We start from the raw sequence: 144,179 nt of genomic DNA, 5'->3' as shown, positions 1-144,179 counted from the left end.
GGGGAGTGTTTTGGGGAGGGTTCACATACAAGCCCAATCAAACCGGATTAAAATCACAATTAATAATGAGTCAATGTCGCATGTTTGTGCTGACCAAATCTTAACTCAACAAGACAAACAGTCACGTCAGCTTGTTCCTCTCATTTTGAATCCATACGTGCGGCTGGTGCAGCCAGATGCAGTATGGCTGCTCCCACTGGCTGTTTTCTAATATGTACAGTATAAACACACAGGCAATAGAGCACGTGTGTGTGTGTGTGTGTGTGTGTGTGTGTGTGTGTGTGTGGGTGAGGGGCTGATTCACTATAGGAATGTGCACAATTGTCACCATGCCCTGAAGACAAGTGGCCTGGCTGGCAATTTATTTCATACAGGGCTGGTTGTAAATCCTTTGTGTGGCTTCACAGCAAATAACTGCAGAGTGCTGGAGTGTAGCCTTAAAGGTATAGGTCACCCCCACATCACTGTGACATGTTTCGGTCATTGTGGGCTCAATTTGAGGTCCTCAGTGAAAAATGTTCAGCACTGTGTACTCATATACACTGTAGAAATTGATTTCTATAATCCCACATAACCCCACTCTCTGTTGGTTTCATTTTTTATTTCACATCAAGATTTCTAATATTTTTTCTTTCTTTTTTTCCATAATCTAATCAAACTCTTCATTCCATTTCAGTATGTTATGGTCAATAAACTGTGACAGAGCAGCGAAAGGTTGCATTTGCACCCATTTGCATTCATCATGAGTGGCACTGCCGTACATTTTATTCTAAAAAGATCTATCCCTTTAAAATCATTTTGACTCAAAAATAGTTCAAAGCTCTGGGCTGAGCACCTCATCCTCTCCCTCCGTGTTAGACATTCTATGCCCGTCAGAAAATTGCGTCTGGGGAGGCTCCGGCTTTGACCGGACCACTGCAGTTTCCGCATGGCTGCCTCTGGCTGCTCCGAGGACGCTCCCAGAAATCCAATGCACCGAAACCACCCTGAAAATCCACCGCCGATGACCTCGTCTGTAAGGCACTGCCGTTTTGATTCCTCACCGCCTGGCGGGCTAGACACCATGCTCTGTTCTGCTCTGAACTTTCTAATGCTCCAGTCTAATCAACTCTACGCGCCTCCCTCCCTCATGAGACCAGACGGGCTAAGGCGGAGATGTGCGAGGAAGAATGAGGCAAGGAGGAGAAGTAGAGGAGAGGGGAGGGGTGGGGAGAGAACAGAAGATGAAGGATATGAAAGGGGGAAGAAGATGAAGGAGGAGATACATGGATGAGGTCAGGAAGGAAAAAGGCTAAGGAAGATAGAGATGGAAATATGGGATAAAGGAGGACTGACAGAGGGATGGGGACTGGGAGGATGGCAGGAGGCAGCGAGAGAGAGAGTGCCAAAAGCGATCAGTGTGAGTTGAGGAGAATCTTAAAGCAAGTTAATAGCCTATGGCATTTATCTTTTTCATCCATATCCATCTGTACCATTTAATATTTGGACATAGATTCATAAGACAAACCTGAAAACCCATAAAATAGGGTCTAAAAAAGATCAACTGTTGCACATAACAGGACAAATAATATGTATGAAATTAAAATAGCACAACTCAAAAACACACTGGCCTACATAACCAACACACAGTGACTTGCTGCATATTTGACCAGAGCTGAGCTACATCTGAAGGCGAAATTGACTTTCCCACATAACAAACAGGTAAATCCAATCTGTAGTGAATGCACCCCCGCTAGTTCATGCTATCTGGATTGCAGTTACAGCTAACTACATTATTAGATTAGCTGAAACTGAATTACAGACCTTTTCATACTTGTTTCCTGTTTCTGCTTTGATGCTCCAACGTTTTAGCAATAGCGTCTGTTACATGAATATGGCACCCATTTACTGACTTTTCTTCACCAGTTGTCACTAAAAATCAATTTTGATGCTCTAACACTGGATCAGATATACCACATCAATGGAGCAGCATAGCTAGATATTCATACAGAAGAAAAAGATAAACACATAAAATAGTCCTGCTCAAAGCTAAATAACCCAGCTAAGATAAATTTAGATTAGCCAAACATATTAACGTATTCAAAATTCCTCACTTCTCCCTATCTAGTCCACTATGAAGCAAGGTTGCCACATTATAGTTCTGCATAGTGAGAACTACATTGTGGACTCATATCCTACAAGGTATTATCAAAATGTGTAACTGATGGTCGACCAATACTACAATGCATTTCACTCATGCCAAAAGACAGAAATGTGCAGAGAAAGTGACCCAGGTAATGTCCAAAGTTTTCTTTTTTTTTCCTTTTCATTTTGCTTAACTAACCTACTACTGTATGTTACTCTTAAAACTGAATTACCTATAGATAGTGAGGGAGTAGTGAATGAGTATGATCTCAGGCACAACCATGATGTAGCCTGCAGTCTCTTTTCTTAATCTAATAACCTGTCATTTAAAATCAACTTACTAATTTCTCTAGTTATTGGGTTTGTTATACGTTATAAATATGGCAGATGTGACAGAAGCTAAATGAGGTCATGATGGAGAAAAAAGTAACAACAAACGAGTTCCTGTTAAAAACTCATTAGCCTAACTAAGATGCAGTTTAGATCGGCAGTACAGTATCTGACATCTGTCATCTGACAATTACAAAACAATTACTTTTTCGCTCCTAGACAATTCCTTTTTTCCTTAACTTCAACTATAGCTGCTTTTGTCATGCAGTATTGCAGTATACTGTATACTGTAGCAGTACAGCGAATGCACTGTGGCAGTTTTCTCATCCTTCCTGATGCCTGACCAATATTTGCCTTGTACTACTTCAGAGGGTTGATTCATTCACGTATCCTTGGCTGGCAACAAAGCAGGAAACAACAAAACACAAATGAATGAATGAATGAATGCACAAATTAAACAGCATGCAAATACACAAGTAAGCATCCAGTCATACATTTCCACACACATATGTACAGTCTTTCCGTACTGCATGTCAGTTTAGCAGGGTAACCCATAAGGGGGGGAAGTTAATGGTTTACAAAACTGCCTCTGATACAATCAATTATGTCAACTAGAGATGCAGTGATGTTGATTCCACTGCCACTGCTTTTGTTTTCCCTCCTTTGATTCATCTGTCTTCTCCTTCATGCCACCCTTTCTCTCCCCCATCGCCATCTCTCTCTCTCTTCCTCTCTGTCACTGTGCTCTAAACCCAGTACTGTCACAATGGATCCATCAAAGCCATGCCTTAAAGCCAGAGGCAGAGAGAGGCAAAGTTTGTGTGTGTGTGTGTGTGTGTGGTTGTGTTTGTGAGAAAAGAAGAGGGAAAGAGAGAGAGAGAGAGAGAGAGAGAGAGAGAGAGAGAGAGAGAGAGAGAGAGAGAGAGAGAGAGAGGGAGAGAGGGAGAAAGTTGTGCTGTACAGTACAGAGAACAGCCACCTCAGCAGTGAATGATGCTGCATTAAAGAGGAGGGAGACAAACAGGCAGGATACGACACTCATGGCCTAGATTTAAACCCTCATGAAAGGGCCAGGCTCAGATAGCAGGAGAATACACTCAAATGTTCAAATGTGCTCTTCTTTTTGAGCTTCTCCCTCCATTTATCAATTATTCTGTTCACTTGCACTCACTTCCTCCATTTATTTCCAACCCCTATTGTTATCCTCCATCCATGTCTTGTTTACTCCTCTGCTTTTAAACACTCTTGCATCTCGCTGCCGTTTTCTTTAATTCTGCCTCTTCTCTCACGGTGCAACCTCTGTCCCCTCTATCATGCACCCTGTCAATCCAGCTCCTTCTGTTGCTCTCGAAAGAAGATTAAAAATGTTTGCCGTCCTCAGGTCCTCTACACCTATTGTTCTCCATTTCAAAATATCCTCACACAAAAGGACTTTTGAAGTTTCCAGGACCTAAATAATGAGTTTTCTACAAAGGCAGTATGTCTTTTTTTCCCGTCTCCAAACGCTGGATAGATCCCAATACTTTGCCGGAAATAAACACGCATGCCAACAAAAAGATTTTATTCAGAATCAGCAAATTAAAGTTCAGAAACTATCTGAATGTAGATTCACTGATTCAGTTTAGGAAGAAATGTGATTTCTGCATAAGCCTACATAGAGCCAAACCTTGGCCTCCCGCATTACAGAGCAGATATGAACTGTGTATATCAGAGTCTTGAAATATTCATTCAAAAAGGCCTTTCTGGGGCGCTTACTGGGCCCTGTTCATAATTTAATAATGCATAAGTACCAACACTGGTATATAAATATAAAAGGAGGCACTTAACGCTGGATTGTCTAACTGCTGAGAAAATGGCACTGGAAATACAGAGAGATCTAACAGAGAGAAGAGTACATTCATTTGCAGACTGTCACCTTGGCTCCCACGTAAGAAAATACGCTGGTCGACAGAAAAAAGAAATATTTCCTCACAGATATACTACAATATCAGTAAAACTACAGACTTTTTTAGTCACTTTGACGGCTGTGCTGCTCAGAGCACTGATGTGTGTAAAATGTCTCATGACAGATGTCCACAGAGATATGGGAGTATTTGTCAGCAAACACTTTAGTTAGATATTACATTTTCACTTCTCTCCAGAAACACAATCGAAAATCTGAACCGAAGACGAGATTTTCTTCAAAGTTTACTGGGATTGAAGTGGCGCAGCAGTGGTTATTCAGTGAAAGAAATGTACCTGGGACATTAATACATAAAAATCAGGACTTATTACTGTTCCCTGCTGGGCCGTGGCTGAGCCGTAGTTTTCAACTTGCAAGGTAAAAATGGCTTGGCATATCATTGGGTTTCAGTCCTAACCCTTGTCAATCTTCTGAGCTAATTCACAGTTCCTATGCAATCAAACACGTTTAAGACAGATCTCAGTTCAAGCCCAAAATGCATTCCATCCACTATCTTTATAATGGTATTCAAATGACGTTTGAAATGCAAGCCTGTAGAACCACTGTTCAGTGATTGCAAGGCAATGTGGTTATTTTCTGTGCCAGCACAGACCACAACTATTGCATTTTTGATAAGCTGTATCCATCACTTTTCTGAAATAGCATAAAACTGATGATACAATGAGCTCTAGCAGGATGTATGGGTGGTGATTTTGAAGCAATCAATGGAGACAGCAAAGGTAAACACAGTGCTAAATGTCAGCTATAGTGATTGCGCTGCCACAATATCGCCCCTCTGGGCAGGAGACCCAAATAACCAAAATCAATAACCTAATCATTTCATATTCAAATCACGCAGGGTAGAGGTCTGGATCTTATTGCAGTTTCATATCCCTGGTGTGCTGATGTATTCCAATCAACAAACCGGCGAGAGCATATGCATTGAAAATACGGTGCTTCAAAGGAGCAGTGACTGTGACTGTGTATCTGCATTTTGTAAATAGATTTCTGAATGTCTCTTGTTTTTGACAGGTGAAACTAAGACACATGTAATACACCACATTTCATACACAGTAACCTAGGGTATTATTGTTACTTTAATGCTACTGTGAAGACAATTATTTTACAAAAAACAATCAAAACAAATTAAGTATTTTATTTTCTTAGCAGAGAAATAGAGGGAAGATGTGTTATTTTTTCGAAGTTAGAAATAGAATATTTTTTTTATTGCACCACTGGTTTCATCAGTGCTCAGTTGTGCAAGTGAGAAATGTTTAATCAAAAATGTAACTTGCTTGTCAGATCTCAAAGGTCTTGAACATGGATTTCCCTTCAAGACTGTATGTGTGGATATTCTCAAGTCCAAAAAACAAGAGCTGTTACACATGGACATCTGTATGTTTCCTCAAAATATCATAATCAAAAATAACAGACAGAGAGTACATTCATATTTGGTCCTCTCTGATACAGTAATGGATAACAGACTAACTTATTTGTTTGTCTGTTTAACTGCAAAGTGAAAACCCAAGAGCTGTCCAAAATGTATGTTGCATAATGCAACAGAGTTTTTGATATTTGTAGTGATTTTAACATTCTCATGCTCCCCATATAGGCTACATATCGTAACAAACATCATCTGATTTTCTAGTCCCAGCAAGAATGGAGTTTACACAAGCATGTAAAACTTCACTAACTAATGTTTTTGTTGGAAACTATGTCGGAGCAACCAAATAGAACAACAAATCTCTACAGTGTGCGATAGGGACAATTGAACTGGTAAACAGACACATGGAGGGAAAACATCTGTGAGTGCATCTGCTAATCATCACACCAAGCCCGCTGGAAATCTACACTCACAATATAGTCAGCTTTACACAATTAGCACCAGTTCATGAGCAGAACACTATAGGACACAGTAGGGAAGAGAGAGTGATAGCGACTGCCATAACTTGTTTTGTTTCAAACAAATAAGATAGCTTATCCTTGCAGGAATACAGTGGCCTTAAATAGCTGCTTTCTTCCAAGTTGTTGACAAAGAGCATCTCTATGGGCTATTCCCTGTTGAAATGTGTATGTGTGTGCGCGCGCTTGTATGGAGGCTGTGTGTCAGGGGAGTGTAACACTGCACTCAGGTGGCAATGTATTTGTGTTTTAAGTGGTGTGCATGTGAGCCTTGCGTTTACGTCAGTGTGCATGGATGTGAAGAAGCTGTGCATACAAGTTTGTGTGTGTGTTTGCTCCCCTGGTGCCCTGTCTCGGTCTAAGGAGGGGAAAAAAAGAGTGCATAAGGGACAGACAGGTATCTTTAGCACAGTCAACAGGATACTGAGCCACCAGGCAGCAGACAGGGTCAAATATCATTCATCACCTTTAAATTAGCAAATAAAATCATTAGGCTACCACTCAATGCCAGAATAATAACCGAAAACGCCACACATTAAGCTACTAAGTCATAGGCTAAGCCTTGTTTAGCGTGGCTCATTGACTAAGAGAGAACACATTCATGTTTGCATGAATGGCTGAGGGGGAGTAGCTGAGAGGAAGGAAGACCGGACCACACTCCCACATTAACACAGTCACACCTGGGACCTGCGCAGCGCAGCCACACAGTCTTGCACTATTGGGCACTGAGCTGCTCCACTGGAACATTTAAAGGTTAAGTGCCCAGAGGTCACAGCCCTGATGGCAGTTGTTGAGGGATTTAAACTGCCAGGATTTTTACAGCTACTGTACAACTCAGATTTTAAACCGTGACCTTTCAGTCACAAGCTCATTTCCTCTGAGCCTATCTGTTACTGCAGGTCAATACATGACCAGTGAGGCTAAATGTGGAGATGGTGTACTGAGATAGTCAGATGGTCCCCTGCCCCTGTTCATGGGCTTCAGACAGACAGACAGACAGACAGACAGACAGACAGATAGACAGATAAATAGATAGATAGATAGATAGATAGATAGATAGATAGATAGATAGATAGATAGATAGATAGATAGATAGATAGATAGATAGATAGATAGATAGATAGATAGATAGTTAAAGCGCTCACTATGAGTGTTTATCAAAGTATCACTATAATCAATTTAAAAAAGATTTTCTGTAGTCATAAAGCTTTTCAGAGCCGGGCGGACACGTAACTACGCATGTTGAGTAGGCGTACGTAACGCTACGTCCCTGAAGCCCATGAATCCCCCTCATGTGAAAGCGAGTGCCGGTGTTATGCTTTACAAACTGCAATGAGAGGATGAAACGGAACAATAATCTTTTTGGTCACGAAACGGAAAAAAGGAGCCGCCATGGGAGTGACCTGAGAGACCAACAAACAGGTAACCTGTCTCTTTGCTGTCAACAAATAACAGGCCAACTTCAGATGCTAGCTTGTAGTGCATCTCCCTCCAGTCTGCCTGCCCCGCTAACCTGGCCTGGCACTGAGTCTCTCTGGTCTGTGCGTGAGTTGCTTACCTGCTACTTCCAGTGCTGCTCAGCTCTGGTCTGTTGTGTCTGCGTCTGTTCTGTTGTGTTTGTGTCTGGCAGAAGTTCAAGCTCAGCGCCAATGTAGCCTACTGCAGTGTTTCTAACTACCGGGGTCGGTAAGATACTTGGCCAAACATCGCGCGTGAACTCGCGTCCGCACGTGAGTGCGCCAAATGAAGCTCGTGCTTTCCAGAAGCAGAGTGGGACCAGTCCACACGATAGGCCTATGTGGTGAACATCGTTTACGTAAGAACAAGGTTGCCATAGTCTTGTCCCTTGGTCAGCAGCCCTGGACTAATGTGAAAAGCCTTGGCGAAGATAATTGATTAAACATTGAATTTTAAATTTTGATTAAAGTTGGCCAGGAATAATTACAATCAAGAATGGCATATCTATCAGTTCACCACCCTAAAGGGAACTGTGCTTCACTGTGATGCATTGGGTCTGGACTACGTGGCAACATGTAGGCCTATGTTAAACAAAAGACTCAATTACTAATGTCCAGTTGTTTCTAATTAGGGAGTTTGGATTCATTAACCCAGGGAGCAGACATTGTTAAACAACACAAAACTAATCACACTGAACTGCTTTGCCTTTCATGTGAATGTGAAACCAATGAACTGTAATTCACCACATGAGATCAAAACTCTTCATATGGGCAAAACAAAAAGGAATAGTGTTTGTTTTTCTACAACTTGTGATTGTGTTATTATTTTTTACCCATAGATAGATAGATAGATAGATAGATAGATAGATAGATAGATAGATAGATAGATAGATAGATAATAGTTGAACATTTTTGAGTGATGTTTAATGGTTGCCCTAGCAACTCTTTTTTCATTCTTCAGTTTCCTCCTCCATTACAGTAACTGTCAGGTCTAGTGTTTCAGAGACATCTGCTTCATGCTTAGTCCTGGGCGTGTTTGTGTGTGCATGTGTGTTGCTGTATGGGTTTGTGTGTGTCCGTGTATGTGTGTCTGTGCACTCATACATGTGTGCACACAAGGGAAGAAGGCTGAATCTAATTGCACAGGCCCATCTGCTGATTCTGGGAAACAGGCTTGCATCTTACATACACAAACACTACAGACAAAAATACACAAGCACAAACAAACTCACACACACACGCGCACACACATACACTCTACAAGTGCCTGCCTCAAAGCCTTCAACTTGGACCCTGGACAATCTGCACCCATTCTCTGGCAGCTGGGCAGACGGCGTTGACTGGCATGGTTTACAATATGGACACTATTGTTTCAGGACAAAGGCCTCTCAACTCCAGTCAAAGGTCACATTATGAGACAATACGCTTATTCATTGGAGGTGGCAAAGGGGGGGCGAAGGAGTGTTTGTGTGTGTGTGTGTGTGTGTATTTGCAATCATGTAATTGTGTGTACATATGACAATAGCGCAGTTCCTGCTACAACTGGATAATTAATTATTACTATTGTATTATTCCATATTTAATTTAATATATTATTTTTATTCTGGTCTTGGTTGAAGATACAGAAAAATGAACTTTTCTTCACCATTTTTACACAATTTTAGATTCACAAGAGGATAACCTTGTAAAAAAAAAAAAATCACATTGCTTCAATTCAGTCTCGCACCTAGCATTCAATTATATTTCACTGAATGCACCAAGTCCAGCGTTTATCTGCTTATCTCGCCATGCATATTTGTAGTGCACTGTGGTGAGACTCTCTTTACATGTAGGCTAATCATTGTTTAACCAGTGAAACTGATACAGATTGTATTTCAGTCAGTGTTGTCATTAGTAATGTGCTAAACGAAGGTTGTGTCTGTGTGTGTGTGCGCAGCAGGAAACACCTGTTTCGTTCAGAAAAAAAGCACATTCCCTATGCGAAGAATGATCTGTCCCCTTTCCTGTTGTTCTTTCTATTCAGTCATTGTTTCATTGAAATAAAGACGAATGCGGCCTTGATATCACAGAATTAGGTTTCAAAGCAAATATTTACAGTCATATGAGAGGAAAGGAAGGAAAGCATTAGGGGGGATACATACTGGACAGGAAGTGCATTAAAATGGCCATGGGAACACACACACACACACACACAGAGTTGTCTCTGTGATTTCAGAGGACATTGCACTGGCTTGCATTCATTTCCTGAGGATTTACTTTAACCTTGACTCTAACTTAAGACCTCAGACTATTGCTTAACCACCTCTAACTCTTCTTCATCTGGTACCTGACACTGATTGCATCCTTGACAACGTCTTCCTGTGGTGACCTCTGAGCTTACAAAAAATATTTTTTAGGTGTAACAGGGTATGTTATGTTTATTTATATGTTTGCAATTACAGTGCTCTGTAGTTAATGAAAAGTTGGAATACTAAATCTAATTTATTTGTTATTTTGAGTTCATTTGTTCTCCTTCTCTTTACTATACAATATAGCTTTGATCTTGGTCTTTATGGCAGATTCTATATTAACAAGACGGCCTAAACCAGAGCCTCCCAGATGCCTATTGGTGTTTGTAGACTTCTACAATATGTCATTTCCTTGAAATTCAATGGGCATAGTAATTCATGTCCCTATAATGTAGTAAAGAAGAAGGTCAACACAACATGACCTGGACCACACACAAGGTGTTGTACCATTAAATAAATGAAAAGCCCAAATAATTGAATATGAATAGTTCAAATCTAAACTAAAATAACCTCCCACAGATGTCTTTGTGTATTGATGTATTGAAGTGACTTGACACTTGAGTAAAAATGACCTTGTCCTTCAGATAGATAAAAGTTAAATAACTACTAACTACACAGCACACTGCCAAACCATACAGAAAGAGAGAGACAGAGAGCACACACATTTCTTCACATCAGCCTCAGCCAATTCAATCAATAAAGAATAGGATCCCACATGAAAATGGCCTTGGGGTTTTTATACAGCAAAGGTGTAACACGTTTCTCTTCTTAGTGAAAAACTGATGTCCGCTGGGATACTTTGACCAGCTGTCAATAACTGCACCCTCTTCTATCATCAATAAACTGAATGTGCAATTCATCAGCCCAACTCTAGGAGACAGTATTCCTAATTAAAAAGGAGCTCGTAAATTCGACATTTTACAGGCCCGACTCAGCTTGTAAATACACTGTAAATAAGTTGCAGTGAGTGGCTTCATGGGCAGATGAAGGTCTGATTTTGCGGTCAAGCTCCTGTTGATTCCTTTAAGGAGGCAGGTTGCATTTAATTCAATATGTTTCCACACATTATCTGTCGTATTCTGCTTTTTTATTCCACGTCTTGTTGTGTTCACTGCATATTGCATGCTGTTTGGTATTCTTTTTGAAGCTCGATGGGTCATATCTGATTGGATTAGCAGTTTGAGAGGACACATTTGTCGGGCCAATTAGAGCACTTCCTGGCACAGATGGAACCCTGAGATCTCAGGGGAGAACACTGGGGCATATTTGGGTTCTAAAAAAGCATAATGCAAACTGTAGGGTCTGCAAAAAAAAGACAACACACCAGGTGTGTGTATGCCTTTGCGTGACTCATTTCCAGGCCTAAATAAGCCTGCTGTAAATAGGAATGACTCAACATCCCTGGTTTAAAATTTTTTAATTGTAACGGGCCAAAATGGCATCTGTATTCATGCTTGCACACACACGTACGGGCTCAAATCTTACCTGTTATAATGTGCTTTGCTTTCTCAAAGTGAAATTAAATCCGAGAGAATCACATCTCAGTGGCAGCTGGACGTCCTAGTCCTGTGGACAGACAGAAAGACAGACGGACAGAGAGAAGACAGAGCAACAGGGAGTGACAGAGTCAGAGAGAGAGAAAGAGAGAGAGACACACACACAGACAGGGAGAAGGGCGCGGTTATTCGAGCTCAGTGAACCGAAATCCCTGTCATTTTTCACAATAGAGACAGATAGCCGTAATATGTAGTGAATGTGGGGTGCGATGTGAATAATGGCCCCCTCCAGATCGTGTGAATAGCCGTAACCCACTCAAACACAAGAACCAGACAGTTCACAAGCCATTTTCGCTCATGATTGCTTGTTTAGTGTTTGTGCGTCTGCATGCGCACGTACACATGCACGTGTGCGTGTGTGCTCTGCCTCATAATGACCTCTTAAGTGTCAGGGTATCAAAGTCTATAATAGTCTATCTCAGTGCTCGCTGGCAGTTTACAGCTAAAAAGCTCTCTCGTGCCATGATAACTGGTTTATATGGGTGGCATTTCGCAGCCAAATGCCACAGACACTTTTCAGAAAGGGAAATTGTTAGCTCTGTTACTAGAATGCAGAGTGGCAGTTATTCACAGGGTTAGGATGTGTCTTATATCTTTTTCTGTCTGTGCCTTGTCTCCTTTCCCAATCTCCCTCTGCATCTCCCCCTGTTCTCCATTACTATGTTTTTTCCCCACAGTATCTCTCTGTGGCCCTCTTTGCTATTTTCTGTTTTGGAGAGACTCTCTCTCTCTCTCTCTCTCTCTCTCTCTCTCTCTCTCCAGCCTCCACTCCCCCCACCTCCCCCCAACCCACTTCTCTGGAGGGTAAACTTTGCAGCCTCATCTCACTGGGGTCAATCTCAATGTGAGTGTCTGTATTGTGACTGACATTGCACATGGGTTTGTGCGTGCGCCTCGCGGCATGTGAGCTGTAGTTCTGTGTTTGTGCGTGCGTGCGTGCGTGTGTGTGTTTTGCTGTTTACTGAGAGGGCTGTTGGGGCCGAAAAAACAGTATATATCTATTTGGCCCTGAATTTTCAGTTCCAGCATCTCTGCGTGCCATGCAAGATTTTCACAGGCACAAAAAAACAAGTGCATCAACATATTGAAATACACACACACACACACACCTCTATACAGAGTGTCAGGGCCTGGACCTCTGTGAAGCTCTCAGGCAGTGCTGTGCAGTAATTGGGTCTATTAGCCAGTACAGGAGGCTGTGAGCAATATCTCTATGGTTGGGTGGGCAGAGACTGCAACAAAAGATGGATTCACTGTAGTGTTTGTCTACATGCATGTGTTTGCATATATCCAGGTGCGTGTGATGTGGATGAGTGTATACCCCCCGTGTTATATGTGCATGTACTATAATTCAGGAGGATTGCTAGAGGCAACCGAGCCACGTCGAGAAACAAGTTAGGCACTAAGCTCCCCCACCTATACAGCACCTTCATTCGCGTCTCGCTCGCTTCCCTCAGAACACGGTATACATTATTCACACGGAGCTGGTCAACAATAAAGGGATCAATGAATGAGGAATGGAGGAAGAGAGGTGGAAAAGAAACATGTTGGGGTGCAGAGGCGAAGGTGGTGAAGGAACAAGTTTGTGTAAGGATTGGAACTAGGTGTGGAATGAGATTTTTCATTAGGACTCATTTATGTGAACAAGTGGGAAAGGGGAAAGATAAGATTAAAGATGCAGGCAATTACAAAAGCCCATGCATACATCAGCGGTGCACCATCGCTTTGTTCTACCCTGAAGAGGAATTCACCATTAAATCCTGTTCTCTTTTCAGCAATCAGAAGCCACAGGTTAAAAACTTCCAGTCCGGAAAACTCAAATTGGATGAAAAAAAATAAAAAATTCTTTGTTACATTTTGCCTATAGCCACGTCAGCCCATTATCCCTAGAAATTGCATTCATATTTGATGAATCCATATTTCATGATCTATGTGCAGCACTATATCTCAGGAAGCAGCATCCCATTTATTTTTGAGATTGTGTATAGGTGAGAGATATACTTTTTAGCTTTATATCTGCCATGAAAACACCCTTTCTCTCACTTTAATTGTAGGTGTTACAAAGCAAATTTATTTTTAAAAATATTGACACTGAATGTAATCTAGGTTTTTGCAGAATCATCCAGTACCAGTCTTCTCGTCTGGCAAAAAGGAGGAACTATGGTGAAACAGTATTTGCAGTGTTTGTTGGAGGATTTCTTCCAGCAACACCACCACAACTGTATCAGTGGTTTTTATCTTTATCTTTATCTAAGTGTTTACCAAGTTTACCCTATGCCTAAAAATAAGTTATTGGTGGAATTAATATGAATTAGTCCCTGCAGATATGAAGTAGCTGCAAAGGAACGGCAAAGATGAGTGGCTGCAGCTAAAAATAAAAAAAAATTGTCCAGCGCTGTTTTGCTAATGAGTCAGATCCTGGTGAACATGAATCTTTACAACCTGAATATGAGAAACTCTTTTTTTGTGAGAAACTCTTTTTTTCTATGTTGATATTAACTATAAATCCATTTCCGGCAACTCAGCTGCATCAACATGGGCAACGTGATTTCAGACTGTCACTGCTCAAGTAATTTTACACTTTTTTCAGCAGCCGTATTCTGAGTACCATTCTGAGGACACTAGGCTATGATTTGAACTCACACAATGAGACAGAAGTAAGTTTTTAGTAAGGGGAGAGAGGGCTCCTCTGACAGCAACCAGCAGATGAGCAACAAACAGACAGACAGGCGAGACTTGGGTGGGAAAACGGTGAACGCCTAGAGCTTTCACTAAGAGACTAGAAGGGGCTCTGCCCAAGAGGGTTTTCAATGAGCAAGTGCCTTAGTCTGATGGAACAATGGTTGGACGTGACGAGGAGAGGGAAGGAGTTTTGTTTTGTTTTTTTTAAGTCGTCTCTGAGCTAAGTGTCTTCCTGAAGAAAAAAAAAAAGACGGGGAGTAGATTTCACATGATAGATGCTGACCATTTTCTCACAGTAAAACAATGGTGTTTTCTATTATGAGAGGCAGTGGCTGTATTGATGTCCCGTGTCACCCCCATTACTCACGAGCCCACTGTATGTAATTAGGATGACTCTACAGTATGCTTTCATGATGGTTTTTCATGTATTACCCTTTGTAATTATGCCTTAGACAACAGATTGCGCCATAACACACTAGAAATTGTGTTGACGCCTATAGTGCTGGAGATTTATGGCACTTTCAAATGAAGCAATGTTGAGGGTGGGGTCCCCTTTATGTTCATTTTAAAACTGCAATCCCCCCCTTTGGGCTACGACAGATTCAATATAAGCATGAAGAATATGGAGCAATAGTGTATATGGTCTATTCAGGCGTAAAATTAAAGGCTCTTGTCTACAGTATGTGTCCCACATACATCTTTGAAAGAATGAGAGAAAAGAGGGGGGGTGAAGAAGGGAGGTGTGTACGATGAAACTAAAAAAACTGGTTGATTTGTCCAGTTATTGTGAACCATTGAACTGTAATCATCTGTACTCAACCCTGGACAATGAGATGTTTCAATACACGGGTGCGCATATATACATACAGTAAAGACACACACACACTCACAGAAAAAACACACATCGATATATATTATTCTAACCATGAAAATAGCTGACAGTAATTGCCTGATGTTGGTGTTACACAAAGATTGGTTTCAACGTACGAAATATCATTTATCAAAGACTTGCCTCAGTTCACTCTTACTCTAGAATAAAAGCCCTGGACCAATACCCTCTTCACTCTCATCTTGATACATGTGATGGATGCCGTCTCATCCATCATACATATACCATCTGAGCGGGGGCCAATCCGAGTGTTCAAAACGCACGTAAGCACAGCGCAGAAGAACACGCATACAATTTCTCACATGGTTAGAAAAGAGACACGTGGTCCGTGTAAGTTATTGCTGCAGGCCCACAGGCCAGTGTGGTACTCATCTGTCTTGGTGTGACACTATCAGGCTGCCTTGCAAAACACAGAGGTGGTAAAATGGTTTTATTGCAAAATGTGAAAGATACGTCAGGAACAAATTGACGGGAGCTGATACATGCCAAAGGGCCATGGTGCTTTTATCTCAAATGAGTTGTAATGTCTTCGGCGGAGGCTAAAACAATGCAGTTTGTTTTAGAGGCCCATCTTTTGAATGTGCTAAAAGTAAGCTAGCCGTTTGAAGGTCTATTCAACTTTTCACAGAAAATTATTCACCAGCCAGTCAAAGGGGATTTAACCTGAGGCGGCATAAGGTGCTATATTTACACTTGAGACAAAGCTGGCCGACTCAATAACACGAGGGAGGGAAAAAAACACAAAACTGCACAAATGATGTAAACATACATTATCGAGCCATTGATCTCTACTATATCTGTTAATATCTTTGTTCCATCAAGCATGACCATCTAGTCATCCTAGCCCTCCTTCAGCCTATCATACTGCACCATCATCTAAGCTCCAGATCAATACTCCCTGGCACATATTCTCACTCTCATAGACTTGGAATGAAAATGGCATTCGATATCAATCAAGATCACAGCTGTGCCACTGAACAGGCACAATAAACGACAATATTATTTTTTTAATTTACCATCAAACGGCCAGTCGCATCAAAGTGCTCAGAGTCAGATCTTTCACCCTGGTTTATGCTGAAAGGAACCAGATGAACAGGGAGTGGAAGATGTATGTAATGCAGTTAAAGTAAAAGCCCAGTAAGCAGGAAATTTAAGAGGGGCCTGGGGATGATGGTATTACAGCAGACGCTGATTGTGGACAATCTGCTGAAGAAGAAAAGGATATGGAAAATATCATCGGATGCAGTATGATGGATATAAGAGGCGTGGACACACTGGAACGGGACATGGATGTGGAAAAATCACAACAGTTTAACAACATGCAGACAATCTGGTTTAAGTAAACGGCACTAAAAAAGAAAAAAGAAACAATTGCAATCAAGCCAGAATTCCCCTTACATTGTCTGAGTCGCTACAGTCACCACCACATCCCTGCCCTTTATTTGCAACATTTAAACAATACTGCATTTCCAAACCATGCTGTCGTTTCCGCCATTGATAAGAAATGCTGTGTTATGCCACAGCACTGAGAGATTTGTGCCCCCAGCCCTGTGATGACCTCATTGTTCATTGCCCCATAATTCAAATCTGCTCCGCTGTGTTGCATCACATTGTGTATGACTCATTTCCAAGCACCCCGTTCTCTAAACAAGCGAGGCCTCCGCAGCACGCCATAGTCACAGCCGCACAAACAACAGAGCAAAGAATTTCCCCATCAATTCAGTGGCGGCCGGCTAACTTAGGACTTGCATATGCACGGCGCACAAACGCACACAGTAACACACTGTTTAAATGGATTGAACTGGGAAAAGGAGGGGGTGGGGGGGGGGGGTGAGTGCTATTGTAAATGATTTCCTGCGGAGACCAAAATAATCGGCAGACCTTTGAGTGAGCTTCTTACAATCACTCTGGCCTTGTACACTGATTCTCCGTTCAGCTCCCTAATGGCACTGTGTGTGTCACTAAATATACCGCTGCAGGACATGTCTGTGTGGCTCTCTATGGTTGTGTTAGCTTGCACATGTGTGTTAGTGTGTGTGTGTGTGTGTGTTTGTGTGTGAAAGCATGGTGGTAATTGATGTGTGCCGCACTGATGTGTGTTAGGTGTATACGTGGGAAGAGATGCATGCATGTGTGTGTGTTTGCGTGTGTTTCTATTGAGTGGTGACAACTTTGAGTGGGATGCAGGGGGGTGAAGGGCACAGAGGAGAAGTGTGGACAGGAGATGTGTTGACTGGAGGGACAAGTGTTTTCTTTTTTCTTTGTGAAAGAGGAACAACTGAGTGAGCGAGGGGTTTCAAAGGAACAATGGACTGTGGATATAGTAGCCAATATAAAAAGCAGCTGCTTAAACATGTAGTTCAATGACAAATCAAGTGCTGATAGTAAACACCCTTTATCAAATTGAATGAGCCTATCATTATTTTTATTCTTAGTAAGTCTGTGCCACAGCGCAGATGTTGAGTTGCAACATTTACAAGGTTGTTGTAGGCTGTGGTTTAAGTCAAACCTGTCATATAGGTTAAGATGAAGGGTATAAAAAAATCTGTGGTGTTGTTTCTTTCTCAAATTGTTACCTGAAGTAATTGTGTAAAAATGAGGCAAATTAACCTTTAAATACCCACTGCCACCTCAAAATGGCATAATAATAACCTGCATCTTCACTTTATACTGCCCTCTTCAAAACAGCATTACAAGGTCTTTTGCAACCAATAAATCCACAATAAATAAAAGTCTGTGATGCCAAACATAAAAGCTGGACATGCAATAAACCCGGGCCTGCCTAGGAAACAGAAGAGTGAGGCTGGTCAACTGGTCAAAGAAACACAAATAAAAACCTGTCTTTTCAAAAAAAAAAAAAAAAAGTATTGACCTTTGTTACCCAGCTAACCCTCAGACTGATTTTTTTCAAAGGAAGAAGTCAGCTACAGGTCATTAACTTGTGAATAGTGTTATTTTAAAGCTAGCGGCAACTCATACTAGTTAATATTTGTTCTCTGTAGAATCCTTATGGCAGGAAAGTTAGAGATATAAGGAGGCAGAAGACATAAACCCATCACCATGATTTTAATATCAAAGTAAACGACTGTGGGGGCAATTTCAGCATTGATTTACACTGATTGATTTCTCAATAATTTTCATCCCATGTGAGACAGATCACAACCTGAGGTCATTAGGCTTGTTTAATTTGCCTGTTATAAAACTTTGATTAAAATGAGATGCAATTAAATCTTTGAGGAGTTTTCGTCGCTATAGCTTTGTTACTGGTAGCCGTGTTTTTAGAAGTTTATCATTATTATTAATGTTAGCAGTTGCAACTAATAGTTACTTTCATTATTAAGTAATCTTCCTGTTCAAATTGAATGGATTGATCACTTGGTTTGTAAAGGTTTGGGAAATTATTTAAAGGAATCTCTGTAGGCTAACACTCAATACTCCAAAACCCAAAGATATTGAATTAACCATCACATCAAAACTTCTGCAAATTCTCAGATTTTAGACATAAGACTAGTTTGACTAGTTACCTCCACAAATTACTTGAACAATGATTTCTATCCATTCGCTATATTGCTCATCTACTGTATGTGGGTGGGCAGGGTATACCCTGGACTGGTCAGCACTTTATCAAAGGTTTATGGAAACGACTAACACTCACACGTTCACATCCACACCTATGGGCGATTTCAAGTCACCGAGCAACTTAACCTGCTCACCTTTGGGCTGTTGGAGAACCCGGACTGAACCCACACAGTTGCAGGGAGAACATGCAAACTCCACACAGAAAGGCCTCAGGCCCTGTAATCAAACCACGAACCTTTAAACAAGGATTCTATTATCAACATATATTTCATGTTGGCCCAAATATCCAATTATTCAAATCATTGCTTCAAGTGTGATTGTTAGATTTAATGCCAGTGCTACAACAGTGCCATTTTTGTGATTCGACCTCCAATTCAGAACCAGCTGTTGTTGTTTAATGCTATGATTACAACATACTGCAATGCAATAACCAGTGAGCAGGATTACTTCACTTTCAACACCACACAGAAACAGCCCACCTAACACTCGGCATGAGCAGTCAGGCCAACAATGGACATTTCCTCCAATCTGGCCCAAAATACAGAAAGATAATAATAAGCTGTGGTGGTTTGAACAGGAAGACCTCCACAGCTCCAAATTTAGGCTGAGTAAGACATCGATCTCTGCAGGGCTACTCTAGTCGAGGCCATAGGAGCAATGAGACAGTGAATACTCTGAGATCTGACAGCCAGTCGTCCACTACTGGTTTTCTCCTTCCCCAAGCATATACTAGCTAATCAGGTAGTAAAGTAACTGCATAGTCCTCTCGCATGGACTGAACCTCTAATAGGGTTGAATGATATGGGAGGCAAGTTTCACACATTAGGAGAGGTGAACTGAGCTGATCGCTCCAGTCGACGGTGGAAAATGCGGAGAGCCGGGGTTATTCTTTGAGGGAAGGGTAGGAGGAAGGATGTGTTAACACATGACCGAGTGCTTTAGGTGGATGAGGAAGACGGGCAAGGATCTGGCCTCATTATTTCAATACAGGGAGAGAGATGTCGTCTAGCGCAGGAAAAGGCTTTTGAATTAGGTTAAACTCGACACACAAAGTGGGGTTGAGACTGGGAATGTGAATCATCACCGCATTAGCAAATCATGCAGTGAAATTCAACAGCTTGCTTTCAATGAAACTTAATATTATTACCGAAGCATTAAGATTAGTTTTTTTTTTTTTTTTTTTCACAGCTTAAGCTACAAGAGTGGCAATTTATTTATGCAGGGAGTTAGTTGTCTCTGTGAGCACCTTCTGTTTATTTACAAGGCTTTCTGACACAACCTTTACCTTGCCATGCATAAATTAGCTAAATCGAGGACTGGAGACCAGAAACTGCAAATTCTTGAAGAGAAGCTTGTTAAAATGGTTCTGTGGAAACCAGCCCTTAGGTTCTATGTGCCCACTAAACAGAATTAATGGCACAAGGGTCTGAAGTTAGTGTCTCAATAACCCTTGACAATGGAAATAGAGACTTCACTAGTTACACAGTTGATTTTATGCCTGCTTGTCTTCATCTCGAAGCCTGTACTGTATATGTGCATGTTATTGTCTGTCTGCGGTGGATCATGTCCTCTGCCGAGGTTTATTTTCATTATCTCAAGGTTTCAATGTGAGCTCAAGATGTTGAATATATGATCCCTCATTTAAATCACAGGCTGCTCCCATTACAGGCCTTGATATTGTTATTGGAGCCACCCAAATCCTAAGCAAATATTGTGTTACACTAACAGCTCCAAACAAAGAAAGTCAGTCCTCAGTTAATCAAGCAGAACAATCCGAATTAGCACAACCATCCCAATTTGCCCCCTGTTTTCCTCAACAAGGAGCTTTGTGTTTCGCGTGCATCATAGCAAGTGAAATGAATCAGTGACCTAATTAAAGGAGGACAGATAGACCTACAGTCAGCAGATTGCTTGATTGCTGCTGTTGCACATAATAGAGCTTCAGGTGCTTCAACGTCGTCAGCGCTGTGTGGGTGTCATTACTGGATGTGACACAAGACGCTCTTTGAAACACCGTGCTTTCATGGTGTGATGTCTGACAAACATCCTATCACTATTCCAGCCTATCACAAAAGTAAACATCCACAGTAGCAGGTGTAAATTTGGAGAAGGAAAACACAAATACTATAGAGGCTACACACTTTAAGTCACAGCTCAAAACAGATAAACAACTTGTGAGACGCCCACAACCAACAATGCCAGGTTTGGACGGGAAAACGCAAGGATTTCTGAGCCTATATCTTTCTGAGGCGTTCAGGGCACATAATCAACACTGCATACAAATGAAACCAAGGGACTGTAGGATCACTTAGGCACAAACAGATGCAGTGATGACAGACGATTTAGTGATATTCTTCTCATCCACAAACATAATAATCTCCTTGGAGACCAGCCTGTGCTTTAACAGATGCTACCAAAATGGCAGCCAAGCAAATCTACGTAAAAAAAATCTTCTCCAGCATAGACATAGGCCACCGATAACTGCCTACACTGACCATTTTCCCACCTGCTCAGTGTATTCCTCTGAGACACTTTTCTTAGCTGCAGCGCTGACAGATGAGTCAACATATACTGTCAACCACTTCAGCCAATAGAGACTATATCCACCCCTTTATGTCATACTGTATATTGAGACTCTCACAAAGAGTTTGCACACAATCTCCTTGCTGAGAGCCATTTGATTGCTGAAGGGCCAATCCACTGCCAGCCAAGCAGACACAGACACACACACACACACACGCGCCACGCACACACACAAATGGCCATTGAGGGGTGCTTTGTTTTGCCACATATCTTTTTGCAATTATTTGTAGAGCGGACAAGTTGTCATCATTGACCATGAAGCCTCAATCACCATCAGCAAGGAGTCGCAAAAACTGTGAGGCAAAACAAAGGACAGCTTGCTGATCACTAGGCATATACACTGTGCATCCATGGACACATACACAACAGAGGCTGGCTGCTGCTTCTCAGTTTAGGTCACTATCAAAGAACTGTAGCAACCTTCAGTAGTTTTCAGTTGCATCAAGGTCATTTGCAGCCCCACATGTCTCTTCTGTAAATAAGACTCATAGCTCTCACTCTTGAATCCGCATGATTGACGTATCCCGGGGTGCACCGGCCTGCTGGATATACTCCTTTTCTTACAGAGCTGGATTTTCTGTGGATTTCAGGCTGCAGCTGACAACCCAGCACAGCCTTCCCTCCAAACAGAATAACCGCATTCCCATATACTCAAATGACAGCCGCGTAAAATAAGAGAGGGGGGGAGAAAAAAAACCTGAGGAGGTGAACACTTTAGTCTATCTGTCATCCATCATGCCAAAGCATGTGATATGTCATTGCGCTCCGCAGTCGAGCAGATACATGCGGCTACAGAATAATAATTATGCATAAACCCATGACCGAAATGCCGTCATGGGATAATGTGATGGCATTGATTATTTACTGAAGAGGTAATAGGTATGATTGCTTATCACTCGCCCTGTAGCGACATCTCACATCCGAGAGCGACGCCCATCCAGCCGCAAGCCGCTGGACCATCATCTCCACAAATATTTACGCCAGCAACTATATTACATTTTATCCCCCCTTGGTCCGTGTAGGGGCCAGTTTCCGAGCCCTTTAAGTCACAATAATCGCAGGCCACATTCCCATGGGCATCCGCGAGAACCAAAGTCAGCGCTGCCGTATAGCTTTCAGAGCAGGTCAGTGACAGACACAGGTTGACATGTAGTCAAGAGGTTTACCAAGCGACGTCTGCACAAATTCAACAGCATCAGTGGAGGAATAAAAAAAAGAAAGAGGATCCTTACCGTCTCACCAGTCGCAGCGATGCACGCGCATATATATATATACACATCCAGCGCAGAGAGGAGTCAGGAATAACCTTTTCTGTGCTCTTTCATACAGTCCCCCCTCCTCCTCCTCCTCCTCCTCCACCAGAACGCAGATCTTGGTTAGAAATATATCTTCCCAGTCGATAAATAGCTTGATTTCACTGATTGGCGCCTCGACTCCGGTTCCGTAGTTAATTCTTGCTGCAGCAGAAAGAGGGGAGGGGTGGGGGGGGACGACGACGTGGGTAAACCTGGTGGAAATAAAGCTAAAAAAGCTGTGTGCTTAGTATCCCGATCATCAGGAGGTACCGCGTCCGTCCAAATGCACTAAGACCAGTGGAGTGCTGGAGGAGGACAGGGGAGTATCTCTCTATCCGTCTGTCTGTATCCCTCACTCCCTTTCTCTGCCTTTATCTTTTTTGGGTTGTCTTTATGTTCTTACGGACTTCAGCTGAAGTCCACCGGCGCAAGGCGCAGCGGAGCAGAGGTCCGTGGTCAACACGAGAGGGAGAGGGAGAGAGAGAGAGAGAGAGAGAGGGGTCAGCAATGACAAACCAATTTGGAGGCGCTGTGGATGCTCGGTGGATCAGAGCGCAGCCCGGCGAGAGGAGCGTTGCGTTGCAGGCGGGCGGGGAGCCGAGGGTGGGTGGAAAGGAAAGGCTGGGGAGAGTGAGCGAGGAGTGGGGAGAGGGAGGAGGGAGGACGGGGGGTGATGATTCCTGCCTGGGGGATGCAGAGAGAGGAAGAGGGAGAGATGAAGTGGGGGTGTCTGGTGGAAAACATGGCACTGGATTTTTTTGCTCCGAAATCTCTGGACCTAGGGCTCCACCTGCCGTGTGGATACACACAGGGGTTCCCAAAGTTTAGCAGTGTTATAGAAGCCGACCATTAAAACACCCACTCTGTGAATTTCACACAGGAAGCCCAAACCAAGCCATGTTATTTAGCTATTGGGATTATTCTTAGACGTGGCTTGATTTATGATTGCATAATTGCAGGCTGACTCCATGGGTGACAAGTGCAATCTGGCCTATGCAGTTGGTACAGTTCCACTCATTATCACACCCTCGGCTAGGTAAAGAGCAGATAGTGAAATCACAGTCCTCCTTCAGGCTGCCCGCGACCTCCCGGAATCCATTAAATGTCTTGTTAAGGTCCCCGGACCCCAGTTTGGAGTTTTGGAAAGCCGGATATTAAATGAGCAGCATTCAGCCTAAAGCGGTTTGCCTGGTAGGGGTCTACTGAGCAAACTTTTAAGGTCGTGAAGATGACAAATCCAAAGCAGCACCGAGCTGAAAAGGTTGTAGGATATGAAAAACGACCAGATTTCAGTCTAAACTGGAAAATTAGCGTTTCAATTAAAAAACGTATAAAAACCAAACAATAAATAATAACCAGGCTGTTTAGTCAAAAGGAATAGGCTACCAATTATTTTGTGATTTCCTTGATTTCAGTCTTGGGATATCAATAGGCCAATGTGTGAGAACACATTTTTCTCTGTTTTCTTTTGATTTCGAATAATGTAACAATAGCCTAATTTTCTCATGAGGTTAGTGGGGGGCAGCCATTGGGGACATGCAGAGTTTGCAGTTCAGCCTACTCGGCACTAATATTCCTAAGAATTATTCTCAGAGTGCCCCACTGAAACACATTACAGGATTACTGTAGACCAGTTCTTTTTCATTAGGGATGAGCCCTCTGTGCCTGAAGATCAGAGGGTGACATGCGCACTGCACGGAGCGCACAAAAGCCGCGGACACAATGCTGGAAAATAAAGCGCTCAGCTTGCTTCTTGATATCGTGCCGTCTACCAAATAAGCTGTTATGACTTGTCCCATCAGGAAAGTGTCATTCTTGGTTTTCGGTACAGGTGAATCTGCCCTGCGGACCGGTGGAGGCGGAGGACGCGCTGTGCTTGGAACTCAGTGGGGACCTGTTGATAGCCCACCGGCGATGCAATGGAGGTGAGATGAGGCTTTCTGCAAAGAGACTGTCCATGATGTCCGTCTGTTCGTCACAGTAGCCTATCAGATCCAATGTGCCCCGGACATTTTTTTTAAAGACAGATTAACAGATTGTTTTATAGATTGCATATCAAATTAGATGCTAATGGGCTTGGATAATTAGTGTAAATCATTCATCTGATTTTTTTTTTCTATTTCGAAGCAGTAGCCTACACGCATGGCGTTAGTATCAACAGGTATAAGATAAAGATTTCATTAGGCTGCCGTGAAGGGCATATAAGTACTGAGATACCCATCGTGCCTATCAATGGCCTCTAATTAGATTCCAGATGACACGTCGTCATTTTCAGCCCGTCGTTTTGCAAATCAAATCATGTCATTGGTATCGTGTTTTGAAGCAATACAGGCTCCCCCCTCAAGTCAGAATGGTCGGGAGGCCATGTGTCGCTGTTAATTACCATCACCAGCTGATAAAGCCTTTTGGAGAAGATTTAAATCCTGCTAAAGAGCATTAAGGCCCTTTGCAAACAAGCATGGCACAAGCCCTGGAAGTTAGGATGTCGAGGTAAAATGAAACATGCTACAGGAGTAAAATAAATATGAGGAGAGGATGTCTGATTAAAAGTTGTTGGGTTTTTTTTTTTGCCCCACATAATTGCAAGTGTATCAGCAGTGGAAATGTCTTGTCAGTGAAACCTCACAGTGACACATGTAGTCTACAAACATCCTGTCATATTTCATAGATACACTGTCACGAGAATGTAAACAGACTGTCTGCATCAGGCCTTGTTGAAGCAAAAAAAAAAGGAGGAAGAAAAATCTTTGGTGTTTTGTTGTTATTCACATTGCAGGTGCCAAAGAGAGACGAATGACATCTAACTAAGGCAGAAAGTCACAAAGCAAAGCAATTCATCCGAACGATCTGTCAGGCAGCGATGGAAATCATGGGTGAGTGAGTTTCAGCGGCTTGTAGATGCAAGGCGCTGTTTAAAGCCAAACATGTTCCAGTAACCTCAGTAAGACTCCCCCCTCCACAGCCATCATCAGAGGCTTACAATTAAGGTGTCAGGCATGGTAGCAACAGCCAGGCGGGAAGGAATACTTACATGTGCAGGTGGTAAAGGACTCACAGTCTGGTCTGTAGTCAAAACTTTGTGGTGAAGAGTTTACAGGGTCTTAACCTTCTGCCACATACAATTACTGCAGCTGTGGCTTGTGCTCATTAGCTGCTGCTCCACTAAATAAACAAGGGCAATATGACCTGACACAAGGTTTCAGTGGGGTTTATTTTGGCTTTTACTTTTCTTTTAGTGAAAGTGTGATTAAATATTTTAAAACTGTGTTTTTTATTTTTGCTTGTTGGCCACAAGTAAATCAAAATTTGTTTTTGGAAACTTAATAACTTTGTCAGGCAACTGAGAGGAGAAGAATGTGACAGTATTTTTTTTTTAAAAAAAACACATAATTGAAAGAAGTCACGCTGAGGGTTCAGGGATATATTTTCCGACAAGCGCTCATGTCAACTCAAACCTCCAAAACACAGTTGTTTTCAGTAGCTGTCACACTGTGGATCAGTGCTGACAGCAGCAGCGATTTCAGATTGGAACACAGATGTTGTATTTTAACAAAGTCATTTTGCAGATCCAGAGAAAAAACTCATTTATTTTCTCACCAGTACCTGCTAAGTAAGATATTTCATACCTTGTTATAAAATGTTCTGGTTCGTGTCATGATTGCCTAGGAGCTGCAGCAAGAAGCAGGAACCAATGCAAAGCCAAACGGGAGAAATCCTGTTACTGTATGACATGAACGATATATACAATTTCTCTGCAGATACTCAGCGTGCCTTGGAGGCTGTGGAGAGACTGCAAGCCAAACTGAAGGAGAGAGGGGAGGCCCCCACACAGGAGAAACTCTGCCTGCTAAGGACCGTCCTGCAGAGCCCCCTTTTCCATCATATACTGAGCTTACAGCAAACTCAGCGGAAGCCCCTGGCGAAGGTACAGCGCGAGCATGACTGTGTAGGTGTTTGGTGTATATTGAATAGTGGGGAAGGAGCCAGAATCATTCCTAAAATACTGAATGCAGGAACCAAACTGGATGAGTAATCAGCTTACCTAAGCTTACCACTAAAGCCCTGAGAAAGAGAGAGAGCGAGGGAGAGCGAGAGAGGGGAAGGGAGAAGTGGCTGTATATCAGGTTGAGGAGTTTACAGAAGTCATCTGTAACATTATTACAAGTCTTGTGCTTGTGTGTGTGTGTACATAGACACACATATTACATATACATATAAATTATAAATATGTAATAGAGTAGTATATATGTTGTCATGTATGATACCATCAAGGTATTTAACTTATTTGTCAGTGGCAGGCATCATGGCTTAGTAATTGTCTGTTGTGGTGTGCTGTAATAGGCTAACCCGATAAGCCTCACACATGCTTTACTACATTAGCAATGTGGCATAAGCCTGTAGCTGTTAAGCATCCCTGCACAACAGAAAATATGGCACTGGATCTTGTCAAAGGTGTCTGGAGTTTTATCGGGACAGACACTGACACAGTTTTTATTAGTTCAAGCCTCCTCTCTAAGTTCTCTTACAGCTGTAGTAACCTGAGTGCCTGTCGGTGTGGTGTGAAGTTGCCTATTAGTATTGTGATAGCGTTTCATCTTTTATTCTACGACTGCCGTTTCGACAGGTGTCAAAGTCGGCGGAGTGGAATAGCATGCAGATCAGAAAATAAGCATCCACTCAAACTTCCTTTTAAAGTTTAAAACAGTAAACGTGAAAGACAAGAGGGATCCATTTTGTGGTTATGTGGTATTGAGCAGAAGCCTTTATCTGAGATCCTCATGTTCCTGCTCTTTTATCTTTCCCTCTCAGCTCCTATCTTTCTATATATGTTTTTTTTTTCTTTTTGGCTAACACACATTAACCCTCCCCTCCTGCTCTCTATCCCACATCTTTCTTCATTGTCTCAAAATGCTCCTTTCCCATCTTCTTTATCCTTTCTATTTCCCTCCATCACTCCCTCACCCTCATCCCTTTCCTCTCTGTCTCTGTATCTCCTCTCTTCAATTAATGTCTCCAACTTTCTATCAAACCCCTTTGCCATCTCTTTATCCCCGTCATCCATTTTCCTTACAATCTTTCTCCCTCAGTTCCCTTGCATCTTTCAATCCCTCTCCAATTCATCTGTTCGCTCTTGGTCCAACCCAATCCATCTCCCCTACTTCCATCCCCTCCATTTTTACTCTTTTATCGTCTTCTTCTTCTCACCTCTCCACGTGTCTCATCTTTTCCTCCTTTGCCCTACCAGGGGAAGGGCGTTTCCAAATCTGTCTCCATGAACTGTGGACCGTGCCAGGGCATGACGGTGGGGCTGAAGCCACTCAGCCACAGCGACTCCTACACATGGGCCGTGGAGAACCGAAGGCCCAGCACTGCCAGATCCTTCCACAGGGATGGCAGCCTCTCCTCCTTGGGCTCACAGGACCTGTCCTTCTCAGACATCTACCAGGGCAACTCCATTCACACTGAGTCACAGGTATGTAAAAAAAACCATCATAAAAGAAAGATAATATGGGAGGAGGTCAGTATAGGGCAATTTATTTTTAAAGCACTCAGATAGATAAGCTAAGCAAATTATTTTCTATCTTTGTATTGTAAAATATAACACATCACCATTCGAAATGTCACATTTTACCTATGAGAATATTACATTCCTGTATAAATCTCAAGCGCAGCTGGATATCACATCATCTGAGGGTTTCAGCTGATCATAAGAGGCTGCTCAGCTAACTCAATGTCATTCGAGGTTTGCTTTTATTTTACACATGACATTTATTTTTTAGTACTGCACTCCCCCTCGAATCTCCCGCACCATGTCGATGGGGAGAAACCTGTCAGCTATTGCTCACGAGGTACAGTGATGGTACATGTGAGGTGTTGCCGTAGAGTTAAATGTGTCTTTGTGGATGTAGATAAACAAGGGTATCAAGCGTATTTGGCATGTCAGCCAGTTAATGCTTTTTATTTTACCTATTTAATAACAATAGATTTTTCTTGTCCCTCCCCACTTTCTTCTTTCTCCCTTTTCTTCTGACCTCTGCCACATCAGAGGCGCCATGTGGAGATGATCGAGCTGACCAATGATGGGAAGGGGCTTGGCTTTGGCATCATAGGCGGTCGGAGTACAGGAGTCATGGTCAAGACCATCCTTCCTGGAGGAGCTGCAGGCCGGGTACTGTAAATCCACCTGCCAGTCGGTCAAAGAAATATGTTGACATTTTTTAAATACGTTTATTCAGTCTCTTATGATATCAGTACCACCAATATGTTTGTTTGTAAAACATGTTAAAGAGGAGCTTTGCAGGATTTTGACTTTAGCTATGCTTAGTTTTTCCCTTAATTAAACAGTTTTGGAGTAATTGTGATGGTTAAATAAGTGACTTGTAACCTGTTATGACGGAGAATGGAGGCTCTCTGCCTTCCCCGTAGCATCTCTTGGATCTACAATGTTATCCACCACTCCATGGATTGCTTTCTCACTGGCTTCATTGAAAACAAATGCACATGGCCAGGAGGAGAGTTAGCAAAATAGCCAGACCTGCATAGTTCCCCTTTACATTTAGAGCTAGCCTACAGCCAAGCATTTCTTTTACAAGCTAAGTTATTTGTAAGTTTTGATTTCTCTGCATCACTAATATTAGTTTTAATAGCTGTTTTATTTGTTTTTACTGGTCTGGCCCTCCTGAGATCAAATTGCACTTTATGTGGCCCTTGAACTAGAATGAGTTTGACACCCCTGATGAAGAATATAATCTTAAATCTGAGACTATGTTAAATATTTCAACAAAGCTTCTAACTGTTTTTGTTGTAATTGGGCTCTCCAGGACAAGCGCCTGCGTAGCGCTGATCAGATCCTGCGCATCGGAGATGTAGATCTGGCGGGCATGAACAGCGAGCAAGTGGCACAGGTGATGCTTCATTTCAACTGTTTTTATCTACCAGATGTCTATTACTGAAATGATAAAGCTTTATATAATAGACAATAATGGATATATCTAACTGGCCCAGATACTGTTATCTAATGGTAGTCCTGTTTGAGACTCACTCATCCACTTTATAGAAGATAGTTGTAGATTGTTCCAAACAATCTATATCCACAGAGACTTCCCTGAGGTTACTGCTGTTTGAATGAAAGAAGGAAAGAATATTTACCAGACAAACTAAATCAAAACAGTCAGTCCCACACTCTCTTTGATATAGTTTCTTTTCTTTTAACATTTGTAAGAAAGCAGCACCAACATCTTCAACTCTTAGTTGCCCCTAAGGTTGTTTTTTTCAGTGTGGAATGAGGTCATTGTTGTCCCGCGTGGTAATTTGGGGCAAAACAGCCACTTTGGCCACAGTTATAACCAACCATGAACATGTAGGCCTACTTTCCTCTCTCTGGCCTCGGTAGGAATGAGCTTTTTGTGATTAGCATAAGCACAAATGAGTCAAAGAAGGTGGCATACAAGTAAACTTGTTGGAAAGAAATTTGAGATTTATCGACTTTTTGGGTTTTTACCAGGGAAAGGCCTCAAGTATGAAGACTGATTGGCTGGTGGTCTATGTTTAAGTTGTCCCATTTACATTAAACATCAGTGCAGATCTGCTCCTTTTTCTACTTTATGCCACACTGTCCTTCCAGGGCAGCTGTCTTTTAACATATTTTTCATTTCATATCATTTATTTATTTATTTTCTTTGTCACACACTCATTTCTCACCCTTTCACAAATGACCACCTGGTCCAGGTGCTGCGAAATGCTGGTAGCAAGGTGAAACTGCTCATTGCCAGGGATGTTACCAAGGACAACCACCTTTCCTCTCCTGTCCTCAGCCAGGAAAGCTTGGATGGCAAGGTGTGTGCATGCACATGTGTGTGTGTGTGTGTGTGTGTGTGTGTGTGTGTGTATGTGTACAAAATCAAATAATAGGCTAATCAGAGACACTGAATGAATACAGTACTCTTTAAAACCCAAATGAGCATAAGATTGTCCATCTGTGCCCTTTTCTAGCTCAATGACCTGAAAGATGACTACGAGTTCAGTGTGCAGTTCACTAAAAACAGCCGGGGCCTGGGATTCACCATCGCTAGCTACATAGGTGACCTAAACTCAGGTAATAGTACCTCCTAAGTTTGTAACTCTGTGACAAATGAGCCAATTATCATTACTCCCAGCTAAGTTGATGGAGGGAAACTGAGGAAATAATAAAATTATAAAGAATACCTCCTTAATGGAAGTCATTATTGATGATGTTTGAGTTTAGAGCTACATTTACATAATCAATGCTAATTTTGCTTTAATTTATCTTGCCCTTCTCAGTCTACAGCGCCGGCGTGATAGTCAAGAGCATAGTTAAAGGCAGCACTGTTGATCAAGATGGACGCATCCACATTGGAGACATCATTCTATCCGTGAGTTCCACTAAAAACATAACAGATAGCTTTTTTATTGTGCTCCCTGAAGACAAATACCCTGTTGTCTCAAACATAGTCTCTGCTGAACCTTAACGATTTCAGCATCCTGAAATCTGCACGGTTTGCAACTTTTAGTAGTCCCATACACACCAATTAAGGTATTTTTCAGCTGATGAAGGGGAATTGTTCTAGTTTTACTTTTACTTCCATCCATCTCTTCATCATCTCCCACTTTTGCCTATTCTTTCCATCGCTCTCTGTTTTTATTTTTGATTACTATTGATTTCTTTTTGCGTTTTCCCATTTAATTCACCCTCACTTGTCGTACCTCCATACCATCCTTCTGTCCGCTTCTGTCTGCATCGTACATTCACCTTCATCCCAGCTCTTTTCTTTGCTCCTTGCTCCCCTCCCACAGGTGGATGGGGTGAGCCTGCAGGGCTGCAGTGAGCAGAGGGCCATGGAGGTGCTGAGAAGGACAGGTCCTCTGGTCAGACTGAGGTTGCTGAGGAAGGCCGTCCGTCTGAGTCATATCCTGCCCCCAGTGCCGCCCCTGCAGCCTCTCCGACACTCCCACAGCTTCCATGAAGGCAATCCCTACAGAGTGGGCCTCAACAAGATTCAAGAGACAGGTGCTTTGTGTTGAGAGAGGCAAACATTTTAGCTGAGTTGTATCGTGAGGGGATTGGTTTTGAAGTAACTGAGCAAATGTTGACTTGATTTGATTTGTTTGCACAAATATAATCTGACACTTTCCAATATCTGCTCAAATTAGGACTAAACATATTTTGATGCTTCTTTGGGCTGTTGATGCAATTTGCTACCTCTGCCGGGTTGTTATCTCTCAAAAGCTAACTGCGGACATGCACACATCTTTTCAACTCAAGTGTGTTTGAATCCCTGCATGTATGCTAAAATATGTTTCCCCCGTCTCTCAGGAATCTGCTCCCTGCGTGAAATCTCCCGGCGTGCAGCGTACGCCAGCAGACGACCCCAACATGATTCCAGGAACGGTAAGCACCCCTTCCCATACTGCACTGCAGTCTGGAACTGGATCATGGGACTTAGTCTGATATGCTAATTGGGCTCTGGGAGCAGCGATGTGGCAGCGAAGCATGCTCTTTGATGGGAGTCTATTTATAGTGTTGTGCAGTCATGTGTTTATCCAACTCATTCAACTCATTCCAGATGATTTGTCTCTCACCCCGCCTGCATATATGGCTTTATTTAGGGAAGGATTTTTGGGCTTGATTGGCGAGCACAGTCAAATAAACCCTGATTGCTGTAAGGCTTTAATAGATGAACGAGAAAACATTAGTTTGCCAAAAAAAATCATAAGATGGTGGGTGTGAATATGCATGCCTGGGTGCCTGCAGTGTTTGTGTGTGCCTGCCATGAGGATAATTCTGCTGTTGTCTCTGTATAACAGATCACAGATGAGGTGATGCTTTCATCACCTCTTCTTTATTGACTGAATAATTTAGGCAAGGTACAATATGAAGGATGAGATTGTGTGTTTGACACTGGTTGCATTATCTGTGTGTGGGATATGTGGCCATGGTCTTTGTATGTGTTCTTCAGGCGTGAAGTTGACACCAGCTGAGGAGGAGGACCTGAGGAGGAGGTGGCAGCATGCAGTCGGACCCAGATATGAAGTTATTGTATGTTTCTATGTAATGAAGATAATCATTAAATAGAAACTAGAATTAAAACCTAATGTTTGTAGACAAGTTTCAAATTACATCCCTGTTCATACAGAATCATAAAAAAATATTAATACTAATAATTTGCGTGAAATGTTGTCATAATTGCCATGTGGAGTAATGGCTAACAAGAGTTCTGAGAGGTCACACATACTAAACTTGACTTTTGACATTTGATTTTACTAAATCTGAAGAGGTTCCCTCAAGGAATTGTAGAAATCGCCTTTAAAAGGCCCAAACTGCATTTTGCAAGGGCATGGTGACCTTGACCTTTGACCACCAAAATTCAATCAGTTCATCCTTAGGTCATAGTGAATGCATGTGCCAAATTTGATAAAGTTGCGTCACAATGTTACTGAGATAATGTCTCCCAGAGAATGGGACAGACGCCCATATAGTCAGACGGACGCATAAACAACATACCTCAAGCTCTAGTTGTTGCCAGTATGGAGGCAAAACACATTAGTATTGTAAAAAATACTATATGTGTATGTATATATATGATATGATGAATGAATATATATATACAGTATATACACAGTATATACACAGTATATACCCATTTAGGAAAGAAACACCCACTTCATAATATATAAAATACTCTCTACACCATTTGCTTCACTTCCTTTGTTCCACATCACTCAACTTTCACATCACCCCTTTAGGTGTGTCAGCTGGAGCGTTTCAGCGAGACAAGTGGTTTGGGCATCAGTCTGGAGGCTCGGGCAGGACATCATTACCTGTGCTCCATCTTACCTGAGGGCCCGGTTGGCCAAAGCGACAGGATCCTCACTGGAGACCAGATATTGGAGGTAACCGTCTGATGCTGATCCTGTCAGCCAACTCCTCTGCCTCTCATGCTTTATCTGTCTAATGGAGATATGATCTGTGTGGGGCTGATTATTTTGCTACATCTGGGGGATATAAAAGGAGGACTAATGAAAAGCTTCCCTCACGGATTATCTCTGGTTCACAGTGCCATAGTTACTCTCATGTTTCCAGCTTTCATTTAAGTGGTTAGCAGCAATAGCCTGTTCTTTGCGATGCCCTCTGAGCCGCCGCCTGATGTAGGTGGCATATTGCACTTTGATTATCTATTTGTATATCCGATTAAGAACTATAAGACAACAAACATCCATTTTTTCACTTACGGTGTACAGTATGGAATAGTACATAGCATAGTTTTGGCTCCTTTCAACACATACAATTTCAAGTGCACGATGCAACTTTTTCCCCTAAGGCAGCAAAAAAAAACTATAACAAGGTGGGTGTGAGTGTGCCTGCCTCTGTGCATTTGTGCCTGTACTGTAGGGGGAGAGCTTGCCCTCCTCCCCCTCCACCGGGCAAGTTCACGCACCCACACGTATCACTCATCATGATGAGCAGTTTCATAAAAGCTTCGACAATCTACAGTAGCTCAACTTTGTCATACAGAACACAGACACCGGCTCGTGTCTTGACTGCATTGGGAGTGTGCAAGCCAATATGTGTGTTACTGCTCAGCCCTTTGATGGCATCAGTTTGGCGAGGCCCATGTTCATCTCCACTCTAAATGAGCCACATTCAGTTCAGATACTGCTTTCAGCTTTGATTGTTCTTGCTGTGACTTCATGTACTGTGGCCACTAATTGCTTCTCAATTTCCCGAAACTGAAATATCATTAAAATGTCATATTTAAAGACTGTGTTGTAGATTTAGTCATGGGTGCAATATACACACAGACACAGTGGCAATTTGAGCCAGACACAAACAGACAATAATCACCAAAACCAGACCACAGGGTTTAATCTCTACAAGCATGACTCAGCCACTTTTCTTTTCTATATCTTTATTAATATGTGTATAATTTATCTTCCTGGCAGGTGAATGGGGTCCCTCTCATTGGGGAGACACATAAAGAGGTGGTCAATATTCTTAAGGAGCTGCCGGTGCATGTGTGCTTGGTTTGTTCTCGCATCGTACCCCCCTCACTTCCCAACAGTGACGAGGAAGACGAGGATGACACCCATCTCACCCTTAAAGAGCTGCTGGCTGAGTTCAACGACAAGGTGAAGGCACACACTGAGGAAAGGATGAATGGGGGGATTAAGTTTTAGTGTGTAAATCCTTTTCCTCAAGACAATATAAACAACATTAGAAGTTTTATATATGAATGTGAAATGACATTGGGAGATGCAGATGACATGCTGCTCTGTGCTTTTCAATCTCCTCATCTGCGCCTTGTCTCTCCTTTGTGCGCATCCCAGTTGGATCAGGGCTGTGTCATTCCTCGTCCTACGGCGGAGGACATCACCAAGCGTGGCGTGCCCCCCATGTCACCTCCTCTGGCCATGTGGGAGAGGGAGGCTCAGGTGGTTGAGCTGGAGAAAGGCGAGTCGGGACTGGGCTTCAGTATCCTGGACTACCAGGTCAGAGACATGCCCCTGAGCCTTTCTACAAATAGAACAGACTGGAATAGGCTGCAGTATAGAGAATATCAGTGTCGGGCTGGATGGGGTGAACAGAGGTGGACATCTTTATTCTACGGGGAGAAGTCTTGTATTCTACATACAGTATTCATAAGATAAACTGACTGAATTGTGTGCTGAAGGCTTCTGTTTAAAATTTTAGACTAAAAACACAGAGTTTGGCAGAGACTTTTTTTTAAAGAAATAGTTTATATAGATCTCTTCTTGAGATCACACAGTCCATTTTCCTTTCTTATTAATAAGTCTCTTTTATCCTGATGTTTACCTGCATAATTTCTTGTTTGAATTTATGTAGCTAACTTCTCACAAAATTTCCAACTAAACCCTCCTTTTTCAATCTTATGTCTAACTCCATAGGATCCAGAAGATGCCACTAAGACCGTTCTGGTAATCCGGTCCCTGGTGCCTGGAGCTGTAGCAGATAGAGATGGTCGGCTGCTACCTGGTGACCGACTCATGTTTGTTAATGAAACTGACCTGGAAGGCTCCAGCCTGGATTATGCTGTGCACGTCCTCAAATCCACCGGCTATGGCCCTGTCTACATCGGTGTTGCCAAACCCCTGCCAGTATGTGAAGATGATTAAATTAGTAGTATTTGATTTGATATCTGTCAGCTGAGGGATTCGAGGGGAGAGATGGGGAATGACATTAAATAAAGGTCCCTGTCTGTATATATACTGGGGACACTGCAGCTCACAGACTACCAGGACAAACTAAGATTTCATCAAGTAAGAAGCATGTTTTAAAATTAGTTTTTAGACACATTAGTAAAATTTACTTTAATAGCAGAGACATAAAAAATCTGCATAACATGGAGTGCATATTAATATTTTGTATCAATGAAATAACCAGACAATAGTGTCTAATTAGGCATATCTAGACAATTAAACAAAGTAATGGTAAATGCTCATTAACAAATTTATTCCATCACAGTACAATTTATTATCATATTCACATCTGTCATTATCATAGGCTACAACATGTATGCAATCCATAAAAACACAATTAATATTTCCACATTTACATAAATGTGTCAGTGGACTGTTTCTTTTTGTTTTTTTCTTGGGAGCACTGTATTTCTTCTCCTTTTTGTTTTGGACTGTGGCTTAGTAACAAGGTACAGAGAATCCAGTTACAGGCCGTCTGAATTTTTAATGCAGTTGAGGGATGAACACAATGCTCGACCACAGTACAGATGGAGAGAGAGGGGGGAAAAGAGTAGAGGGTGTCTAATTTACAGTCACCTTCCTTAGCCTGCTTGCTTCCGTGTAAATTTGCTCAACTTCGAAGCACATATTCGATTTTTTGTTTCCAGGCTAATTTCAACTTTTTTTTAATACGCTTTTTTTTATTCCCTCAGCTGGAACTGTGCGGCGGCTTAACGCCCATCTCAGAGAGGAGCACGCGGGCTTCCTGCGATGACACTGACAGCCATACTCAGGTCAGCCTGCTAGCTGAGGCAGCTGATGCTAGCACCATCACTTTCAACTCTGAGGACAACAGCTTCATCCAGCCATATTACACAACAACGGTATGTCACAACAACACAACATTTCCACCAGTCACAAAATACTATTAATGGCATTGGTCAGTTCTTTGGACCTACTTTCTGCTCTCTTTTATTTTTTGCTTTTGAGGATGGTTCCCTTTACCCTCCTGTGGTTTAAGGCAGTATTTGTGTCTTATGTTTGGCCTAACAACCACACCATCATAAGAATTTGTGCTATAACTGGCAACAGGCTTTTGTTTTTTTACTGTGTTTACTGTGTGCAGAATATAGATCCAAAGAAATGTCATAATTGTCCAAATGTATAGGTTTAAAATGTGTAATTTGGTCCATAAACCTTTCAATCAATATCAATATAATTTTGATGCTCAAGGCTCAGCAGGCAATATCTTTGCAGTGACACTTTGAATCTTGAAGTCCATTGCTCATTACCATGCAAACCCGAGATTCTGTGGGTAGCCATTTTAGCTGCTTCAAAGGAGATTACCAGGACGGTGTGTGTTCTCTCTGTTCACGTTCTATAATGGGGAGCTTAGAGCCGCCGGCTGTATCAGTATCACTGGGTCAGGTATAGAGAAAGTGCTCAGTGTCAAAGACTTGTTCCTCCATTGTGGCCTCAACTCAATCCCATTGAGGCAGCCTTTTGTACTTGGTTTTGCTTAATTACCAACAATTGCCTCTCAATGAAAAGTGCTTACTGTTCACGACACTGCACCTGGTCTAACACAAGGACATTCAATTTTCCCCCCACTTCCTCTCATACACACACACACACAAATGCACACACATGCACATACAGACTCAGAGCAGCAAGTGTCAGAGTGTTCTCATCAAAGACAGGCTTGTTGCAAAGGTAGCTTCAGAAATTCAGAGCTGCTTGTACTTTCTGTGAAGGTTCAAAGAAGATTTCCTTGTTGCCCTTCTTCTTTGTGAAGTGCCCGAGGGGACCAAAGAAGTCTACCCTCCTGCATGTTTTACATCTCAGAATTATTCCAGAGGTCTTCATCCTGGGAGTTAATCGTTGTTTGATTTTTTTTTTTCGTTCTTATACAGATAGTTTTTAAAAGTTTATTACTTCTGTCATGTGCGCCAAAGCTTATGATGTGGGAAATCTGCAGTTGTCCACCATTATTGCTGCTCCTATACCTATTTATTTTGTTTACCAGACACCACCCTTGACTTTTTACTAATTGTAGCATCTCTTTGGAGGGCAGTGTCAGTCAGTGGGTTGGTGAGTGCATTATCTGGCCCAGGCTGAAATATCTCCACAGTGAATGAATTGACCATAAATTTTGTTAAACATCCGTGGTCAACAAAGGATGACTCCTACTGACTTTGGGGATCCTCAGATTTTTCTTCCAGTGCCACCTTGAGTTTAATATTTGAGGCTCAGACTCAACATGAAATATCACCTTTCTGAGGATCTTTTTGTTCCCTAGATAATAAGCCCCCATGTTTTTTTCCTCCAGCATCTCAAGTGTGTCAGAGTTCTCCCTTACTCACTCAAATCGTAACATCTACTCAATAGATTGCCACTGGATTTGGTACAAACATTTGTCATCCTCTGAGGATAAATTACAATATTAAATCTCTTGGCTCTACTAGTAGCGCCATCAAGGTTATGTTTGTCCAGTACGGTACTTTGGTTTCTGACCAGATACCTGCAAAAGTTCTACAGCATGTGTCATCCTTACTTACAGTAATGTTTACTGATACATTAGCATATTAGCATGCTAAAATAAGATGGTGAACGTGCTCAGCGTTATGTCTGCGGAACAACAACTCCACTGTGCCTCTTTGAAGCTTTTACTGTTTGGGTGTATTCCTTGCACCACCTTTACGCTTGTGCTCACTCGCTCCCTCTATTGTCTCTCTCTTAGGAAAACCAGCTGCGTAACCGCTTCATCATCATGGAGGACGACGATAGACAGCAAGTCCCGCCTCCACCTCCGCCTCCCCGTACCAGCTTTGAGAGGACAATCACTGTTGTCCGGGGCAACCGTAGCCTTGGTATGTTCTCCGTCTTTCTCATGGTGATGATTTCTTGGTGTGTGTACGTCACTGGCATGGCAATGATGACGCTAATAAGCGGCGGTGATGACGACTGCCCTGAAGAAGAGTGGTGAAGTGGTGTCCTCCTCGTACCTGAGAGGCCAGATAATCACTGTGTTTGTTGTCTAGTCAGAAAGAGAGTAGTATTGGAGTGTGTCAACGTTCAAAATAATGTAAAATGACATAAGTACGAGTGAAACCCAGGAGCATTAAATTTGAATGTTGATCTAATGCTCCAGTGTTGACAACACGCTCGGTCTTTATTGCTCCATGACTAAGTCCAGTGTTTAGGGAGCAAACAACAAGGTGTAGCTGAGAGCACTCTTGCACTTTCATCTAAGGGCTCTATGCAAAACATACGGAAACAAATTCATTTACATTGCGGAAACATGCTCCAATAAGGCATCACACTGCTTGTGTGTGTGTATGTGTGTGTGTGTGTGTGTGTGTATGACTGTCTGTGCAGGTGTGTGAATGTTTGAAATTATGTTTATTTTTATAGGTAGAGGAAATCAAGGTCATAAGCAAAAGCCTGTGTCACTGCATTCTTTGGTTTTCATCTGTTTAACATGTTGTAGCTTGTATTGCTGAGGTGTTAACATAGCCTAGTTTTCTGGAAATCCAAATGTGGAGGGTTTACAGATTTTCTATGATTTTGGTTTTATTCATTTTAAATATATTTGAAGCAAATGCTTCAACATGGGCAGAGTTACCATCCACGTATATCTGTAAGGCTTGAATATTGGGGATTTTTTTTTAATGAGCAATTGTATTGTAGTACAAGATTAATTTGTACTACTTTACCTTCTTCCAATGATTAGGTGCCATGTACATTTCTATCCATTACATAACTTAATGCCCAGTTTTGGAGATGAGACATGTACTGTATTTACAGTGAAAGGTTGGTATGCACTACAATGATGAAGTATGGCTTTCAGAGCAGGTTGTCAAAGGAAAGGAAGGTTTGATAGACTTATATGAGTTCTTTTTTCTTGCCTTGCTCATCTAACACCATGAATATAAACAGCCTAATTAGAAGTCTTTGTATGTTCTTGAATGGTGTGAAACTGTTGCACTTAAAGTTTATAGTATCCAAATGATGTTTTGTTGAGGTCAAAACAAATTGATTTTCATATAGATGTGGGATTTCTCCACAAATTATCATTAACATTTTTGCAACATAGTTTGTTATAGAAGAATGTATTTTCATGTTGTGTCCTAGTAATTCAGCACATTTGGATTGATTTGAATGAGACATTCAACATAATCCTCTCATGTTTTTGAACTGTGTGTCTTCTGTTTGTCCTGTCAGCGTCAGTAGCTGTGTCTCCAGTTGATTGTATTCCAGGCACTATGATTGTATTGTAATTTGAATGTAATACCAAAAAACAATAAACTATTTATTTGATCAAGAATAAGCACAAAGTCATTTCTTTGACCAACTTCAAATTATGAACGACCATAGTGTTGTGGATGTGCGTAGTTGAAATAGAAACGTTGTGCGCAGGCGCTGTAGGCCAAACCACACACACGCACACACTCACACACTCACACACACTCTCTAGCCTTCCCTCTCTGCAGTGTGTGTATGTGTGTGCATGAGGAGCACGTGTGATGCCTGATCTACCTGCCACTGCCTGTTTGCGTTAATGAAGTGTTTGTGTAATCGGCCTAGCGTCCAATTTGATAATGCCAAACTTAGGTGTTTGTACGACTGGCATGTGTTACCCTTCCAGTCACCTGTGCCCTATGCCCTGTGTGGGTGTGAGTGTGTGTGTGTGTGTGTGTCCGTGCACGTAATGTGAGTGTGACTGTGAGGGATGATGCTGTGCAAATGTCAAGCATGTGTAGCCATGTTTGTGTGATAATCTGCCTAGTGTCTGTCTTGATTATGCTGATTATGCCACTGTCAGGTGTTTGTTTGGGGCGACTGTGTGTCTGTCTGGCATGAATTCAAAGCAGCCTTAGCCAACCCTCCACTCACCTGTGCTTATGTGTGTGTCTGTGCGTGTGTGTGTGTGTGTATGCGTGTTGGCAGGGATGTCGGTGAGTGCAATCAAGGACGGCTCAGGCATGCTGGTGCGCAGTGTGGTCCAGGGGGGCTCTGTTAGCCAGGATGGCAGGCTGGGGGTGGGGGACGCCATCTTGGCCATCAATGGAGAACCTACCTCCAACCTGACCAACGCCAAGGCCAGGGCCTTGCTCCGCAGACACTCTGTCATAGGGCCAGAAATGAGGTGAGGAGCCATTCACAGTCCAACACCATTACAAAACATGGAACGGTCTCGTTCTGCACTGAAATATGAACATGGTCCTTTTTGAAGTTTTCTCACTCTGCATCATTGAACTCCCTCTGGATCTCCTGTTCGCAGTGATCCTCAGTAAGAATCCATATCCATACGCCCCATGTGGCTGGATGTGCACCACTGTGTGCGTCATCCTCTTTATTGTCGCTCAAGTGCCACTTGGAACTTCACAGTTTAATTGCTGAAGACCTTTGGCTCTGATGCTCATCATCACACAGAACAGATATAGCACTAAATGTTCAAGTATTTCTTAATGTGGCAGGTTTGGTTTCAGCACAAAAAAAACGTTCAACTCATATTTTAAAGAAAGTTTTTTATTGTACGTAGTGACACTTTTAGATGTGATGTTACTACGGTATCCTCTCTGCAATGGTCAGAGTTGGATTTACATGATCAAATTGCATAATTGATAAGAATGATACAGTACATGTGTCATATGAATAAATCAGTGACGGACTGGCACCAAAAAATTTTGACAGAGAGAGGCTACACACACTTTATATATATATATATAGCAGTGATCATAATGATGATGAGAAAAGTAAATGCATTGACAACCAAAATTGCATACTAATAGGAAGAATTGAACCCAGACTGGGACAAAGTTTTTGATTATAGGGGGAGCTGCCCTACCAGGTGAACTACACACTACTCCTGATTCCCTACATTATTGTGTCTTCAGTCTTTTAGAGTTGGCTGGCCGTAAACCAGCTGGCCCTGACCGCCTTTTTTTTGCATCTTCATGCAGCCTCCTCGGTCGCGTATTCAGGCAGCCAGCTTGCGGCCGCATCATAACGTGGCCGTTGTTGCATTTGCCCATATTGCCCTATGGCCCAGTCTGTCACTGAACTAAATGGATGAGCGGGGAGGTGAACTCAATCACACTCTGTACGCATTCACACACTCCTTAGGAAGAGTCTAATCAGGTATGACTTGTTTAATTGAATGTCTCTTTAATTGCTTAAGCTAAGCAAACAAAAATGGCTTACAAAGAAATCTACGCCACTACACACAAAAATGAAGTAGTTTCCAAAATTATTAATTCAAAGTCATCCATTCATAATCTGGCCTGTTTATATACCCCTATATTTCATATTTAGTGCCCTGCATTTATTTGTGACAAAGTTTCCTCTTTGGAGAAGCCAGTCTTGATGCAATATTTAAAAAGCTATCAATAAGCCATCACAGGGAGTTAACTGCTTTCAAAAGAAGCTGAAAGAACAGTTTAGATTGGCCATGGTTCGTAATACCAACCTGTTACGCACTCACAAGTAATAGTAGGGTTTTAACACTCATTTCCAGCTGTGCCACAGATGTGCTGCATCACTAGAGGCAGATGGCTTGAATTTTAAAGATCCATTTTCAATAAGATAATAACATACGTGTGAAATTGTCCTTTTATATGTATGTAAAGTACTTGTATACAACTACTTAAGTGCTGTACCTTTAAAGTGCTGTCGCTGTCTCACAAACATCAGTTTATAATTATAATGTCGCTGATGTTGTGATTCCTAAATGCTACATACAATCATTATCTTGATTTATAAATTCTTGGGTTGTATAAAACATCTGCATCTGGAAAATGGGTTTCATGGACAGATACATTTTGAGAAACCTAAAGTTATGAAACAAAAACAACTCCCTGCATTGATCTCAGCATTTAAAGAGGATGTGTGTGTGTGTGTTGTAGATATACAAAACAAAAATTCCAGTCAGTTCTTTCGCATTGTTATTTATATTACATTCATATACACTTTCCCTCATGTCATAGTTCAAACACGTCTTTGCTTCAGAGAGAGAAAGGCAGACTGAGTAGTTGAGAGAGAATGTAGAAAGCTCCTTTGGGAATGCAGAGAACAATCAACCACTGTGGAAAAAAAAGTAATTGAATACTGCTCACATTTTCTAGATCTACCCATGCAGATCTTGACGGTCTGTGTGACTCGAATGAGTGAGTATATGTCCACCCATAATTATAAGCATGTGCCGTCCGCAGTCACGAAACATGACTTTCACTGCATCATCACCTATGAATGATCTTGTCTCACTTTGGATGCCCATTACCACCTTGTTTTTTGACGCCGCAGTCATAGTTGACTGAGGCGCCACAGTCGTGTTAAATTAGATTAGATGATGAAATTTTAAAGATTGCCTGAGGGGAAATTGGGTAAATTATTACTTGTTCTAACATCAGCAGTTATGGCTGCACATTGACAATGCTTGTTTGGCTGACTGGAGCTGTGCCCCACCTCCACCACCCTGCTGCCTTGCAAAACACCCACTCACTCTCTTTTCAGCCTCTTTCAGTCGCCCCACCACCACCACCACCCACCCCGCCCCCATCTCTCTCTTGCTCTTACAGGCACACACACATGCATGCGCAAACACTCGTACACACACACACACACAGACTTTCAATGGTCTAACCTCCAAAAACACCTTTTTCCGGCTATGGGAAATATCTCTGAATAATTCATCACTCATCTCACCTTGAACAGTACGCTTCTGAATAAAAGAGAGTTTTAAAGAGCCTCTCATAGATGTACACACAATACACACACAGATGAACACTCATACACACACACTCCCTATCACATTCGCACACACACACACACACAGTACACACGCAGGCAAAATGCTCAGCCGCTCACACTGCGTCCTCCTGACAGCACTGCAGACAAACTAACAGAGAGTGGAGGCAGATGAGTTGCTTTGGCAGCCTCCGAATAAGACAGACATAGTGGGGTGAGGGCTTGTCACTATCAAACTGCCTCTGTTGAGACAAGACAGGCTGTCCACATGGCTCAGTCACAACAGCTTAGCATGGAGGACCTCCATATTCAATCTGCCACCATGAGTGGAACAGAGAAATTGGCTCTTTCACCGGATTCAAACAGCATGTCTACTGGTAGCTTCACACAAGAATGGAAGTGGGAGGGGGCGGCCTTTAATGATGTCCTTGACACTTAAGTTAAATGACATCCATAACTTAGATGAGGGGCTTATTCCAAACACTTTTTTTTTTTTCATTTCAAATTTTCAGGAGCTCTTTAGAGAATAGAAATGTCTTGATTCAGAAATGCATCAATTGTAGTGACTTTAAAATACACATTCAGTCACGACGTGGGGCACATCTGTAATTTTAGAGCGCTTAAAACAATCATGTGAAATGTAAGACAGCAGCCTCAGTGAACTAATAAACAAATTGATTGTTTGTTGCTAAGCAATTACTAATGATTTTTCAACTCGTGAGCATAATTAAACATCACTTCAGGGATCCAGATTTCCTCTCAGCTGTTCAGCGGTACTGTACATGGTCATTATAGTGAAGGACTGTTTAATGGTGTAATTAAATCCAGATTGTTACCAACATCAAATGGCCTGATTGACAGGTCTTACTACAGTACATGAAGTTAGCCTAAGCTTGACTAACAAACAGATGAACAGACAGGGCTTAAAGCAACAGTTTAGCTCTCTGGGAAATCCACTTACCTGCTTTCTTACCAAGACTTGGAGTATACTGTACCACTCTCACACAGCCTCATAGTCACAACAAGTAGTCACAGTGCCCGGTCAAGAAATTCTAACTCTTGATAAGAAAAAGTGTTTAGCAAAATGTCAGGCTATTCCTTTAAACCATAATATTTCATTATTCTCTATAGAAACCATTCACTAAGTGCCATGTCATTTGGTTGCTTCATCTTATTGTTCATTGCTTAGTGCTGAAAGTGGAATGACTGTGCCATTGTGAAAACGCATCAATGAGAAAACTTAAATCTCAATAATATTTCTAATCTTTTCACCCCTCCCTCCACATTTCTTTGCCCACGCTCGCCCCTACCCTCAGTATAACCTACGTCCCAGCCCATCAGGTGGACGAGCACCGTACTCGTCTGTATTTGCCCCCTCTGGCGTCCATCTCAGCAGACAGCGCCTCTTCCTCACCCACCCCACCAACAACTTCTCCAGAACCTGCAGCCAGATCCCCAGGTCCGATCAGAGCTCCGGGTCTGACTCCAGCTCCGTCCGCTCTCAAACCATCTGCCTCAGTCAAATATAAATCTGCAGCTCCAGATCCAGCGACCACAGTTCGAGCCTCTGCTTCATTCAAAACCCCATTCAAAGGCCCAGCCGGAGTCCCCACCATCACCGCAGCCCCAGACTCAAGGTAATGTAAGATGTAAGACCCAGAGTTATCAGCCCATTATTTATGGTCACCTAATCCCCACACAGGCTCAGAGTGCAAGATAAACCTGCCTCTGGGTTTATTAGACTTCAAGGCTCTGGTTTTATTACATGTTGATATGTATGTGCCATAGAACTGGACTATGAAGCTTTACATTCTGAGCTCTTTAATGTACCTAGGCTTTTGATTTTTATAGCATCCAGGATATTATTACTGTAACACATCACATATTTCTGCAGATGAAGTCGCACTAATGATCTGAGTTATTATCTGATACTTTAATGAACCGTATCCATGGGGAAACAATGTGTTTCATTTTGCAACCAGCTCAGTGTTCGTCTCTTCCAGTCCGTATTTTCTCCGCTCCATTCTTCTCTGTAGTGAAAGGCGAAAGCTTCTCTGAATGTTGAATCTCTGAGTTATATTTAGCTGTTCACTTATGGATCTCAGTGCTGACTGTCAGCGAAAATGAATTGTTTCGCTTCTGTCTGTCCCTGCCTTCGCTCCATCTTCGTATCTCTGCCTTTCTCCACCCTCCCTCACTCCCATTTCTCTCTGCAGCCTTTTCTTCACTCTTATCTTTCAATGCATTGTCTTTGTCTCTTTCTCTGCGAGACTCCTCTCTTGACTCTTTGTGTCTACATCTGTCTCTCATCTCTGTCTCCGTCAGTCATCTTGCTCAGGCCGTTTTCTCTTTACCTCATTTTGCCTCTCCTCCCTGCCTGGGTCCTATCCCTCTCTCCTGGACGCTCTCTTTCAGCCCTGGTGGAACCATTTGTTCTGCCCTCTTCTGTAACTTAACTGGCTATAGGCTCCTGCTGCGCAGATAGCACCACTATCACTCACCTCCATGGGCTTATTACAGGCCTCTGCCGTTAAACATATTCATGAAAAATTCTCCTCTTCTCAGCCCCTTTCTTCCACACCTACACACACGCACATACAGCATATATACACAGACACACTATATATATATATATATATACACACACACACACACACACACAAAAAGAAACTACCTCACTGCAACCTCCCTGGCAGAAAATGTGTATTTTCAGGGCAATTTGCACCAAAAGCAGTGTATCTTCTCAAGGCCCACTAGTGTAACTCGCTATTTGCGACGTGTCACAGTGTGTCAGGGCCTGAAAAAATAACAAAGAGCACCAGCATACCTTGTTATCTACAGGAGGTCTGTTGATGTGATCTACAGTATTCTAAGGCTATTTTACTCACAAATTGAGGGCTGTGAGGAATAACGATTATTTTCACTTTGGATTCATTTACCATTTAAAATTGTGGAAGAAAAATATTTGTCACAATTCTCCAGAGCTGGTGCTGACTGCTTTGGATGTTTTGTTTTGACCAACCAACAGTCAAAAGCACAAAGACATTCAGTTTACATTGACACAAAATAGAGATAAGCAGCAAATCCACACATTACCAGCTGGAAACAAAAGGATGTTAGCTAACTGCATCAGCTCTGCAGAGATTATTATTTGAGCAGTAAATATAACCTAATGCCTGTTTTTAATAAGACTGTCATGTAAAATGTATCTTCAGAGACTTGACTGTTCTGGAGGGGAAAAAAATGAATGTAGAGCTTAGATAATTGAGGTATCGGATTTCCATCCAACGTCATATATTAATGCCATTTTATTTCTGCTTGCACGCTCATTCACCATCAGCTGGCAGGTTCCAAAATTTCTACCTCACATGAATAAAGTAGCGGGAAAGGAAGATGCAAACACCATGGAGGAGAAAAAGGACTCGATTAGAGCAGATGGGAAAGTGCCCAAGCTGGAGGTGGAGATAAAGGTGGATGGTAAAGAGGAGGGTGATGGCGAGCTGTATCCTCATACCACCATGTCCTGGGAACAGCCTAGAAGGTTAGTGAATCAGCAGCAGTAGCCAGGAACAATGTCTTAGATTGTATTCAGATTTTGCATTTCCAGCCTCTTTTCAAAACTCTGCCCATGATGCCCTTTATCCTCCCTGTGCCAGAGAAGGCTTAGCAAAATCCCAGTGTGTTTGGGTTATGTTCACAGCAGGGGCAGAGCAGTGCAGCACACATGCAACCAGCTCATATTTCTTAAGCCTAGAAAAAAAGTGACAACTTCCCCAACCTGTATTTAACACATTTATGACCGCATCCTGCTTGGATAAATCACTTAAGCTGCGCTGCATGTGTCTCTCCCTGGCAGGTATAATATTCTATTGTTTTGACTTAATCTCTTAAACTCTATCCGCAGTCCTAAGCAGCGGATAGAGGGAGAATGAGAACAAAAAAAAAGCAAACCTATTGGATTAATTCTGCTTCTTGTGCATTTTTTGCAGTAATGTTTCAGACCAAGTAGGTCCTCATCAGGCATACAGAATCCTTGAATTCATCAGCAGCATAAGAAGGATTTTCAGCTCTACAATATGTGTGGATGTTCCTTGTATCCTGCTTTGTGTTTTCAGTGTGCGGCTGACTCGAGCACCAGGCCAGTCCCTAGGTATCAGCATAATGGGAGGCAGAGGCATGGGACGAAGGCTGAGCAGTGGAGAGATGATGAGGGGAGTCTTCATCAAGCACATCAGCCCCGACAGCCCGGCAGCACATAATGGCACCCTCCGGACTGGAGACAGGATACTGGAGGTGTGTGTGTGTGTGTGTGTGTGTTTTTGGCCCCAACTGTGATTGTGTGTTGCAGAGAGAAGGAAAGAGACACACTTATTGGAAATTACAGGAGACAAGTGTGTGTGTGTCTGTGTGTATACTGTAAGTGCCTTGAAGCAAAAAGGGGATTGTGTCTGTTTACTGCACGAGCACGCATACACACACTGAGCGCCTGTGCTGTTATCTGGTATTGTCCTCTTGTATTGAAAGACGACGATTTGATGATAATACGATAATGATAATGAACAGCTCTATTTTCTAAATAACCAGAAAATGTTATTCACTCCAATTCATTATCTACAATAAGTCTAAGGTTCAAGGTTCAGCTTGTCATTATACAAGACAGGATTGCAGAATGAAATGCAGTAGTAGCCTCCACATGCTACTCACAGAGAATTTTGCAAGTCTGACAAAGAAGTAAAATAAACACAACAAGAATGTGAGTGTGCATGGCTTAAGGCAAGCATACAAAGTGAAAAAAAAAACTGGACAATATAGAATATGAAAATATTTGAAAAAGGAAAACAAATGATTATCCACAGTGTTATATGCTGTGTGTATCACACATCACACGTGTGCAAGCATAATTCAAAATCACACACACATTATTTGACCATTAATCAGTGGGGACTTTACCTTTACCATAACAAAGTCTTATTTCTAACCGTGTTCTATATGTACAGATTTGACATTTCATTGCAGTTCCTTCACTTTTTTAAAAGTCATTTTTACTCGATTAGACAAAGGAAACAAATATTTTATTTCAGTATTTTATTTAATTCTCCAAAAACATGGAAGATTTTATCACAGAAGCTGATTAGACTCATATTGATTTGTTTTGTCCAATGTCTCCTGTGTGTAATGACTTGGCAAAGGTTTGTGGTGTGGACTTAAGAGACGCGAGCCACGAGCAGGCAGTGGAGGCCATCCGCAGGGCTGGAGACTCTGTGGACTTCCTGGTCCAATCTGGACAGAACAGACCTCAGGTATTATTGTATTAGAAAATAGTCCCCCCCAAAAAAAGCACATCTCTACTGGCGTAGGATGCATTCTGCAGTGTACGTGCAGGTACTTTATGCAGACATTACATTGTGTAGCATTTGAGTCTCATGGGGCTCTGGGATTTTTTTCACATTGAATCTCAATGCTCAGCATCTGCAAAGAGACGGTACAGTGTAAATTCTCTTGGACAACTCCATCAGAAGTTTCAGCAGTGCTGTGCGTGGGAGTTTGTTGCATTACAATATGATATCCTCTGGACACGGAGCAGACTGAACAAAATTATCTTTGTCTGAAACTTTATCTGGCATCACATGACTTATCAGAGGGAAAATGCAGCGTTTTGAAGCATCCACGTTTTGCAGTCATATACTAGATAATATTTATCTGCCTACTCTGCATTTTATGCTCTGCCCACAGTCCCTGATGCTCACCAACCATGAAAGACTGACTCCAACACCACAGTCCAACTCACACAGCAGCAAGGTAACACTCCTCGACTGGAGACTTTCACCAGCCTTGATCTATTGATACTTTCTCACGATTTCTCTTTTACAGATAAATATACACTTGAATTTAAACTGCACACGGTCCCACAGAGTCAGAGAGCAGTAGCTAGTTTTTTGTCGTGACCTGCACCCCACACGTCACTGGAACACATGACAACTTGTGGAGTTATTTTTCTTCTCTGTTTCTGTTCCTACACAGTTGCTGATGTCTGACTGTGTGTGGCTATAGTGTACAGAGAACACTATATTATACACAATACATTATATATATATAGTGTTGAGTCACTAACGCCTACGTGGTTTTCCAAAAAGAATGAAGAAGCTTTAAAGGGTTTTTTTTTTTCTTGAGAGCTAGATGTTGTGTTTTGGTGATGATGCATGTAGGACTATATCTGTTTCCCCTCATGATCGTAGGAAGCAGAGCCTCTCAGTGGTCTCTTCCTTAGTCTCTCCCCTACAAACCCCTTCACTCCCACTCCCTTTAAGGTTGGTACATTGTTGTTTGTGCATGTACAGTATGTGTGTTATCATGGGTGTGCAGGATAAAAAAGCAGCTGTGCATTAGCATTTGCACTAAGCCAACTTCCAAAAACTTTAATTAACGTGCATATTTGTAGATAGAACCCTTGTAGTTCAAAGTCCCTTGCAGCTACCTTGTTTGTTTAAGCCCTTTGTTTTTCTCTTTGATGGAGATGCGTAACTCTCTAAATAGACAGTGCATTCTTTTGAAGTTATTTTTTCAATGCACTTGTAAGTTGGTTGCAAAATAATGCATGATTCTGGTCATCTTTCATGTTATTTTTAGCTGACATTAAAACTGTGTTCATTAATTCATTCTGTTCGTCAGTTTTTCCCACTACTACATCAAGCACACTGAACAAGCCTCAGGGGTAGTCCAACTCATGCCTGAAGGACCCCTGAGGCATCCCCAACCCTGCCTGTTCAATAATGCAAAACTTCTCCCAAGGTACCTTCGCCAGCATCGGATAGAAAGAATCGGAGAAGCCCCATGACTGTAACAGCACCAATCGCAGCAGCAGTGGAGGATGAAGACACTGGCAGGAGTAAGTCTGCATCATAGAGACGTCACAGTGGGATCCACCAGCGCCCCCAGGAGCGGGAGCTGTGTGGTGATTTCAACGTAGGAGTCACAGCCACACAGTGCAGGCCACATGATGCCCCGTGGCCCACAAAGACCAATTGCTAAGCAGAGCCAGAAAGAACAGTAAAACAGTGATACAATGAGAATCAGGCCAGGGCCATTCATTGAAAGTCACTGAGAACCATATGAGCAGATTGTTTCCATACTACTCACATGTGAAGTCCCAGGCTTCAAGTACACGCGCCATTGGCCAAGAACACAAAAGCCAATGAAACTTTTTTTCTTCCTGTACAGTACAGTTTCCAGATCAGAACTGAGACTTTCAGTTTCTTCTGTGGCACAAAAACAATGTTTTTTCAAATTTTACCCATTCTTGCTCACTGCACTAATGACAAGTGTGTTGTGGAGTTTTTTCAAAAACAAAGTTTTGTTTGTATCCAGTTTTACTCATTTAAATGTGTTGTGTGTATCCTTGAGGTCTAACAAATGTTAACACATTTTGTTTTCCTCTTTTAAGGATATTTGCAAAACCAATTAATCCAAAAAAAATTCAAACTTGCATCTACAGTATATCTTCCTTTTCTTCACTGTCTTTGTGGATGTACATGTTAGTGAAACCATTGGCTGGAATGTAGAACATATAATAGGGCCCTACTTTATAAACAGTGATAGCTTCACTGGTGGCCAAAATCTTCATAAGGTGTCTTTAAAGGACTCTGTGGAAGTCTCTGTGACATGTTTGCACATAAAGTCATTCAAATATTTATGTGCCTTTACACATGCACATGCAAACTATATAGTCTTATTATATACTGTATATGCAATATAGAGAAACACAGACATTCTTCATCCTCTCCTCCAACGTGACTGACATCATCCCTTCTAGACAAATTGCTGCAACACACCACACACACACACACACACACACACACACACACAAGCTCCACTAGTGTATAATGCTTCCTCTCCACATGAAGTGTCAGTCATTACATGTAGCATGCCATGCTTTTTTTGGCTCACCCATCACATCCTTTCCCTAACAACCTCTTGTTTGTTCCTCTCCTAGAAAAGATGCTTCAGCGCTATGGCAGCCTGTCTGGGAAGCTCCATATGATTGAGCTGGAGAAGAATCCCGCGGCTCACGGGCTGGGAATCAGTCTCTCAGGGGACAAGGACGGCTCTAGGGCCCGAATGAGTGTCTACGTAGCGGATATAGACCCTCAAGGCCCCGCTGGGTTGGATGGGAGGATACAGGTTGGAGATGAGCTACTGGAGGTAAGGAGGAGAGTGAATGGGAGCAGTGAAAGAGGGGGCAATAAAGGTTGGAGTCCTGGGGAGAGACAAAATACCAGAGTCAAAATTGAGAGCAGCAAAAGGAGAGCAGTGGGTGGTGGGTAGAAGGCATGGATGAGTAAAGAGCATTGAGTATCTGCACAGTAGATTTATCAGACAAATTACCATTTGAAGAATGGTTGGTTCTGAGCTGGATTCTGGCAATGAGCAACCGGGAAATAGAGATGAGGAGGAAAATCGAGGGGGAGGGGGAGAAAGATGAAGATGGCAGAAAAGTAGATTCCTGTAGATATGGGTGTGACAAAGAAAACATTCTTTTTCCTTCAGATCAACGGCCAGATCTTGTACGGGCGCAGTCACCAGAATGCCTCCACCATCATTAACAACGCTCCATCTAGTAGAGTCAAGATCGTTCTCATCAGGTGATATGCAGTGGGATTTTTTCTGGCCTTTACCCCCAATTTTGAACTAAACGGCATGTATAGGTGTTGACCAGGGGCGGTTTATGACAGATGTCGGTCTTTGTTTTCCTAGGAATAAAGCAGCTGTGAGTCAAAAGGCTCAGGGATCCAGAACAGAGTGTGAGGACACAGTCGACTCTCAGACAGAGTCAGCAGAGCATGGAGGATTATCCAGAGACATCCACCACATCACCCTACCTCAGGTACAATACCTTCAGCACATCTAGGCATTAACCTCCAGAAGCACAGTTTGGGGAAACTGGTTGAGTTGTAACACAATCTTATCGTAGCAAAAGAAAAAGCAGCCTTGACACTAGAGAAAATACAACAACCTCCCAACACATTGTCAACATGAGAGCAAACACGAGTCTTTTATATAAGGCTGCTGTTAGCCTCAGTAATTCTTAGTAAGTGACCGTTACAGCTTGTTGACTGCTTTCTTTTCCGCGTCTCCCTCTAGGATCGTGTAGGTCTCGGCCTCTGCCTGGCGGAGGATGACTCAAAAGATGGAGTGACGGTCAAGTCCCTGACCCAGCACGGCACAGCTTTTAAGGTTAGCATCATTTGAAGCATCACCTCCATCTGTTATGTCTTCAGGAATATATTGTTTTTATAGGTATTCGGTTTTTGTTATCTATCCAACATGTTTTCTAAACAATGTCATTATCACTTGTTCCTCTCTTTCTACTAAGGGTTTGTATTTGCCATCACATGTTTTATGGTGCTAGTAGAAGTGACAGAAGGACATTTTAGCCATTTAAGGTGAAGCAGAGCTGAGCTATTTACTCTTGGGCCATTTAGTTTACAGCAGCACATCATAGTTTATAAAATGGTCATATATTTTATATGAAATATCTCTATCTTGAAAATGATCAGCAACTATATCTGTAAAATCTAGTGGAGTCAAAAAGTACTGTAGTTGAAGTGTAATTGAGCATGAAGAGACATAAAATAGACACAATCACAACGTAACTATCCAGTTATACTTGGTGTCTGTTTGAATTGTAATCTCACTTCTTCTTGTCCTTCTAAATTCCCACATTTCATTAATGTTTCTGTCTGTGTGCAGGATGGCAGAATAAAGCCTGGTGACAGAATCATAGCAGTGGGTGATGAACATGTAGCTGGTCTATCTGTGGAAAAGGTACAAAACACACAAACTCCAACACACACACACAATATGCACTTAAAGGGCCTGATTTAATGATTATTGACTCACCTGTTGTCTCTGTATTCAGGTGTCCACTTTGATCCTCAAACACCGGGTCACTGTCAAGCTCTCCATCAGCTGTTCCAGGCGCCTCTCCTCCTCTTCCACTCTACCTCTCCCTCCGTCCCATTCCTATCCCTGCTCGATCACTCCTGCTTCCTCCCAAACCCTCCCTGTTTCATCCACCCACTCTTCAACCCTCAATACAGCACGGTCTGATTGGCTGGGATCTGCACCCACAACTTCAGACCCCCTGAGCTGCCCAGTTGTAGCAGGCAGGGAAACCATGCTGGAGATCTCAAAGGGAAACGTAGGCCTGGGCCTCAGCATTGTAGGAGGATGCGACACTCTGCTGGTATGATCAACCACCTGACATTTCACATTAACATTTAATTTAAGGCTAAAGGGCACATTTGCTGTTTTTGTTCATGAAAAATTTTGCTAAACTAAAGTCATACTCCATATTTTATCTATCTCTTATTTATTTATTTATTCAATTGATCATTTATTATTTATCATATTTTCAGTATTTCCTTTCTGTGTTCACTTCATAAAAAGTTTTTAAGAGCCGATTGTTCTGAAATATGAGGCATAACAAGGCTGACTGGGTTTAACTTGGTGGCACTATAGGTCTGTAAAGATGAGTGTTTTCTGGTTTTTCCACCAGGGGGCAGTAGTGGTCCATGAAGTAAATGATGGTGGAGCAGCACAGAGAGATGGGAGGCTGCAGGCTGGAGACCTGATATTAGAGGTATTATGGGAAAATACAATTTTTTTATGGCTATACCATAAAAACATAATGCAGCTGTAATAGTATTTTTCTGGCTTGTTTTCTTTCTTTCTTTTTTCAACAAAGCAACACAGAACTATTATTGTTGGAACATAACTAAAATATAAAAACAATTTGTTTGTGTATTTTTTCATCACATCAATCACATTTTTAAGCAAGGATTTAATGAATGCATAGCAAATATGATTATAAAACATTGTAAATGTTGTTTAATTTATTTTTTCTTTATTTACATTGACAACACGTGTGAACATGTGTATCAACATTTCTGAAAATGTATCAACTAATGTTAAACTGGAAAAATATGTGGCGGGTCAAGCAAAACAATCATAATACAATAAAAATGCTGCAATGAAATCTGCACACATAAGACAAGTCACACAGATAATCAGGGAGCTGCAAAAGAAATCAATGACCCAAGGTTGATGCCATCAGTAGATAACCACTAATCATGACAAAGCACTCTTTGTCAATTCTTTCTGCTGTGTGTGATTTCTCTCCTCCTCCTAGGTAAACGGTATAGACCTGCGGCAGGCTACTCACGACGAGGCTATTGGCGTGCTGCGGCTCACCACCCAGCATGTTCGCCTGTGTGTCTTCAGGCACCAGGAGGCCTACAGGGAGGAGGACCTGTGGGACGTCTTCAGCGTGGAACTCAGACATCGACCCGCAGAGGGACTGGGACTGTCCACTGTGGGCAAGAGGTATAATCATGATGCTCTGTGGATAAAATAAAATAAGAGTAAGGCAGAATTCAAATAGACACGGTAGCACAATGCAAAATGTAATAAGAAGTAAAGTAAAAATAGAAACAGAATCTAAAATATTAAGATAAATTAGATATAGACATATTATATACTGTACCATAACATATGTGAATGCAATGTTGAGTGTTGTAATGTAGAATGCAAAGGACAAAGTTACTGTATAAGAAACATATACATGTCTGGCCAAATGTAGAAAGGTCAGATTAGACATGGGACGTTGTAGTACAAAAACAACATGTACCAAAGCCAAATTATAATATTACACAAATGTGAATAAATCAGTAATAGTATGAGGTTTCAGTTTGAGAGGCCTGATCAGAAAAACAGGATCCAGGTTGGCTTCAGGAGCTTCAAATCAACAAAAATATGCCTGGCAACTGTAAGTCAAACCTGTGAAAGAGGCTGATGATGACATCGTTAGGCAGCCTTGTATTTTGAATAAGACGTGAGTTCAAACACACCACCTGTCAACTCTTTCACCTTGCAACGATGAGGGATGGGTGAGAAATAAAGTGGGTCATGCATTTGTTGAATGCACTCCACTACACAAGGAAACCATTCAGCCACTGCATGACCCATTTCTGACCCCAGATTCAATCAAAATCTTTTTCATCAGTGAGTTGACATGAGTTGGCAAATTAGTTAAACTCCCAAGTTTTCAGAAGGAGGTTTTTACAGGTAGATTATTTTTTAGCAAACCCGAGAACAAGTGGACTTTAGACTTCAGAGTGAAAAAGAACCAGTGCCTGTCGTCTGTCAGATGGTTGATTTAAAGGTTAATCAAAGTGTATTTTGTGTACACCTCTTAATAAACCTCTTAAACAAGCAAAGCTCAGCAGTTAGATTCACTATGGCCTTTTCAGAACTGACATTTCCATCTCTGTGACGTTAACCACAGCCTTCCTCCTAATATAGAAAATATCCGTGTTTCACATTTCAAATGGTCAAAAATAGCACACTTTGTTTTATGTAGCAAACTTGGTATCATTTACTGTGATGAATATAGTAGCCTATTGCTTTTTTTTGTTATTAATTGACCCTTGAAGATAAAAAACAATTCTTTTCACTATTTTGTACGGTATGTATAACAATGAAAACTCTGTAGTATAGTACTGTAAAGTTAAACTCAAGCTGTGAAGTCTTACAGTATCTAGTTAGAGATCAGGAACTGTGCAGCAGCAGCAGCAATCATTATTGTGGAAAATATGTGACACATGCTGTAATGAAATCACACACGCTTACAGCATCCAATAATTAGCATAAAGGTCACCCAGACAGGTCAGTCGCTGCCACACTGCACAGAGGACACGTAATTTCCAAAGAGTTAAGGTGCAGATTTTCATGCAGCTTTTTATATGTCTGCACAAACATGTGTGACATTATGCAAAGCAGCGGGCTTACAGCTCACATAATTTATTTTATGAGCGTGGGACAGACACAGTTTTTGACCTGTGTTTTCTTCCGACAGCAATGACACGGGCATCTTTGTGTCAGATATCATCAGAGGAGGTGTAGCAGATTCAGATGGCAGGTTGTTGCTAGGTGACCAGATTCTGTCAATCAACGGAGAGGATGTCCGTGCAGCGTCACAGGAACATGCACAGCAGCTTCTACAGGTCTGACACATTCACACGTACACTATGCAAAAAGGTTATGACTGAATTACAAGTGGGTTATAAATGTGATGGATTTATCATCTTCCATGCGATGTGTCATCTTTCTCTCAGAGTTGCGGTGGAGAGTTGCACCTGGAGGTGGCTCGTTTTAAAGCTGGTGTGCAGTACTCAAAGCGGAGCCAGGTAAACATTTTCTTTTGGTTTGTCTTTGTCAAGTCAGTGACAGGGAAGTTATCAGTGGTGGATTTGGCATGTACCTATTTAAGTCCAGGCTCTCTTTAATAAACTCACTCATTTGAATATACTCTGCAGTTCAACGATTGCTGTAATGCACAATTTTAACAATAGTGCTTTGTGAACCTAGGAGTACTTTAAGTTGTGTTTTATCCAGAGCGAAGACTCTGACTGTTCCACCCTGACCCCCTCAAGTGGATGTGATGCTTCCCTCGGTCACCAGAGGGAGGCAGACAACAAAACAGGAAGTGGTGAGTGGCCCTTCATGTTCAAGAGATTGTCTGAAAGCAAGATGAATACATTGTGCATGTTATTGAGATTAAATCCATGACTTTCACACTTTCACACATACACACACACATATATATTTACAATTAACAGTTCTTTGAGTGGAAAATGTTGTTACCACCTGAAAGATGAATTTGTGTACATATGCCGCTCTCCTCCAACAGCATTTCAAGACTTACCCGATGTCAGAAAAGTCATAATACAAAAGGTATTGCATGATAATATATGTGTATGTGGGTCCCATGTTCTTCAGTGGTATTGGTCCAACAGGGTCCTTAATGTGTGTGTGTTATCACCACAGGGTCCATGTGACACCCTGGGCATCAGTGTAGCAGGTGGAGTGGGCAGTCCCCATGGCAACATACCTCTTTTTATTGCTACCATGGATACCAGTGGACTGGCTGCCAAAACCCAGCAATTACAGGTGGGGAGTGCCCTCTATCTATATGTGCCTCTGTGTAGCTACTGTGTGTACTACATGTATAGAATTATGATCAAGTCAAGTGAAGCCAGGTTAGAGTAAGGTTTGACAGGGTTAAAGCCTCATGCAATCTCAGCTCTGATGTATATTTATTTAGATAAATGCAACAGTTGCTGATGCTACTGTATTATCAAGTTACGGAGTCAAACACCCTGAAATATATGGGAGCTAAATGGGTTCATATATAGGGTATTGTATTGTATTGTATTGTATTGTATTGTATAGTTTGTGTTTTTGTGTCCCCATTAGGTAGGAGACAGGATCCTCAGGATCAATGATGTGTCCACAGAGGGGTTGACTCAGGTCCATGCCGGAGCTCTCCTGAAGAACGCTATTGGAACCATGAGTTTGCAGGTAACGCTTCAGTGAGACATGCAGCTGTTCATCTATGAAGCCTGTGAGGTTACTGTGCGTAACGGATCAGAAGATTCTAGGTTCGACTCCTGGCTAGCTCGGTCAACCCTTTAACTGGTCACATGTCTGTCAATAACTTAACCAATTAGAAATCGCTACCCCTTCACAATGTAAATCAAAACACCTAACCAAAAGTAAGTGGCATAGTTGTGGCCACAGGAAGCCAACAAAGTCACATGAACTTAAAATTTAGGATATGACCGGAGTTTGAGAAACACTGGGGACCGCCCATGGAGACAAAACAGAGGTCAGGAGCTGGTAAATATGCTGGGTCTTCAAACAGTTTCTAAACCTAGTCGCCGTGATCGTATAGTGGTTAGTACTCTGCGTTGTGGCCGCAGCAACCCCGGTTCGAATCCGGGTCACGGCAACTCTGCACAGCCTGTTTGTTTTACTTCCCGCCGTCCTCGACATTACTGCATAATAGACAACTGTTGACCCTCTATGCTGTGACAACTCAGGTGATCCAACAATCTGGGCCACTGAGGGCTAGTGGCGCAATGGATAACGCGTCTGACTACGGATCAGAAGATTCTAGGTTCGACTCCTGGCTAGCTCGGTCAGTCCTTTAACTGGTCACATGTCTATCCATAACTTAATCAAATAGAAATCTCAAAGCCTTTACGATGTAAATCAAAATAAGCAAGCAAAGCAAATAGTGGCATAGTTGTGGCCACAGGAAGCCAGCAAAGTCACATGAACTTAATATTTAGGAATTTGTAAAACACTGAGGGCCACCCATGGACATAAAACAGAAGTCAGGAGCTGGTAAATATACTGGGTCTTCAAACAGCTGATAAACCTGGTCGCCGTGATCGTATAGTGGTTAGTACTCTGCGTTGTGGCCGCAGCAACCCCGGTTCGAATCCGGGTCACGGCAACTCTGCACAGACAGGTTGTTTTACTTCCCGCCGTCCTCGACATCGCTGCATAGTATACAACTGTTGACCCTCTATTCTGTGACAACTCAGGTGATCCAGCAACCTGGGCCACTGAGGGCTAGTGGCGCAATGGATAACGCGTCTGACTACGAATCTCGGTTCGACTCCTGGCTAGCTCGGATAACCCTTTAACTGGTCACATGTCTATCCATAACTTCATCAAATAGAAATCTCAAACCCTTTACGATGTAAATCAAAATAAGCAAGCAAAGCAAATAGTGGCATAGTTGTGGCCACAGGAAGCCAGCAAAGTCACATGAACTTAATATATAGGAGCCAAAACAGAAGTCAGGAGCTGGTAAATATACTGGGTCTTCAAACAGTCAATAAACCTGGTCGCCGTGATCGTATAGTGGTTAGTACTCTCCGTTGTGGCCGCAGCAACCCTGGTTCGAATCCAGGTCACGGCAACTCTGCACAGCCTGTTTGTTTTACTTCCCGCCGTCCTCGACATTACTGCATAATAGACAACTGTTGACCCTCTATTCTGTGACAACTCAGGTGATCCAACAATCTGGGCCACTGAGGGCTAGTGGCGCAATGGATAACGCGTCTGACTACGGATCAGAAGATTCTAGGTTCAACTCCTGGCTAGCTCGGTCAACCCTTTAAAGCAGAACTATGCAGGAATTGGGCTGTAATTATTGTGGCTCAGAGTCACTGTGATGGTTGAGTGACCTGTTATGAAGTGAATGGGGTCTAGGCCAATGCGCTCACCCCCCCCCACTGGCTGAAAACCGCACTTGCAAGATCAGTCGTCCGTCTCGGTGTTACAAATCTCGTCAATGGATAGAACTATCGCGAGAAACTGCCTTACGGCAGTACGAGATAAGAACGCATATGACGTCATGCATGTCACGAATCGTGATTGGTTTGAGTTCGGAAAGTCGGAGGAAACCATGGAAACATGAAATGTTTGTACTGATGAAGTTTGGCTTGTGGCTAACAGGGAGCTAATGCTAACACAGATACACACACCATGGGTCTTTTATAAGATAATGTAATACATCATGACACACACACACACACCTTCGCGTTTTGGAACCTTTATTCCTGTGTGTGTATGTCTGTGTCTTTGTGCCTGTGTGTGGCTGTATTAGCGTTAGCGCCGTGTTAGCGTTAGCTCCGTGTTAGCATAGCGTTAGCTCGGTTTTAGCGTTAGCTCCGCGTTAGCATTAGCTCCGTGTTAGCATTAGCTCGGTGTTAGCAGGGCTTAGCAAACAGCAGTAAACACAAGCACGTGTAGGGGGGGTGGAGGAGGTGGCGGCGGCGAGTTTTTTTTTTTTTTACGACAGTGACATGTGCCTCCCAGAACTGTGGGGGAGCTCCGGAGAGGGAAAAAAAGAGAAACCAACGAAGGAGCGAGCTATTTCCGGCCGACTTGCAAAGTTCTGCTTTAACTGGTCACATGTCTGTCAGTAACTTCATCAAATAGAAATCTCAAAGCCTTTACGATGTAAATCAAAATAAGCAAGCAAAGCAAATAGTGGCATAGCTGTGGCCACAGGAAGCCAGCAAAGTCACATGAACTTAATATTTAGGATATTACTGGAGTTTGTGAAACACTGAAGACAGCCCATGGAGGCAAAATAAAAGTCAGGAGCTGGTAAATATGCTGGGTCTTCAAACAGCCAGTAAACCTAGTCGCTGTGATCGTATAGTGGTTAGTACTCTGCGTTGTGACCGCAGCAACCCCGGTTCGAATCCGGGTCACGGCAACTTTGCACAGACAAGTTGTTTTACTTCCCGCCGTCCTCGACATTACTGCATAATAGACAACTGTTGACCCTCTATTCTGTGACAACTCAGGTGATCCAGCAACCTGGGCCCCTGAGGGCTAGTGGCGCAATGGATAACGCGTCTGACTACGGATCAGAAGATTCTAGGTTCAACTCCTGGCTAGCTCGATCAGTCCTTTAATTGGTCACATGTCTGTCAGTAACTTCATCAAATAGAAATCTCAAAGCCTTTACGATGTAAATCAAAATAAGCAAGCAAAGCAAATAGTGGCATAGCTGTGACCACAGGAAGCCAGCAAAGTCACATGAACTTAATATTTAGGAATTTGTGAAACACTGAGGGCCACCCATGGACATAAAACAGAAGTCAGGAGCTGATAAATATGCTGGGTCTTCAAACAGTTGTTAAACCTGGTTGCCGTGATCGTATAGTGGTTAGTACTCTGCGTTGTGGCCGCAGCAACCCCGGTTCGAATCCGGGTCACGGCAACTCTACACAGCCTGTTTGTTTTACTTCCCGCCGTCCTCGACATTACTGCATAATATACAACTGTTGACCCTCTATGCTGTGACAACTCAGGTGATCCAACAACCTGGGCCACTGAGGGCTAGTGGCGCAATGGATAACGTGTTTGACTACGGATCAGAAGATTCTAGGTTCAACTCCTGGCTAGCTCGATCAGTCCTTTAACTGGTCACATGTCTATCCATAACTTAATCATATATAAATCTCAAAGCCTTTACGATGTAAATCAAAATAAGCAAGCAAAGCAAATAGTGGCATAGTTGTGGCCACAGGAAGCCAGCAAAGTCACATGAACTTAATATTTAGGATATTACTGGAGTTTGTGAAACACTGAAGACAGCCCATGGAGGCAAAATAAAAGTCAGGAGCTGATAATTATGCTGGGTCTTCAAACAGTTGTTAAACCTAGTCGCCGTGATCGTATAGTGGTTAGTACTCTGCGTTGTGGCCGCAGCAACCCCGGTTCGAATCCGGGTCACGGCAACTTTGCACAGACAAGTTGTTTTACTTCCCGCCGTCCTCGACATCGCTGCATAGTATACAACTGTTGACCCTCTATTCTGTGACAACTCAGGTGATCCAACAACCTAGTGCCCTGAGGGCTAGTGGCGCAATGGATAACGCGTCTGACTACGGATCAGAAGATTCTAGGTTCGACTCCTGGCTAGCTCGGTCAACCCTTTAACTGGTCACATGTCTATCCATAACTTAATCAAATAGAAATCTCAAAGCCTTTACGATGTAAATCAAAATAAGCAAGCAAAGCAAATAGTGGCATAGTTGTGGCCACAGGAAGCCAGCAAAGTCACATGAACTTAATATTTAGGAATTTGTAAAACACTGAGGGCCGCCCATGGAGACAAAACAGAAGTCAGGAGCTGGTAAATATACTGGGTCTTCAAACAGCCGATAAATCTGGTCGCCGTGATCGTATAGTGGTTAGTACTCTGCGTTGTGGCCGCAGCAACCCCGGTTCGAATCCGGGTCACGGCAACTCTGCACAGACAGGTTGTTTTACTTCCCGCCGTCCTCGACATTACTGCATAATAGACAACTGTTGACCCTCTATGCTGTGACAACCCAGGTGATCCAGCATCCTGGTGCACTGAGGGCTAGTGGTGCAATGGATAACGCGTCTGACTACGGATCAGAAGATTCTAGGTTCAACTCCTGGCTAGCTCGGTTAACCCTTTAACTGGTCACATGTCTGTCAGTAACTTCATCAAATATAAATCTCAAACCCTTTACGATGTAAATCAAAATAAGCAAGCAAAGCAAATAGTGGCATAGCTGTGACCACAGGAAGCCAGCAAAGTCACATGAACTTAATATTTAGGAATTTGTGAAACACTGAGGGCCGCCCATGGACATAAAACAGAAGTCAGGAGCTGATAAATATGCTGGGTCTTCAAACAGCTGATAAACCTGGTCGCCGTGATCGTATAGTGGTTAGTACTCTGCGTTGTGGCCGCAGCAACCCCGGTTCGAATCCGGGTCACGGCAACTCTGCACAGCCTGTTTGTTTTACTTCCCGCCGTCCTCGACATTACTGCATAATAGACAACTGTTGACCCTCTATGCTGTGACAACTCAGGTGATCCAGCAACCTGGGCCACTGAGGGCTAGTGGCGCAATGGGTAACGCGTCTAACTACGGATCAGAAGATTCTAGGTTCGACTCCTGGCTTGCTCGGTCAGTCCTTTAACTGGTCACATGTCTATCCATAACTTAATCAAATATAAATCTCAAAGCCTTTACGATGTAAATCAAAATAAGCAAGCAAAGCAAATAGTGGCCACAGGAAGCCAGCAAAGTCACATGAACTTAATATTTAGGAATTTGTAAAACACTGAGGGCCGCCCATGGAGACAAAACAGAAGTCAGGAGCTGGTAAATATACTGGGTCTTCAAACAGCCGATAAACCTGGTCGCCGTGATCGTATAGTGGTTAGTACTCTGCGTTGTGGCCGCAGCAACCCCGGTTCGAATCTGGGTCACGGCAACTCTGCACAGACAGGTTGTTTTACTTCCCGCCGTCCTCGACATTACTGCATAATATACAACTGTTGACCCTCTATGCTGTGACAACTCAGGTGATCCAGCAACCTGGGCCACTGAGGGCTAGTGGCGCAATGGATAACGCGTCTGACTACGGATCAGAAGATTCTAGGTTCAACTCCTGGCTAGCTCGGTCAACCCTTTAACTGGTCACATGTCTGTCAGTAACTTCATCAAATAGAAATCTCAAAGCCTTTACGATGTAAATCAAAATAAGCAAGCAAAGCAAATAGTGGCATAGTTGTGGCCACAGGAAGCCAGCAAAGTCACATGAACTTAATATTTAGGAATTTGTGAAACACTGAGGGCCGCCCATGGACATAAAACAGAAGTCAGGAGCTGATAAATATGCTGGGTCTTCAAACAGTTGTTAAACCTAGTCGCCGTGATCGTATAGTGGTTAGTACTCTGCGTTGTGGCCGCAGCAACCCCGGTTCGAATCCGGGTCACGGCAACTTTGCACAGACAAGTTGTTTTACTTCCCGCCGTCCTCGACATCACTGCATAATATCCAACTGTTGACCCTCTATTCTGTGACAACTCAGGTGATCCAGCAACCTGGGCCACTGAGGGCTAGTGGCGCAATGGATAACGCGTCTGCCTACGGATCAGAAGATTCTAGGTTCGACTCCTGGCTAGCTCGGTTAACCCTTTAACTAGGCACATGTCTGGCAATAACCTAACCAACTAGAAATCTCAAACCCTTTACGATGTAAATCAAAATAAGCAAGCAAAGCAAATAGTGGCATAGTTGTGGCCACAGGAAGCCAGCAAAGTCACATGAACTTAATATTTAGGATATTACTGGAGTTTGTGAAACACTGAAGACAGCCCATGGAGGCAAAATAAAAGTCAGGAGCTGGTAAATATGCTGGGTCTTCAAACAGCCAGTAAACCTAGTCGCCGTGATCGTATAGTGGTTAGTACTCTGCGTTGTGGCCGCAGCAACCCCGGTTCGAATCCGGGTCACGGCAACTTTGCACAGACAAGTTTTACTTCCCGCCGTCCTCGACATTACTGCATAATATCCAACTGTTGACCCTCTATGCTGTGACAACTCAGGTGATCCAGCAACCTGGGCCACTGAGGGCTAGTGGCGCAATGGATAACGCGTCTGACTACCGTGCAATAACATTAGGAAGTTTGTGTTACAGTGTTGCCATTTAACATAACCTGCTCCCTCTTGGTTGTTTTCACTTGAAATATCATTTTACAGACAAACAATTCAAACATCATGTTTCTAACAAGGAGCAGAGATGAGATAGGTTAAAGTTTCATCCATCACTTCATTATTAGTATTTTTGTACATGAGCACTATACTGTAATTTCAAGACAATTGTGTGTCTGACACTGATTTCACACTATTTGTCTTCATGTTAATGAGCAACTGGGAAAATTGTAAGGAACAGGGTGTCAGTTGCTCTTGACAAGTGCATTGTGTGTAAAAAACAAACAAGTTATATATTTTTACAGATAACTCCCACTGTATTAACATTTGGACCGGCACAACCATGGTGTTGCTGCAATAGGTTACTTAATTTAGGGTCTGTCTAAACTCCATGTTTATACCTTCTTTTCTCATGTCTATCTATTTGTATTTAGGTGGCAGCAGGTTCTGGTGGGAGCAGCACACATGATCACAGTGATGTCCATACCCGGTCATCGGGCCAACCCAGCAGCCTGCCCTGCTCTCACAACAACCTCTGGTAATAATCAGTTTGCTGACAGTCTCCTGCTGCTGTAGTTTATGATTTTACTTTGGCTCCCTCCTGGTGTATTCAATGAATACAGACAAAATCAAAACACCAGTCCCTTTGACAACAGTGAGGACAAGCAGCCACTGCGTGAGAAGCATCGGGATGAATGTGCTTTTGGCCAGAACGAACAGAAGTGTTTTTATGTTTTGTGCTTTGCTTTGTTTTCAGTTGATTGTTTTCAGTTAATTTCACACGTCTGTTTCTCTTAAGGGTTTGTGGCATTTAACAAAACTAAATCATACATTTTAAAATATTGTAAAAGTCTAGAATATGTTCTGGGAACTGACATTTTAATGTCTTTCGGGTGGCATCATTATGTGAGTCTTAAATCTGCTGCAACCCTTTGTGCAAAACTGCCAATAGAGGTCTCAACCTGAGGTTGAGAAACTGTGCTCTTCAGTATGGCACTTTCTTTCTGAAAAGGTGTCAAAATAATTCCTGGGATTTGTCACATTTAACCACACAGCACATTAGAAATTCAACTGTCTTTCCACACATGCTGTCTTCCCTAGTGAGATGAGATACTTCACACACAGTCACACAGACACACAGGAACTTTGCAGTGCGGAGCTGGTGAGACACACAGAGCAACGCAACTCCATTGTTCTGCATTTTATTCCCACAGTGCTCGCATGTATAAGACCATCACTCTGGAGAGAGGCTCCTCAGGCCTGGGTTTCAGCATCGTAGGAGGGTTCGGCAGCCCTCACGGAGACCTGCCGATCTACATCAAAACTGTCTTCAACAAGGTGAGGGAACATCCTCCAGAGAGAGATCTTTCATGGGAATCCTGGTTCAGAAATCAAATCTCAGCACAGCTTGGTGTTCAGTTATACTGACAGTTTGAAGCCACAGTCATAAACTGCAAGGGCTCACAGTCCGTATCAGCTGTAGTTCTTATATTTATAATACTGACAAAATAACAATTGTGGCAATTACTACTACTACTACTAATAATAAAAGAACGTCCTACATACAGAATATTGTAAGATGAGTTATTCCACCTGTAATTGCACTGCAGTAATGTAATATTATTATCTTCTTAAATATCTAGGAATTAATCATTTGAGTTTCATATTAAACTTGTTTAGTTTTGGGTGGCTGTGGCTCAGGAGGTGGAGTGCCTTCTGCACTAATCAGAGGGTTGGTGGCTTGATCCCAGGCTCCTCCAGTTCACATGCTGAAGTGTCCTTGGTCAAGATATTGAATCCAAAATTGCCCCTAGAGTATCATCGGTGTGTGAATGTGTGTATGGCCATGGTGAAGTGCTATTTGTAGGGAAAGCGCTGTGTGAATGGATGAATATGACTATTACTGTAAAGCACTTTGAGTGGTTATTAAGATTAGAAAAGCATTTATTCATTTAGTCAAACATTTTATTTCAATTTGACCACTTGTTGGCACTGATACTAAGTGTCACTTATTACATTGTTATTTTGTTATCCTCTATCTACATTTCTCATGTTTCGTTATGTCGGTGCAAAGAGTTTGTGATGTGGTGATCGTTGTACTCTGCAGGGGGCGGCGATCGAAGACGGCAGGCTGAAGCATGGAGATCAGATCATTGCAGTGAACGGACACTGCCTGGAGGGCGTGACTCATGCAGAAGCTGTGGACATCCTCAAGAAGACCAAAGGGAGTGTAGTCCTCACCGTCCTCTCCTGAGACATGGTTTGTTACGTCCTGTTTAGATTAGGTTTGGTTATCATGGCAAAGTAGCCCTCAGGCAGTGTTAGCTGCCTGCTTCAGAAACTGCTACACAGAAACCTGAAGGGCAAAATGACAGAGTTAAAGTGATGTAGTTTAAATTCATAAGAAGAGCAGATAATACTGTGGGTGTAGATTTTATCTGTATTTAGTTTGGGGAAGCTACCTCTAACTGCAGCCCGAGTGTGTTTACATGCATACAATATTCCTAATAAAAACTCATATTTCCAGCAAGGTGTTATTTAAACTTATGCGTGAATGTTATGCATCTTCATAAAACTGATGATGAATATCTCTGCAATTTTTATGTTACCATTGAAGCGGTGTTCATAGAAATCAAAGCACCAAAAGCAGATCATGAAGAAGCCAATACCACAGTATCCCAACTAATGATGATATATTGTCTCTTAGTTACCCTGTTCAAGGCAGTTGTAATACACTTATGCATTGATATGCATCATTTCCCATGTAAACACACTCATGAATAAATCACCATCCCCAAACCACTGAATCTGCCGACTGCCGACTGTACAAATGAACGCAATAGAAACATCTGACACGTGACATGTGTTTACTGCTGTCTCTTGTGTTCACTCAAAGTTCACTACTGTGATAAACTCCTAAGACCCAAAACATGCCAAGTGCTTCTGCCAATCTTTTATATGGCAATACGGTTTTAGGACTTTTGCTTGTTAGGCTGTTTTACTTTTAATCATCATTCTCATTCTCTAATAATTAATGTGTCATGAGTTATCAGTGTATTAAATGATGTGTATCATTAGTAATTATGACAACATTGTGTGAAGAAGTTAGAGTAGGAACCCATTAATTTTGCTATATCTGTGAAAAGCAGCTGCTAATTCTAGTTATTTTAAATGTCAGCTCCACAAGTAACTCTGATTTATTTACTATTTATTTGTTATTTATTTATTACTGTTTTCATAATCTTATATTTGATCGGTTGTTTTGACTGGCTTTTTTGACTTCAATATTGTATTGTTAGAGCATAAAGTGCAATCTTTATTTAGAAGCTTTCTCACATCTGTTTTATATGATTTTATATATACTGCATCATTTACATTTTCTTCACTGTCATTTATTTTATCCATTTATGTGAGTAGTCCTCAGAGCCAAAGCACGCACACACTTGTGTGTTTGGCATTGTGTAGCATTGTATAACTGAATGTACTGTAAGTGATCTTATTAAATGTTAATTTGTCAGAGCTGTTGTATCCAAAACATGTATTTTCACTGACTTACCAGATGTACCTCTGCATAAGATGTCATAGTGGAGCAAGCTTTCACCTCGAATGTTATATTTTAATGATGAGTGACAACAACCTCAGAATCTTTCCTGTTCTCTGATGCAGTGTGCAGTCTCTGTGAATTAATACTGAGTAGGATAAGCCCATGGATATCACATTGTTTGACTTTCAAAGCCCTCAGATGCAGACCAGAAAGAAGAATTTGAGAAAATCTGAGATTCCTGAGCTGTTAAACAGGAGCATCTGAGCCTGGAGTCACAAGGATATACATGTATTTTTTGTAACATTTTTGCATATTGTTTCATCTGTTTCCAAACCAGTGAAGTGCATTTTCCCTCGGAGATCTTTCATTGTGGTGTGGTTACACTTTTTGTCTTTAGCTCTTGTTCTTTCTCTCCGTCTTTGTCAAGCATGCATACATAATGAGGATCACTCAGGTTTAGTCAAGGTGCTAGAAGGAGTGTGTGTCATACAGTATATCATGGAAAGACAGGGCACCGGTAAATCACAGAGTCTGGATTAGAGTGACAACAGGAGAGGAGAGGGTGGGAAAGGAGGATTAGCTACAGAAGTACAACATCTTAGAGGAAGCTGAAGAAATTGGTTTTAATTAGTTTTCAACTTGAGTCTGGGACACACCAAGGAAGACTGAAATATTTTTGTAAATTCACAGAACTTTCCCTTTAATTACTGGAGTTACTGGTGACAACTTGACAAACAATACATTTGCACACAAATGTCTCATTTAGGAAATAGGAGGCATCTAGGGAGATCCTGTCTGGAGCCTCCGCATTAATCAAAGCCATCTGTTCACATTGCAAGCTTTATTGAAACCCAGCCATCACAGTCTGGTTTATCCTTCTCCAGATGAACAATTGCCTGCCTAAAGGCTGGCGTGAAGAGGGTTTTAAGATGGCGAAATTGCACAGTGCTCTTTGTGCAGTTAACTCGGATGTTACCAGCAATATAGCAATTCTTCCTTTGTGAAAAATAAAGTTCCCATGTCTCCTGCTTGGTAAATAAAAGCATAAAATCTACATATTCATTAATACTATATATTTATCACATGTACAAACAGTCCCTTGTGGGAGTAGCAGGTGGCAGATGCAATGACATCTCCCTTCCTTCTCTTTCATCAAGTAAGATAACTGATCTTCTCAGTTTCACAATCAGGCCTGAATTCCCCTTTTCCTCAAACATTTATGAGGAATGTGCCAACAGGCCACACACAATGGTACCTTATCCACCCCATGGCGCTCCTTACTTTTCCATCACAACCCTACAGTGAGGTCTACTTATTGTGGCCACAAAGCTGCAGTGCATTTTCATGCAGTTGAAAATAAATATGACTTTCATGAGAGCACACTTGAAAAGAAAAGCTCTAATGATCCTTTCCCTCCGGACTGTAGCAGTGGCCAAATGATTGTTCTATGTGTGACTGTCACATCTATCCATATTAATAAATCCACAGGATTGTTTCTTTAGCAGTCAGTATAACCTGCTGGTACAGAGAGAACTGCCAACTGATGGAGGGTCCAAAAAACTCTCTTCCTCTTTTCTGTCCATTCCCATCAGAGTCTTTTTCAAGATACTAGCATGCACTGTGAAAATGCCAACCAAGTAATTCAATCCAATGCTGAGTCTTCAAATTCAACTTTCTGAAAAGCATGATGAAAATATCCCAACCAGGGGATTCACTGTAATTACTGAATATACTAGTATAGTGAACCACAGCTGTCACTTTAGGTGTCACCATTTCCTTGCCAGGCTGTCACAAGCAAATGAGCTGACTGATAGGAAATATTTCATAGAGGGCCATGCATGCCTATGTCACACCATTTTATTCAGTGGCATCGCCTGAAGCAAGAAATAATTAGACACAGTCATGCAGTTACAGCAGAGAAATGCGGTGAGGCACGCTGTATAATCTGGTTATGAGTTATAAAATCGCTCTGTCTTATTAAAACAAGAATTTGACAGTCAAATAATTTCAGTCTCTTCAATGCAGATTTTAACTTTTCTCCTTCATCCTTGCTTTAGGCAAAGCTGTTCCCACACATAAAACACATCATTTTGACAATACCTGAATTTGTTTCTGATCTTTTGGATATTCTTTCTTTATTTGATTCATTTAATTTCCTGTGCAACGATTTTGTAATGAAACAAAAACAGTTGTAGTATGTCCCATAATTTCACAAGATGTTGGTCTAAAAGCTGTTTTCTTAGATTTGTCTGTTCTCCTCAGCTGCTAAATTACTCTATTTATTTTCCCATCCTTAAATATAAGATATTAAGTCCAAATATAGGCTGATATGTATCTGAACCCATTATTATCATTGCTGCTGTTGTTACAGTAGGCTATGCATTACAGTACATTATAAAAACCACTCCATTTGCTCATTTAAGCATATTAAATATCTCTAACTCTCCCTCAAAACTACCCACTTAAAACAAATTAAGTAACACAAATTAATTGTCTGTGTTGAAATACAAACCAATGAGTAAAACATGACTTTATTTGGAAACAAAATACACATGACATGGTGAGTTTGTTCGTTTACGCAAGGCCACGTTGTCTATGTTGATGACGCGTGAGGTCGGAGGCCAAGTGGCGACCATGGGAATTAAGCGGGTCACTAGCAAAATAAACTTCTCAAAACGTCAAGGAAAAACAAACGTCGGGACAGTTAAGTATAGCGTAAGTAGAGGGAAAGAAAAAGACAAAAAATAATTTTCGGCAAACACCGTCTATGCCGACCCTTATAATAGGCTCATAATAGTTAGGCTACGTTAGCTAAGAAAAGAAGAAGCTAACGTGAACAGTGAGTAGTTAAACCAAAGATAAGGAACCCTTATTATTCATTACTTTTTACGTCTTTCTCCAAGTATAAAACTGAACTGAGGACAAGGACGAGGCAACAAGACTTGAATTATTTATCAATTCAGGCGACAAGAGACTCAAAGATGCAGTGAAGAAGTTTTCCCTCCCAGGAGGACATCGTCACAGCAGGTAACGTTAAGTTAGGCTAACGTTACAGGCCCTCTGTCCTATTGTTGTGTTATCGTCCATCCATACCATATTCTTCTCTCAGAGGTGCTATGACTATACAATGACAAGCAGTTGGTGGTTGGTTTTGGACACATTTGACTGTTGTGTAGTTCCCTCCATCTATCCACCTGCCAAAAACACGACCGTAGCCGTGAATGTGAGTCTGCCTGCCTGCAATGGGCCTCATTCACCAATATCTTCTTGAGCAGCTTCTTAAATTCTTTCCCAAAACTGCGTCAGATTCATGAAGGTGTTCTCAGACCACATAAATGTTCGCAGCTGTGTTCCTTAATTAATGAACGCCAGCTCCTTGTAAATTGAGAGCCTGTGCCAGGTGATCCTATTTTACATATAATTAGCATAGGTAAACGCCCCATCAGTCCCCGTGCAAGGCCACGAGACCGCAGGGCCGTGTGCACACAGAAACCACAGACACTGAGCTGAGAAGGTGAAGCGAGGAAGAAAGTTAAAATGCCCAAAGAAAATCTGCAGAGGGAGTACCGGACTGCAAATGTAGAAAGAACTGTAGCAGTATTGAAGGGGTACTGCTGTAGGAAGTCAACAAAAATCGAGCTGTTATATTTAGTATCATCAGCAGTAGCTGCAAAGTAACAGAAAAAAAAAGTCAGTCGCTCACTGAATGCTGTGTCTGGAATAGAGCGCACAACTGACGAAATGAAGAAGAAATGGTTTCATCTCAAATCTGAGGTTTAAACAAGTGTTGACAGACAAAGAGAGATGCAGAGCACTGGAGGGGGACAGGCTGGTCCAGACTGATCTGAGCTGGACCAGCACATCATCAGAGAACACACTCTCAGGATTATAAATATAATCATATGCTCAGTCACTTAATTGCTAAACATAATTGATGTGTCTACTGTGTGTTTTTTTTTTTGCCACATTATTGTGGGGCCCAGGGGCCTCTGCATTCTCAATATCAACCTCCTTCTGAGTGGACACCAGTTCATGAGGCAGCTTTAAGATGTCTGTTCTTCAGTGGTGTGTCATGTTGGGCTGTCAGTTTATCATGTGTTAAAAGTTTTAGATTATTTATTTAGACTAGGATGGTGGAAAAAGCAAATCAAGTATAAATTGAATTCTGTTGCAGTAGCATGTGATATCCACGTGAGGGCACTGTGTGTGCTGTTATGAACATAATAATTACCCGTACACGGATTTGATCTTACTCATTGGTTAGAGGCAGCACACAAGTGGTGTATTTTGCCAGTTAGCCTCAGGCTTCAGACAAGCAAATTTGCGCCTGCAGTAAAAGGCCTCTAGTATTAATCTGTCTGTGGTCTGCTCACACATTTAAAGCATGTACTGTAATTCACTCCTGCATGAATATTGTAGCATAATGTAGCTGTGAGGTGGGGAACAGACAGTGAATGGAAGAAATGATCTTTTGAGAGCTATTACATGGTGTCAGGAGTCATCACAGAGTTTACGTATCCACTGGTAGAGCGAAAAAGCCCAGTAAATGAATAGTTGTCACTTCTTGCTGGTCCCTTATAGACTGAGCTGCTCCAGGCTGTCAGACCTCCTGGCTACAGCTTGATCTGTTCTGTTGTATGTGTCAAACCAAATCTCTGGCAGCCTTGCAGTTTATAGTAAACATGATCACACTGAGTGACACACAAGCTCTGGGTTGAAACCAGTTCACCTTTATTAGAAGAAGTTGGAGTATTAAAAAAAAAAAGCAAAAACAACAAAATCAAATGTTAAGGCCTCTCTCAAAAGGCATGGATTTAGACAACAGACTGTGATTTGTCCAATCTCCGGTCGTCTTCTGAGTAGCGTCGGAAAGTTTCTCCTAGCAGTGGCTCCAAGGCCTCGGCCGAGCGGTAGGAACGTGCGCGCACAGCACAGGCGATCACACCGCCCACCACTGCCACCACGAGCACTGCCGCAACAACAGCTATGGTGATGATCTCAGATAGGGTGTAGGCACGAGCTGCAGAAAAAGAAGGGGAGGTCAGTTGAGGATTTTAGATTTGGTTTGTGTGTGTGTGTGTGCTTGTGTGTGTGTGTGTGTGTGTGTGTGTGTGTGTGTGTGTGTGTGTGTGTGTGTGCAGCAACTCACCTGGCCACTGGACCTCGTAGGAGTATCCCAGGCTTTCTGGGGCAGAGACAAACATCTCAGCGTTGGTGACAGGGGGCCAGAAAGGAACCATATTGAACATACGGTTGTGTCCAATTGGTGCGTTCTCCTCAGGGTACACTACTTCACCTGCAGGGTTTGAGACAAATGGGTTTATCCATCTACTCATCCTTCAGACTGAGGTACATTTCTGTATCTGCATCCAGTCCAGTCTTTGAGTACCTGGTCGGTGCCTGCTGAGCCACTCGTCAAAGATTGCGTCGGTGAATGTGTGCAGCAGGACAAAGATGGGATCATTGGGTGAGAGGTGAGTCTGTCCACCCGTACCATTAAGGAAGAGATGGGCGAGATTGTGGAGGCTGCGGATCACCGGGTCATACATCCCCTGTGGGGCGCTGTAGCCTAGAAAAAAAACAAAACAAAACAGGAGAACAAAGCACTGATTTATCAAAATTAGAAGCAACAAACGCTGCGTTAGAGCTAACCATATGTGTGCGTGGGTGGAGGATTTTGTTTGTGTGTATGTTTCTGGCTTTGTGTTTTGTATCCGTGCAGTCATGCAGTACTTCAGCAGCTCTGTAGTTGTGAGCGAAGACTTGAATAAGCCTTTGGTTGATGGGAGGATGTTAAGTGCTGCTTTGATTCTGACCCCTTGAAGCATGACTGCGCACCTTCAATGGTGTTCCTGAAGCTCTCAGAGGAGGTGGAGTAGTAAGGAGGAGTGTCGAAGGTGTTCAGCTGCAGACAGTCCAACACGTCCTGGGGCTCTGGCAGCCTCTGCACCATGGGTCGCGCCACATTGCCGGCTGGGTTCCTCCTGATGGGACTGGTTTCTGTGCCTGGGTGATAAGGGCAGAACTTGAGCCGGTACATAATTACCTCTACACTCTGACAACAGATAACTTGAACAGTGACTTTTTTGGGGGGGGGCTGGTGGGGTTAGTGGATTGTCTTTCAGATTTAGGCCAGCGGTCCCCATAGATATGGAGAGAAAGATGATTAGGAATGTTGTATTATTTAAGCACTTTCTAATTCTATGTGGGAGACTAGACTAGTTTAATCAGCCTTAAACATGACAGGATGGCAGTTTTCTTTTTTAATTATTCACCAAAAGTCAACAGTAGTGAGTGGGAGCTCTGTGACTGAACAGAAGCTCCCCCCCCCCCTCTCTTGCATGCATGATCACTCTTTTTGTGCTCCCTCTCCTACACACACGCATGCGCACATAAACAGAAGGCTACATAACTGAGTTGTCTGTCTGTTTGAAGACTATTCCCTCAGATCAAAGGAACCAGTAGACTGCTAGATTCCTGTCTTCAACAAGCACATGCACAAATGAAGCACCCCCCCTCAACCCATTTAAGGAGATGTTGCTTGTTGACGCAGGAAATACCAGGCCCGTCGTGACTCTCTAAGGGGATTAATGAGACAGATCACTCGCACGTTGGCCACTCACATGTTCTACCTGGAATTCCTCAGCCCTCATGCAAATGCAAGTTATAAAAAAAAGGGGTGGTAGTAGAACTTTCATGTGTTTGTAGTGGAGATTGACATTCTTAATCAAATCCCTAATTCCACATGAAAAGGAAATACAGTACTGAATGAAGGAGTTGTATTTGAAAACTGAAGGAATACTGTAGTAGTGATTTCGAGTGGTAATCTGATACCAATAGGAGGCAACCCCTGCAAATCTGATCACCTCAAGTCTGGTTTACCACTGTGTTACACAGAGCTCTATTATTCTAGTCTAAACCTCCTGACCCATTGGGAATTAGCACTTGGAAAAACTACAGCATGTGCCGCCAATGTCTGCTGCAGAGAAATTAGGGTCACTGAATCAAAACCAAAGTTTCAAAATCCAGTTTTTTAGATGCATGCAGTAACTTAGAAGGCAGTGTTTAACAAGTGGAGTAGTTTCAGCCAAACAGATAGCGAGCGATATCTAATGCAGCACAACAGCTGTGTGGTATTATTTATAGCAGCTTATGTTCTACATGCTCTCTTTATGAGCTCTTTGCCCTCTTTTCTGATGCAGCTGAGACTATGCTGTATATCAGCAGCACCGCTCTCTTGCAGAGTTGAGATATAGTGAGTGCGTTTCTGCGACTGTGCTCACTGTTGCAGATGGTGCCCAACGTGTCGTAGTCGTCGACACTCTCACAGATGACCCTCCACTGGGAGAACACAGAGTTGGTGCTGATGGAGTTCATATCAAAGCTGCTCCTGGCTCCCATCAGGTCATCGGTGCAGATGTCGCACTGGCTGCCTCCGATGGCAAAGTTCCAATAGGGCAGGGCGAAGGTGGGGTCACCCAGCATGTCCTGCATAGATGGAATAATAGATGGAAGAAGGCAGGTGTTTGTGGCTGCATTGACTGACCCCCCTGTGTGTGTGTGTAAAGAGACACTTCAAGCTCCTTCTCACTTTCTTTTCACTTGTAATCAAGTGTTTTTTTTCTTGTCACTTTTTCATACCATTTTCTGCCGCTTTTCACCTTACTGTATTTCTCTCTTCCCTCCTTCCCTCCTCCCCCTTCTCCTCTAGGATAGCTTTCTGCTCTGTCTCCATCTCTTCACATCCCCAAACCCTTTCCTTTCCTCATCACTTCCTTCATCAGCCCAAAAGCCTCCTCTTTTCCCTCTTTCCACCATCCCCTCCTCTCCTCTTCTCCCGTTCCTGTACTCACCTGCATGTCTCTCTCCAGTTGCAGCAGATGAAAACGGTGCCAGGTGACAAAACCCGGGCCCTCGTGAGAGAAGTCTACGCCTCCAAAACTGGTCTCGCCTGGTCCCAGGTAGGTTTTACTGACTGAGTAGTAGTGGGTCCACACAAAGTAGTTGTAAATGGTGATGTCCTCAAACTGGGGCGTGTTGCCATCAGGCCCAAACACCTCCTGGTACCTAAAGAGGGAAGGGCCACATGCTCTAGGTTACATTGATTAGAGTGAGAGGATACACGCTGCGAGGAGGATTACAAATTGATAGGCGCTGTGTACATTTTATTTCCGTATTAAGCTGCCCAGGGGGACTCGTGCTAAGAACCTGGGCGTGGCCACTTGTACAGGAGAAATTTAATTTTTTGATTAGGAGGTTAAAAGGGTTCTTCTACCTGCGGCTGAGAACTGCTTCAAAAATTAATCTACTACAATCCTCAGCTGATTTGCAAGAAGGTTATTCACAGATTTATGTGCCGTTACTTAGACTATAAATCCCTTTACTCCTGGCTAAACTGATAATTTGCTCCTCCACCTGCAGCTTAAAAAGGAAGCTGCCATGAGAAATTTCTGTGATTTTAACTGATAATTTTCATACCACAGCATGGGTTCACCCATAGCTATATTACTGAGCTTTCAACTGCCAGACTCAGCTAGACTGAGCCTGAAGGTCCTTGGGCAAGGCTTGGCTGTTTGTTCCTCAGACGTGATACAAGAGCAAAGACTGGCTGAGGGAAGATCAATCCCCCTTTGAAATTAGGTCGTTAGATCAATTTTTAATAATTCTTAAGCATTATTTTTATTATATAAGACTACACTGAAACTATTAGAATTATGCAACTGTTAAAGTGTATATGTACCGTCTTACACAGATGACCAGGTCAGGGTGGACAGTCCTCTTCGCTCGGTCTAGAGCGTTCACAAATGCCTGCCTCTCAGAGCCACTCATCTGCATGATATTCCTCCTCACTGGGGTGAGGTTAATGGGGTGGGCGAAGACGCGAGGGCAGGAAGAGTGAGAATGATGGGGTTGTTGAGGTGTGGGAGGAACATAGGACCAGGGGAGAGAAGAATATGTTATTAAAAATTAACATAGACATTTCCTTTGCCCAGCAATAAATGTTACCTTCATTCCTTGGGCACATGTATCTTCCTACATTTTTGAGGCCAACTGAAATCTTAAAGGGTGCAGTTGAGGATAGACTTTTTAGGAGTAATCTGTCGACAGTATTCATTCTCTTACCCACTGAGATCCTCTGATCACAATTTGGTCCAGTTAACCCATGTCGACACCGTCCACAGTTGTAGCCACTGAAATTCCCATTACACTGGCAAGTACGGTTGAAAAATCTCAGCGGCCACCTTTCTCTGTCGTCTCGACCAGCGTAAGGGTACTGGGGTCCGTGGCGCCGGCTGTCTGCTGCGATGGTCACACACTGTCCTCTTCCTGTGCTGGAGCCACATTCGTCCCCTGCCACCCCTGTAGGGGATGGGCAGCACTGGCCGCTCCGCAGCCCCTCAGGGGTAACACACTCTCGGGGGAATTGGGCCAACGTTAGGGTCGCACACAGGGTCACCACCAGGAGACCCGCTCTCCACATGCTACCAAAATCCAGAAATAAGGAAGGTGAGAAAAGAAAAAGTATTTGGGGAGATGAAAAGTGAGAGTAGAAACATTATACAGTACATGTTGACAATTATTGTTTTACATCCATCCAACCAACCATGTTTTTCTAAACCACTTTTCATGTTCAGGGTGGTGAGGGGCGAGTGCCTATCCCAGCACACATTTGGCAAGATGAAGACAAAAAAATAAAATAAATACAGCCAGTTTTCTTAACATTATTCTGAAACTTCTTACACGCCCCTGCAGGCAGTACGAGTCATTATTCATAATTCACAAAGCCATTAGCTTTCAACTCTTACAACTTCAGAAAAGCTTTCAACAATAGGCCGAAAGAAATAATTTGCTTCAACCGTTTCTTTAGTTAGATTTGCTTGTCTTTTGAAGCCTGTTGATTAGAGATGAATGAAGGAGAGACTAATAAATTGTAAGGAGCAATTATTTTACACCAAAACAGTGATAACAACCACTCAAGTAAAGTTAAAAATTTAGAAAAAAAGGAAGCATTTTTCATATTGTACTTTTGCAGAGATGCAGCATATTATGAATGATTGAATACAGAGCCCTATTAACACTCAGCCAGTGCAACATGTTTTTTTTGTGGGAATTAATTTTATATAATCTCAACTGAAACTTAAAAAAAAGCCAATACTTGAGCTGTATAATAGCCTGATATTCACTTTGAGTTTGTAAATGGTGCTGAAGCAGCTACAGTAGTCACAGTCAAGTTGCAAGACTCATGTCATGCTGCAGTTCATAGTGTAATGTGTGGCCCCTACCTCTCACTGTGCATGCTGCTCCTCTCAGTCTGCAGAACTGTATCCCCCCAAGAGTCGGCCCATTCTCCTCTCCTGGCTTAAATAGCTATTGAGCGCATGACCAGAACTTGTGTAAGCACCTACACACAGCCACACACACACACATGCACACACACAAATACAGTACACATGGATACACTTGAGGGTTGAAGTGCTTTCTGAAACACTCATTCACATGCCTTGTGATCATAACCCAAATGACGCCAGTCTTGTGTGGTCACTCAGAATAAAAGACTTGACTGTGAGATAGTATTCATGCTGAAGTCATACTACTCACTGTGAGCCAACCAAAATCATGGTAATAGTTTGATATCTGTGGAGGCAGACAGGTGTCTGGGGGAATATTTTTGACAATTTGTGCACACAAATTACTCATTTGTTCCCTATAATTAGTTAATCTGTGCACTCAAATTAGCAGAAGTTTACACTGTGCCCTGCAGAGCAACTACAGAAAAATCCATACTGGGAGGCAGAAGGAAAGCACATAGTGTATTCAATATTATCATTTTAATTTGGTACTCTCAAATCACAAGTGATGATACAAAGGTCAGAAGTTATGTAGAATAAAAATCAAATCAAGTTTTAAACGTCATCTCAATAATGAAAAATCTTTTTTTCCCCCTTTTTTTGTCAGCTGTTGTACATTTTAATGAGACTGTGCAGTTGCGGCACTTGATGGTTCTACCAAAGCACTGTGAATAAATCGTACCCAACCGCTGATAAAATGGGAAAATTGCTCATGCCCGCTGCCCCTTTTAGTGTGGTTTCTAACGGCTTTGTTCAGCTTCACTGATGTGGCCAGTATGAAAAACATTTCTTAACAAGCTCAGTCTACCCTAAAGAGCGTACAGACATCAATCTACATTCATCACATTTTTTGATCACATTTACACTCACATACAAGTACAGAAAATGTTGCTGCTTTCCGTTCACTCATCCACCACTCAGGTTAATGGACACTCCTTCTGTCCACACATTCACACATGCCAAATGTGCTACAGTATCTCTTTCAATTTGCTAATGTATTCGCACAGACATACAGTCATACACACTAAATATAAATGTGTCACAAATACAGTAGTTATTACAGTTGGACTCCAAGGCAGTCTGTGTTGGATTAGGGTTTGAGACGGGGTAATTCACTGGGGTTCTGGGTAAATTGGGATAGGGCGCAGGGGTGAAGAGTGGCTTTTCTGGTTTTATTCAATACAGACAAACAGTTGGACCCCCTAGAGAATGGAAGTCCTGAGGTCTTGTGAAGAGTCTGGTCCTGGTCCAGTGTTGGCTGATTCCTCCGTGGAGCTGGGCAGGAGGTCTGACATGGCTGCCGCATGCTCCTCTTCATGTTGCTCTTTGTTTTGGGCCAGGGTTGAAGCCACATCAGACGGGTCAAGTGCTGCTATCCTGGTAGAGAGGACAGTAGGTCGTTGGCAGAGATTTAATGGCTAAATTGCAGGAAGGGAAAAGACAGGGCTGTTTTAATAGCAAGAGTAATCGCTGAGAGTGCATTGAATAGAAGCTATTTGATTGTAATGAGGACAAAATCTTTGCTTTACGTGAACACAAAGACAGGTTGTTCCTGATGGGACATGTGAAGTACCAGTGAAAATCGAGCAAAACTTAATTAGGTGTGCTCATAATGGCTGTCGAACTGCTGTTGATGATGCCGCTGCGAGCAAATGTTAATATTCTCACTGCAAGGTCTGTTTATTTAATGACTTCCACACCAGATGGAGAAGCTTACAAACTGTGGTGAGGGGAGATACGCCGGGAGGTAATGACACACCCTGATATAAATAGATCACTTGACATTATTGACTAATTGCGGATGACACTGTCCTGGGTGAAAGAATTGCTAAAGGTGCTAAATACATTTTCACATGCCCTAGTCGATTCGCCCTGAAGGGTATCTAAAGTCCCATCCTCATGTTGTACAGACCATTTATGCTGAAGCACTGCATTTTGCCCAGAATCTTGTTGTCACCACTTCTTCGCCGTGTTATTTTTCAAACGTATTTCATAAGGACATTTCACTGAGTTTTTCATTGTATGAACTGTCCGCACTCTGCACCCATGCAGATGTGCACCCAATGTGTTGCAAGTAGAGAGAGACCAATGCAACCATTTATGTGGGCGAGAAAATGGTCAATAATGGGGGATGTAAAGCAGCTTCACTTTATCTGATTGGCTTCATGCACGCCCTCTAAAATAAACTACAGTCACATGTTGTATAATTTAAAAACATTTGTATAGTAAAACACCAATGGGATAAAGGTTCAGCTTACCTGCCTCTGGACTGTGTAGCAGTCAAATGCAAACCTTTGTGATTGAACCATGTAATTTCCAAGTTCAATATAAGTCTGGGTAGTCTACATTGAAATACCAATGCTGTTGTTTCCATTACAACCTGCTGTTCGCTTTGATTGAAATGAATCAGAAAAGCCTGAAGAACAATTCAGGTTACAAAAGTTCACGAGCTCTGTATTGCCTTTCTCTTGGCCACTGGTTTACAAACACTCATTGCATATTTTCTGTCTGTGCATCATGGCCACTGATCCTCGTATGTGTAAGGAGCCGCAGCCCATTGTGCCTTTTTATTGTTCAGACGTTACTGCAGCTGGAGATATGACTTTCAGATAGTATTCTGAAAGTGACTTTTGTTGTTTGTCGGCAGTGTTTTTAGTGATTCCCTCTTACAGTGACAACCGGATTGTCACTGCTGCTATAAAGTCTCTTAACAAGGACATATTTCAAGATGACTCTGTTGAGTGTTTAATAATTCAGTGTTGCTTTGTTATCGTCTGTGCTCGGCACACATCAGAGTTCTTTTTGTCTTGCACACTTGCACGGGTAAAAGACATGCACTCATAGGATCACATACGTACAACTTTTTGTGCACAAGTTTTGTTTTAAATACACACTCTTTTGATCTCCGTCTTTACTTTTGTTTTGTTTTTTCTCTCTTTTTTCCCCCACATAGCCTCACACCATATTTTCACATGCTCACTCCCCACACACACTCACACTCACACATGCACCTTTGGCTTATTATTGATTCAAGCCTGGTAGTCTGATTAGGAAAAATAGCGGCATTACCCATTAATGCTCTGGGTTCACGGGACTCAAACACTCATGTGACACAGTGAGCAGCCTCCTGAGCGCATAACTTACAAAATAGCCAGGAGGGAATCAGCTGAGAAGCACACAACTGGTAGTTCCTATGAACCACAAGTTTCCAGGTCAGTGCATCACATTTAGTCAGTTCACACTGGGCAAGTCTGACATCTGGCTAGTGTTAATGACAAGAAGACTGATGCTGTAGAAGTCAGTATTTGTGGTAGCAGAGAATAGACTGTGAAGAAAGAGAAGAGGAGCAAGGTGCTCTCGGAGCTCAGTGAGAGCATATAAACCTTGACATGGTTTAAATCAGAAACACCTGTACACTATTTATGACTCCAAATAAATCGAACAGAGTAATATTTAGAGATCTTTGTCCTTGTCGTGTTTGATCTTTTATGAAGTGAGGTGCAAACTGACAATGAGATTTTCATCTCTCTCTCTTTATCGGAAGCTGTCGGGACATTATCTGGATGTTTTGTCTCATCTCTACCTTTCATTCCTAACCTGTGGAAGTGGAATTTCCCCCTCTCCATTGTTTATCTGCTTTGAAACTGTTTACGTATAAACGCACATTGTTAATATAAAAATCTCATATAATATAAACAAATACAGGTGCTTCCACGAGAGGCAACTGAATGGTTGTAAGTCTCTTTGGTCTTTGCACTCACGCAGTTTAACACCTGTGGAAGTTTAGGCCCATGATGTGTCTCAATGTTTTCCCTTTCATTTGTGACCATCTGTATGTATATGCTGCATCTGCATTTACGTATGCCACCACCATAAATATTTCAAAATGTGAACATACTGTTGAGTGTCCCCATTGCCTGCAGGCAGTGTGTCGTCACTGCAGTCCCCTCCTGTAGTTGCCTCTGGTTCGACACACCCTTCCTCACATGCCCGCTGAAGAGATGGGGTGCTACACACACACACACACACACACACACACACACACAAAAAGGACACACAGAACCTCAGATATTACAGCTGTTGCTTACTGCTACCTTTCTAAAAATGGACTGGATGTTGCACTGGGCCATGTGGAAAAATAATAAAAAACAGTACAGTACATAACTGATGAAAGACCATGCACTTTTTTATGAACAGAGAGAAATACAGAGCACAGTCTTGTCATTTCATCATCTATCAGTGCAGAAATGTTAGCTGCAGCTTGGGCAACATCAGAAGCAATCATGCACCAGCCCTGCCGCAAGTCCCATCTGTGATTGTAGCAATGTTGGTAGTGTAGCCAGAAATCAGATGGCTTATTTCAGAAGCTATTAAAGAAGAACCACCATGATGTGGCTGGTACTAGTATGATCGCAGACTTAGTATTAATTTGATTCCTATTCATAAAAAATGAAGAGAGGAAAAGAGTCTGCTTTACAAAGACAGAGCCAAATTCATACCATTCACTCTCAACAGTACAGTAAGATTAGAGTTATAATGGAAATCTATTTCCGTATGAGTCTGTTGTTGTTTGTATAATAGCAAATTATGACAATGGATGCCAGGCTACTGGAAATATTATAATAATATTGGCTATAAGATGAGCAGTTTTAAGTAAATCACTTTTGTACTGTACTTTCAGTTGGCAAGGAAATTTTTGTCTACATGACAGCAATTCTTTTCAGCGTTCTTGGAGATTAGGTGCACAGAAGTCACCTGTTTTTGTTGCGACATTTTAGGATATAGATGATGATGACAGCCGTCTCCAAAACCAGAAAGACTGCAGCAACAACGGCCCCAATCTTCCAAGCCTCCAGACCCAGCTCACTTGTCTCTAAACAGATGCATCGAGGCAGAGAGCAGAAGAAAAGGGAGCCACTTGATTTTCAGTATATAGTAGTATTACCCATGAAAAACACAATATCCGCCCTACATACAGTATATCTCTGCTTTCCTACATAACCTTACAGCTTAAAAAAAACAAAAAACATTTTACAGTCTACCCTCTGACTGTTTTGAATCACACCACTTAAAAGTGTGTGTCTCAATTTTTTAGTGTGGCTGGTACTATTTTATGACAAGATGGTCCCAAATCTCTTGCCCTCATCCACCAGAGTGTGTAGTAGTTGGTCGCTGCTTATTCAAATTGAACAGCATCAACTTGGCCCTCTGCATATTTAGTTGGCAGAGTCATGATCATTAGCTGTTTATTTTTCTTTACCCTAACCAAGTGTTAAGCCACAGAGAGTCTGCTATAAAATAAAACAAACCCCATCTATAACCTAATATGCAGTTCTGAAATTGCACCTGAGAATTAGAGAACATATTAACTTTGTTTTGAAAAAGAGTTGAATTCCCCACACATTTGTTCTCTACATTTACATAATGTTTTTATTACACTTTACCTGTGGCTTCAGCTGTATCCTCCACCAGCCCATCTGCCTCCCCTGGTTCCTCCCCCGCTGTCTGAGGGGGCTCAGCTAGAGCATCCTTCACAAAATTATCCAGTGTAGGTTGGGCCACGGCTGGGTTGTTTGGCAGAAGGTCGTTGGTGGGAGTGATAATTTCATTACCGTGGTTCGAAGTCTCTTCAGCAAGGGTATTTTCTCCTGTACCCACCACACCTAAGGATGGGCTCGGGGTGGGAGTTAGATTCTCAGGGGTCTGCTCTATGGAGGCTTCAGCACCATCTTCAGGCTCAGGGGCAGGGATCACCAGCACTTCTAGAAGAGGGGTTTGGTATGTCACACACATGTGAAAATGAAGCCAAGAGGCCAAGGTTTAGGGTTTCTCGAGTGGATCTATGGAATGTAGAATAATGCATAGATGTGCTGTAGCTGAGAGTAGGTGGGTCATGATGTGTCAGCATTTGTGAGGTAACTCATAGTATCAGTATTTTCATGTGTCACAATAATCATCGTGCTTTAAGAGAATTTCAGATGTTTCCACTAATTTATCAATAAGGATAATCATGTTAAGATATTCTGAGTAAACATTTTTTTCTAGTGTTTTCTACCAACATTTGTTTTCAAGCCGTGCTCATTTTCCACCCAAACTGCCCTCCTGAAACAACAAAAGCAGTTGAACGCTTTTTACCTTGGTTTTTCAGGACACGGGCTGGCAACCAATATTATTGTAAACTGTTTTAAAGGAGCTTATAAGCTGCATTTAAGAGCTTTCCCCTCTTAAAGTAGGTTAAGATGCAAACAATGCAAGCTTAACCAAAGCTGCTGAGTCTAATGCAACTGAATGTTTAAAAGACATGTACCACTGCAGTTTTGGGGTTGTGTGACCCAGCTTATGGACAGGGCTTACATATTCAATGTTTCAGAGAGTTAATAGATAAGGATGTCCTGAAGGTAGAGTGAATAGGGAGTGCTAAAATTTGGAGCTCATTAACTAGGGATAACAAGTTGAATTTTAAAGTTTCGGATCAAAGGCCTCATTTCTTTGTGCCTGGTCTCAGTGTCCAGTTCTTCTATTGCATGTTTGTAACTCTACCAGTTGGAATTACACACATCTCACCTTGATCCTCTGTTTCACTGCCTTGTGGTGTCTCCAAAGCGACCTGCTCCTCTTCTCCTGCTTGCTGGTCACCCCCCTCATCCACCAATGTCACTGATTCCTCCTTTACCTCACTCTCTCCATCTCTTTCACCTCCTGCCGCCTCCCCTACATCTGCACCTTCTGTTTCTACCTCTTCAGCAGCTCCTCCCTCCACCACTAAATGGCCTTGTTCGTCCTCTACTACTGGTCCTTCGGCGTCCTTCACTGTGTTTACCTCCTCCTCCTCCTCCTCCTCTACTGGCTCTCCTGCTGCAGTTTGTGTCGCCTCAGTCTCGAAATGATTAGAAGGCAGTATTGTCGCCTCACCTTCTAATTTATCTACCCGAGTTTCCTCCTCCTCAGCATCTCCCTTTCCCCATACATCTGCTATCTGCTCTACATCACCCATGGCCAGACTACGGTCTGACTCTTCCACTTTCTCCATCTCTGGCTCTCCGCCCACTGCCACCTCCACAACAGCTGGAGTTTCCCCTGCCTCCTGTGCTTCTGTTTCAGCTGCTCCCTTTTCTTCTGACAATGCAACCTGCTCATTGCTGTCTCCCATCCCAACCTTCTCTACTCCCGAATCCCCTCCTGTCTCTTCTGAAGTAGCTACCGTTCCCCCTGCAACCTCCTGACTGACTTCAGTGTCTAGAGATTCGTCGATAACCTCCATTCCATCTGCTTCTCTGCCTCCAGTTTCTACACCTGCTGTGGTCTCCTCCACAGATCCAGCTGCCTTTCCCCCCGCCCTCTCTGCAACTCCTTTCCCCCCTTCAGCTCCATCTTCAAGTGTATCCGCCTCTGCTACCTCCTGCTCCTCTTCAACACCAGTGTCTTTCCCCTTAATGCCCATATCTTCACCCCCCACCACCTGCTTCTCCACTGCCTGCTCTGAAACCTCTGCCTCTGTGTCAGTTTCACCCTCCCCTGCTTCAGTCCCCAGTGCATCCTCTTCAACTGATTCTTGCACTGGTTCTTCGTCTGCTTTCGCTTCACCCGCTCCTTCCACCTGACCCAGAGCTGCTCCTACCACTCTCTCCAACAGCTCCTTCAACACTTCTTCTGCCCCACGACCTTCAACCTGCTCTGAGGCCTCCTGCACTGCCTGCTGCACCTCCTTCAGGCTTGGAGGGGCCACTACTGGCACCGCTTCTGCAGGGGGCAACTCTGGTTCCTGGTGTAAGGTCTTGTCGTCTTGGAGGGTGACCACCGTGGAGGATTGGATGGATGTTGATAGACCTAGGGTTGAAATATCACACGTTTATGGTGGATTGTAGCAGCTGTAAATGCCCAGCAAACATATATGGTTGGTGCTGCTATGTGTTACTGATGTTCCTATGTGATACTGATGATGAAGTAATGTTAACATTCAAGGAGCAGGACAACGTTTTGTTATTATGGCTTCTTTAATAATGATGCCCGTATGAAGTCATAATTACTGTATGAGTGACATTCAGTGTCCTTAACATTGGTTGAATGATTATATAATTAATGAATAATTAAGCCCTATTTTTCTGCTACTTATGTCATCCATTCCCTCAGGTAAAGTTTAGTTATACGTACATCACATCACATATGGTGACATAAAGAAAAAATACATCACAATGATAATAAAACCTATTTACATAATGCCACTATACCTTCAGATGTGCAGTGTTGTATTGACAAAACCAGCAGGAGTCCTTTCAAAAAGCAGTACTCCATGTTGTCAGGGAAAACATACAAAAATATATACTCCAAAATAATCCCAGTTTCTTGCAGGAAAACACTTGTTACCTCCTTTTGTTCCTTCAGTTTTGCTCAAATGTCAAGTGTGTGTGTGCGCAACACCACAAGACCTACACTGAGTGTGTAGACTCTTGATGGGTGGACAGTACATTGGGCCTGGGCAGGGTGGGTGATGTTAGCAGGTGACGCTGGAATATGGGAGGGTGAAAAAACGAACATCGCCATGTTAAATATTACCACCCTGAGTTGCCTTCTTACCACCAGGTGTCTCTCTGGGAGTTGGGAGTTGGGGGTTGGGGGGTGAAGTAGCACTTCATTGTGACATGCTTTTGAGATCCTTACAAGGACTGTGGTGAAGCTTTGGGCGGCATGTCACACACACAGTGAACTCTGCAGGAGCAATTATAGGTGGGCTGTGAGTTTGGGATGTGAGTGATGCTGCCATTAGGTCTTGACATAGAGCCAGTGAAAGTAGATGTGGACCACAGAACAGAGGTATTGTAGGGAAATGTTCATGATGATATCATAATACAGCTGACATACCTCCCTGAATGCCGATATTCTCTTGAGGAAGTGTTCGAGGCAGAATTTCTAATGGCTTCGGTGTGTGCATCAGCTTTTTTCATCAATCTCTTTCTCTGGCATTTTTGCCTCACTACACTATACAGTATGTCTATCTCACCAGCCTCACATAGCTAAACAGCGCAGTGATGCGTCTGTAGGTTACCTAACAAAAACATCCATGTCGATCATGTTATACAACACAAAGAATGTTTAGGTTACATGTTTAACATGTTCCTGTTCACTCTCACGATGGCATGGTTAGTGTAGGAATACACGGAAATTGGAAGTAGGTGCTACATTAATTGGGCTCGATCTGTAAAGGTACAGTGCCAGCCACAGTGTATTGCTAGAGGCAATGGAAAATCCCCAGTTGTGTTTTTTGTGCAGCAGTTTATTTATATTCATATCCAGGTTAACATCTCTGAGACATCCCAAGCGTACACAACAAGCACTTGGACCGAAGTGTTTAAATTTCCTCTGTGAATAAAGCAAGGTATGAGAATGAGCATCTGTGTTCTCTCTCTGCTCACTAATCTAAATACATTTTGGAAATGTGACATTTACGCTTATGTGCATGGAGAGAAGCATGCAGTTAGTGGGCAATTCTTTCAAATGCAGGACTGAAGAGAGCAAACAGATTTGGGCCTGTATACTGTACAAACAGAGGAGGTAATGGTGCCAATCGTTGCTGGGAAGGCACAGATTTTGTCATGCTTGCTTTTTAGCTTTTTGGATGGCAGCAAAAGTTGTCAGTCAAGAGCTTTTTGATGCTAAAAGATTATGGTGACTTTTTCTCTCTTACCCTCATGAGAATGAAATTTGTGGCTCTTATTAGGGTGTCTCAACATGTATTGCATTGACCGTGAAATTTGGCACAGACATTCATGCATCATTCCCCTCAGGAAGAATTGCTGGCATATTGATTGTAAAACTAATTCCCACAGTAAGCTATATTTACTATTCCTAATTGAAAAATGTTAATACACAAACACACACACTTATCCAAGATGGTGAAAATTATACCTTCCAAACATCTGCATTAGCTTGTTGTTTTTAGCATGTTGTTTAGCATTTGGCTCAAAACACTGCTGTCTCTCAGTTGTGTTCAGACTCATTTGACAGAAATGTTCCTGTTAATCATAAGATTATGTTGCAGTGAAACTTTTTTCTTCTTCTTTTAAATCTGCATTGTTCTTAAATCTCTCAAGTCATTTTATGTTAAATCTTAATCCACTGAGCTTTACAGCTGCTTAATTCAACTGTCATGATAAATACTGATGATATAATGATGTTAACATACATGCTTACATCAACTGTGGCAACTTAAATAGAGCGGTTTATTGAATTATACATGAATAGCTTTATTCATTAATGGCTGGGTCATTGGAGAATACTGAGGTCTAAGTGGTTGTATGAAGTGAATGATTAAATACTGCAGAAGTACTCACTTGAAAATTGCAATTTGCACCTTTTCCTCCCCGATAAAGTCATCAATTCTGCCCAGACATCTGTCTCTGATGTGTCTGCCGATCACTGCCCCCTCCCTTTAGAGAAAAAATGACATGCCTTTGATAAATCATACATTTTGCCCTGTGATCTGCACAATAATAGTAGCCCTTCTGGGGAGCTTTGCTGTATCTTGCCTTTCAATGAAATCAGCTGATCTTGGCTAAAGGCTCCATTGATTCTTATGCCAAAAGCCCGTTGTGACAAAACTATAAACCTGTGTCATGGAACCAATGAGAGTCCTTGACCTGCCAGCTTATTATTTTGTCGGCTGCTCAGCAGGAACACCGACAGTCTGCTCCGACTATGAAACTAACTACGGAAATAACAGAGGCTTCTTTGCTGTCATGTTGCTATAGAACATGTCAGTGTTATCCTCTGTGGTCTTTGTGTTGCTTTTGAAGCCACGGGGGGTGCCGCACAACGATCTCTGCTTCAGTTCGATTTTCTTGACAATTCGGTGCCAAATCTGCACTTCTGCATATCAAGAGTCTCTGTTATCCGTCTCAAAACAAACCGTAGATAGAAACCGCGACTTGGGGGCTTCAGAGGGGAAACAAAAGATATCTTAATTATTTTTTCCCCATACTTTCTTGCATTCTTTTGAATTCTCTCTAACTTTGAATTCACTGATCTCTCTCTTTCTGTTATTCGTGACTGCAGGAGATTAGGTCTGAAAGGTTAATACAGTCACATGAGCTTCACATTGTGCTTTGTGCTACCAGGCAGTAGCACTTCATACTTGGCTTGTGACTGGGCTGGCGATGGGGATTATTACAAGACACACTGTATAGTTTCTACATACACTGACCGTACAGCCACTTCTTTAACACACTGGCATACCAGCATATTTACTCATACAGTCACACACAGACTCTGTCAGATCATAGTATTTTTGATGCCCTTTATGATTCAGGGCAAAGTTAAAAACAAAACCAAATGTTTCTGTCAGAGAAACCATTAGCTACTCCACGCTCTTTAAATTATGGATTTTCTCCTCAGCACCTCAGTAGTTAGTAACATCACCTTTATCACGTGTTATTTAATCAACCAAAGTGATCCTTGTGAAAGTGAAACTGGTGCATGGTCTATGTTTAGGTCTGGGAGGAGCAGCGTCCTGTGCACTGCTATGAGGCCATGAGAGTTGCTGTCTGTATTTCACATGTCAGTGTTGGAATTTCAGATGTGCTCTCCATGAAAAGAGGGCGGTGGAGGTGAGTAATCCACACTAACCTCTACCCTGGCCCAACGTCTGGACTCCCCAACATGAGCTGCTCATCAGCACCAAAAATAGTCTGGGTGACACATCTAGTTGCTTTGCACACTTGTGTTAACATACTTAAACACACAGTTTAAGACTACTCATCGTTGGTTGAAAAAGTTTCTTTTTTTCTATCTTTAAAAAACTGAAATTATAAATATTATGAGGGTGACACATAGGGTTTGCCCGTGCCATATTATGAATATGCTGCATGTCTTTTGTTGTGTTGCAGTCTGATGTGAAACCACTTGGTAATTACTGAAAGTTTTCTAATTTTGCTCTTTGCTCTCTCAGACTGTTTGTGTTAGAAACAGTTGTTTTATATTAGTGTCAAAGTTTTTCACCTAACACACCTCAAACCAGGGTTAGGGGCTAACCCTAACAGCAGCAGCAGTAATTAGGCTCAGATATAGACATATCAACGTGCACAGGAAAATAATCATTATGGCAGTTTTGACATTAGCCCCTGCAGGCAATCAATGAATGTTACACATTTTTATGTGTATCTGTTGTGTCTGAAGTCATTTAAAACTTAAAACCTGCAACCTGTAATTTCACATTGTAGCTGTGTTGTCTGTCCTGGTTAGTTTGGAGGTGGAAGGAGTGGTTCATAAACAGATTGTCTGAACACACAAAAGGGATGTAGGGCCTAGGCAAAAGATATAAGAAAAACCGTGGATTCTGGATAGAATTTGCCATCTGAGTTTATAATGGACATTCGAGGGTCAACCACACAAATGGCCACTTGAGTGTTCAAATAATGGAGCTGTATTTATGATGGCAGCAGGGATTACCCCGAGGAGGTGCAGATGGGAAATCAGCAAGGGCTTGTTGAAGTTAAACCACTACTGTAGTGAAACCCACTGAGGTTAAGAAACCCTGGAGGTTGAGGTCAGTGGCACAGGCCAGCAGGGGGGGCTATCAGCCTTAAATGGGCATTAATAATGTTGGCATGGCCATAATCCTCAATATGATTCACCACTCGCTCGCACTCAGCAGTGGCTGTGTCAGGGTCTGAGGTCATCATTGCTAATAATTATGTAATATACTACCAGGCTGTGCCTCCTGGATGCAGTAAACATACTGAGTGTTTAAACATTTGAGAACAAAGCATGTTTTGTAGTCAAAGGAGAACTGTGTGTTTGATTGCTATAACAGAGAAACGTTTCAAATTATGAGACGTTCACGTTCTAAGACGTTCCATTTCATCTCTCTCTCTCTCTCTCTCTCTCTCTCTGCTCCTCTTGTCTCTTTCTCTCTCTCTCTCTCTCTCTCTCTCTCTCTGCTCCTCTTGTCTCTTTCTCTCTCTCCTCTTCTGCTCTCTCTCTCTCTCTTTCTCTCCCTCTGTAGTTTCAGGAATTTTTCAAAAGGATGTTCCCCAAATATCTAGGACATCTTTTTGGGTCACCATTAAAATGATCCTCCAAACTTATAAAACATGCAGAGAAGTTACCTTTTTTTGCATATATGGAGATCTGAGCCTTCCTGCCGACACAAACAACAACAACATCAACCAGTATCAACAAGAGAAATAATGTATGCTCTCATTATTATTCCTATTTAGAGTTCTAATTTATTCGGCCTTAGTGAGGAACAGCAGTTTCAAAGGAAAAACCATGAAGAGTGGCTTGTTGATAAGGCACGGAAGTTAAGTCGAATTATTCAGTCTTCCCCTCTGTTTTTTCCCCTCTCATTTTCTCTCACACATGAGAACACAAACACTATACTATACATGCACACATCACTCAGCACCCCCACTTCAAGCAGTGACGATTTACAATTAATTAGAGAGAATCCATATTTCCTTGCTTGTTTATGCCTTTGCAAAGGCTCTGTGATCCGCTGCTCAAAGCAGAGCAGTGAAGACAGAAGCCCAAAACCTCCCCCGTCAGCTCCATATGCTTGGAACAGCCTTTATCACTGAACGACTGACAGCCGCATATGAACTGCCAAATAAAACATCCCAGTCCCTCCCCCTCATAAATGTACACCCAGCACCAGAATAGAGCTCCACTCATGGTTAAGTCATCACTCATTTTTGCTTTCATTTTCAGTTGTTGGCTTGTGTTGCTAAGATGGCATGATAATAATATGTACAATCTCTCAGAGAGTGATTTTTTTTTTTTTTTGTATTCTCTCATGTGAGCACTTATGGTGACAGAGATAGAAATAGCTAGAGAGGGAGCAGGTTTGTCCAACTTCTTTTAATCATTACTCTCATATGCTCCTACGATTGTCTGCCAACATACAACAGAGTTTCTTTCTTTTTTCTGTGATATTAAAAAAAAAGAAAACAATACCTCCCTGCACATTCCTGCTTCTCCTTGTAAATGGAACACTTATATAAGGCACCATTGTGGATTACATAAATGTCTCAAAGTTATCAATATTTCATCCTCTGTGCGTTTGATGTGTTTGGTAATTGGATATTTATGTTGTGGGCTTCCTCTCTCAAAAACCCCCATTGCACTTTGCTATTTGTCTATGAGTGTGTATGTACAGTATATAGTTGCATGGTGTATGTATGTGCTCATTCGTGTATACTGTTGTGTGTGTGTGTGTGTGTGTATGTTTGTCAGTGTGCATGCACACCTATACATGTGAATCGGCTTTTTGTGTGTGTGCGCGTGCACATATATGTGTGTGTGTGTGTGTGTGTGTGTGTGTGTGTGTGAATGCGTGTGTGATTCCATCACATTTGCTTTTGTACTTTTCTTGGAGAAAAAAAAGGACTTAATAGTGGATTCATTCAGAAAGAGAAATACAGAGTGTGTGTGGGTGTGAGTGGAGGGTGGGTGGGGTAGTTTGAACCCTTTGTAAAGCTAGACATTGAAAGTCAAGGAGGGCCCCCCACAGGAGAAAGTCAACACTGCTTGAGTGTGTTGTAGATGGAACAGTGCTGCTATTATTGCATTAATGTGTGCATATGGATTTTTTTTCTTCTTCTCACACTGGGATGGTCAAGTAGAGGAGAAAGCTGGGAGGTTTGTCTCGCTGTGGTGTCTCCCAGGGGGCACACAGAGCTGGTGGTTCTTCTTTGAAGAAGACAGCGAACAAGGAGAGGAGAGTAGACGAGGAGGAGGAGGAGCACTAGTATGGGACTCCTTAGTGGGAACTTGAGTCTAATAAATGTTTCACATTTCTGACAGTTAATGTGACAAAAGAACCGTCTGTGTCTAGAAAGTATCTGACAAACCATTCAAGGAGCGGCCTGGGTATCGTAGCGTGGCGACAGGCGACTGAGTGGATTAGCACCGAGGCAAAGGGAGGAGGAGTGTACAACATACTTATGGATAGATGGAGCGTGTGCACTGGTGGAGATGCAGTGGGGAGTACACAAGCAGCAGCTGACAGCTCTGGATATGCTGCAGTTCCCCTTTGTGACCGAGCGAGGGAGCTGTTGGGTTTTAATTCAGTGATCCCAAAGGAGTAGAAGGAATAGCCTGCCAAGACATAAAAGAAAGAGAGGGAGAGAAAAAAACAAGGGGATGGGAACACAGAGAGAGGAGGGAGGGTGGAAGAGTGAGGCAGAGAGGAGGAGGGAGCGAAAAGAAGGAGCCTGACTAGTACCTTCACAGTCCATTACATCACTGTTCTCTATGAGAATACTCCTCTCGGGCTTACGTCAGTGGGAAAGACTCCAATCACACTGTTGGTACAGGAGCAACACCTTCATCATGCTATAACACAAAAACAAACAGTCCTTCAACTCCTAACAGCTCCTAACACTGCAAACGATATGTGACATCTGCTAACTCACAGCACATGACATGTTTTACAGCTACAGCCACATTTACTGTAGGCATTTAAATGACTTATCGTTATGTGTGCTATTATTCATTTAAAGGCTTTTGGCAATTTTGGTGACATAACAAAACGTGAAGGAGTAAAGCGGTCTGAAAGGTTTCTGAACGCACCACGGGCTATACGGTATACCTCAAAGGGGAACGTTCTGAGGCGGAGAGGACTTCAGGGATGGTAAACATCAGAGTAAATACAGCTCCTCGTGGCTTTGCTGGTGTTGGAGACAGCTTTACTGCTCATCAGACTAACTGTACCTCTGCCCTGCTGCTGATGTGTCTGCTTACCTGCCTGCTTCCTCAGCAGTTCAGCAGAAAGTTGTCTCAAAGTGCATGAGAGAAGGGGAGAGGGAGAGAAGGGGCAGCAGCAGAACATGTGAGGGAGCATGTGCAGGGGGTCTGCTGCTCTGCTGGCATGCACGGGCATTTGTTCGTATTCTGTGCCCAGGTCTGCTGGTACATGTATGCATGTGAATGTGGGGTTTGGGGGGAGTGTGGGTGTTAAAGCCCTGTGTGTGTGTGTGTCTGTGTGTGTGTGTGTGTGTGTGTGAGGGCTAATGATCCCGAGCACTCCTCCTCTGCCATGTGAAGGCAGCTCAGTGCCTGGAGGTCCCAGATAACCTGTTTGTGTGATTTTTGCTGTGGCTGCGTATATTCCGGTCTTATCATCAATCATTAGACTTTCTCGCTAGCTCTTTGAATCAGGTTTACCCTGCTGCGAACACATTTAGTGTAACAGGATCTGTGTGGGTGTGTTGGTGGGTTTCAGTGTATGCATGTCCTGCTGTGAATGCAGATACAGCAACACTCAGCACTGGACGTCGCAGCAGGCAGCACCTGAGAGATTGAAAAAGGGAAAAGTGTACATATGTGCGTCTGTGTGCGGTGGGAAAGTGCTGCTGTGTGAAAAGGTGGAGAGCGGAGAAAGAAGGCAGGAGGAGGGAGTAAGTGTGCATTCACATCAGCGAGCACCAAACAGAGCTGTACAGCAATACCTGAGAGACACAGGGCGCATCGTCTCGCAGGCACACACGTGTGGGCACACACACACACAAAGTCGTAGACGCACACAACATCCAGGTGCAGGGGCTGGTGTCTGCTTGTGATGAAGCAGCTACTCTGAGGCAGAAATGGGTCAGAGAGCCTCAGGGCCTCTAGAGTCTGGAGGGCTGGCCTCTCTGTATCTCTGTCTCTCACTCTCTCTCACACGCACACACACACACACACACACACACACACACACACCCTTCACATGCACACACAAAGACGGCATGCAACTACAGAAAAGTAATACAGAATAGCTATCAATTAGGGATGGGCATTTCAAGCAAAAGCACTATTCGATAATCAGTGGGAACTAACTTTTCGAATAGGAGGGAACATTTACCTTTTTTCAGACAAGACAGATAGTCTCAAACTATTCGAATATTTGACAATCATTGGCATTGCCCATAATGCTATCTTGGAATCCCAAAGAGAAATTAGTTTAGCCAAATATACAACAGCTATAGTGAAAGATCGCACAAAACATGTCAAACTGAACAAACATACAAAGAAATTAAAACAAAGTGTCCTCCCCCCATTTCCGTGTGTCTTACAAGAATTTGATTAGATGCTAATGCATTGCACAAAGGTCAACTTTGAATTAAAGCATATAATTAGACCACTAAGTAAACTATAATTTCTGTCGAAGTGTGTGACTGGACAGAAAATAATCATATGCAATCAAGCTGTTGGACAAGCACGGACCAGTGCTGTCTGTGATGTACAGACCTCAGTTTATGAGAGCACGGACTGCATTGAATGCGCAAACAAAACAAACTAATGATACAAAACAAACAAACAAAAATTAACTGTGGGTTTGCATCTGAAAAATACAAATGTTGAGCACAGTCATTTAATTTAAGGAGGGAGGATAAAGTTTACAGAGGAGAACAATTTAGCAGAATAAAACACTGTGGTTATAAACCCTGCTATAAACCAAATTAACCTATATAAATATGAACCATATTCTATTAAATTTGCTTTAAGGGTGATGACAATTGTGGAACACTAGGCTATTTTGATGGTGCTAATTGATTGCAGCAGCTTAAACCGAAAAAGAGTCACATCAGCAGGTCTAAATTTGGTTTAAAGTTTAAAGTTAGAACAGAACGTCCTCCACCCAAAGCATGTGGGTGGGTTCCATGAGAAATGTGTTCAAGTTACTATTGTTAAACCCAATAACTGTTCGTAAATGCGCATGGCCCCATGCAGGGTTAAGGTGAAAATGACCATGCAGAATTTCCTCCACTAAAGAAGCTTGTCCAGAAAGGTTTCTAACAGAGAGAGAATCCTGGTCGGCCAATGTCCTGTTGAAACATGCATAAAGTTTTTACTGACTGATTCATGCAGCTGGTTCCAGCATATAAGTCCAGATGTGAATTGGTCTGGCTTCATGTTTTCATCATTATTTTGCCTTCATTGGATAGGACGGTGTAGGTGTGACAGGAAACGGGGAGAGAGAATGAGAATGGGGGAACAGACACGCAGTAAATTATCGTCCCAGACTGTCAGGAGTCGAACCAGCGATCTCCTGCATACAGCCCATCTGGCTTTATTGTGGTGAAGAACCCTACAGTACAAGCTGCTGAACGACTTCAGGCTTTTGTTTTCTTTGATGTGTCAGTGACTCGATGGCATAGTAACATTAGTTAACTTGCTGTCACTGACCTATTAAGAATTTGGTGAGAAAATGTTGGTATTGCTAGCTGACTTTTTGCCATTTTGCCATAGAGTATATTACTGTAATACATCATCATTGAATTTTTTGTTTTGTTTGTTTGCTCTCCTGAACACTGAAGTAACTTTTTAAGCCTTGCATCTCGTTATGTTTCTAATGACAGCTTCCACTGGGCTTTGTAACATCTATGACCGAGAGCATGAATGTGGAAGATTGGGGGGTTGTGGCCAAAGGGAGGCTGGAGATGTGGCAGACGAAGGATTTGTTTTGGCCCGGGAAGCCGGTGGACTACTTTTCATGTAATACCACCTGTGTAAGAGCACAGGGCACTGCACAGCTGATTTAAAAAAAAAAATCCTGACAGAATCCTCTGATTTCCTCCCTTGTGATATAATCTTTTTTTCCCCTACAAAATATTTTCACTCAGTTCAAATATATCCTTAGCTGACTGACGGAAGTTGAGAAAAGGAGGGCTTAAAATCCTGCCAACAATTAAATACACAAGCAGATGTGACATCAGTTTGAATTCAGACAGTCTGTTATAGAATAATCCCTAAAATACGCTGGTGTGTTCAAGCAGTTTTTCTTTCACAACAATAAACCAAGTTAGTTTATTAATTAGGGTAAGTGTACCTATTAAGCCCACCAAATCTGCTTTTCAGCCATTTTTAATATATACCACCCCAATTTAAGTGAAAACATTTTAGTTCAAATGATAGTCTATTGTCTAATTTGAAGTGTCAATCGTTCATTTATAGCAATTTTTATTGTTTTTATTGTTTAATTTGTCAAAATATACCAAAAATCTGGCATGGGCTTAATGGGTACTTAATGTACCCTTTAAGCCCATGGGTGTTCCAAATAAGCCCACTTCATGATTTGTTGATAAATACATATATATATTTAAAAATCTTAAAAATCCAAACTTATTCTATTAAAATATGTAATCTCTGAGCTCTCAATAGCTATTTTCATTTTGTCTCCACTCCTCTCCTCGGCCCTGTAAACGGCATTTGAAATAGGCATGATCGGCCTATTTGCTGTGTTGTCAACACAGAAAAAGCTAAACTTACAACATGTCTTCTTTGGAATGTAGCCAAAAAACTATTCATGAACAAAATAAAAATTAGAATGGAAATTACTCTTCGGTACATAAGCTTTCAATATCTGTTGTCATTTTGTCTGTATCTCTATCCTACATTATACAATTGGCATTTACATTTGGCCAAATTTTCTGGTCCAGCCAGCTGGTTGAAAGTGTTTTTATCTAGATTTCTGAAGACCCAATGACTGAGAGAAAGACAGTTTCCTGGTTCAATCCTATTTTAAGGATAATAAATTAATCAATTTCAGTATTTACAACTAAACAAATAACTTTTTTAACATAAAAACACAGCTTAAATAGAAACAATGAATAAAATGAATGAATTGGCCGATGCAATATCACTAATATTTAAATTTGGGTATTTAATTATCTGAATTATGAAGCTGATTGATTAGGTGAGGTCAAACTTAGGCAGGAAAATGGTTCAAAAGTCAAAAGGAAGAAACTCTCCATTGAAACACAGCCAGTGGGCTTAATGGGAGCAGGTGGGCTTAAAGGGAACATCAGTGAATTACTGGTTAAAAATCTGAATATTTTTATTCTACACACATGGCATTTAAAAACAACTACATGACATGAATCTATATAAGCTGCACTAACATAACATGAAAAGTATTAATTGATCATGTATTTAAGTAATTAGCTATACTCATTTACATCTGCCCTAAATGGTGTGATTTTTTTGCTACTGTCCCCTTTAAGCCCACTTGGTAAAAATGTTAATTAAAAAATAAATAAAGATAAATATTCATATGTATTATCAATTTAACAATAAAATAGGATATTCTGCATACAAAAATGTAAACTATCCATGTTTATCATGCTTTATGTCATGGCAATGAACAATGCTATGCAGTGGCTGTGTGCAGTGGCATGTGGGCTGTTTGCTAGCATGCTAAAATGCATATTTTGAATTCAAAAGAAAAACTATTTCTAATTCTAGAAAAATTCTAACACATGTTTTATTTAAAGCACTAATCTCTTAAATTTTGGTAACAAATGAGTTCTTAGCTGAAGTCGGAGTAGAAATATGGAATAAATATTGTTTTTTCAGGGCATCAAAATCACTTAAGTTTTTTTGCAACTTCTTCAGGAGCAGCAGGCACATGTCACACATATGCTTCGATAACTCAAGATTGACAAATCTGATTTGCTTAGAATAAAAAGTATAATTTATGTAACAAGCTGCTTCATTGGAAGAACCATGAACCAGCAAAAATGGTGATGTAGTTTTTTTTTAATTTGACTCAGAAGTCACAAGTGGGCTTATATGGTACGTGGGCTTAATAGGTACACTTACCCTAGATCTGCAAGTCGACAAAAAATATAAAATTTTTCTGAGATTGTGTTTAAAGGTGAACCTTTGTACCACGTTGTGTCCCACTGGCAGAAAAATTAGTCAGCACCCATTAAATCATGGTTTTAATGTGGTGTCTGCTCGCCAGACACACAAACAAACTGACACAAACACACATAAGCTGCGTCTCACTCTCTCTTCAGCTCCTCTCGTCTGTATCTGGAAGTGGAATTAACAGTTATGGCCGAGGTATGGGAACGAGGCTTACCTTCGAGTGGAAGCCTAGTCCTCAGTCCCTCAGCAGTAGAGAGGGAGATTAGCCAAGTACATAAACACACTGGGATTACTCTCCACCAAGGATTAATGGATGCATGGATACACTGTTTGGTTATGTTGCTACAGCATGTATATTTATGAATTAATGTGCATTTTAGAGCCAGGGCCTTCTTCCTGCGTGTTCATGCATCTCAAAGATTATTAGAGAGTTGGGACACTTTGAGCCTTTCAAACTCAGTGATAGGGGGGATGATGAGTCAGCAAATCTGAAATCGACACATGACAAACTGTTGAGATCCACCTCCTCCATTTCAAATTTGAATCATGCTGTGTTGTTTACTTACAAGTTGCACCGGTGTCAGTCGGTTGGTGGCTATTTATTTGTCAGGATCAATATTGGTGTTTTTTTTTATTCTGTTTACTTGGAGGTTCTGCCCAGTCAGTGAGTCGGTAGCTATTTGTTTGTCCAGAATCAATATTTATGTTACATCCTCACCTGCTAAGCAAAGCAGCTGCCATTGCAGAGAAAAGACCTTATGTAACTCAGTATGGAGCCCGCCAAAACGAACAGATGAGCTACTGTAGACAAAGGACATGTTTGTGTGTGTTTGTATATGCTTGTCCTGGGCTTGAATGCATATAGCCAAGGTTTTGCCTTAATTTTTTTTTGCAGTAGCCAAATCAGGGAAGTGCAGTGATTCGTTGTGCTTCATTTGAAGTACAACTCGGAAATGTAATTGGTCTCCTGACATATGCAATTGCGCACACACTCACTCGCTCGCTCACTCACATGCTTGCTCACTCATTCCCTGTTTTCCATGCCTTTGAACCCATCAGAATGCATTAGCCAGAGAACAAAGACTGTGTACTTTGGATGATGTTGATTAGTCAATTACACAACAGGGAGTATGATAAGAAAACTCTGGTGGATCTCATGAATATAATACCTCATTATGTCCTCTTCTTGATTTCGAGAGGGTTCCCCCTTAGTTTTGACAGATCATAAACAAAATACATCCTGTGTGGGACAGTAAGTGTCATAGAGCAGGTTGACAGTCGTCGTGTATGTAGCGCATCGCAAGTAAGGAAATCTTCCGCTGTTGTTTTGAAACATATTTGGAAAACTTATCATTTCTGAAGAATTAATGTCCTTCAGCTTAAAATGTCATGAGCGCTGATGGGTAACGTTTAATCTTAACAAGGTTTCACCCAATTACACAGCAGTGTAACTGATTATGTACTGAAATTTCTTCTGATAATAGAAGAAAAAAGGAAATAGTTTTTCTTTTTGGATGGGTGATTCAGACAAAGAAACCCCAATAAAATTGTATAATGCAGTACAATATGAGCTCATCTCTCCTTTAAATCTGTTTTTGGTCCCTGGATACATATGTCTTGACTATCTGTCAAATATTAGGTCAGGCGTTTCAGAGGAGATTTCTTGTTCGTTATTCTCTAGCTTACTGAGAGAGACATGAAGGAGCATCTTCTCCTGCGTCAGGTTTCAAAGCCGTGTTACAGCTACGCACTGGAAACAAAGCATATGTTTTCATCTCGACTTTTAAGAGAACCTACTTGCTATTTATATCCCGTCACCAGCAGAAGAGAGATGACAGCTCTCTTCTTCCTCTTCTTCTTCTTCTTCTTACTTGTGCTTTCTCTCTCTCTAAAAAGCAATCAGTTACTTTCTCTCCTCCCTAAAGCATTAACAGTTATGTAGCATTGGCACCTGTGTGTGTTGTGTGTTTTGTATGTCTGTGTGTGACTAGTGTCCCTGATGCCTCACCTCCATACAAAAAGTAAAAAAAGTCAGCTGTCAACCATTGGATGACAATTCCAGCAAATCAAAGGCACATCACACCGGTAACTTTGTGAAATACACAAATACATACTTGACATTACAATTTAAATAAAGTAGCATTTAGATAATATTCTTTCAACAAAATTAGTGCTTACTGAGATGCTGGGTGTGAAGATGAAAGTGGTAATTCTGCTTGTTATGCTGGGGAGGGTGGGAAAACACAGAGACACAAAGGAGCAAACAAGGAAGTGAGCAAAAAGGAGAGAAATATAGCGTCTGACAGGTGGCACACTTTCTCTGTACCGTTCCCCCCAGAAACTGACAATAAGACACCTCGCAAATGATGTAAGATAGAAGAAAACAATTGAACATTGTTCATGCCTGTTGTTTGCTCTCAACTGATCAGCGTGATGCCCTCCAATGTTTAGTTTCATTAGAAGTTAACTGAAGAAATGCTGTCGTCCAAAAACGGTAACACTGCTTCTTCTCAGATTTACTTTTTGTCTGTAAAGGAAACTATGGTTTAAAATTTTAAGTTGACAAAACAGAACAGACTTTTCACATTAAAATAAATATAGGTAAAGGATAAGTGAAAACTTAATTCTCTAAAATATGATGTTGATTTTTGATGATGGGTTAATTGAAAACATGGCTGGATATTTTTGTCACTAATTTCCCCAATGCTATGATGATCATGACGGTTGATCAAAATTCAATAGACTCAAATGCAAAAATCCAAAATGGAAGAATACGAGCTCTGAGTTCACAGTATTATGCTAACGGTTACAACGATTAATAGTGATTTTCCAGCCATTGAGTGTTACACATCCTCATCTAATGGGATTCATCTAATTACACTGTTTTCTGCTTGTTGTCTTGCCTCTGGGATCCCTGGCTGTTGGGATCTCTCGCTCTATCTTGCCTCCAGGAGCTCTGTAAATCTAAAGATCACAGAACCTGAGGAACATTTTAATGGCTGCTGAAATGAGCATTTCTTCAGGCAACAGCTCAACTTTCTCCCACTCAGAAACTTTCCTGGAGCGTTACATGCGACCCACGAAGTACTTCTTCGCTGTTGCCTACTCTCTTTGCTTCATGCGGGGGTCCTCCCACCTCCCACCGCTGCCTACATCCTGTGGCTGATAGTAAGTGGAGCAGAGATGGGAGTTCTTCTCATTCAAACTGCTTCGCCGACCGTCTTCAGTTTAAGTGCCTACAGGATTTTATACTGTGCACCAACCCACAACATGCCGGTCTTTTACTATACTGACTTGTATCAGAGTTCACTGTTCAGGTTAATGTTTTCTGAGCTGGATGGTTAAGAACATTTCAGAGCTATACAGACATGTCATCACATCCATAGTTTTACACTAGACATATTTTCTCTCAGTGGAAATATTGGTGTTTTGCTGTATTCATCAACACCATATGTAGTAGACTGTTTAAAGATAACTACATGGTGTCCAACCATAGTTATAAAATTCCCCTCTTGCAGTAAAAAAAAGAAAACCAAACAAAATCTCTGACGAAGTATCTAAAAACGCCTGTTTTAGCCTCAAGGCTCTAAGGGGGTGGGCCATTGTGTGTTTGACAGCTCAGTTGGCAGGGATAGAGAGCCACAATGTACACACACATGGTCTGATAACTTTACTGTGGATGCCAAGACAAACATTGTAGTGTTAGCACTGCTGCCAAAGAAAAACACCCTCACTATCCTCATCATCTAAACTGACCAGTCTTGACATCTCCAGGTATATTTTTAAGATGTTTATACAGCTAACTGACAAACTCCCACCTGACCTGCGATATAATGCTAATGAGTGCCACTTTCCAGGTGTACAAGCCTTTTGAAATAAGTAGCATTAAATAAATATGACACATGCTCTACTTTTTGCTGCAACAAGACACAAACATGCCAAGATTCGTCACTTCCACATTAAATAAATTAACCGAGCAAAACAATAGACATTCATAAAATGACAGATGATCCTCTGCCATCTCTAGCTTTTTGGTTGCTGCCACAACTCTGAAGTTTCCTTAAAGAACTGTGTTTTTGCTCGTTGGGTAGCTGCTCAGTCACTAACTAGATGGCCTATACATACTGTAGGAGGTCCATACCCACTGAGGTGTTCAGAGGCTGTGGTCCTGTCAAATATCCTGTCATTGGTCTTCCATATAAGCTGCTTATTACGACCCACAGTTGCATTTCATAAGGAGGAGGGTTGGGTGGATGCAATGACAACAAACAGGGTTCTCACCTGGTAGACCGCTGCTTGTTTCTTATGTGAAACTAACAGTCTCGGTTGTTCCTTTTTATCGACAACAGTTCCACAACCTTGACCCTACTGTATGTTTATTTTTGCTACCATGACAACAAAGCTTCTCCAACCTCAAGAAAATACTTATTTTATCCCAAACCACACTCTTTTCCTTAAAGGGATAGTTAAACATTTTGGCAAATCCACCTATTGCCATAATCCCTGTAGTCATAGGAGTAGGTTCATTAGCTTTAATTTTCAGTGCCTGTTGTTTTGAGACCCGCCGGGCAGAGATACGAGTTACTCAGCAAACACAATTGAGGTAACGGTATGGTCCCCTGTCCCTCATCAAACTCATCAAATACATAGTCCAACAACTCCAAAACGCTATGACTATGGGGATTATGGCAATAGGCGAATTTGCCAAAATGTTGAACTATCCTTTTAACGTAACTTTGAAGTTTTTGTCCCCGAGCTTCACAACCTTAACCAAAACATCCAGTCTTGCAAATCACTGTCCACTTTAACATTATTAGACATGTTGGTGGTTGTGTTTAGCCATGGCAGTATTTGGTTAAGGTTTCTATTCACAGGACTTAATATGTCTTTGCAACTCATAATTACCACACATGATGGAGACTTCCAGTATAAGTCCATCCAACCTTGTCCCGAGCAGTGATCTAATCATCAGTAATAATGAAAACACCTGTGTGGGGTGGGACCTGTGGGATAACTGAAAGCACCGGCCACCACAGGCCTGAGTCTCCAGAGGAAATGTTACCACTGAGACTCAATAGATCATTCTTATTGCAGATGGTGTGTTGTGGGAATACACAGTTGTAACCAAACAGTCTGAGAGCCCTGGAAGTGGGAAACCTGGGAGATAGTCATTAGCAGTGTTTTTAATCACACCTTTGTTTTACCTACTATTTAATGTCAATGTGTCCATTGAAAAGGGTGAAAAAGGTCCATTGTGTTTCCAATACACCCTGTAATTGTCTGTACTGATGGGTGGTTGTGTGGCTCTGCACACATTGGAAAATTTTGGCGTACATAAACTGTCAATCATTATTGGACACATTAGCATGTTCCCTGGTGTTCCATTTATAAACAGTTCAGACCAAAACAATTGTGTTATATTGTCATTCTTTTGCTTTTATTGTGGATGTACAATGAAATGGTTGAATCGTGATTTTAAATACTTAATTGGGTTTACACGGGAGAAGTCATTTTCAGCAACCTTTTGCTCACCTGACACACCATTACATCTCAGGTTTGAAGGTGGTTAGGTATCAGAAACTCAAAAAATATAACATAAGCCGATAGTTGTTTAATGTGATGTATCTTTACTTAAATTATTTGATATATATCAAGCAACTTTCAATTTTCTTTGATTTCTCTGTGTTTTGTTTTTGTTTTGTTTCCCCGAGATTTTTGGGGCATTATCGCTTATTATGTTCTACAATAATGTTGACTACTAGCCAGATAGTGTTGACAAACAAAGTCACAGCTGCAAGTTAACTAAAGTTATCATGCCCTCTGTAGCTGGTCACCAAAAGTCATGAAATGTATGCAGGCATCGAGTTACTTCCACATTTGTGGAGAAGAAAAACCAGTCAGGTTCAAATCAAGATAGAGTCCTGTAGCTACATACGTAATCTGGATTAAACCAGATTAGCATTCGCTCCTTGGTCAAACTAGGAAAAGAATTCAACCTTGGAATTATCTGCAGTGATCAGCTACACAATACTGACGGAACCGGTAAAATCTTCATGGATGTTTGGATGGTCCTCCCGCCAATTTGACCTGTTAGTCCCCCATGTCCACACCGTCACTGCTCGTATCTGTCCCTGTGTGGAAATTCTGGAAGCTGAGGACTGCACTGTGCCATTACACCTGTGTGGTTCCTGTGTTTTAGAGCATAAAAGAATAATGGTAGGGAAGGCCAAAGGTTTAACAGGGACAGACTAACGTACACATTGCTAAACTGACTGGATGCCAAAAAAAGAACTTTTAAACCCAGACTTCAGCACACATGTGAGGGTGTAACTATGGTCCAAAGTGAGGATGCCATTACTCCACTGCATCTATTGTTTTTATCTTTTACATAATGTTTTCAATTTTATATTTAGACCAGATTAAGGATTTTTGATGTTCGGTGTGTTCATCATAAGTTTTAAGAGAACCAAACTGCTCCTTTTGTTTTAGCTGCATAGATATATGGATTATTTTTTTTCTTACCTCAGTATTTTTACTGGATTTAATGCCTGCGTCCATTTGTTTAGGAGAGAAGAAGACCTGTAGATAATTCAGATCCTGGTAAAAAAAAATCTCCTGAATGTCTGGATCATGAGTTATCAGAGAAATGAGCTGAGCAAACGTTAGCAGCAGCACAGCCCACACCCCCTCGGCCAGCAGCCCCTCTGGGACAGTGTTTAATGTAAAACTGTTTCATTCTGTGTTTATCATCTTGAATCATCAGGTCAGTTTATTTGATGAGGAGCAGACCTCTTTGGATGATTCGGCTCCCGGTAAAGACCTCTTGAACGATGCAATTAAAGCAATGCATATGACAACCACTGATGACATCACCAAACTTTGTCTTCTTCTGATATTGTTCAGAGAGATCTGTAGCAGCAGAACATTACATATTGTGCATTTTAATGAGTAGTAGTCTTTAAATTAAGTGTAACTCATCTTAGCCATTAATCATAGGTGGTATCTGAAGAAAAAGAATAATGTAGGTGTAAACCATCCTGACAAGATAATTATGAAAACAGTGAAACTTGCTACCCACAAGAGAGAAGCTTTGTTATTCTTCCCACTCAGCATGTGTGTCTTAACTTCTTTCCCCATCTTGTTTCATCTCAGCCACACAAAACACTCTGTCAGCAAACGCTGCACAGGGATGTACTCTTTAATTCCTTATATTTAGGTGTATCCATCACCATTGTTTCACAAAATCTTGTTGGCATATATGAATGTAATGTGTATGTTTTCATTCTACAACATTTAATCCATTCTGAGCCAGCTGGTTGATTGATTATGAAAATCCCCCTTCATAAATTCAATATCTAGTGTTCATAATGACCACAGCAAAACACTATTGTGAACTTGTATACTTCAAAAGTGCTGCTGGGTATGTGAACAAACCAATCTTATGTTAAAGAAATTATTATCAACTGTTGCTGGAAATGTTAATAAAAAGCATATTTCTCACAAGCATATTAGCTCTTATATTGTCTTTTCCCATTGTAGTGCAATGAAATGATAGTTTTAGTGCTTTTACTTTGCTTTTGGCAATCTTAGACCATTTATCTAGTTGAGGATTTAATGGCAGCTGTTCAGCGGCACTAGTCAAAAGTGCCCATCTGTGTAAGGCATATTCATAGTATAAACGGGAAACCGCACTGAAATTCAGTAATAAAACCTGCGGTTTGTTGTGTATATGTGCCCTTGTAAGAATGACAGTATCCAAGAAGTGTTTTCGCAAACAGGGGCAAAGTGCAAGCACTTTTGTAATGTAATAAAGTTCCAAACATTAAGACGAGCAGCTGTCAAAAAATGAAAATAAAAACATATTTGTTGTCATTTGAACTGCTCAAGCCAGTAAATTTGTTTGACATGATAGATTAGTTTTTGTTACCAGCTTTGAAACAATATTTCTACACACAGATAATGACTGGACAGTTCCAGGTCACTGAAATAGTACACTGTGAGAAATGATAAATGAGTGTGAAATGTAAAACTTAATAACAGATGTGGAGTTCCCACTCAAATTTTATCATGTTCCATTGTTTCAGTTTCTTTATTTTCTCTTTTCTTTAACACTGTTTCAGATAATAAACTAAGGCCTTCCAACTTGTGTATGTAATTGTAACTCTGGCTGACTGTTCTCTGGGTTTGCTTTTAGACCACCGAAGACGTGTAGATTTTGTGGTACAGTGTGCAGATTCACAACACTCAAATACACCTTGGGTGTAGATAAATGTCAAAACAAAGTAGCTTACAGTATGCAGTTATATTACAGCATTTAGTAATGATTGACACTGCTGATAGGCATGACATCATTAAATACACACGAGCTGTTGTGGTGGTAGAAAGGATGAATATCTTCTCATTCATGTTGCAATGGGATGATAAAGTAACATCATCAACAAACCCCCCAAAACAACACACAACAACACAGTGTCAAAGGATGAAATGGCGTGAAGTTTTTATATTGTTGCAAAATCCATAAAGTGACCAAGTGTGGTTGACGCCAGCATTGGCGCCAGCATTTTGCTATCGTTGTGTTTACAAGACAAGAGGTTAGGGTTATTTTAGGGTTATTATGTCTTTTGTCATAGGATTGTAAAACGTTTGGAAGAAGTCAGCTTCTTATACCTTGGTTTCTTTTAGCTATGACCAAAATCTAAAAACCAGTTTCATTGTTCGTGCATTCTAAAGAATTTTCTTACCAGACAAAGATGCAAATAATCCCTCATGCGAAGAAACTGCACCATAGTCCACCAAAAGTGGAGAGATCAGATATATTATTGGCTTTTCACACAGTAGTGATACGGTCATTCATCATTTCACGGTAAATGATACAATTGTCTAGCAAAATGATTACCAGCATAGAAGCAGATCACAATGATTTACGTGTCATTCTACTAATTACTAGCTTCAACAACAGACACAGTTGCAGACGTAGTTTATTGTTGTTGCGTATACAAATGTCTGGCATCAAGGCTCCACTCAAAGAGCCATTGTTGCCCAACGTGAAAACAGTGCCTTACCAACTGTTGAGACCAAGAATGATCTTTATGTGGAATGTATATTTTAATCACAAAGATCATTAATCTAGATCATTAGTTTGTGCACCACAGGCAATCAAAACAGGGCTTTTCTCTTTGCCCCTCCCACATGGCTATGATACACTGACTGTTGCATCAATCAGAAACTTCTATTTGTAGCCTTTAATTAAGCATGTTTCCATAATAGTAATTCCAGCAAGCTGGGTGCAATCAGTATTTTTTGTACTACAGCCTGATCATATCTAAAATAGTTCATATTCCATACAAATTGTATTAAAATGTTCCTCTCCATTACGGTAATAAGCGTAATCTGTTGTTAAGCCCTTCTTGTCATATTCGTTATCATTAGTTTTTCTCATACACAGGCCCATATGTGTACAATGGGGATGTTGTTCCAGGAGCTTTAAAACATTTCTGCTCAGGCATCGAGGACAGAGGAATGATTAACAATAGTTTCATCAATTTCATTATTTCAATAACCCTTGTAGCACTGATTAATTACATTCCTTAAATTGTGATCACTCATTCTCACACTTATGAGGGTATTAATCTCATGAGATTTAGCCCCTGCATTTGTTATTACCGTGTGCTTTTCCACCTTCTCCTCTACCTCAAAAAGGCTGTAAAACGACCCTCTATCACTGAGATCAGTGAGGCCTGAAAGGAGAAAGTTATCTTATTCAAAGTCTCAAAGGTTTTCTTCATCCATTAAGCCAAACAAGTGGGTGCTTGGTAAATGTTAGAGAATGTTGTGCTGCTTGTCTAAAGTTTTGTTTCCTGGGCACACATTTTTGCATTAACTTTTACGTAAATGTCAAGTATGCAAATATGAATCCATATGCCATGACTGCTCTGTTCTGGAAGGTTAAAAAAACAATGCCTTGGTTTTCTTGTGATAGACCAAGGAGTCATAAGTTGATTTTAATGCAAATCTATTTTGGAGAACTCTCTTTTTCATGGATATGTCTCTTCAGTCTTAAGGTTATATGCACTGGTTGTTGATACTATATTATGGAGTGATTATCAATACATCTGTGTAAATTACACACTTTTCTTATTATGGATTCTGCCTTACTCATATTGATAGCTATTTTTTGACAGGCATCCCAATTGATGATATAATAGATGCAAAATTTCTGTTAATTGTTTGATATGAAAGAATATGAGGTAATTGTATGATTAGAAGCAGACAGTTGTGACTACATACAGTGTTGGGGTGTGTCTGTTATAGTTAAAGGGACAACGAGGAGTTTTGGAAAAGTGAAGCATTTTCACACTACATTTATGAGCCTCCGCGCGCACTGTGAAATTCTTTGACCGGGGCAAGACAGACTCATGTTTTCATTCATCAATAATTAAAGTCAGAGGTTCGAAGACGATCACTTACCGTCGTAGTTCCGACCATAAACGGCGATTCGGCGGCGTTATTCTCATGACGCGCCACGAAACCGAAAGTGAGGAAATGCTGGTCGGCTCGACCAGCGTTTCCGCCACCACTAATAATAACAAAATAACGATAGAGACAAAACGATATATTTATCGAAAATGGACCCATTAACAAGTGTGGGTAGCGGACATTCATCCACATTAACGTGAGACTTTTTTATAACCAAATAGAAACTCCTCGTTGTCCCTTTAATAAAAAAAAAAAAACTCATTCCAATCCAACAGTTTTTTGTTTTTTTTTCAAACTTTTTAGGAAATCATAGACAACTGTTGTTGACGTGATGTCAGAACAGACACACAGCCTTACTATTGTGTAGGAAAATCTTGGGATTAATAGACACAATAGTAAGGCTGTCTGTTCTGACATCACGTCAACAACAGTTCGTCTATGATTTCCTAAAAAGTTTGGAAAAAAAAAAAAAAAACTGTTGGATTGAAATGAGTTTTTTTTTTTTTTTAATTAAAGAAACAACGAGGAGTTTCTATTTGGTTATAAAAAGGTCTCACGTTAATGTGGATGAATCTACGCTACCCACACTTGTTAATGGCTCCATTTTCGATAAATACTGTATATCGTTTTGTCTCTATCGTTATTTTGTTATTTTAATTAATGGTGGAAATGCTGGGCGAGCCGACCAGCGTTTCCTTACTTTCGGTTTCGCGGACGCTCATGAGAATAACGCCGCCGTATTGCCGTTTATGGTCGGGACTACGGCGGTAACTACGGCGGTAACTGAACCTCTTTGAACTTCTGACTTTAATTCTTGATGAATGAAAACATGAGTCCGTCTTGCGGCGGTCGAAGAATTCTACGGTGCGCACGCGGAGGCTCATAGATGTAGTGTGAAAACGCTTCGCTTTTCCAAAACTCCTCGTTGTTCCTTTAAGATGCTACCCGTAACCTTCACCTGTCACTTGTTAACTTACTACACCTGGGATGGCTCTTCATGATTTTATGTTTTATGACACCATCTCTTTTTTTATATGGATGGGCAAACTGATGGTTAACAGTAGTAGAACTAGCAGCATTCACAACGCTTAAACTTAGTGAGGAAAAACAAAAACTGGGGTTAATCCATCTTTGATTGCCTAATATTTATTTTACAGATTAATCCCTGTAACAGCTGAGAAGCTTTTGTGCCTTAGTAACCTTTGGAGAAATTATTCCATGATCAAATTGAGATTTCAGTACAAGCTGTCAATGACTGTGACGTCAGTGGGGCTTGAAAGGGAGGGAAGGTCTCACCCTATCAAAAGCTGAAAGAGGAGCACTTTAGAGCTGGCTGCTATTTACTATACCTTTCAGCACTTGTCTGCTGAGAGTGATTTATATTCTGCCAATACCTATGAGAGAAATGTGGGAAGACAGGTACAGTACATGTACAGTAGTGAGTGTGTCCACTTATGTCCCGCTTTAAAGAGAATGTCAGAAAACAAAGAATGTCTGATTAATTTACTTTGAATGTGATACATTTTCAATCAACTGCAAAATACATAATTGTCTTGTGCATGTCAGCCTGAGCTGGGGTCAGTGACCATATAGCCACAGAGAGATCAGTCATGTCATAGGTAAAGGCCTATACACCTAAGTATTTGCATGCCATTAGCTGTGTGTAACTTGGTCAGAATCTATGTAAATACCAACACAAACCCATTAGAAATATTTGGACAAAGGCTGCTGGTCTCTTTGTGTATTTGGAATTACACATAATTTTCCACACTTGAGAGTCTTATAGCCAATTGTCAAAGGAGGAAGATACAATTAAAGTTTATTTAAATTAAAGTGCAAATTAATAATTCACAAACATACCAATGATGAAAAAAACAAATTAACACACAAGCAAGTCATGTTTCTTTCCATAGACTACCAGAATGAATAGCTACTCCTTGACAAACTCTTATAAACACCAAATCTAGTCCTACTGCTCCCAACATCTGTATCCTGCCGCTAATAATAGCAAGGCACTAAAACGGTGATTTTTGAAACCATGGTCTACCTTGAGCACTGATTACATTCTTCACTAACATATTTGATAACTATCAGAAGGTTTACATGGGAGTCGCATGTTTTCTGGCAATTATCTGTGCAGGGTTAGGTTTCCGTGGTGTTAAAGCCACTTAAGTCCATGTCTGGAATGATTTGGATGTAGACGTGAGCTTCTCACAGGTGGCAGTATCTTTATGGGTACAAGACCAGTGTGTTGTGTGATGAAACTTGTTTGTTCTGTGGTTGAGTACTTTTCTGCCACTGAAACAGTTTTGTCCAGGAGACAAGCAAAACAGAGTGAGAGTGAGGATGAGCAAGACAAAACTTCAAGATGTTAGAACGATATTGGCCGTATAAATAGTCAATAATTTCAGCCTCATCAGCATGAAAAATTTACATCTTATATTTGCTAATAGCACAGTAGACTTACCATGTTAAAAGTTTTGTATGTTTATGCAAAATATATTTTGCCACAAACAATCAAATCCTGACTTTTAGTTCATGAACTTTTGTGTGTTTGCATATCATTTGCAAAAGGGTTTACACCAGCACTCAAGTTTCAAAGAGCTGACAAATTTGCCGGAACAGATGGAGTATCGTCAAAAAAACCCACACACATACAAACTGGAGCTCTGCTGGTACCAACGTTAGATGTAAGGCTAAGTGAAAAAAAGGAAGGGTACGACTTTTATTAACAGTCTACTTTAGACAGTCTAGAGTGGAGATCTAGCGCAAGTAACAGTCTCTCTGCTTTACATCATCTGGATTAGTCTTCAAGATTTTTTTTTTGCCTTGGTAAGTCATTTGTTTTGTTTTTTTATTGAGTGAGGAAACCATGAAATTGAAGCTGTATAACACAGAATAGCCAGATCTTCTTACTAGGAGATAGTATTTTGTTGTAGTACTTCTGATACCAAGCCACTGGCTCTCAACTAGGTGATATAGATTAACCAACAAAATTATCAAACCAGCATTTTATCCTTAGCTTTTTTTAATGTTATATTTTATACACAGTGTAATTGTAACTGATAGTGGAAAACAAAAACAATTACCAGTAACAATTAAGAAAGAGCTTTTCTGGTGCTTACTTAAATGAATCCTGCTTGCATGTAGAGATTTGTTGGATATTTGATTATACTGTGTTGTTAGTCACTAAACTAACCCTTCCTACGTATGCTCTCGTGATCTCAATCTTTTTATAGGGCAGCTACATGGCAAGATGGATGGAAATCATAGTCTGCTGACTGTTGAATATCCTCTGATCTTATGTGACCAAGTCCATATTCCTCTCATTATCTTTATTATTGTTGGTTTCCCTGTCAACATCTATGTCATATGGTTGATACTGGCTGGTCCTGGAGATAATGGAGCAGATATCAGTTCCCTCAACCAAGCTCTTTGTGAGGTTGTCAACTGTATGGCAGGTGCCATATTGTTAATCCTGAATCATTTCAAGCTTAATTTTGCAACTTTGAACAGCCTCTTGTATCTTGCGAGACTTTCTCGAGGATTCATGTTTTCAGGGCGTCCACTGTTCATGAGCTGCGTCTGTCTGGAGCGTTATTTGGCAGTTGTGCATCCTGTCACATTCCTGAAGTTCAAGCTCTTGAAATACAGAGTAGCTGGAAGCATAATTTCCTGGCTGACAGTTCTGACATATTCTGTAATCTCTCTATTGATACCATATCCAGCTGTGTATTATGTGTCTTTCGCCATGGCCTTCACCTGTTTCCTACTGCAGTTATTTTGTTGTGTTGAGACACTCAACGCACTTGTGAAACCTGGACCAGGAGAGAGGAACCAGGAGATCTGTGAGATGAACAGTGCAAAACTGAAGGCGCTCAAAATAATTATAATCATAATGTTGAGTGGAGCTGCTGTCTACCTACCATATTTCGTCGCAATAATTTTTATGAGTCAATCATCAGAAGCGGAAAGCTCTTTATGTTTTTGCATTGCCATCTATAGCACTTTGATTACTGGGTTTATCCCACCACTCCTCTGTGTTAACAGACGTGGAAATCTGCAATCTCGTTTCAGAGGGGGGTGACCTGATGGTAGAAAGATTGTAGAACATAACATACTGTATAGGCTGGAAATTTGTATTTTGTTGTTTGTTTACGAGGGTAATGAAATATTGCTATTTATTAAGTAGGGTACTTTTTAATGTGTCAACTTACTTTCAGCTATGTACATTTATCTGAGTAACATTTTGACACTCAACAAATGTTCTTTTGTTTAAAACAGACCTAGTTGAAGTAACTGTACAAACAATTTGACATACATATGTGAGTCAAACTATGTGCACTGGTATATTTTAACTGCCTGATCAGTTCATGGTGACAGGAATGGGAGATTATTTAATGTAGTTCAGCTGCCATTATGAGACCATACGATAATTTGACATAGTCACACACACTATTCTATATCCTTGACGCCTATCTCTATAACGCATTATAACCATAATTATGAGTTATAGTGCAGTTTGTTATAGCAATGTATAACTATAGTTATAAACACTAAAAAATGATCATAATGCTTTATAACAATAATCGTAACACACTATAAAGCATTTTATCATGACTTAGAAGGACAGGTATACGTTATAATTGTTTGTAACTCGCTGACAATTCCCACATCGATAATGCATTATAAATATAGTTATAATGTGTTATAATTGGCTTATAAACGTGTATAACTATCATTATAAACACTCAAATTATCATAAGGCTTTATAACAATAAGCATAACTATAGAGCATTATACCCCTTTTATAGTACTTTTTACAAGCCATTATAAAATGCTCTATGATGTGTGATGTTATAAAGCCTTTGAGTGTTTCTAATGATAGTTATACACATTTATTTTATTTTATTTTATTTTTTAAAATATTTGTTTGGGCATTTATGCCTTTTATGCATAGTACAGTTGAGACAGACAGGAAATGGGGAGGCAGAGAGAGGGGGAATGACATGCAGTAAATGGCGCCCAACGCGGGATTCGAACCAGGGCCAACTGCAGCGAGGACTGTGCCTCTATACATGGGGCGCCCGCTCTAACCACTACGCCACGCGACACCCCGTTATACACATTTATAAGCCAATTATAACACATTATAACTATATTTATAATGCATTATCTATGTGGGCATTGTCAGCAAGTTACTAACAATTATAACGTATTATAATACCTGGCCTTATAAGTCATGATAAAATGCTTTATAATGTGTTGTGATTGTTATAAAGCATTATCATCATTTATGAGTGTTTATAACTATAGTTATATAGTGCTTTAACTGCATTATAACTCATTATAAGTATGGTTATAATGCATTATAGAGATAGGCGTCAAACACAGTGTTACCGATATGTTTAATCATATTGTCTGTAATTTTCTAAGAGCACAAAACAGTGGACCCTTGTTGAATAATGTTCCTGTTTCGTTAACAGTTGCAATGACCTCACCACTGATCATTTGTATGTATGCAAAATTTGCAAATACCAGACCCCACCTCCAGAACTCCAAAAAACAATATCTCTTTGTAACTAAACAGAGGTAATAAGGATACAGGGGTGGATTGGCCATAGGGAGTACCGGGAGTTTTCCCGGTGGGCCGGTCACTAATGGGCCGATAGGCGGCCGTTTTTTATTTATTTATTTAACTTTTTTTTTCGCCATGCCTCGCTTACTGTAACTCTCCCGGCCCAGGGAGAGAGACATGCATCGGCTCGGCCCACAGTGCTCAGCTGCAGACACAGCAGTGGCTGGTCTACCTGGCCCAATGGCCCTATGAGAGGCTACAGAGGCCCAGGAGTCCCACCCACGCATGTTCTAGACCCCCCCTCGTCCAATCACGGAGTCATGATGAGAGAGAGCGAGAGAGAGAAAAAAACACACCAGCGCACAAAAACGGAAAAGAAAAGTAAACAAACGCAAAGGCAGCGCGGAAAAATGGAGGAAAGTAACAGAAAAAGAAAAGCTCTAGCAGCACAGACTGCTGAAAGTACAAGAATTACGCAGATGTTTGCTGCAGGGGCCGCCTGGCCTGGCCAGGGCTAGAAGCACCGATGCTGCAGCTTCAGCAGCAGGTCCTTCACGTGAGTCTGAAGGGAGTGAGGCTCCCATTACCAGTGCCCTTATGGTGCAGGAGGAGGCTGAAAAAATAAGTGTTGAGGAAGACTCTCCACCATGTGAAGGAGGTAGTGATTGTTAAGCAGGTATGTGCTTTCCAGAATGGTGTGGATAAACATTCATTAAAATACTGTAAATGGTCCAGAACGGTTGCACGTTACTTGACATAATAAATAGCTATAGCTAATAACTCTGATGGTGTGGTGTGTTACAGCTAAATCTAGTTATCTAAAGTATTGGAAAACAATAACTATATTCATATACTATCCTCATTAATTGATTAGTTGATTATTAAAGTGCCCTCACTCAAATTTGGTCATGAAGGACATTGAGCTAACAACTTACCAAATATGTATGCTTTCCATATTTTTTTCAGTCAGTGTTTATGGTTTATTGTCCTTTCAACAGTTTAACAGTACAGTTAAAATTAATAAAACACTGATTAACTACTGTTACAGTAAAACATCATTCTGCATACAGTATTTCTTGTCATGCTTCATTGTCTATACATTATGTTGAGCTGTACTGTCTTTCTAAGATAAAATTAGTGTTTGTCCATTTTTCAGATCATTGTAGTCAAACAACTAGCCAAAGTTCTGATTGCATGCAGACTCATTATGTGCATGTAATCTTGTTCAAACTTAACTTATTCCACACTATTCCTCTACTTTGTTGTATATTGTATATCGTTTAGTAGTGGTGTTATTAAGAGCTTGTGTGTTTGTATGTACATCAACGGTGCTAGTTGGCAAAATATCCGCGCGCAGATAGTGGGCCGGTCTGGACCAAAAAGTCCAGGGCCAAATTTTTGTCCCAGTCCACCCCTGTAAGGATAACATATTTAGTGACCTGATTTTATGGTGAAATGTGCACTCTGTGTACAGTACCCTGTGTAAATAAATTATATCGTTAAAAGTTATTACAATTACTTTTATTTGATTTTCTGGCTATGATCATTATGTTTGTCATTTCTCTTACATGTTCTTGAAAAGATGTTACATTAAATTTGGTGCATCACAAAAATATCAATTGAGTTTCAAAACCATGTCGGTCAACATTGAGTTTTGCCCTTTTCTCTCTCTCTAACTCAGCTGAGTGCAGTTTCTGTGATGACTAAAACTGAGAGGGACTGTTCACTAAAGACCCTACACACACCACCACCACCACCACCACCACAGCCACCTGTTTGTCATGAACGAAGTCTTTGTGATTGACACAACTCCCTCATCTGCCTTCCCCTCACGCCTATAGTAAACACCACGGCCAAAAAGCAGTGACCTATTCTGTTTGATGCGGGCAGATCATAAACTTGATTTTAAAGTGTTCCCAGAGACAGCATTTTAAATTTGAGTTGGAAATCACCTCAATTAAATTTGTTCCCAGCGGCAAATTACAACTGCCGTCACTGACTCACAGCTCTCTCCCACTGTGATTTACTTGTCCTTCGTCTTCTTTATCAGCTTTTTTTTCAATTTTTTACTTTTCTCTTATCCTTCCTCGAAAGCTTTCCAGCTCCGAGCACAGTTAGTCAGTGTGTTCCACGTTTATACATGACAGTCATTTCAAGAATAAAGAATTGCAGTTGTATCATTGAGCTAAATTTTGCATCACACATTAGTGGTACAATCTTTTCACAACACTCTCTGTTTCAAAGATGATCACCAAAAGCGATGTTATAGTTACCTCACCAGTTTTAATGTCTTATTTTCAGGTTGTTAAGCATGATCATGCATTTGATGTGTGGGAGTGAAAGAAATATAAACCGATTCCCAAAGTAATGACTTGAGTAATTTCCATGCCTACACTCACCACACCTCAAAATGTGTGTAATCTTAATTGGAAACATGTGTTTTTGAGGCTGGTGAAGTCATTCAAAGCACGCTGTTGTAGTTGCTTTCTGACACCACATACACTAGCAACTGTGAATAAATATATACTGTGTTGTCAAATGGTAAACCAATACAAATGTAGCTTGGTGTTGTGCCCCTTGTGTTGTCTTGTTGCTTTATTTTTGGAAGGAAAGTAAAGGATTTAAGTGCAGCTGCAGGCTAGCCTGTTGGCAGCTGTATGCTAATGGCTTGCCTTGTTTGTGACTTTGAAATCAAAGCAAGTCTTATTCTGGCCAGTGCTGGCCTTAAGGCTGTCTGTTTTAAGAAAGTGATGGAAAAGGAAATTGAATACAAAGTCAATTTTATGAAGAATAAAATTGAAAAAGAATTGAATAAAACCAATTTAGTCATTGTTATTGACAAAGGGCTTGGGAAACACTGCTTCTTCTAGTCATTTATAAGCTACATGCAGAAATGCACCCGACTTCTGTGACTTTATCACACAAAAACGAGATCTGAGGAGAGACTCAAACATAAAAACCAAAGGCCCACGACTGGGACTGCAGTTGAAGTGATCGTCACTGCATCTTCACTTATGTTCTGTCACTGTCTCATTGCGCCTCCCTTCAACTACCTTCCCCCCTGTCCCGATTCTTTATCTTTCATTTTCTCCCGAACTTTCTCTTTGAATCCTTTTTCGTCCCTCTCTCCTTTTTTTTCTCTATGAGCTCCTCTTCTATCTCCCTCTGTCTCTCTCTACCTTTCTGCACTCTCTATCTTTCATGCCTGCCTCCCTTCCTCTCCGTGTAGGCTGTGTGATATGTAAATGCGCAGACAGCTGCTCTCGTTCTCCGAGTTTTGATTCAGCCGTCGGCGTAATTAACGGCTCTGTGAACTGTGACTCATCCCAAACTAGGTGAGAGCGGCTCCCTCAGCCAATAAGCTCACTCTTCTTTTTCCTTTTTCTCTCTCTGTGGTCTTCTCACTCTCTCTCTCACACACACTCACTCTGTCTCTCTCTGTCACACAGACATACAGACATAAGCTCTCTTTGTAGGCTATTTATTGAGACACACACCCCAAAACTGACCCTGAAACATCTGAGGGTCATTGCCAAGTGGATGACGGGCGCATTTCATTCCCTGCCCTCTCTTGTGTTAGGTCTTCCTTCCTCACCCCATCCACCCACCTTCCTCCTCCTCTCCTCTCTCTTTTTGACTACAGCCTGCAGTACCTCCTCTGCTCTCTGGCCCTTTCCTCCTCCTGGAGCCTACTTATCTCTTTAATGGGGATATCAATTAACATTGGAAACTGGAACCCCAAGGCCCCTTGGAGAATTAATGCATAACTTCTTAAGCCACAGCGACAGGCTACAATGTACTAGTCTGCTCCTTCTTCTGCAGCTTCTTCTTCCCCTCCCTATTTTTCTTTCAGTGATTTTCTGCAACGTAGAAGGAATGATTCATTTTCTCTGGAACCTGTTCCCATTTCCTGTAAATACAGCAGCAGAAAGTTTTATGTTATGTTTTTATAATTTGTCAGGAGTTGGTGAGCCTAGCTTCACACCTGTCCCTGTGCATTGCAAACATGCACTCTGTTTTGACAAAATGGCAGGTATGGAGATTAGATAGGTTAGTAGCTGAAATGTGATGAGTGTCAACCACCTGAAGCCCGCAAAATTACTCACAGTGCTTTGAAACAAATGAAGAACCCAAACAGCAGTTTAAATTAAAACCATTTAAGTTATATATGGCCAATGTGCAATCACGAGGTCATGATGTTAATATTCCTACTAATACAGTGCTGTATTACACCATCATGTTTGATTTTCAGTAAGTAAGTTTCCGTTACTGCCCTGCTGAAAATCATTAGTTTTAGCCTTTTGCCATCTCCTCTATCTCTGTAAAGGAAACTGTGAGTAAAGTGTAGTGAAAGGGAGCAGCATGAATTAGATGCTTTTACCAGCAGCCTGGTGTATTGATTTGATGAGATGTACAGACAAATGTTTCAGCATAAAAATGCAAATTCAGTCAGCAAATACGTAAGCAATATCTGTTAAAGGAGTTATTTCTAGTGTTAGCATTACAGTAACAGCTGTTTACTTTGTCTATAGACGTAATCTAAGCATTGTTGAGTTCAGCACCTATCTTCATTCTTTAATGTAAGAGCTGTCTCCATCAGTGGAAAATCTTTTCTTCAATTTCAAGTTGGCCTGCTAACCTCCGAATGCCTATCTTGTCATTTTCCGATAAAGACTCACCGTAGCGACAAGAAACACATTTCAGCAGCACAGAAAATGTATAAATAAAACAACTGATCAGAAGTCATGTTTGCATGAAACTTAACTTCACACTGATTTAATTAATTATTCCGTCAAAGAAACGGTGGTCAAAGTAAGGCCAAATGGTTGTTTGTTGGCCATTAAAGTTGATTGTATCCACCAACACACTTTCACACCGTTACCTTTCGCTGTAGTAAACACAACATTACTTAATGCACAGGCACTGACAATTGGTTATATTTATATCTAACGTATACAAATCTTGTCCTGATCCATAATGGACTTTGTTTCCATAAACAAACAGGCTGGCCAGTGAAGTCAATGAAGTGCATGTCTACAACAGAATCTGCAGCTGTCAGGAAAATTGCAAAAAGCATTACCATACGTTCAGACAAAAAGCAGCAATATGTCAAAACAATATGGGGTCATTCATTTTCAATCTGAGCCTGTTTCTCTCGACTGCGAACAGTAACACGAGTAGTTGGCGGCACATCCTGGGTGCTGTGGTAGTGGCAACCACTTGGAATGTAGAAGTGCTCCAGTGGAGAATAGGAGAGAGGGGATAGCATGCTAAATAACACCATAACATGCTGGACGCCGTTTACTTGACAACATGGTGCAAATCAATTGGTACCATTAATGTTACCAGCACCCTTCTTTGCACTTGTCACATTGGACAAATGGGATTTTTAGGAAGAAGGAGTGAGTTGCATTGTGATGATATATATGAATTAAATAAATAAAAAATCTTCCTACAGCAACCTTCCCTGTCTTTGCACTTTAGTTCAAAACAATTAATATGTCATGAGGGGTTGCAGATGCAATCGCCCGATGTCATTTGCCACTGTTAAACCAGTGGTTGTTTCACTTAACTTCAGCCTGATAGTTTGCACTGAATTTTCTGGGAAAGCCACAGCAATCAGAGCAAATCACATGACACCTAAATCCAAATTTAACTTTCAGAGCTGTGGCACGGCATGCCAGACAACAGATCAGACACAGGTCAATAACTTTTAACAATGACTGAAGTATTTACCTGTCACGCTTAGCCAGCGTCAACAATACCTGGACCCTGAGACTGAAGCAGCTGATTACTGTGCTTTTATAGTGTTGTCATTGAAAGTGTCTTCTGTAACAAGAGGGCCTTTTTTCAAAAAGTTGAATATCTCCAAACTCCCAAGGGTTACAAACCTGAGTGTTGCATTTGAGAAGAAAAAGCAGCTCCAGACACTAATATACATAAGTAATGGGGCAGACGTTTTTTATGGTCATTGAACAGCTTATGTCGTCAAAACATTTGCCAAATAATAAAAGAAAGGTAGCTACAGGCTAGGATTATCTAAAATTATCTAAAATGTTCAGCTCATCAGTGCTTTATTCTGTCTTGTCTAAGAAGCTAAGACTGATTTAAGATATACTGTATACAGTAGATGAAACTTGACTCCTAAATGAAGCAGTGTTTTACCTCCAGGCGCTTTAATTGCTATTTGCTGTAAAAGTTACTTATATCCTCGCAACCATGAATTCTACTTGGTGAGAAATAAAGGTTCAGTTCTTACATTTCATATAGTAAGTGTTGTGGCAATTGATAACAATATGTGCACTACGTTTATTTTCTGCTTCTTGACATCACTGTTTAAAAAGACATAATGCTCCACTTTACCGTGCATCTGTGTGTGACAATTGTGAACTCTGCAGCTCCGTCTGTAGGAGGACGGATAGTAAACACAAGTTTAAAAAAAATAAAAGAAATAAAATAAAATGTTATATAACCAACTGTGAGTTTCACATGAAGAGCTTAGACCACAATCCTTAAGATGACTCAGTGTTTATAGCTGCTCCCTCCCCTTTTTCAATTGAAACAAGGTATCATAAATATTTTCTTAAACCTCCAATAACCAACAGGGTGACTCGACCTTACGGTGTGAGGTTACATTAGGCCTCAATTTTCTGCTGTGTAGGAGCGTAAGGTCTTAAGGTCAACAGTGAAATGACATAATCAATGTCTAAATGGAGACGCAGTTGAGAGGTGATGACCTGGAGCATAGCAGAAGAGGATATAGGCTAATATTAATGGCATTATTGATATTCCCAGTCATCTTGAAAGAGAAACACTTAAATCCCGCCTTCCCTCTTCACCCTCCTGCATACAAATGCCTCTGTAAGGTTTTCAGACTAATAGTCTCATGGTAGTTAATTTGCTTTCTGAAACATTTAACCTTTAATAATTGAGCGTATGAAACAGTGGAAAAGAATTTATGTTCACCTGTTCCTCAGCGAAGATTTTAAGCCACTAATCCGGCCGCGTCCTATCCGTGTAAGCCATTTCAAACCCCGGCACACACTTTGAAAACTTTTTAGTTTCACGCGTCCGACCACTGATGCGGTGAAAGCTCCGCCTCTGAGATCATTCAAAACCAATCAGAGCTGATCCCATTCATATCCATTATACTCCGAAGTGGATCGATAGTGACAAGGTCTGCAGCTCATCGCTCTGGGGCTGTCAGCTGGGGAAGTCCTAATCTATAGGAAAAAGGCCAGCCACCAGCACAAGCTGAAGGGGGAAGGTATAAATGAAATATGGATGTTTATCAAGCTGGATGAGATTTATTTAGATGTGTGTGTGCTTAAGTGTTTGATGTTACTCTCTGAACACAATGTGAGGCAGGGGTTTATCAGATGGGAGGGGTGCCTGTCTGTGTGTGTGTGTCTGCTTTTGTGCGTGAGAATGTGCGTACGCGTTGCCCCCCCCCACCCTTTATGGCGTTTGAAATGCTTTTTTTTTTTTCTTATTTAAACCATGTTGCTTTGGTACCCCCTGAGCTTTCAAACCCCTGGGTGGTCGATATGGCCTAGTTTTTGAATTTCCTGCTGCACACAGAGATGCACACAAACAACTGGCACACATACAGTGCACCGTCAGCCCCACTCACGCGGCGCACATAACACGCACACACGGCAATACAGACCTTGTAACCGGATCGACAGAACATGTATGAAGGTGCTTTGTTCTTTCCCTTTTTCAGCTCCAGAGAGGACGAGAAAAGCATCTGAAGAGGGGGAAAAAGAGGGGATGAAGGAAGGGAGGAAGCGAGAGAAGAGGAAGGGGAGTGGATGGGGAGTGGGAGAAAGGGAGGGCTGAAAGTATAATAATGTGTCACAGTATATGGCGCAGAGCCAAGACACATGCTGTGAATAATCTGTGGTGGTTTTTTGCTGAGCCGGTTGTTGTAGCATTAAAAATATAATGCCAAATATGTCCCAGTGTCTGGCCTGCCTTAATGATGACAGCCCAGGGGAAGGATAATTAAGACATAGAGCTGAGGAGTTTGCCTTTATATATCTTTAATTGGTTTCCAATGGGTCCTACTCAATGTTAATATATTGGAAAATCATACCTTTACCACCTCAGTGACCCTGTTAGTGCAAGTTTAGAGGAGAACGAACACATTGTGCAGTGAGCAGAAACAAAGGTGCTACAAGATGTTCTGAATGTACAAAAACTGCATCAAATATGCATCATTAAACATGCCAGTTCATGTCATCTCAAAAGTGAATGCTTTATTTTACCAATTTTAAAGGTCTGCAACTGTTTTACACCAAAGCGCAAACCCCCAGTATTGGTTTGCATTAGAAACACGGACAAAGAATTTCCTCATCTTATTTGGGTGAACCATGAAAGAGAATACAGATGGACAGATGGATACAGATATAACAGCAGGTGCACCGGAATAAGATTCATCACCTTGAAAATCCGCGTTTTAGACCTAAATCTACTGAAGTGTTGAGTCCCAGGGTGTCTTTAAATAAACCGCTCTGAAGCCGGTGTAGCTTTTACAAGGAAACACTGAAACTTTAAATCCAGAAAGTGAAGACTTTATAATGTGCACTTCTGCCCTTTCTTATGACTTCCACCGTCTGCCCTTTCAAGGAGAAATGAAAACAGTTCGATTGATTAGCCAACTGACCACTTGACTCATTGATTCATATATAAGGAAGTATCTTTTAACATTGATGCCCGTCTCAGTAGACACCATATGGTGAACATTGGATTACACAAAGACCCACAGCGAGTTGTGTACATACATACAGTGCATAAATAGATCAATATTCTAACATTAACACAATGTTGGCTGTATCACGAAAACCACTCAAATGAACCCACATATATATACATAGGGATGGAAGGAGTTACACAAGTACAAAGCTGACGCACGCACACACACACACACACACACACACACACACACACACAAATACACACACACACACACACACACACACACACACATACACACAAATACACACACGCGCACACATTTCATCCCACATGCTCTGTAAATAGAGAGCAGGATGTTGCAGACATTTGGGTGCATGAACAAACAAGAGATGCTCCTAGAAAGAGGGAGTGAGAGAGAAAGAAGAGAAGGAGGGACAGATGAGAGAGAGAGAGACAGGAAAGGAGAGCTAGGGGTAGGTGGACAGATGAAGTGGTGACTCAGGAATAAGATATGAAAAGAAAAGATTCAGCACTTGGAATTATTCTTCCATCCTCCTCTTCCTTTCTCCCCTTTCTGTCTCTCCATGGGTGGGAAAGGTAGCACGAGTAAGACGTGGGTCTCACCCTGAACTTCGTCCTTTTTTCTGCTCATTCAATCCATCCCCCCCTCCCCTTCTCTCTCTCTCTCTCTCTCCTGACCTAGCTCTTTTTTCCCCTCTTTTCCTACGCCCCCTTCTTTTTGTGTCGTCATGCTGGAGAGTATCCAGAGGTCTGCCGCTCTTTCTCTGTGAGCAGCGGCAGTTAGCAAGTTGTCAAGATTACACAGTTAATAAAAGAGGGGCTGTTTTGGGGGATGGGACACAAACATTCTGTTGGCTGAATTTCTGATAAAGTATGATTTAAAAAAAAAAAAAAAAACATGCTGATAAAATAAAAAAGAGTGTTTGGCACTGTTGGCTCACACCAGAAAATGAATCAACTTCAAAATGAAATATACAGTATACACCTGCTCATATTTTAAATCGCTTTTATCTCCAGGTATCATTGTTATATTTCTTTTAATAACGCTGTAATGTTTGACCAGAGCACAGAGGGCAGTTTGTGCTCTGTTAAGATCACGCAAACTGCCTCTGGCTGTAAAAAAAAAAAATCAGTGTCTTCAAGTCAAAGCCATAGTGGGACAGAAACTGTCAGCTGTGTGGTTTTGGATGAAGGTGACAGAATGACATGCATCTGTTGTTGTTGTTATTGTTTTTCCATCTTTGACTTTAGGTTTTCCTGTGAGGCCTCTGGAAAGCATGTCATCTCTGTATGAAAGCGTGGCATGTAATTTGTTTCACAGATTTGCTGCCTTTGACATGCAGTAGCTATCTATACAGTACCGTGTGCCTTTTTGTTGTCTCTAGTCTTTGTAATGTAAACACAGGCTTCTTTCCCTCAATGGAAACTGTGTATGTGTGTACTGTAAACTGAGCTTGTGAGCCACCCAGATGTTAATGTATCTTTTCTCATAAGTGTATTAGTAGATGGTGGATTACAAACAGTATAGTTATTAAAGGTGTTCAGAAATGGCTGTTTGTCGCGCCAAGTTTTCATGAGTTGCCGCCCGAGTTTACCCGAATAAGGAAAACGAATTTGATTGGTCGTTATCGAGCGGGCGGGATATTCAAAGCTTGGGGCGAGACCGAGCTCGGTCTATGTGCGCGTGTCTCAGACGTTTGATTGACGGATGACGGATCCAATATCAGTGGCTGGTGAATCGTGAGCAGGCTGACATATAATCCGTGCACCTGCATTATCTAATGTGAAATAAAAATACACACTTTCATCCCGGATTTAATCAAAAATAGAATTTTGCACAAAGTTTGGGCTCCATCGTCTGATAGATGAGTTATTACATTAATGTTAGGACCCACAGTGGGCTCAAATTCAATTTTCTTTTCTGTACAGCTTTAAATATCTGCCATTTGCTGTGTTAAACAGCACATCTGATCCTTCTTCTGCGGGTTAAGGATTTATTTCATAAAGGTTTATTAATTTCAGAACAAAACTCTGCAATGTAGGTAGTGTATGAGATGTATTGACTCATCCATTCATTCACTTTTATAGTAGCCTACAATGTGAAAAACCCACTCATAACCAGAGGACTCTTGCATATTCTGACATTAACGGTCCCAGGTCTTCTCCTGAGAGCATCTTCTGGGAAATCAAATTCAATTTTTCTTTACTGGTAATGGAAATAAATATATTTTCAAGACAGTCAAGTTCTATCATGTCCCTCTCTCTCTGTTCTGTGTGTGTGTGTGTGTGTGTGTGTGTGTGTGTGTGTGTGTGTGTGTGTGTGTGTGTGTGTTTAGCGCTGTGGCATGAACACACAGCCTTTGTGCATCGGCACTTGTGATGAGTTCAGGTGGTGCACGGTTTTTCTTGTAATGCTCAAGTAGAGTTTGTGTTTCATATCTTGACCTACTTGAATAACTTTTAAGTGGTGGATTCTTTTTTAAATTCAATTCTCTGAATCTGTCTCTCACTGCTGCAACTCTGATCCCCCCCTCCGCTCCCCCCCTCTCTCTCTCTCTCCTTCTCTCTCTCTCTCTCTCTCTCTCTCTCTCTCTCCCTCCGTCTCTCTCCTCCGGAGCTTATCTCGGTGCGCATCGTCAGCATCAGTTTGAAGTCAAATCTGACAGCCGCTGCCTTTGCCCGGTCCCCCCGCTTTTTTTCCCCAGCCTCTCTCACTCTCCGGTGGTCACCCCGGCTCGTTTCAAGAGGTACAGCCCCGGATTAGTACAGCTAAACGTGTGTAATTATTGATGTACTTTTTTTTTTTTTTTTTTTTTTGGATGGGTGGGTGGGTAGTGGGATGTCGGGGAGGAGGTTGGGGTGGAGGGTGGGTGGAGGGGGGGTAGAGAGGTTGACCTCGATTGCCGCCTAGGATGAGAGAGCGTGTACGGGCTGACGTGCTTTTCTCCTCACTGTGGTGGTCTTACCTTTTTTTTTATGCTCCTCTTTGCAGTTGAGTCGGGACTGTGGGAGCGCGTCTCATCGCTGTCTTCAACTTGGGGCGAAGAAAGACACGGGAAACTCCTCGGGATTCTCCGTACATTGAGCTCTGATCCGGATATTCTGGTGAGCACACACTTCGGCCAGTATTGTTGCTTTTTTCTTTTTTTGTTGTTGTTGTTTAATTCCCTAACATGCGGAAGTGCTCCTTCCGATTTGTTGTGCTGATTTGTAACGGGCGTGTCTAAATGAGCGGTCACTTTTGTAACCGATCACTTTAAAGAGGCATTTCATCAATTGTTTAGATTGTTTTCATATTTTAATTAATAGGCCTATTATTTGGTGTGGCTATGAGCTGGAAGAGGCAGCGTGGTAGCGCAGCTCCTTCGCTCCTCTCTTTTAACAACAACAAAAAAAGTCCCCTCCACCCCCCTCATGGCAGTGAAGTTCTCCGTTAATATGCACGGGAGATAAACGTGGCCATTTGTGACAATTAGCAGTCTGTATTCCTGTCACGGAGAGTGGAGATAGTAAAAGAGCCAGCCAGGGTTGGGGGGATAGATGAGAGTTTGGTTTGGGGGGGGAGGGATAAGGTGAGAGGTGTGTGAGGAGTGTGTGTGACACATTTGAGGGATCCCTCAGGGAAGCACTGCTCCCTTTTCCTTTAGTAAGAGAGATTTTATTAAGTCCTTTATTCCTCTGCTATGATTACATTGTTTGATATTGTTCTAAAGCTTCAACTTAATATGCTATTATTGTCAGTGTCATTACCCCCTCCAAGCCTCCCCCAGCCCCACCCCCCACCCCGCCGACCCGAATAATAGAGACAGTGACATCCTACGGCACCGCTGGCTGTGCTGTAGGCATAGATCTATGGGGCCATTTGCTGCTTTTTTATTGTCCTGTTTATCAATTAAGCTTGTCTATAATGGAGATATCACACTTCCTCCAACATAAAACATTACTCTCCCACACACCATCCGTTAGCATCTCACCTCCCACATAGCCACACTTGCTGTCCACAGCCGATTATCTGGTTATGTGCCACCATTTGCACTAATAGAGAGTCCCTACTTAATGTAATGACAACTCGATCTGTCAGCCCATACACAACAGAGGGGCCGCTTAAAGGCTCATAAGCGGTGTCATCAAGGGCAGATTGAGAGGCCGTAAAGACACAGGAGACATGACAAAGTGCTCGCCGAGGTTGTCTGGGCAGTTTGCTGATGTGTTTTATTGTCCACAACGTACAGTAAGGGACAGTCATAGTGAAGCGTGCACAGGAATGTGTGTCTTGGCGTGTGTGTGTGTGAGAATCTGTGTGTGTGTGTGTGTCCCGGCTCTGCTCAGTCATGTGCATGCAAGAAAAGAATAAGTGAGCAAAAAGAAAAGAAGGACAGAGAGAGAGAGATTATGCTAACTCAAAGTATTGGAGGAAAAGGAAAACCCATGTAAGCAGTTTTTCTTTTAGCTCTCATATATTTATATATTTAGCTGTCAGGGCCTTCACTGATACACAGTAGGTTCTTCTGGCTTTGACATGCTTGTCACCAGCTGGAGGTTTATATGGAAGAAGACCACTGCTTATTTTAGCTTAGCCACACGACTGCAAGACAAACAAGGGGCTAAGAGGATTGACCAAACAAGACCACTGACTTAAACACAAATGAAGGAGGCTTATAACTCACATTGACATGAGAGGAAGTTGCCAGACAACAGTTGAAGGGGGTCTACTACTACTGTACTCTATCTCCCAAAAGCTGTGGGTGAAAAGTGCAGAAAGAAATGATCTGCCACCAGCAGGGGAGCTGTGGATATTTAATAATAAGATTTTTTTTTCATGCTGCCAGCTACGGTACATTTAAGGTAAAAGTAATAATGTATCAAAAGAATTTCATTGGGAGAGTGTCCCCTGTCAACCCTCCTCAATTTACCTCCTGTACTCTCTTCAGATGAGTTTCAGGCTGGGACTCACACAGATGTTTCAGTGGAGATTGTGAACCTCTTTGTAGACATGGCCAGGCAATCGTGCAATGAACCAATCATTTAGCCTCAGCGACCCCCATCAGTTTTTTTTTGTCAGGTGAAAATGAGATGATGTATTCTCTGATGATGCACTGACATGGCGTGGCTGATGGTAGTCAAGACGACGACGACGACGATGATAGTGTTGTTCTGCCAGGATCTTCTTAATGATGCTTATTATAATACTGATCATCTGATTATCACTGATACTGATTATAAAGTAGGTGGGTCGGTGCATTAGATCATGGTGATAGTGCTGCAGCAGTCAGGAGTTAGGGAGCTACATCTTAAGACAGGAATAAGATCAAAAGGAGTTGATTTCCCAGAATGCTCTTCAGTCTAAGAGCTGTGTGACTTCTATTGGAGTAGAGGCAAACACCAGGTTAAAGTGCTCCTCCAAGAAGAGGACAAGTTGAGTATCTCCTGACAGCATGAAAGAATGAATATACTTGTATTTGGTGTTGTTAAAGTGGTGGGCTGGCAGCATCAACGCAGCCCTGACAGTCCGTGCAAAATGGTAGCGGCACACAAAGCCAATCCTGATTTTTCCATGTGACAGATTGCAAGTGTGTGTGTGTGTCTTTTTTTTTCTCTTTCCTCCGGTTGTTGTTTGTTCTCTCACATGCAGTCACTTACGCATTCAAATGCTTTTGCGCACATTATCTAATTTTTTAACATGGATAAACATGACAAACAAAGCATCCAGCACGTTGTCAAAAACACCCCCCCACCCCCCCTAAAAAAAAAACCCCACAATGATGCACGCTAGCAGCCACACTTGCCTACACACCTTATTGTGTCTTCCACCTATTCTAACATACAGTACAGTATGTGGCCTTGGGCTTAAAAATATCGGTGCGAATGCACGCACGCATGCGTGCACACGCCTGGACATGGACACAGATATAAGCAGTTTGAGCAGGGACAGCCCCGGCGTGCTGGCACCCAACCAAAGAGCTGGTGATAACGAGGTTGAAGTTAGTTAGGATTTTAGCTGCGCATCAACCTCCTAACACCCTTTCTAAATCTGATTCATCCCAAAATGAGATGTTTTTCCAAGAGAGGGAGATAAAAACATTCTCTCTCTCTCTTGCTCTTTCTCCCTTCCTCTCCCTCTCTTTCTCACTCTACCTTCTTCTCATGCCAAATACAGTGGAACCCAACTTACCCCCCCACTCCCCCTCTCTTTCTAATACTCTCATACTCTCACACACTATCTGTTTCACACCCCGTTCCTCCCTCCCGTTCTCTCACATCTCTCTCTTCTCTTCTCCCCTGGCACCTCGATGTGTTTCTCTTTAATTGAGATGCATTTCAATGTGGTGCAAATTAGCTTTCTACAGCTCCAGTCTAAACTTGTAACCTGTGTGTGTGTGTGTGTGTCCAGGCATGTATGTGTGCATGTGTGTATATGTGTGCTTGTGTGTGTGTGTGTGTGTGTGTGTGTGTGTGCTTGTGTGTGTGTGAGAGAAAAGAATTCCCATAGTTGAAAGTGAAGGCGCTACCTTTCTGTTCATTTCTCCAACGCGACTTCTGATGCCTCCTCTCTCCCACAAACTTTACATTTTTAGTACAGCATTAATAATATTCATTGGTTTGGACGTCTTTCGTTTGTGTCTCTTGGCTGGAAGAATCCCCCCGCACCCACCCCCCCAATCTATTTGGTTTTGAATTCTGATCTGTGCCTCTGAGAGATGAGAGTACATGGCAGCTCATTAGGGAGAGGGACGGAAATCAGGAGGGTCAGGGGGGGGAGAGGATGGGAGGGTGGGAGGATGGGGGGGTTTATGAAGACATGTCTCAGTTATGCAATGCTTGTCCTCCTCAGCTGATCTGATCCGGTACTGTTTTTTGTGAAAGGAAAAGTCTGGCCGGTGATATTCTGCTCACAGTGCAGGGTGAGGGCACAAGCGCACAGGAGCTACCAGATAAATAGTAACTACAGTTTTCCAGTTACAGTTTTTAAAAAAAACATAATGTTTTGGCAAGAATAAGCAAATCATCTTCTATTGACTTCTCTACTCTTTTGAGAACTTGATTATTTAGAGCTTAGTGGTTTCTGACATGGGGGTATCAAGACAGCCGAAGAGGTCAGAAGATAAGCCATAACAAGATAAGGAAGAAACAAAAACATACACAAATGAAACACTGGATTGTTTGCTTTGGCCTGACTGCCCACATACAGCAAGAGCTTGGCAACCACTGAATTAGAGACAACACCATCTAGCCCAAGTGTAACCTTTCTTGGTGAAAAAAAAAATTGCTAAGACAAATGGAGTTAAGTTTAAAAATATCTCAGTCGGTGACAGATACCTACACTCGTCTCAACGAAAATAAGATTTATCAAGAAGATCAATGCAGTGGAGTATCTTGAAGTGGGTTTCTCCAGGTGTTCTCTGGTGTGTGTGTTTGTGTGTGTGCGTGCGGGCGCAGGCAGTGTATGAGTGTTAAGGTGGCATGATGCACTTTGTGTCACTTTTTCCGCGCGTGCATATGTTTGCGCACATGAGTACATGTGTGTGCGTGCGAGCGGGAGGAGTCGTTAGGGAGAGTGATGCTGACAGTGAGGTGACCTTGGGGCTCCCAGTCTTCCTCCTGTCGATGAAGGGGATGACTTAGTGCCTCCCTCCCCACCCATGATGGCTCATTTATTATCATTAGGCACACAGTCAAAAGATGCTGCTCAGGCCCTCAAGACAGAGTGGTACGTCTGTGGGTATGTGTGCGTGTCTCCGTGAGTGTCTGCGTGTGTGTGTGCGTATCAGCGAGAGTGAGAGACAAGAGGACAGCAACAAGAAAAGGAAAATCTTATCTCTTACAATAAGCACGGCGGATCTGAGCATATGTGTCTGTCAGTGTGTGTTTGTCACAGGTACTCCCGCCTTTGTATCGGCTTCCCAGCGCAGCGTTCATCCATATGTCTGACTCGCGGACGTGTTTGCCTGTCGGTCCGCGTCTGCCCGCTTACCATGCAGCATAAATAAAGCGCCTCATGCCATAACCCTAACCTTACGTCACCCTCAGCCTGCCAGAGAGCAACATTAGTGGTATATGGCTACATCAGGGCTGCCAGTGTGCTATCGTTTCTCAGTGTGATGGATGGAGACTTCTGCAGGCCAGTCAATACCCAATCTGAGCCCCACTGTCCTGATTTAAGATACAGCAGCACCCAGGTGACACACTCAGAGGCACGCCACTTTAATCACTCTGAGTATCAACTCTACACTGCCAAGATTGGTGTGCGTGTTTGTTTGTGTGTGTGTGTGTGTGTGTGAGCGGGTGCGCCTGTGTGTGTCAAGCACGGCTGTACTCACACAGCGATCGGCAAGTGCCTGCACTTCTGAGAGAGTTAACATTTCTTTAGAATGTGAAGTGAGAAACATAAATAACATTTATGAGAGACGATTTACACTACGTGAAGCTTGAGTAGAAACTGAAAACCTTCATGAAGCAAGAAGATGAAGAGACTGAGTTTATTTTAGAATTAACTGGAAAGGAAATAAGATGTGTATTATGCCTTGTGTAAACATAAAGTTCCTACACAGTAAGGCTGCCTCCTACATTCATACATATATAATTTGCATTTCGCAAACTTGCTCTGGAAATATACGGTAATTGCTGCCTGGATTTAACTGTGTGGCACAGCCTCTTCTCATGCATGAACTGTGACATCCTTACCAGGGAAGGAGAAAAGAGTGGATGGTTGGATTCACAAAGCCAAGGACTTAAACAGGAGTTTTGCTGGTGCGCTGTGTGGTGTGGTTACGAGCAGGGATGCCTCTGTCAGGTTGTTTTGCTGCGGATACTGATCATCTATAGGTGAGATTGACTGATACCCATCATTTCTGGCGTACATTACAGATGGCAGATGTTACATCAGTCTCGCACACTTTGTAAAAAGTTCCACACGGCTGATTTGTTGTCTTGTCTTGGTGGCAGTACAACACAGTACACAGCATTTCTCTTAGCCGCAGACAATGCGGAGTAAAGAGTAACCACAGGTGATTGGTTTTAAAGTGAACGGTGTCAAGGAGAATTAACACTGATCTATTAATCATGTATTTTTAATGAATTCCTGCCCTAGTTACAAGCCTCCTTTGGTTGATGTCTGGGAAAAGTCATATACTGGATGAAATACTGAAAATGCCAATACATCTTCCAATAAAATTGGGATTTTAAGTCACTTTTTCAGCATTAAATGCAACACAATCTTCACGTTCTGTATGCTTTTCCATTAAAATAGTACTTTTGCTTTTGTTGCCAGGAGCAGATGTTGAAAAGAAAACAAATTAAACAAACTGATAGTGAGCATTTTGCTGATAATTTTCAGTTTGAACATTTTTGCTTTGGCAGTGGGCAGTTTCAGTTCAATCTAAGAGTCTGTATTGTCTTGATAAAAAAAATCCCAGCCCACGCACAATTACTTTCCCCATAAGATTTATTTCCTAATGCAAACGTGTTTTATCTGAACATATTTTACTGAGAGATAGACCCACACATTGGCTTCGCTGGGTCAACCTCGCGTTAATTGTGTCGTATGCAAAGATGGAATAGTGGAATTGAAATCAGCATTTCATGATTGAAAAGGTGGCCAACCTAAATGCAGCGTCCCCAGAGTTGTGCAGAGAACTCCAGTGTGTACGGTCTTCCTGCTGTCTTCATTTATGAGCGCATCATGCAGGCGAAAACGCTTCAGTACGTGTGGTAATCACAGGAAGATTGTGTTTGTATGAGTGAACGGCTGGATATCACTACTTTATCAGAGAGTAATCTGTTTGCACTGGCTCAAATTGTTCCCTCTTGACATGTCATTATTCACATACATGCACAGCACATACTTACTTGTGTACACTGACACACACTTACACACACACACACACACACTTACACACACACACACACACACACACACACACACACACACACACACACACACACACACACACACACACACACACACACACACACACACACACACACAGATATCCAGCCCCTCCCCTCCAGCCCCTCCGCTTTGGCTGTTAGTCTAATTTATGAGGTGCCGTTAATTTGGCCTAAACGCTCGTTGCGAGACCTCCCTCCTCTCTCATCCCTTCATCTCTGCATCCCTCCTTCTCTTCCTCCCTCTCATCAGTCACTCGGCAGAGTAAATCAGAGGGGTGGTATTGCGCAGCAGGCAATACATAGACTGGACACCTTGACTAATATACCACTGTCCTTCTCCCTCCCTTCCTCCCTCCCTCACTCCCTGTCTATCCAACTCTCTCCATCCCTCCCTTTCTCTGTCTCTCTTGCCCACTGTCTAAATCAAATCTCCTCTCCTCTCCTCTCCTCTCCTCTCCTCTCCTCTCCTCTCCTCTCCTCTCCTCTCCTCTCCTCTCCTCTCCTCTCTCTTGTCTCCTTTGTTTCTTTTTCAGATTAGCCTCTTCTGTTTTCTCCTCTGCCACCTCTCCTGTCCGTGTTTCCTGGCAATTTCCCTCCTTTCTTTTTCTTTTCCTCCACCCACCATCTCCTCCACACTTCTGTCCTCCACTTTTCTTCTGCTACTCTCCTTCTCACTCCTTTACCTTGCCTCTTTCCTCTCTGCCTACTCCCCTTTTCTCCTGTTCTCATGTTTGGTGTAAATTTAGAACAGAAGGCATGAGGGGATGCTGTGTGTGTTTGTGTGTGCGCGCGTGCGCATGCGTGCGTGCGTGTGTGTGTGTTTGAGAGAGAGAAAGAGAAACTCCACATGAAAGCTTCTCAGAGTCCCCATACAGCGCTCAGATGGGGCTGATTAAAAACCTAAAGCCTTGGTTTTCATCCACATTTAGGATTCACATAAAATCACATTCACACACTCACATGCACTGAGTTTCACACACTCTCACGTGCGCACATGCATTCACACACAAACACTCTTGCACTCACAAGTTTCCCTCGTCATTATCTTCCTCTTATTTCTCTCTTTTGCTCCCTACATCTGTTGTCCTCTCCTTTTCTCTCTCTCGGTCTCACTGTCTCACAAACACTCTACACTATAGTGGCTAGTTGAAGGTGATTCTTTCCGATATGCTGGAAGTGAACAGGAACAACGTCGGGCACCTGAGACTCCCTCATCACTTTACACCACACTGTTCTCTATAATTCCATACATGGCACACACTTGGGAGTAACCCTGTGCCGTACTCATTGTGCAGAACTGCCCAGTACACCTATACATCACTGTCCATCTATTCCAACTCTCTCTCTCGCTGTCTCTGTCTGTTCCCTCCCAATCGCTCTGGGTTTTATGTCTATTTATTTTCCTTCTCCTTTCTCATCTTTCACAACGTCGCTCTCCCATCTACCGGGCCCATCTTTGTCCTCTCTCCTCTCTCTTCTTCAAATTCCCAGAGCACAAAGGGCTTAGCTACTTCTCAATAAATGTAACAACATCTAGCCTCCTGTTCGCCGCCGCCGCCGCCGCCGCCTCACCCCTCCTCACCCCTCCTCTCCTTCCCCATTGCTACCTCTCCCTCCCCTCTCTGTCACTTCTCCCTCTCTCGCCAGGCTTCCTACCAGTGCACAGTCATACAGGCACAGTCTCACAGTCACAAGATAAAGCATGCTACCTCTGCTTTATCCCTTTGTGTATTATATAAATCCACCGTGGTTATCATTAAGCAGGAACACCTTAAAACACTGCCTCATTCTATATAAAGATCAGACTCTATGGAGCAAAGAATTGACTTAATTAGAATAGAGACAAAACCAGCCGGAAACACGATTTTTTTTAAGCACCATTTGAATTAAGAATATATAAAATATATGGGTTACAATATATATAGTATATATACATATATTAATTCTGCCTATCGATTTAGGTATTAATTATTTTATTAAGGACAAGGCCAAGTACATTTATTGCGGCAGACAGAGCTCAAAGCTGAGACTGTGACTCCTGTGATGCGCAGGCTGACAGGTTTAACACTAACAGATAGTTGCAGGGAATTGAAACATTTTGCCTCAGGACAAAAACAGTAAGACATTATTATTACAGCCAGAATTTAATCAGTACCCAACTATCCACTCTGACATTGGTAGTCTTAAGCATACAGTAATTAAATTAACCAGTTCAGGAAATTGAAGAACTTTGTCAGTAGCCTTCCACTATTCAGGCAGCATTACGTGAAAAGTATTTTGACTAAAACTTTGTGAAGCAGAATTTTAACATCGCGGCTCTGTTCAGCAGAGGCTTTTGTTGACCTTGAGACAGCATTAACAGCTGTTATAATAGGAAAATAAGGTCCCTCAAATTTGACTGTGAATTAAATATTAAATGTGAAAATAATTGTGGACAGCCTGAACAGAGACATGTGGGGGTAATTTGTTTGATATAATACAGATTGCATACTGTATATCTCACTACTGCATTAATAAAGACACAAAGAGCAGAGCAACAATTAATTAACTAATGAATTAGTTGACTTACTGTACAAAACCAATCAGCAACTGTTTGACAGGCAATAATTGCTTTTAGTTAAAAAAAATAATTCTGGTTTCTCCAAAGTTGTTTTTTACTGTGCCAATATGATTAAGTAAAGATTAATTCATTAATTGCAGCCCTAAAGAACATGATGTGTTAATACACAGTGTTGTCGGTGTTATACAGGAAAGGAAACTGACATTTCAGTGGGAACTCTTTTTATTCGTTCGATATTGCAAACTCGCCCATACAACCGACGTGTGAAATTTAATTCAGTAGTAAATGCATTCAAGTCATGTTCTTTGGGATCAGCAGCACAAATCAGGGGTTATCAGCTTCCGGCAATGCTGGCAGCCCGCTAACGCAGTCAGGTAAGTGCAGAATGATGAATTGTTATTATATAAATGACTTGATCCTGACTTGATTTCTGGGGATAGCAGGGAGAATTCATCATTTCACAAGTGAAATGTGTTCAAATGAAGCAGTATGAATGGGTAATATATGGATGTACATGTGAAAAGTGTTATTTCACATCTCCCCGCTGAGCAAGGTTCAACACTTTCAAGTTAAATAATAATCAGATTCAATGACAGACATGGAAGTCGCAAATCAAGTATGAATCGGGTGCATTTTCTTGTGTGAATCCATTATGTGGCTTTATCCCAGCGAGATCTCTGGGAGTGAGGCCAAGTGTCTCTGGCTGAGCCATCTCCATTCGCTATGTGTCTGTTCAGTCAGCCACACAGAAGACAGATAGAACCACCAGTCTGCTCACCCCTCCAGTCGCACCAATGTAATCAGACCTCAGCAGCCATAAACCACCGGCTATGGACACTCTGCCCAGCCCGCTGTCACCCGCGCGCACACAAACACACACCCACACACTCCCCAGCCCCACAGATACAGACCAAATGAATTCAAGTGTAGAGTCATGCACGAGGACGGATTTGCGTGCGTAAGCAGACACGGTCTGAAAAAAACACACAACTCAAATGTGAGACATAGTGCTTTAACATTGAGTCGCACATATCTGTAGCGGCTGCTGCATGCATGAACACGCACATAGCTTAGAGTGAGACGTTGAGTGCTGAGTGGTGGTCCTCCATAAGTTGAGGCTTTCAGCCCAAGGAGCTTAGCCCAACGTGTCCCACTCCGCCGGGGTAGGAAGGATGTCTCCTGGCCCAAGGGGGATCTTAATCACGCTGCTCATCCTGCCAGTGTTATGTGTGTGTCTGTGCATGTGTGTGCGCAACGATGGACTACTACCGTCTACTGTGTGTGTGAGTTATGTGAAAGCTTGTGTCTTTATCTCCCTCCCTCACTGTCTCTTCCCTTCTATCACTCTTTTAGCACCTCCATCAGTGTCTGCCCCCCCAGCACCGCCGGCGTCTCGGGCCATTTTGTGTCTGTTTGTCTTTTTGTTATCTTGTATCTTTTGTTCTTCTCTTCAGCAAACTAACACTCAGCGTCTCCCTCTCCCATCTCCTCGTCTTTCTTCACTCACTCTCTCTCTCTCTCTCTCTCTCTCTCTCTCTCTCTCTCTCACCATCTCTGTGGTGTGAACGATGGTGTGTGACTGTGCTTTAGGAGATTTACTGCTGGATCCTGTCTCTGTCAGGTGTCGAGACGAAAGGAAAGCAATGAAGGGGGGGGGGGGGGTAGTGGGAGAAGCAGATGGAAGATGGAGCAGTACACAGGGAGATGAAGAAGGGAGAGAGTGAGAGGGGGAAATGGAATCAGAGGATGGGTGAAAAGAAAGGGATGAGAAAGAGAAGATTATGAAAATGTAAAATGCAAACAGTATAGAATAGATCGAGGGGCTGCGCTATGTTTTTTCAAAAGAGTCTCTGAATATAGTTTAACAGAATGGCTCTATATTCAAATCTAACTTTCTTTCTTACTTTCCCTCTTTTCACTCTCTTCTTCATTTTAGCATTAAAACAAACACAGAAATATAAACTTGCACAATTACAGACACCAACAAATGAATTCACACTGTCAGTTCCAGGTGAAACTTGCTCTCACATTGACCAGAAAACCAATTTGTGTTGCCGGATAAATGCAGAGATTTATCCACTCTGGCTGAAAACCAAACAGTGAAGCGCTGTGGGTCTTTGCGAGCGGGTTAAAGTTGTGGCCAAAGGGTCAGTATGAGTGTGTTTAACCCACTAATAGACTATTCACACACTTTAATGGCTCCCAAGGGGAGATACACATACGTCTTCAAAGAGCAGGCAGACTGCCTTAGTGTAAAGATGAGCGTATATTCACAGATGCGCACAGGCAACTCTCACCATACTTGTTCTGTGCCTTTAACATCATTGTTCACTAGATTGTAGTCAATACAGATAGGACACATCACATTTTCAAGGATGAGCATCATTTTAGGTTCAAATTTTTAATATATCAAATTTTACTGTTTTAACCATGTTAACTTGTGCTACAAGAAATGCAGTGGAATTTTGTGTCTGTAATATCGACATATTAACAAGAGTGGGAAAATCTTTTTTTTTTTTTTTTTTATCTCTATGCATTCATCCACCAAGCAGCAGATGGTTACATGGATGACTAGAAAAAAACTGAAATAGACTCGAAATAAATTGGAGGAGCCAGTTTAGTGAAGTGCAGATTTCGTCTTACTTCAACGAAGGAGGCTGTAACTATGCTTTCAGTTGCTCCATGTAGCATGTTCAAGTGCTTGAATCTCCAGTAGTACATTAGCTGTGTTACCAAGGAATTGCTCGTAAAGTGCAACTGCTCCTTATCCTGCCGAAAATAGCCCTTCATCTAGAGGCTGCCTTGGTGGGGGCGTGTGGCTACAGGTACTGGTGAGACGATTAGACACAAACCAGGAAGTCCAGCTTTAAAAGCTTTATCATACAACAAGGCACTGTGCAGCAGTTTATCCTCCGTTGGGGAAAGATTTTACAACTCTGCAAAGTTAAAATGTCAGCGATAATTCGGTCCTCCGTCTAGAGGCTCGCAAGGTAAACAGTAGAATTAGCACATTGCTGCATAGCACAACATGCTATGGTTTTACAGACAACACAGCAAAACTTATGATATTAACTACAGTCACCACTTTATATGAAAAGTGTCTGTTGGAGTACTTGTTTTTCCTACTTGTGACTTTTTATATTAAAATGCAGCCCTGTCATCACCACAGGATGCATTTATTGTGAAGCTTGTACTCTCCATGACTGGTTTTCAGGTTCACACCATGTTAGTCTGTCAGTGACGGCAGTGCTGGCAGCAGTGTCGGCACAGTCTGGACACCTCATGTCATTAAAACATGGCTCATCTTCTGAATGCTCCTGTTTACAATGAACACTGTTTTCACAGATATGATATTAGAATGGTAAATGACAGTAAAATATTTAACTTTAACCCAAAACTGTGAGTTAAGTATTCAGATCTCAAGAGAACTGCAAAGGGACAGGTGTCCCCCAAATGATCTAATAATAGTTATCTGCCACTCAGATTTGGAACTCAAACACTAATTTATTATTTTTGATCAAGAATGCTGTTTTCTATTTTCAACAGTTCTCTCAATGTTTGTAATGAAAAGACCCCGTTTTAAGTAATAATTGATGAACTGTTTTATATTTGACTACATACCTGTTACTCACAACTCTAATATCTTCATCAGGGACATTTGTATCGAGCACAGATGATAATGTATATGCCTCTGTTGGCAACTATTTCATGTTTATGTGTGTCTTTACATTTTTCTTTTTGCTTAACCGCAATGTGTTTCCATTATATTTTCCCAGTGGCAATGAAAAGCAAAAATGTACAAGTTAACAAAAAAATCTCAAGGTTGACCAAACAGAAATCACACACTAAGGGGTGTTCAACACTCACACATGCACACATGTGCGTGCATGTGTGAGTGCATTATGTGCTGAGGAGAGATCTACAAAACTAAAGACAGGAGATGCATAGAGAGAGAGAGAGAGAGAGCAGAAATAGAAATGGTCTGAGGCATCCATCTGTCAGCGAAAAAGAGGAGAGACGAGCTGGGAGATGGAGTGAGAGAGAGAGATGGGGGGTAAATTGACAAACAGCAAACAGCACATGGATGTACAGACACAGGCTATGAGACGGATAGAAAAGAGAGATGGTACGGGGCGACAGAGCACAGAGACAAAGAGGAACCAGAGAGGAGACAGAGACAGAAAGAGAGAGTGAAAGACATCCAGGCTGAGAGAGTGACAGAGTGTAGTCCTGAGAGGGAGAGTGTGTGGGTGAATGTGAGAGCTGTGTTAGCTAACTCGTCTGTCAATCTCAATCTGTGATTGACACCTCGGGGTACAGCACTCCCCCCTTAGCCCGCTGGCTCTTCCTGTCAGGATGTAGGGCACGGGGTCACACACACACACACACACATGCACACACGCACATAAAGTCAAGATTACGTACCTAGTGTGAGCTTTGTGATGGACACACTCATCCTTACATGATAGGGAATATGGCATAAATGTGTCACATTGTGCTGATCTACACACGCGCACACACACTTGCAACGGGGTCTAGCAGAGGTGAGGTCTCCTGTGGGGTCCAGTCTTGCTGACTGGAGCTTAACCTTTGACTTTTGACCTTTGACCTTTACACTGTCAGCAGTACAGCTTTTCACTGGATCTTTCACGTCAGACTGTGTGAGTGTGTGTCCGTGCATCGGCGTATTTGTATGTTTATGTCATCTTTTACTCTATGTTTTTATGTTCATGTTCATGCAGCTATTTCTCACTTTATCATTTATTTTCTGTTCTGCTCTCTCTTTCTTTCTCTGTGTTTTTGCACAAACAAGCAATGTCATAAAACAGAGACGAAAAAGAATTAACATGGTGTGTTACATGCATAAATGGCTTGCATTTCATACGCATGTAGATAACAGGTAAAAACATATCTGTCATGGCGGTTAAACAATACGAACAGTATCTAAAGTGACATTTAGAATCTCTCGTCAGCTTTGTGTTCATGATCCGCCCCTTTTACTATGTGAACGTTTGGTGTCAATGCTAGTCTGGAGCTTTCCAGGCCCACAACTTTTTGGGCTTTTGGGAAATGCTCTTGGTCCACTTTTAGTTTGAAAACTCTGGGGTTGCCTGTAGTCTAGACTTTTGGAGACGAATGAGCAGACACCTTTCTTGCCCCCTGATTAGTTCTTATCATTTCTGACAACCAGACAGTGACGAATTCAATAAAGATAGGGACCAAAGGTCATAACACCCATTTGTTTTATCACTTGGAACAAAATCACATATAATCAAATATGAAGGGTGATTGTCTGATAGGTGCCAAATCGATTACTCATAATCGTGGTAAATACTGCATGCGATTAGAAGTCATATTGCTTAATAGCTTCCAGTCGCAATGTCACATTTTCACTACACAGGTATTCCACCATAAAAATTCACAATAATGAGGTTATCAAAATATTCATAGAAAAAAAGAAAAATACAAAGAATAATGTTATCAGTCAAAATCTTGCGTGTTTTGTCTCTTTGGCAAAAAGTATTAGATTGGAATCTGGATGTGGAGAGACTGAGTGTTTGTAGCCAAAACTGGAACAAAAAACATGACCAGATAAACTGGTAAACAAAGGCATCTACAAGGCCTAACATCTGCTATCATGATATTAATGTACACCCATTGTTAATGCAATATCAACGCTGAATCTTTTTTTCTTTTTTCTTTTTTTTTTACTTATTGTGGTCATTATCACAATATGCTGACACCTCTAGCATGTATGTTTTCACTCATAGTCAATTTCTTTCCAAGGCGCTGTCCATGGAGTTATGAAGTTATATTTTGGCTTGAAATTCACTTTGACACTGCTGTACATTATCATAATCACTTCTCATGTCCTTGAAGATACACTGTTTATTTTCTTACAGTGTGAAGGTCAAGAAAAAACTGTAATTTATGCATGCGTATTGCTAAATATATCTAATGAAAGACAAGATTAAACTGAGGGCTAGATTTGTGCATACTCAATGAGATGGTGTTTTTGCATAATATTCTGTATTGCTATAGATAAAAAAAAAATACAGGGATTAATATTCATTATTTAAAAAAGGTTGAGGTTTCCTTTGAATTTAAACATAATGGCAGGCAAGGCAAGTTAAGTTTATTTGTATAGCCCAGTTTTACAAACAGTTTGTCTGCAAGGGATTTACATAGCATCCTCTGCCCTTAGACCCTCACATCGACTGAGGAAAAACTCCCAAGAAAGCCGTTAACAGTGAAAAAAACAGGCAAAACCTCAGGGTGAGCAACAGAGGAGCGATCTCTCACCTAGGACGGACAGACATAGCCTACAATAGACAAGAAAACAGCTTACAACATGGATTATGAAAAAAACATGGAACTGTGGATTGTCCAGTCAACAAGAGCTAATGAAGGCAGCTTCTGGCGGGAGAGCTGGGCCATAAACAGGGAGAGCAGCTCAGCTTAAAGGAGAACTCCGGTCATTTTTGACCCCTAAATCGTTGTCCTGATGGTCACCCAGTGTTGGGGGGAGCAAAAAACGCGACTAAAATTGATGCAGGCAAACCGGAGTTACACCATGGCTAGACGGCGCTAGCGATAGCCACAACGCTAAAGTATGGGGGCAATTTTTTCAAACACCCAAAAAACAATCAAATATCTATGGTACATGACTCGAATCCTTATGACACACTACTGAACCCGTAAACTTTACAGTATAAACTAGGGCTGCAACTAACGATTATTTTGATAATCGATTAATCTGTCGATTATTTCTTCGATTAATCGATTAATCGGATAAAAAAAAAGGCACAAATTTGATTTACATTGTACGGAAGAGAAGAATGAGAGGAGGAGATGTTTCTCAGTTTGATCCAGCATGTCACTGGTATAATTTATTTATTTCTCCCTAAGTTTATTCAAAAACAGAATGTTATTCCAAATGGACAATATTAGTGCAAAAAATTGCACAAATACGTTTTTTTTAAGTTAGTTGAACGGCCCAGAGCTGTTAAACTAATAATACATTTTTTTTTTTTAAATAGACAAAATTCATTAGGGCACTGCCTGATTTGCTTACAAGTGGAAGTCTGCAGCATGTTTACATCCAGAGGAAAATTCTGATCAACCCTGAAAGTTGATCATTCACCGGATCAACCGACAACAACCTGACGTTACTCCGATAGTTTTCAGTTTGGCTCACAGCCGCTTCCCCGACGGGTGAATGATCAAATCTCTAATCTGAGTCCTCCACACACCGAGCTCTGAGCAGAGGAACAGCTGATCAAACCTCAAAGGAATATTTCTACCTTTACTCCAGGTGTCCAAATCAGTCAGCAGCAGCAGTCATCAAACAGTTTAATAATCCATATTATTCCCGTTTGCATCGCGTTCCTCGCGGCCAGCTGCTTCATTCATTTGCATTGTGTGAAAAAAAAGAAAAAAGTTTTAGCTAACGTTAGCGTTAGCTTTAGCTTCAGCGTCCTGACAGGAGAGGCTGACAGAAGAGACAGTGAAGCCTCTCTGCTGCCGGTACCGAGTCCAGACCACGGTCCAGACAGTCCGTGACCATGTCCGTGACCATGTCCGTGACACACCGCGTCCGAGCCGCGCGGACCGTGTCCGTGTGGGAGTAACGTTGGACCGGGAGTAAACAACGCGGTGGAACCGGACAACACAGGTCAGGTTGATCAGAAACACGGCTGTTGCCGCCGCTAAAAACACGTCTTTTTTTTACATGATGCAAATGAATGTAACAGGCTGTGAGGCTGGCCGCCAGGAACGCGATCACGGAAATAATATTAGTGGATTATTGGAGCTGGATGACTGCTGCTGCTGCTGCTGCTGACTGTTTTGGACACGGGTAAAGATAAGAAATATTTAATTTTTTTCCCTGGCTCTGGGCCAAGTTAATCGCTACCCAACGAATCGATAATCAAATT

The 144,179-nt window shown here is 41.8% G+C and overlaps 4 protein-coding genes and 17 non-coding genes across 21 annotated transcripts in view; 19 read left to right on the top strand and 2 right to left on the bottom strand.

The window, feature by feature from the left end:
* Nucleotides 1–23,245: 23,245 nt before the first annotated feature.
* Nucleotides 23,246–68,020, top strand: LOC146991659 (multiple PDZ domain protein). Its single transcript, XM_085776728.1, has 45 exons — nucleotides 23,246–24,552; nucleotides 25,404–25,500; nucleotides 26,386–26,552; nucleotides 27,873–28,100; nucleotides 28,408–28,476; nucleotides 28,674–28,796; nucleotides 29,449–29,532; nucleotides 30,356–30,463; nucleotides 30,620–30,722; nucleotides 30,929–31,020; nucleotides 31,442–31,655; nucleotides 31,962–32,036; nucleotides 32,605–32,684; nucleotides 33,392–33,538; nucleotides 34,589–34,774; nucleotides 34,973–35,134; nucleotides 35,552–35,761; nucleotides 36,556–36,726; nucleotides 38,583–38,712; nucleotides 40,793–40,991; nucleotides 42,970–43,011; nucleotides 44,908–45,228; nucleotides 46,932–47,132; nucleotides 47,707–47,884; nucleotides 48,781–48,891; nucleotides 49,325–49,390; nucleotides 49,828–49,899; nucleotides 50,381–50,477; nucleotides 51,582–51,790; nucleotides 52,136–52,230; nucleotides 52,343–52,472; nucleotides 52,730–52,822; nucleotides 53,339–53,413; nucleotides 53,508–53,834; nucleotides 54,147–54,230; nucleotides 54,780–54,973; nucleotides 56,505–56,652; nucleotides 56,764–56,835; nucleotides 57,017–57,137; nucleotides 57,339–57,382; nucleotides 57,476–57,598; nucleotides 57,905–58,009; nucleotides 64,936–65,039; nucleotides 65,716–65,839; nucleotides 66,609–68,020. The coding sequence occupies exons 2-45, from the start codon at nucleotides 25,488–25,490 to the stop codon at nucleotides 66,753–66,755; spliced, it is 5,844 nt and encodes a 1,947-aa protein (XP_085632854.1). The 5' UTR covers nucleotides 23,246–24,552; nucleotides 25,404–25,487; the 3' UTR covers nucleotides 66,756–68,020.
* On the top strand, nucleotides 58,368–58,439 carry trnah-gug (transfer RNA histidin (anticodon GUG)). Its single transcript has one exon. It is a non-coding gene; the product is annotated as a tRNA-His (tRNA).
* trnar-acg (transfer RNA arginine (anticodon ACG)) lies at nucleotides 58,556–58,628 on the top strand. The gene has a single exon. It is a non-coding gene; the product is annotated as a tRNA-Arg (tRNA).
* On the top strand, nucleotides 58,878–58,949 carry trnah-gug (transfer RNA histidin (anticodon GUG)). The gene has a single exon. It is a non-coding gene; the product is annotated as a tRNA-His (tRNA).
* On the top strand, nucleotides 59,537–59,609 carry trnar-acg (transfer RNA arginine (anticodon ACG)). The gene has a single exon. It is a non-coding gene; the product is annotated as a tRNA-Arg (tRNA).
* Nucleotides 60,657–60,728, top strand: trnah-gug (transfer RNA histidin (anticodon GUG)). The gene has a single exon. It is a non-coding gene; the product is annotated as a tRNA-His (tRNA).
* Nucleotides 60,845–60,917, top strand: trnar-acg (transfer RNA arginine (anticodon ACG)). The gene has a single exon. It is a non-coding gene; the product is annotated as a tRNA-Arg (tRNA).
* trnah-gug (transfer RNA histidin (anticodon GUG)) lies at nucleotides 61,167–61,238 on the top strand. The gene has a single exon. It is a non-coding gene; the product is annotated as a tRNA-His (tRNA).
* trnar-acg (transfer RNA arginine (anticodon ACG)) lies at nucleotides 61,355–61,427 on the top strand. Its single transcript has one exon. It is a non-coding gene; the product is annotated as a tRNA-Arg (tRNA).
* Nucleotides 61,687–61,758, top strand: trnah-gug (transfer RNA histidin (anticodon GUG)). The gene has a single exon. It is a non-coding gene; the product is annotated as a tRNA-His (tRNA).
* Nucleotides 61,875–61,947, top strand: trnar-acg (transfer RNA arginine (anticodon ACG)). The gene has a single exon. It is a non-coding gene; the product is annotated as a tRNA-Arg (tRNA).
* trnah-gug (transfer RNA histidin (anticodon GUG)) lies at nucleotides 62,197–62,268 on the top strand. Its single transcript has one exon. It is a non-coding gene; the product is annotated as a tRNA-His (tRNA).
* Nucleotides 62,385–62,457, top strand: trnar-acg (transfer RNA arginine (anticodon ACG)). Its single transcript has one exon. It is a non-coding gene; the product is annotated as a tRNA-Arg (tRNA).
* Nucleotides 62,707–62,778, top strand: trnah-gug (transfer RNA histidin (anticodon GUG)). Its single transcript has one exon. It is a non-coding gene; the product is annotated as a tRNA-His (tRNA).
* Nucleotides 63,394–63,466, top strand: trnar-acg (transfer RNA arginine (anticodon ACG)). Its single transcript has one exon. It is a non-coding gene; the product is annotated as a tRNA-Arg (tRNA).
* Nucleotides 63,716–63,787, top strand: trnah-gug (transfer RNA histidin (anticodon GUG)). The gene has a single exon. It is a non-coding gene; the product is annotated as a tRNA-His (tRNA).
* Nucleotides 63,904–63,976, top strand: trnar-acg (transfer RNA arginine (anticodon ACG)). The gene has a single exon. It is a non-coding gene; the product is annotated as a tRNA-Arg (tRNA).
* Nucleotides 64,236–64,307, top strand: trnah-gug (transfer RNA histidin (anticodon GUG)). Its single transcript has one exon. It is a non-coding gene; the product is annotated as a tRNA-His (tRNA).
* A 4,735-nt stretch (nucleotides 68,021–72,755) lies between the features above and the next one.
* Nucleotides 72,756–78,433, bottom strand: tyrp1b (tyrosinase-related protein 1b). The gene is made up of 9 exons (XM_085776499.1): nucleotides 78,329–78,433; nucleotides 77,169–77,527; nucleotides 76,786–76,894; nucleotides 75,899–76,112; nucleotides 75,329–75,533; nucleotides 73,884–74,051; nucleotides 73,435–73,614; nucleotides 73,195–73,341; nucleotides 72,756–73,065 (listed from the first exon to the last, which is right to left on the bottom strand). Exons 1-9 carry the CDS (start codon nucleotides 78,340–78,342, stop codon nucleotides 72,860–72,862), a joined length of 1,602 nt encoding a protein of 533 aa, XP_085632625.1. The 5' UTR covers nucleotides 78,343–78,433; the 3' UTR covers nucleotides 72,756–72,859.
* A 429-nt stretch (nucleotides 78,434–78,862) lies between these two features.
* On the bottom strand, nucleotides 78,863–86,836 carry LOC146991657 (uncharacterized). The gene is made up of 6 exons (XM_085776487.1): nucleotides 86,623–86,836; nucleotides 84,959–86,221; nucleotides 83,839–84,156; nucleotides 83,150–83,267; nucleotides 82,293–82,403; nucleotides 78,863–79,771 (listed from the first exon to the last, which is right to left on the bottom strand). Exons 1-6 carry the CDS (start codon nucleotides 86,684–86,686, stop codon nucleotides 79,597–79,599), a joined length of 2,049 nt encoding a protein of 682 aa, XP_085632613.1. The 5' UTR covers nucleotides 86,687–86,836; the 3' UTR covers nucleotides 78,863–79,596.
* A 39,578-nt stretch (nucleotides 86,837–126,414) lies between these two features.
* ptprdb (protein tyrosine phosphatase receptor type Db) overlaps nucleotides 126,415–144,179 on the top strand; it is a 144,337-nt gene continuing 126,572 nt past the window's right edge. Inside the window, exons 1-2 of the mRNA XM_085776381.1 lie at nucleotides 126,415–126,541; nucleotides 126,787–126,899. The gene's annotated coding sequence lies outside the window, so the exon portion shown is untranslated. The remainder of the gene's footprint in view (nucleotides 126,542–126,786; nucleotides 126,900–144,179) is intronic.

This window comes from Trachurus japonicus, chromosome 1 (assembly GCF_045865225.1).
Source record: "Trachurus japonicus isolate A0001 chromosome 1, Traja_1.0".
In the NCBI taxonomy this organism is placed as follows: domain Eukaryota; kingdom Metazoa; phylum Chordata; class Actinopteri; order Carangiformes; family Carangidae; genus Trachurus; species Trachurus japonicus.
Note: the sequence above shows the minus strand (reverse complement) of the source record. Positions and strands in the feature narration are given on the sequence as shown.

Excerpts from the sequence above, each read along its gene's own strand:
- LOC146991659 (XM_085776728.1), top strand. Across the intron at positions 28,101-28,407 it reads CCATTCACACTGAGTCACAG|TACTGCACTCCCCCTCGAAT; the intron begins GTATGTAAAAAA and ends TTTATTTTTTAG. Across the intron at positions 33,539-34,588 it reads CTGGAGACCAGATATTGGAG|GTGAATGGGGTCCCTCTCAT; the intron begins GTAACCGTCTGA and ends TCTTCCTGGCAG.
- tyrp1b (XM_085776499.1), bottom strand. Across the intron at positions 73,615-73,883 it reads CTTCAGGAACACCATTGAAG|GCTACAGCGCCCCACAGGGG; the intron begins GTGCGCAGTCAT and ends TTTTTTTTCTAG. Across the intron at positions 73,342-73,434 it reads GCTCAGCAGGCACCGACCAG|GTGAAGTAGTGTACCCTGAG; the intron begins GTACTCAAAGAC and ends CAAACCCTGCAG.
- LOC146991657 (XM_085776487.1), bottom strand. The coding sequence starts at position 86,686 with ATGGAGTACTGCTTTTTGAAAGGACTCCTGCTGGTTTTGTCAATACAA. Across the intron at positions 86,222-86,622 it reads ACAACACTGCACATCTGAAG|GTCTATCAACATCCATCCAA; the intron begins GTATAGTGGCAT and ends TTTCAACCCTAG. Across the intron at positions 82,404-83,149 it reads AAATGTCGCAACAAAAACAG|CACCCCATCTCTTCAGCGGG; the intron begins GTGACTTCTGTG and ends GTGTGTGTGTAG.